Genomic DNA, 144,179 nt, shown 5'->3' with positions numbered 1-144,179 from the left:
TTGCTCCATGATCTTTGTCATCACAATGCTCAATACACTTGTCATCACAGTGCTCCCTGATATTGTCGTCAGTATGCTCCTTGAACCCTGTCATGACAAGGCTCCATGCCATTTTCATAAAAATGGTCCATGCCCTTTTCATCACAATGCTCCACGATCCCTGTAATCACAATGCTCCATGCCTTTGTCATCACAAAACTCCATGACGCATGTCATCAGAATGGTCCATGGGCTTCTCATCACAATGTCCCATGCCCTAGTCATCACAATGCTACAAGCACCCTGTAATCACAATGCTCCATGCCCCTTTTCATCACAATGCTCCATGCCCTTGTCCTCACAATGCTCCATGACCACTCTCATCACAACACTCCAGGACACCTGACAACACAATGATCCGGGACTATTGTCATCACAATGCTCCATTCCCTAGTCATCACAATGCTCCATGATCCCTGTCATCACAACACTCAATGAACATGTTCAGCCCGGTGCTCCGTGACCCTTGTCATCACAATGATCCATGCCATTGTCATCCCAATGCCCCATGACAACTCTATTCACAATGCTCCGTAACGCTTGTCATCACAGTGCTCCATGAGACGTCTTCACAATTCTCCATGCCTTTGTCATCAAAATGCTCCATGACCTTGTCATTATAATCCTCTATGCGCTTGTCATCACAATACTCCATTTTCATTGTCATCACAATACTCCATTTCCATTGTCATCACAATCCTCCATGAACTTTGGGATCACATTGTTTCATGCCCTAGTCATCACAATGCTCCACGATCCTTGAAATCAAAATGATCCAAGACCTCTGTCATCACAATGCTCCAAACCCTTGTGATCACCACGTTCCACAACCCTTGTCATCACAACGCTCCATGATGCCTGTCATCACAATGCCCCATGCCGTTTTCATCAAAATGCTCCATGTCATTTTCATCAAAATACTCCACAGCTTGTCATCAGATTGCTCCATGACCCTTGTCATCACAATTTCCATGCACTTGTCAGCACAATGCTCCCTGACCCTTGTCATCACCATGCTCCAAGCCATTGTCATCACAATGCTCCATTGCCTTTGTCATCAGAATCCTCCATGACACTTGTCATCACAATGCCCCATGACTCTCGTCATCACAATTGTCCATGGTCTTCCCAACACAATGCTCCATGACCCCTGTCATCACAATACTCCGTGACTCCAGTCATCACAATGCTTCATAACGATTCTCATCACAACGGTCCATGCCCACATCATCACAAGGCTCTGTGACCATTGTAACCACAATGCTCCATGAACTTTTCATCACAATGCTCTGTGACCCTTGTCATCACAATGCTCCATGCCTTTGTCAGAACAATGCTCCATGACCCTTGTCCTCACAATGTGCCATGCGCTTTTCATCACAATGATCCACAACCTTGTCATCACTATGCTCCATAAACCTTGGAATAACAATGTTCCATGCACTTCTCATCCAAATGCTCTCTCATATGAGATATCACAATGTTCCATCAATAGTCATCACAATCCTCCCTCACCCCTGTTATCTCAATGTTCCATGACCCCTGACATCACAATATTCCATAACCCCTGTCATCAAAATGCTCCATGACCCTTTTCATCCCAAAGTTCCATGACCCCTGGCATCACAATATTCTATAACCCCTGTCATCAAAATGTTCCATTACAATTTTCATCAAATTGCTGCATGACCCTGTCATCAAAATGCTCCCTGCCCTACTCAACACAATGCACCACACCCTTGTCATCAAAATTCTCCATAACCATTGTCATCACTAAGCTCCATGATCATTTGCATCAAAATGCGCCATGTCATTGTCACCACAATGCTCCATGAACCCTCTCATCATATTGCTCCATGCCCTTGTCATCACAAAGCTCCATCACACTTGTCATCACAATGATCGATGCCCTTCTCATCACAATGCTCCACGCCCTTGTCATTACAATCCTCCATGACCCATGTATCACAGTGTACCGTGCCCTTGTCATCACAATGCGCCATTCCCACTCTCATCACAATAATCCATGAAACATTTCAGACCAATGCTCAATGCCCTTCTCATCACAATGCTCCATTACCACTGTCATAACAATGCTCCATGACCCCTGCCATCACAATGTTCCACGGCCATGTCATCACAAGGCTCCATGACCCTTGTCATCACAATGCTCCAAGACCCATGTAATCACAATGCACCATGCCCCTGTCATCACAAAGCTCCATGACGTATGTCATCAAAATGTTCCATGGCCTTCTCCTCACTATGCTCCATGCCCTTGTCATCACAATGCTCCAAGACCCCCGTAATCACAATGCTCCATGCCCCTTTTCTTCAGAAGGATCCATTAGAATTCTCATCACAAGTCTCCATGGACATCTCATCACAATGCTCCAGGACATTGTCATCACCATGCTCCATTCCCTTGTCATCACAATGCTCCATGACACCTGTCATCACAATACTCCATGAACATTTTCAGCCCAATGCTCCATGACCTTCTCATCACAATGCTCCATGACCAATATCATCACAATGCTCCATGACCACTGTCATCCCAACACTCCATGACACCTGAAAACACAATGATCCGGGACTCTAGCAATCACAATGCTCCAATACCCCTGTAATCAAAATGCTTCATGACCCCTGTCATCACAATACTCCATGAACATTTTCAGCACAATGCTCCATGACCCTTGTCATCACAATGATCCATGCCCTTGTCATCCCAATGTTCCATGACCCCTGTATCAACAATGCTCCGTGATGCTTGTCATCACAGTGCTCCATGACACCTGTCATCACAATGCTCCATGCTTTTGTCAGCAAAATGCTCCATGACCGTTGTCATCACAATGATGCATGCCCTTGTCATCCCAATGCTCCATGACCCATGTATTCACAAGGCTCCTTGACGCTTGTCATCACAGTGCTCCATGACAGATGTCATCACAATGCTCCATGCCTTTGTTAGCAAAATGCTACATGACCTTGTCATTACAATGCTCTATGCACTTGTCATCACAATACACCATTTCCATTGTCATCACAATCCTCCATGAACTTTGGGTTCACATTGCTTCATGACCTTATCACAATGCTCCATGCTCCTTGAAATCAAAATGATCCATGACCTCTGTCATCACAATGCTCCAAACCCTTGTGATCACAATGTTTCATAACACTTGTCATCACAACGCTCCATGATGCCTGTCATCACAATACTCCATGCCCTTTTCATCACAATGCTCCATGACCTTTGTCATCACAATTTTCAATACACTTGTCATCACAATGCTCCCTGACACTTGTCATCAGAATGCTCCTTGAACCCTGTCACGAAAAGGCTCCATGCCTTTTTCATCACAATGCCCCATGCCATTTTCATCACAATGCTCCATGCCATTGTCATCAAAATACTCCACAAGCTTGTAATCAGAATGCTCCATGACCCTTGTCATCACAATTCTCCATGCACTTGTCAGCACAATGCTCCCTGACCCTTGTCATCACAATGCTCCAAGCCATTGTCATCACAATGCTCCATTACCTTTGTCATCAGAATCCTCCCTGACACTTTGCATCACAATGCTCCATGCCATCCTCATCACAATGGGCCATTACACATGTGATCACAATGCTCCCTGACACCTGTCTTCACAATACGGCATGACCTGGTCATCACAATGCTCCATGCCCTTGTCATCAGAGTGTGCCATTCAAACTCTCATGGCAATACTCCATGAAAGTTATTAGACCAATGTTCCATGCCCTTGTCATCACTATGCTCCATGCCCTTGTTTTCACAATGCTCCATGACCCCTGTCATCTCAATGCTCCGTGACTCCAGTCATCACAATGCTTCATGACATTTGTCATCAAAATGGTCCATGCCCTCGTCATCAACAGTATCTTTGACATTTTTAACCACAATGCTCCATGAACTTTTCATCACAATGCTCTTTGACCCTTGTCATCACAATGCTCTATGCCTTACTCAGCACAATGCTCCATGACCCTTGTCATCACAATGCTGCATGCGCTTGTCAGCACAATGCTCCATGACACATGTCATCACAATGCACCATGCGCTTGTCATCACAGTGCTCCACAACATTGTCATCACAATGCTCCATAAAATTTGTCATCACAATGCTCCATGCACTTCTCATCAAAATTCTCTCTGACCGGGCCTCCCTGGTGGCGCAAGTGGTTGAGAGTCCGCCTGCCGATGCAGGGGATACGGGTTCGTGCCCCGGTCTGGGAGGATCCCATATGCCGCGGAGCGGCTGGGCCCGTGAGCCATGGCCGCTGAGCCTGCGCGTCCGGAGCCTGTGCTCCGCAACGGGAGAGGCCACAACAGTGAGAGGCCCGCATACCGCAAAAAAAAAAAAAAAAAAAAAAAAAAAAAAAAAAAATTCTCTCTGACCACTGATATCACAATGCTACATCACTATTTGTCACAATACGCCCTCACCCCTGTCATCACAATGTTCCCTGACTCCTGTCATCACAATGCTACATGCACTTATCATCACAATGTTCGATGACCCCTGAAATCACAATGTTCCATAACACGTTTCATCAAAATGTTCCATGACACTTTTCATCAAATTGCTCCATGACGCTGTCATCAGAATGCTCCCTGCCCTTCTCATCACAATGCACAAATTGCTATATGACCCTGTTATCAGAATGCTCCCTGCCCTTATCATCACAATGCACAATGCCCTTGCCATCAAAATGCTCCATGACTTTGTCATCACAAATATCCATGACCCTTGGCATCACAATGCTCCATGTCATTGTCATAACAATGCTCCATGAATGCTCTCATCACATTGCTCCATGCCCTTGTCTTCACATAGCTCCATGACACATGTCATCAGAATGCTCCATGGCCTTCTCATCACAATGCTCCATGCCCTTGCCATCACAATGCTCCATTACCCCTGTCATAACAATGCTCCATGATCCCTGCCATCACGATGTTCCATGGTCTTGTCATCACAAGGCTCCATGACCCTTCGCATCACAATACTCCAAGAACACTGTAATCACAATGCTCTATGCCCCTTTTCATCTCAAGGATCCATGAACCCTGTCATCACAATGCACCATGCCCATCATCATAATGCTTCATGCTATTGTCATCACAACGAAATCAAAATATTCCATGACCTCTGTCATAACAATGCTCCACACACTTGTGATCACAATATTCCATAACAGTTGTCATCACAATTCCCCATGACGCTCGTCATCACAATTATTCATTGTCTTCTCATCACAATGCTCCATGACCTTCGTCATCACAATGCTCAATACACTTGTCATCAAAATGCTCCTTGACACTTGTTTTCTGTATGCTCCTTGAACCCTGTCATGACAAGGCTCCATGCCTTTTTCATCACAATGATCCATGCCCTTTTCATCACAATGCTCAAAGACCCATGTAATCACAAGGCTCCATGCCCTTGTCATCACAAAGCTCAATGACGCATGCCATCAGAATGCTCCTTGGTCTTCTCCTCACAATGTTCCATGCCCTTGTCATCACAATGTTCCAAGACCCCTGTAATCACAATGCTCTATGCCCCTTTTCATCAGTATGCTCCATGAGACTTGTCATCAAAGGATCCATGGTTTTGTCATCACAAAGCTCCAGGACCTTGTCATCACAATGCTTCACGACCTTGTCATGAAAATTTTCAATGGCCCTTGTCATCATAATGCTCCAAGCCCTAATCATCACAATGCTCCATTATATTTGTCATCACAATCCTCCATTATATTTGGCATCACAATGCTCCATGCCATTGTCATCACAATGGACCATGACATATGTCATCCCAATGCTCCCTGACACCTGTCTTCACAATACTCAATGACCTTATCATCACAATGCACCATGCCTACTCTCATCACAATAATCTATGAAACAAGTCAGAGCAATGCTCCATGCCCCTGTCATCACAATGCTCCATACCCTTCTCATCACAATGCTCCATTACCCCTTTCATAACAATGCACCATGACCCTTGCCATCACAATGTTCCACAGCCTAGTCATCACAATGTTCCATGACACTTCTCATCACAATGCTCAAGACCCCTGAAATCACAATGCTCCATGCCCTTGTCATCACAAAGCTCCATGACGCATGTCATCAGAATGTTCCATGGACTTCTCATCACAATGCTCCAAGCCCTTGCCATCACAATGCTCCATTAACCCTGTCATAACAATGCTCCATGAGCCCTGCCATCACGATGTTCCATGGCCTTGTCATCACAAGGCTCCATGACCCTTCTCATCACAATGCTCCAAGAACACTGTAATCACAATGCTCTATGCCCCTTTTCATCTCAATGATCCATGAACCCTGTCATCACAATGCACTATGCCCATCATCATAATGCTTCATGCTATTGTCATAACAACGAAATCAAAATATTCCATGACCTCTGTCATAACAATGCTCCAAACCCTTGTGATCACAATATTCCATAACACTTGTCATCACAATGCCCCATGACGCTCGTCATCACAATTATCCATGGTCTTCTCATCACAATGCTCCATGACCTTCGTCATCACAATGCTCAATACCCTCGTCATCAAAATGCTCCCTGACACTGGTTGTCTGTATGCTCCTTCTACCATGTCATGACAAGGCTCCATGCCTTTTTCATCACAATGATCCATTCCCTTTTCATCACAATGCTCCAAGACCCATGTAATCACAATGCTGCATTCCCTTGTCATAACAATGCACCATGCCCAATCTCATCGCAGTAATCTATAAAACTTGTCACACCAATGCTCCATGCCCCTGTCATCACAATGCTCCATGCCCTTGTCATCACAATGCTCCATGACCCCTGTCATCACAATGCTCCGTGACTCCACTCATCACAATGCTTAATAAAGTTTGTCATCACAATGGTCTATGCCCGCAACCTCAAAGGCTCTGTGGCCTTTGTAACCACAATGCTCCATGAGCTTTTCATCACAATTCTCTGTGACCCTTGTCATCACAATGCTCCATGTCTTTGTCAGAACAATGCTCCATGACCATTGTCATCACAAGGTGCCACATGCATTTCATCACAACGGTCCACAAGCTTGTCACTGCAATGCTCCATAAACCTTGTAATCACAATGGTCCATGCACTTCTCATCACAATAGTCTCTCACATGAGATATCACAATGTTCCATCACTAGTCATCAGAATACTCCCTCACCCCTGGAATCACAATGTTCCATGACCCTGTAATCCCAATGCTACATACGCTTATCATCACAATGTTCCATGACCCTTTCATCACACTGCTACATCCCCTTATCTTCACAATGTTCCATGACCCCTGACATCACAATGTTCCATAAGCCCTGTCATCAAAATGCTCCATGACCATTTTCATCCCAAAGCTCCAAGACCCCTGACATCACAATGTTCTATAACCCCTGCCATAAAAATGTTCTATTACACTTTTCATCAAATTGCTGCATGACCCGGTCATCAAAACGTTCCCTGCCCTTCTCATCACAATGTACCATGTCCTTGTCATCAAATTGCTCCATGACTGGTCAGCACAAAGCTCCATGACCCCTGGAATCACAATGCTAAATGTCATCGTCATCACAGTGCTCCATGAACCCTCTCATAACATTGCTCAATGCCCTTGTCATCACAAAGCTCCATTTCACTTGTCATCACAATGCTCGATGCCCTTCTCATCACAATGCTCCATGCACTTGTCATTACAATCCTGCATGACGAATGTATCATAGTGTTCCGTACCCTTGTCATCAAAATGCTCCATGCCCACTCTCATCACAAAAATCCATGAAACATTTCAGACCAATATTCCATGCCGTTCTCATCACAATGCTCCATTACCTCTGTCATAACAATGCACCATGACCCCTGCCATCACAATGTTCCACGGCCTAGTTTTCACAAGGTTCCATGACACTTGTCATCATAATGCTGAAGACCAATGTAATCACAATGTTCCATGCCCTTCTCATCACAAAGCTCCATGACGCATGTCATCAGAATGTTCCATGGCCTTCTCATCACAATGCTCCATGCCCTTGTCATCACAATGCTCCAAGACCCTTGTAAACACAATGCTCCATGCCGTTTATCACCTCAATGCTCCATGAACCCTGTCATCACAGTGCACGATGCCCATCATCATAATACTTCAGTCTATTGTCATCACAATGAAATAAATATTCTCCCTGACCTCTGACATCATAATGCTCCAAACCCTTGTGATCACAATGTTCCATTAAACTAATCATAACAGCACCCCATGACGCTCATCATCACAATTATCCATGGTCTTCTCATCTTAATGCTCCAAGATCTTTGTCATCACGATGCTCAATACACTTGTCATCACAATTCTCCCTGACACTTGTCGTCAGTATGCTCCTTGAACCCTGTCATGACAAGGCTCCATGCCTTTTTCATCACAATAATCCATGCCCATTTCATCACAATGCTCCAAGACCCCTGTAATCACAATGCTCCATGCCCCATTTTATCAGAATGCTCCATGAGAATTTTCATCACAAGTCTCCATGTTCTTCTCATCACAATGCTCCAGGACCTTGTCATCACAATGCTCCAAGGCCCCGTAATCACAATGCTCCATGCCCCTTTTCATCAGAGTGCTCCATTAGACTTGACATCACAAGTCTCCATGGTCATCTCATCACAATTCTCCAAGACCTTGTCATCACCACGCTCCATTCCCTTTTCATCACAATGCTCCATGACCCCTGTCGTCACAATACTCCATGAACATTTTCAGCCCAATGCTCCATGACCTTCTCATCACAATGCTCCATGACCAATATCATCACAATGCTCCATGACCACTGTCATCACAACACTCCATGACACCTGACAACACAATGATCCGGGACTCTTGTCATCACAAAGCTCCAAGACCCCTGTAATCACAATGCTCCATGACCCATGTCATTACAATACTCCGTGAACATTTTCAGCCCAATGCTCCATGACTCTTGTCATCACAATGCTCCATGCCCTTGTCATCACAATGTGCCATTCCAACAGTCATCACAATAATCCATGAAACTTATTAGACCAATGCTCCATGCCCTTGTCATCACAATTCTCCATGCCCTTTTTATCACAATGTTCCAACACCCATGTAATCAGAATGCTCGATGCCCCTTTTCATCAGTATGCTCCATGAGACTTGTCATCACAAGGCTCCATGATTTTCTCATCACAATGCTCCAGGACCTTGTCATCACTATGCTTCACGACATTGTCATGAAAATTCTCAATGGCCCTTGTCATCATAATGCTCCAAGCCCTAGTCATCACAATGCTCCATTATATTTGTCATCACAATCCTCCCTTATATTTGGCATCACAATGCTCCATGCCATTGTCATCCCAATGGACCATGACATATCTCATCACAATGCCCCCTGACACCTGTCTTCACAATACTCCATGCCCTTGTCATCACAATGCTCCATGCCCTTGTCATCACAATACTCCATTACCATTGTCATCACAATCCTCCATGAACCTTGGGATCACATTGCTTCATGCCCTGGTCATCACAATGCTCCATGCTCCTTGAAATCAAAATGATCCATGACCTCTGTCATCACAATGCTCCAAACCCTTGTGATCACAATGCTCCATAATACTTGTCCTCACAACGCTCCATGATGCCTGTCATCACAATACTCCATGCCCTTTTCATGACAATGCTCCATGATATTTGTCATCACAATTCTCAATACACTTGTCATCACAATGCTCCCTGACACTTGTCGTCAGAATGCTCCTTAAACCCTGTCACGAAAAGGCTCCAAGCCTTTTTCATCCCAAAGCCTCATGCCGTTTTCATCCCAATGCTCCATGCCTATGTCATCAAAATATTCCACAAGCTTGTCATCAGAATGCTCCATGACCCTTGTCATCACAATTCTCCATGCACTTGTCAGCACAATGCTCCCTGACTCTTGTCATCACAAAGCTCCATGTGCTTGTCAGGACAATGCTCCATGACACATGTCATCACAATGCACCATGCGCTTGTCATCACAGTGCTCCACAATCTCGTCATCATAATTCTCCATAAACGTTGTCATCACAATGCTCCATGCACTTCTCATCAAAATGATCTCTCACCACTGATATCACAAAGTTACATCACTATTCATCAATATACTCCCTCACCCCTGTCATCACAATGTTCTATGACTCCTGTCATCACAATGCTACATGCACTTATTATCACAATGTTCGAAGACTCCTGACATCACAATGTTCCATAACCCCTGTCATCAAAATGCTCCATGACCCTTTTCATCAAAATGCTCTATGACTCCTGACATCACAATGTTCCATAACACGTGTCATCAAAATGTTCCATGACACTTTTCATCAAATTGCTCCATGACCCTGTCAGCACACTGCTCCCGGCCCTTCTCATCACAATGCACAACGCCCTTGTCATCAAAATGCTCCATGATCTTTGTCATCACAAAGATCCATGACCCTTGGCATCACAATGCTCCGTGTCATTGTCATCACAATGATCCATGAACGCTCTCATCACATTGCTCCATGCCCTTGTCATCACAAAGCTCCATGACACATGTCATCAGAATGCTCTATGACCTTCTCATCATAATGCTCCATGCCCTTGCCATCACAATGCTCCATTACCCCTGTCATAACAATGCTCCATTACCCCTGCCATCACGATGTTCCATGGCCTTCTTATCACAAAGCTCCATGACCCTTCTCATCACAATGCTCCAAGACCCCTGTAATCACAATGCTCTATGCCCCTTTTCATCTCAATGATCCATGAACCCTGTCATCACAGTGCACCATGCCCATCATCATAATGCTTCATGCTATTGTCATCACAATGTAATCAAAATGCTCCATGAACTCTGTCATAAGAATGCTCCAAACCATTGTGATCACAATATTCCATAACACTTGTCATCACAATGCCCCATGACCCTCGTCATCACAATTATCCATGGACTTCTCATCACAATGCTCCATGAACTTTGTCATCACAATGCTCAATACCCTCCTCATCAAAATGCTCCCTGACACTTGTTATCTCTATGCTCCTTGAATCCTGTCATGACAAGGCTCCATGGCTTTTTCATCACAATGATCCATGCCCTTTTCATCACAATGCTCCAGACCGCTGTAATCACAATGTTCCATGCCCTTTCCATCACAAATCTAAATGACTCATGTCATTAGAATGCTCCTTGGCCTTCTTCTCACAATGCTCCATTCCCTTGTCAGCACAATGTTCCAAGACCCCTGTAATCACAGTGGTCCATGCCCCTTTTTATCAGTATGCTCCATGAGATTTGTCATCACAAGGCTCCAGTGTTTTCTTATCACAATGCTCCAGGACATTGTCATCACAATGCTTCACGACCTTTTCATGAAAATTCTCAATGGCCCTTGTCATCATAATGCTCCAATCCCTAGTCATCACAATGCTCCATTATATTTGTCATCACAATCCTCCATTACATTTGGCATCACAATGCTCCCTGCCATTGTCATCGAAATGGATTGTGACATATGTCATCAAAATGCTCCATGACACCTTTCTTCAAAATACTCCATGAACTACTTATCACAATGCTCCATGCCCCTGTCATCACAATGCACCATGCCCTTGTCATCACAATGCTCCATGACCCCTGTCATCACAGTGCTCCGTGACTCCAGTCATCACAATGCTTCATAATATTTCTCATCACAATGGTCCATGCCCACGTCATCACAAGGCTCTATGTCCTTTTTAACCACAATGCTCCATGAACTTTTCATCACAATGCTCCATGCCTTTGTCATAAAAATGCTCCATGACCCTTGTCATCACAATGTGCCACGCACCTTTCATCCCAATGGTCCTCAAATTTGACATCGCAATGCTCCATAAACTTTGTAATCACAATGCTCCTTGCCCTTCTCATCACACTGCTCCATTACCCCTGTCATAACAATGCTCCATGACCCCTGCCATCAAATTGTTCCACGGCCTTGTCATCACAATGCTCCATGACACTTGTCATCACAATGCTCCAAGACCCCTGTAATCACAATGCTCCATGCCCTTGTCATCACAAAGCTCAATTACACATGCCATCAGAATGTTCCATGGCCTTCTAATCAAAATTCTCCATGCCCTTGTCATCACAGTGCTCCAAGACCCCTGTAATCACAATGCTCCATGTCCTTGTCATCACAAAGCTCCATGACACATGTCATCAGAATGTTCCATGGCCTTCTCATCAAAATGCTCAATACCCTTGTCATCACAGTGCTCCAAGACCCCTGTAATCACAGTGCTCCATGCCCTTGTCATCACAAAGCTCCATGACACATGTCATCAGAATGCTCCTTGGCTTTCTCCTCACAATGCTCCATGCCCTTGTCATCACAATGTGCAAAGACCACTCTAATGACAATGGTCCATGCCCCTTTTCATCAGTATGCTCGATGTGATTTGTCTTCACAAGGCTCCATGGTTTCTCATCACAATGCTCCAGGACCTTGTCATCACAATGCTTCACGAATTGTCATGAAAATTCTCAATGGCCCGTGTCATCATAATGCTCCAAGCCCTAGTCATCACAATGCTCCTTTAAATTTGTCATCACAATCCTCCATTTCATTTGGCATCACAATGCTCCCTGCCATTGTCATCGCAATGGACCCTGACATATGTCATCACAATGCTCCCTGACAACTGTCTTCACAATACTCCATGACCATCTCATCACAGTGATCCATGCCCTTGTCATCACAATGCACCATGTCCACTCTCATGACAATAATCTATGAAACTTGTCAGACCAATGTTCCATGCCCCTGATATCACAATGCTCCATGCCCTTGTCATCACTATGCTCCCTGACCCCTGTCATCACAATGCTCCGTGACTCCAGTCATCACAATGCTTCATTATATTTGTCATCACAGTGGTCCATGCATGCGTCATCACAAGGCTCTGTGACCTTTGTAACCACAATGCTCCATGAACTTTCCATCACAATGCTCCATGACTCTTGTCATCATAATGCTCCATGTCTTTGTCAGAAAAATGCTCCATGACCCTTGTCATCACAATGTGCCACGCGCTTTTCATAACAGCGGTCCACAAATTTGTCATGGCAATGCTCCATAAACCTTGTAATCACAATGCTCCATGTCCTTATCATCACAATGCTGCATTACCCCTGTCATAACAATGCTCCATGACCCCTGCCATCACAATGTTCCACGGCCTTGACATCACAATGTTCCATGACACTTGTCATCACAATGCTCCAAGACCCCTGTAATCAAAATGCTCCATGCCCTTGTCATCACAAACCTCCATGACACATGTCATCAGAATGTTCCATGGCCTTCTCATCAAAATGCTCCATGCCCTTGTTATCAAATTGCTCAATGACCGCTGTAATCACAATGCTCCATGCCCGTTTTCATCTCAATGCTCCATGAACCCTGTCATCACAATGCATCATGCCCATCATCATAATGCTTCAGGCTATTGTCATCACAATGAAATCAAAATGCTCCATAACATCTGTCATCACAATTCTCCAAACCGCTGGGATCACAATATTCCAAAACACTTATCATCAAAACACCCCATGATGCTCATAATCACAATTATCCATGGTCTTCTCATCACTATGCTCCATAACCTTTGTCATCAGAATGCTCAATACACTTGTCATCACAATGCTCCCTGACACTTGTCGTCAGTATGCTCCTTGAACACTGTCATGACAAGGCTCCATGCCTTTTTCATCACAATGATCCATGCCCTTTTCATCACAATGCTCCAAGACACATGTAATCACATTGTTCCATACACTTTTCATCACAGTGCTCCTTGACACATTCATCAGAATGCTCCATGTCTTGCTCTTCACAATGCTTCATGCCCTTGTCATAACAATGCTCCAAGACCACTGTAATCACAGTGCTCCATGCCCCTTTTCATCAGAATACTCCATGAGACTTGTCATCACAAGTCTCCATGGTCTTCTCATCACAATGCTCCAGGACTTTGTCATCACCATGCTCCATTTCCTTGTCATCACAATGTTCCATGACCTTTGTCATCACAGTACTCCATGATCATTTTCAGCCTAATGCACCGTGAAATTCTCATCACAATGCTCCATGACCACTGTCATCATAACACTCCATTACCCCTTACAACACAATGATCCGGGACTCTTGTCATCACAATGCTCCATGACCCCTGTCATCACAATATTCCATGAACATTTTCAGCCCATTGTTCCATGACACTTGTCATCAAAATGATCCATGCCCTTGTCATCCCAATGCTCCATGACCCCTGTATTCACAATGCTCTGTGACACATGTCATCACAGTGCTCCATGACACCTGTCATCACAATGCTCCATGCATTTCTCAGCAAAATGCTACATGACCTTGTCATTACAATGTTCTATGCACTTGTCATCACAATACTCCATTACCATTGACTTCAAAATACTCCATGAACCTTGGAATCACATTGTTTCATGCCCTTGTCATCACAATGCTCCATGACCCTTGAAATCAAAATGATCCATGACCTGTTTCATCACAATGCTCCAAACACTTGTGATCACCATTTTCCATAACACTTGTCATCACAACGCTCCATGATTCCTGTCATCACAATACTCCATGCCCTTTTCATCACAATGCTCCATGACCTTTGTCACCACAATTCTCAATACACTTGTCATGACAAAGCTCCCTGACACTTGTCGTCAGAATGCTCCATGAACCCTGTCACAAAAAGGCTCCATGCCTTTTTCATCACAATGCCACATGCAGTTTTAATCAAATGCTCCATGCCATTGTCATCAAAATACTCCACAAGCTTGTCATCAGAATGCTCCATGACCCTTGTCATCACAATTCTCCATACACTTACCAGCACTATGCTCCCTGACCCTTGTCATCACAATGCTTCAAGCAATTGTCATCACAATGTTCCATTACATTTGTCATCAGAATCCTCCATGACACTTGCAACACAATGCTTCATGCCATTGTCATCACAATGGGCCATTACATATGTGATCACAATGCTCCCTGACACCTGTCTTCACAATACTGTATGACCTGGTCTTCACAATGCTCCATCCCCTTGTCATCACAATGCGCCATTCCAACTGTCATTGCAATAATCCATGAAACTTATTAGACCAATGATCCATGCCCTTGTCATCACAATGCTCCATGCCCTTGTTATCACAATGCTCCATGACCCCTGTCATCACAGTGCTCCGTGACTCCAGTCATCACAATGCTTCATGAACTTTGTCATCCCAATGGTCCATGCCCTCGTCATCAACAGTCTCTGTGACCGTTTTAACTACAATGCTCCATGAACTTTTCATCACAATGCTCTTTGACACTTGCCATCACAATACTCTATGCCTTTCTCAGCACAATGCTCCATGAACGTTGTCATGACAATGCTCCATGTGCTTGTCAGCACAATGCTCCATGACACATGTCATCACAATTTGCCATGCGCTTGTCATCATAGTGCTCCACAATCTTGTCATCACAATGCTCCATAAACCTTGTCATCACAATGCTCCATGCACTTCTCATCAAAATGCTCTCTCACAACTGATATCACAATGTTTCATCACTATTCATCACAATACTCCCTCAGCCCTGTCATCACAATGTTCCATGAATCCTGTCATCCCAATGCTACATGCACTTATCATCACAATGTTCGATGACCCCTGACATCACATTGTTCCATAACCCCTGTCATCAAAATGCTCCATGACCCTATTCAACCAAATGTTCCATGTCCCCTGACATCTCAATGCTCCATGACCCCTGTCATCACAATGCTCCATGCCCTTTTCATCACAATGCTCCATGCCATTGTCATCACAATAATCCATAAGCTTTTCATCAGAATGCTCCATGACACTTGTCATCACAATGCTCCATGTGCACTGTCATCACAATGCTCCATACCCCTTGTCATTACAGTGCTCCATGACGCTCGTCATTCACAATTATCCATGGTCTTCTCATCACAATGCTCCACGCCCTTGTCATCAAAATGCTCCATGACCCTTGTCATCTCAGTGCTCCATGGCCACTGTCATCACAATTCTCCATACCCCTTGTCATTATAGCGCTCCATGACACTCGTCATCACAATTATCCATGGTCTTCTCATCACAATGCTCCACGTTCTTGCCATCACAATGCTCCATGCCCTGGTCATCACAGTGCTCCATGTTCCCTATCATCACAATTCTCCACGTTCTTGGCATCACTATGTTCCATGACACTTCCCATCACAGTGTTAAATGCTTTGTCATCACAATACTCCACAAGCTTGTCATCATCATACTCCATGACCCTTGTCATCACAATGATCCATGACCCCTGTCATCACAATGCTCCATGAGACGTATCATCACAATGCTCCATGCCCCTTGTCATTACAGTGCTCCATGATGCTCGTCCCCAGAATTTTCCATGGTCTTCTCATCACAGTGCTCCACGGTCTTGCCATCACAATGCTCCATGCCCTGGTCATCACAATGCTCCATGTCCCTTGTCATCACAATTCTCCACGTCCTTTTCATCACAATGCTCCATGACATTTCTCCTCACAATGTTACATGCTATTGTCATCACAATTCTCAATGCACTTGTCATCGCAATGACCCATGACAACTGTCATAGCAATATCCATGCATTTGTCATCACAAAGCTTCATGACCTTTTCATCAAAATTCTCAATGGCCGTTGTCATCACAATGCTCCATGCCCTTGTCATCACAATGCTCCATGACCCTTGTCATCACAATTCTCCAATCCCTTATCATCACAATGCTCCATTACCTTTGTCATCACAATCGTCCATAACACTTGGCATCACAATGCTCCATGCAATTGTCATCACAATGGAACATGAAATATGCTATCACAATGCTCCCTGACACCTGTCTTCACAATACTCCATGACCTTGTCATCACAATGCTCCATGCCCTTGTCATCACAATGTGCCATGCCCACTCTAAACACAATTATCCATGAAACTTGTCATACCTATGCTCCATGCCCCTGTCATCACAATGCTACATGACCCCAGTCATCAAAATGCTCCGTGTGTCCCGTCATCACAAGGCTTCATGACCTGTGTCATCACAATGTTCAATGCCCTCATCATCACCAGGCTCTGTGAAATTTGTCACCACAGTGCTCCATGAAGTTTTCATCACAATGCTCCATGTCATGGTCATCACAATTCTCCATGAACGCTCTCATCACATTGCTCCATGACCTTGTCATCACAAAGCTCCATGACCCATGTCATCAGAATGCTCCATGGCCTTCTCATCACAGTGTTCCATGCCCTTGCCATCACAATGCTCCATTAGCCCTGTCATAACAATGCTCCATGACCCCTGCCATCACGATGTTCCATGGCCTTGTCATCACAAGGCTCGATGACCATTCTCATCACAATGCTCCAAGACCCCTGTAATCACAATGCTCCATGCCCCTATTCATTTCAATGATCCATGAACCCTGTCATCACAATGCACCATGCCCATCATCATAATGCTTCATGCTGTTGTCATCACAATGAAATCAGAATTCTCCCTGACCTCTGTCATCATAATGCTCCAAACCCTTGTGATCACTATGTTCTATAACACTTATCATCACAAAACCCCATGACGCTCGTCATCACAATTATCCATGGTCTTCTCATCACAATGCTCCATGACCTTTGTCATCACAATGCTCAATGCACTTGTCATCAAAATGCTCCTTGACACTTGTCATCAGTATGCTTCTTGAACCCTGTCATGACAAGGTTCCATGCCTTTTTCATCACAATGTTCCATGCCCTTGTCATCATAAAGCTCCATGATGCAGGTCATCAGAACGCTCCATGGCCATCTCATCCCAATGCTCGATGCCCTTGTCATCACAATGCTCCACGACTCCTGTAATCACAATGCTCCATGCTCCTTTTCATCAGAATATTCCATGAGACTTGTCATCACAAATTTCCATGGTCTTCCCATCACAATGCTCCAGTACCTTGTCATCACAATCCTCCAGGATCCCTGTCATCACAATACTCCATGAATATTTTCAGCCCAATGCCCCTTGACCTTCTCATCACAAGGCTCCATGACCCCTGTCATCTCAATGCTCCATGACCCCTGTCATCACAACGATCTATGAACCCTGACAGCAAAATGATCTGGGACTCTTGTCATCAAAATGATCCATGCCCTTGTCATCCCAATGCTCCATGACCCCTGTAATCACAATGCTCCATGACACTTGTCATCACAGTGCTCCATGAACCTTGTCATCAAAATGCTCCATGCCTTTATCAGCAATATGCTACATAATCTTGTCTTCAAAATGCTCCATGCGCTTGTCATCACAATCCTTCATGACACTTGGGATCACATTGTTTCATGCCCTTGTCATCTCCCTCTTGCCTTTCTGGTTTTTACAGATTTTCAGATGTCCCTTTTGACCCGTGGGAAGTGACAATTCTTTGTAGTGTGGATTTGCATTGCACGCTTGCTAGATTTGCCAAAAAGGTCGTATGCGTTTTCTCCTGAATATATTCAGGAGAAAAGGCATACGCCCTTTTTGGCCAAGTGCATCATTGTCAAAGTTGTGATTATTTTCCTGTGTTTTAAAGGCAATTCCAATTTACCTCTTGAAATATGTTTTGTGCAATTCTGCCGCATTTTCAAGTCAGCTTCGTTGCCTTCCCTCAACAGATTTTTGGAAGAGAGTAGTCCTTTATAACTCTGTAGTTTTGTGAATTGCTGTGCCCCTGAGCTCCAGTTTTCAACTCATATATTTGTGAGCTGAAGGCAAGTCCAAAATTTTGGTTCAGGACGTATACAGGTTCCCGGTGGGTGGCTGAAACTTTGGTTAATTATTCTTCCTGCTGTGAAATTAGAGTGATATGTGCCCGTCCAAATGCCTAACAGCTACTCTCTCATTGGTTCTCCCTCTTCCCTTCCATCCTCTGCCAAATTGGCAACCTGTGCAAACCAGGAGGTTAAAGGGACTGTCTCTCCAAGTTGGGAGATTGATAGTAAAGCAGTCGGAAAATCAAACCGGAGCACCACGAGAGGGACTATTCATTGAGTTTTAGAAACTTTTCATATTCACAATGTGTTCATTCTCTAAGGTTCCCGTACATGTTATAGCTATAGTAATATTCCCTTCAACCTGGAGAGTTGGGACCCATGGAATGGCGGCCATGCATTATTGCTTTAAAGGGTCTGCATTTGCTCACCCTATCTCACCAATCCTCTCAGTCCCAAGTGTCCAGCCTTATGCCACACCCAACTGTCATTGTAGATAGGGTCATTCCAGGTTTCATCAGAGACCCTGAAGGAATTGTAAAGAATTTTCCTGTTTTTTTGTTTTGTTTTTGAAATTCCTTTTTATAGTGGGTTTTAGCTGATTCTCGCTGCCATGTTTATGCCAGTCTAGACACACATGATTCCCTTACGGAGACATATCAATACATAGGTTTTAAGATTCTTACTACTCAGATCTGTTCCTCTGCAGGAAATATGGGGTTTTGAGTCCCTTTCACTGAGGAAGGTGTAGGTCTTGTCTATTCCATAGTTGGTTTTTGGAACGGTACCTGTGCTTATATCAAAATCTGGTTTTATGCATCAGCCCACCTCTCCTTCTCCCTTAAGCAGGCATAAGAGTGTTTTCTAAATGTGAGACTCTGTTCTCTTTCCTAACTTAGTTCATGTGTAGCCATGTTTACAGGATCTTCTTAAGTGATATCTTATGATAAGTTTCTTTTTCTGTGTGACTTATTTCACTTAGAATCATCGTACCTGAATCCACTCACTTTGCTGCTACTGGTCTTATGACATTGATTTCATGGCTGAGTTATATTCCATCGTACATAATTACCACAGTTTTTTGAACGATTTTTATATTTCCTGGGATATTTAAGGTGTACCCAAGTTGAGGTTCTTGTAAGCAGTGCAGCCCTAAATTTGGGGGTGGCTCTGTCTTATTGATTTTCAGTTTTCCCAAGGTATATTCCCTAGACTGGAAGGGCCCTTGGCTCTGTAGCTCTGTTGTTTACTTGTTTTAGGGAACACAATGCACTCCACCAGTGAGGCAGTTGGCAATTTATATCCCGCCCATCAGCATAACAAGGCTCCCTGTTCTCCAAGTCCTGTCTTGCCTTTCTGGTTTTTACATATTTTGTGGATGTCCCTTTGGACCAGTGGGAAGTGATACTTCTTTGTCGTGCAGATTTGCATTGCCCGCTTGCTTGCTTGGCCAAAAAGGGTGTATGCGTTTTCTCCTGAATATATTCACGAGAAAAAGCATACGCCCTGTTTGGCCAAGTGCATCATTGTTGAAGTTATGCCCCTCTTCCTGTGCTTTACAGGCGATTCCTACATACCTCTTGAAATCTGTTTCCTGCTATTCTGCCTAGCTTTCATGTCGGCCTCGTTGCCTTCCCTAACAGATTTTTGGACGATAGTTGTCCTTTATTACTCTGCCAGTTTGTAAATTGCTGTGCCCCTGAGCTCCATTTTTCAACTCTTCTTTTTGTGAGCTGAACGCAAGTCCAAAATTTTGGTTCAGGACGTATACTGGTTCCCGGTGCGTGGCTGAGACTTTGGTTAATTCTTCTTCCTGCCGGGAAATTAGCGTGACATGTGCCTGTCCAAATGCCTAACAGCTACTCTCTCATTGGTTCTCCCTCTTCCCTTCCATCCTCTGCCAAATTGGCAACCTGTGCGAACCAGGAGGTTAAATGGGCTGTCTCTCCATGTTGGGAGATTGGTAGTAAAGCAGTTGGAAATCAAGCCGGATCACAACGAGAGGGACTATTGGTTGAGTTTTAGAAACGTTTCGTTTTCACAGTGTGTCCATTCTGCATGTTTCCCGTACATGTTTTAGCTGCAGTAATATTCCCTTCAACCTGGAGAGTTGGGACACAAGGAATGGGGACCATGCATTATTGCTTTAAAGGGTATGCAATTTCTCACCAAATCTCACCAATCTTCTAAGTCCCAAGAGTCCAGACTTATGCCACACCCAGCTGTCATTGTAGATAGGGTCATTCCAGGTTTCATCAGAGACCCTGAAGGAATTGTAAAGAATTTCCCTGTTTTTTTGTTTTGTTTTTGAAATTCATTTTTATAGTGGGTTTGAGCTGATTCTCGCTGCCATGTTTATGCCAGTCTAGACACACATGATTCCCTTACGGAGACATATGAATACATAGGTTGTAATTTCTTACTAGTCGGATCTATTCCTCTGCGGGAAATATGGGGTGTTGAGTCCCTTTCACTGAGGAAGGTGTAGGTCTTGTCTAATCCATAGTTGGTTTTTGGAACGGTACCTGTGCTTATATCAAACTCTGGTTTTATGCATCACCCCACCTCTCCTTCCCACTTAAGCAGGCATAAGAGTGTTTTCTAAATGTGAGACTCTGTTCTCTTTCCTAACTCAGTTCATGTGTAGCCATGTTTACAGGATCTTCATAAGTGATATCTTATGATAAGTTTCTTTTTCTGTGTGACTTATTTCACCTAGAATCATCATACCTGAATACACTCACTTTGCTGCTACTGGTCTTATGACATTGATTTCATGGCTGAGGGATATTCCATCGTACATAAGTACCACAAGTTTTTGAACCATTTTTATATTTCCTGGGATATTTAAGGTGTACCCAAGTTGAGGTTCTTTTAAGCAGTGCAGCCTTAAATTTGTGGGTGGCTCTGTCTTATTGATTTTCAGTTTTCCCAAGGTATATTCCCTAGACTGGAAGTGCCCTTGGCTCTGTAGCTCTGTTGTTTACTTGTTTTAGGGAACACAATGCACTCCTCCAGTGAGGCAGTTGGCAATTTACATCACGCCCATCATAACAAGGCTACCTGTTCTCCAGGGCCTGTCTTGCCTTTCTGGTTTTTACACATTTTGTGGATATCCCTTTGGACCGGTGGGAAGTGATACTTCTCTGTAGTGCAGATTTGCATTGCCCGCTTGCTTGCTTGGCCAAGAAGGGCGTATGTGTTTTCTCCTGAATATATTCAGGAGAAAACGCATACGCACTTTTTGGCCCAGTGCATCATTGTCAAAGTTGTGCCCCTATTCCTGTGTTTACAGGCGATTCCTACATACCTCTTGAAATCTGTTTCTGCTCTTCTGCCTAGCTTTCAAGTCGGCCTCGTTGCCTTCCCTCAACATATTTTTGGACGATAGTTGTCCTTTATTACTCTGCCAGTTTGTAAATTGCTGTGCCCCTGAGCTCCATTTTTCAACTCTTTTTTTTGTGAGCTGAACGCAAGTCCAAAATTTTGGTTTAGGACGTATACTGGTTCCCGGTGGGTGGCTGAGACTTTGGTTAATTCTTCTTCCTGCCGGGAAATTAGCGTGACATGTGCCTGTCCAAATGCCTAACAGCTACTCTCTCATTGGTTCTCCCTTTTCCCTTCCATCCTCTGCCAAATTGGCAACCTGTGCGAACCAGCAGGTTAAAGGGGCTCACTCTCCATGTTGGGAGATTGATAGTAAAGCAGTTGGAAATCAAGCCAGATCACTACGAGAGGGACTATTGGTTGAGTTTTAGAAACCTTTCATATTCACAGTGTGTCCATTCTCTAGGGTTCCCCTACATGTTATAGCTGTAGTAATATTACCTTCAACCTGGAGAGTTGGGACCCATGGAATGGCGGTCATGCATTATTGCTTTAAAGGGTCTGCATTTGCTCACCCAATCTCACCAATCCTCTCAGTCCCAAGTGTCCAGCCTTATGCCACACCTAACTGTCATTGTAGATAGGGTCATTCCAGGTTTCATCAAAGACCCTGAAGGAATTGTAAAGAATTTCCCTGTTTTTTTGTTTTGTTTTTGAAATTCATTTTTACACTGTGTTTGAGCTGATTCTCGCTGCCATGTATATGCCAGTCTAGACACACTTGATTCCCTTATGGAGACATATTAATACATAGGGTGTAAGATTCTTACTAGTCTGATGTATTCCTCTGCGGGAAATATGGGGTGTTGAGTCCCTTTCACTGAGGAAGGTGTAGGTCTTGTCTATTCCATAGATGGTTTTTGGAACGGTACCTGTGCTTATATCAAACTCTGGTTTTCTGCATCACCCCACCTCTCCTTCCCCCTTAAGCAGGCATAAGAGTGTTTTCTAAATGTGAGACACTGTTCTCTTTCCTAAATCAGTTCATGTGTAGCCATGTTTACAGGATCTTCATAAGTGATATCTTACGATAAATTTCTTTTTCTGTGTGACTTATTTCACTTAGAATCATCATACCTGAATACACTCACTTTGCTGCTACTGATCTTATGACATTGATTTCATGGCTGAGGGGTATTCCATCATACCTAAGTACCACAATTTTTTGAACCATTTTTATATTTCCTGGGATATTTAAGGTGTACCCAAGTTGAGGTTCTTGTAAGCAGTGCAGCCCTAAATTTGGGGGTGTCTCGGTCTTATTGATTTTCAGTTTTCCCAAGGTATATTCCATAGACTGGTAGTGACCTTGGCTCTGTAGCTCTGTTGTTTACTTGTTTTAGGGAACACAATCCACTCCTCCAGTGAGGCAGTAGGCAATTTAAATCCCGCCCATCAGCATAACAATGTTCCCTGTTCTCCAGGGCCTCTCTTGTCTTTCTGGTTTTAACCCATTTTGTGGATGTCCACTTTGACCTGTGGGAAGTGATACTTCTTTGTAGTGCAGATTTGCATTTACCACTTGCTTGTTTGGCCAAATAGGGCGTATGCATTTTCACCTGAATATATTCAGGAGAAAAGGCATAAGCCCTGTTTGGGCAAGTGCATCATTGTCGAAGTTGTGCCCCTCTTCCTGTGCTTTACAGGAGATTCCTACGTACCTCTTGAAATCTGTTTCCTGCTATTCTGCCTCGCTTTCAAGTCGGCCTCGTTGCCTTCCCTCAACAGATTTTTGGACGATAGTTGTCCTTTATTACTCTGCCATTTTGTGAATTGCTGTGCCCCTGAGCTCCATTTTTCAACTCGTTTTTTTGTGAGCTGAACGCAAGTCCAAAATTTTGGTTCAGGACGTATCCTGGTTCGCGGTGGGTGGTGAGACTTTGGTTAATTCTTTTTCCTGCCGGAAAATTAGCTTGACATGTGCCCGTACAAATGCCTAACAGCTACTCTCTCATGGGTTCTCCCTCGTCCCTTCCATCCTCTGCCAAATTGTGAACCTGTGCAAACAAGGAGGTTAAAGGTCCTGTCTCTCCAAGTTGGGAGATTGATAGTAAGGCAGTTGGAAAGTCAAACTGGAGCACCGGGAGAGAGACTATTCGTTGAGTTTTAGAAACCTTTCGTATTCACAGTATGTACTTTCTCTAGGTTTCCTGTACATGTTATAGCTGTAGTAATATTCCCTTCAACCTGGAGAGTTGGGACCCATGGAATGGGGGCCATGCATTATTGCTTGAAAGGGTCTGCATTTGCTCACCCAATCTCACCAATCCTCTCAGTCCCAAGTGTCCAGCCTTATGCCACATCCAGCTGTCATAGTAGATAGGGTCTTTCCAGATTTCCTCAGACACCCTGAAGGAATTGTAAAGAATTTCCATGTTTTTTGGATTTGCTTTTGAAATTCCTTTTTATAGTGGGTTTGAGCTGATTCTCGCTGCCATGTTTATGCCACTCTAGACACAATTGATTCCCTTATGCAGTCATATCTATACATCGGTTTTAAGATTCTTACTAGTCAGATATATTCCTCTGTGAGAAATATGCGGTTTTTAGTCTCTTTCACTGAGGAAGGTGTAGGTCTTGTCTATTCCAAAGTTGGTTTTTGGAACGGTCCCTGTGCTTATATCAAACTCTGGTTTTATGCATCAACCCACCTCTCCTTCCCCTTTATGCAGGCATAAGGGTGTTTTCTAAATGTGAGACTCTGTTCTCTTTCCTAACTCAGTTCACGTGTAGCCATGTTTACAGGATCTTCATAAGTGATATCTTATGATAAGTTTCTTTTTCTGTGTGACTTATTTCACTTAGAATCATCGTACCTGAATCCACTCACTTTGCTGCTACTGGTCTTATGACATTGATTTCATGGCTGAGGGATATTCCATCGTACGTAAGTACCACAATGTTTTGAACCATTTTTATATTTCCTGGGATATTTAAGGTGTACCCAAGTTAAGGTTCTTGTAGTCAGTGCAGCCCTAAATTTGGAGGTGGCCCTTTCTTATTGAATTTCAGTTTTCCCAAGGTATATTCCCTAGACTCGAAGTGGCCTTGGCTCTGTAGCTCTGTTGTTTACTTGTTTTAGGGAACACAATGCACTCCTCCAGTGAGGCAGTTGGCAATTTACATCCCGCCCATCAGCATAACAAGGCTCCCTGTTCTCCAGGGCCTGTCTTGCCTTTCTGGTTTTTACACATTTTGTGGATGTTCCTTTTGACCGGTGGGAAATGATACTTCTTTGTAGTGCAGATTTGCATTGCCCGCTTGTTTGCTTGGCCAAAAAGGGCGTATGCGTTTTCTCCTGAATATATTCAGGAGAAAACGCATACGCCCTTTTTGGCCAAGTGCACCATTGTCCAAGTTGTGCCCCTCTTCCTGTGCTTTACAGGCGATTCCAAGGTACCTCTTGAAATCTGTTTCCTGCTCTTTTGCCTCGCTTTCAAGTCCGCCTCGTTGACTTCCCTCAACAGATTTTTGGACGATAGTTGTCCTTTATCACTCTGCCAGTTTGTGAATTGCTGTGCCCCTGAGCTCCATTTCTCAACTCGTTTTTTGTGAGCTGAACGCAAGTCCAAAATTTTGGATCATGTCCTATACTGGTTCCCGGTGGGTGGCTGAGACTTTGGTTAATTCTTCCTCCTGCCGGGAAATTAGAGTGACATGTGCCCGTCCAAATGCCTAACAGCTACTCTCTCATGGGTTCTCCCTCGTCCCTTCCATCCTCTGCCAAATTGGGAACCTGTGCAAACCAGGAGGTTAAAGGGCCTGTCTCTCCAAGTTGGGAGATTGATAGTAAGGCAGTTGGAAAGTCAAACTGGAGCACCAGGAGAGGGACTATTCGTTGAATTTTAGAAACCTTTCGTATTCACAGTGTGTACATTCTCTAGGATTCCTGTACATGTTATAGCTGTAGTAATATTCCCTTCAACCTGGAGAGTTGGGACCCATGGAATGGGGGCCATGCATTATTGCTTGAAAGGGTCTGCATTTGCTCACCCAATCTCACCAATCCTCTCAGTCCCAAGTGTCCAGCCTTATGTCACATCCAGCTGTCATTGTAGATAGGGTCTTTCCAGGTTTCCTCAGACACCCTGAAGGAATTGTAAATAATTTCCCTGTTTTTTGGTTTTGCTTTTGAAATTCCTTTTTATAGTGGGTTTGAGCTGATTCTCGCTGCCATGTTTATGCCACTCTAGACACACTTGATTCCCTTATGCAGTCATATCTATACATCGGTTTTAAGATTCTTACTAGTCAGATATATTCCTCTGCGGGAAATATGGGGTTTTGAGTCTCTTTCACTGAGGAAGGTGTAGGTCTTGTCTATTCCAAAGTTGGTTTTTGGAACGGTCCCTGTGCTTATATCAAACTCTGGTTTTATGCATCACCCCACCTCTCCTTCCCCTTTATGCAGGCATAAGAGTGTTTTCTAAATGTGAGACTCTGTTCTCTTTCCTAACTCAGTTCACATATAGCCATGTTTACAGGATCATCATAAGTGATATCTTATGATAAGTTTCTTTTTCTGTGTGACTTATTTCACTTAGAATCATCGTACCTGAATCCACTCACTTTGCTGCTACTGGTCTTATGACATTGATTTCATGGCTGAGGGATATTCCATCCTACGTAAGTACCACAATGTTTTGAACCATTTTTATATTTCCTGGGATATTTAAGGTGTACCCAAGTTGAGGTTCTTGTAGTCAGTGCAGCCCTAAATTTGGAGGTGGCTCTTTCTTATTGATTTTCAGTTTTCCCAAGGTATATTCCCTAGTCTGGAAGAGGCCTTGGCTCTGTAACTCTGTTGTTTACTTGTTTTAGGGAACACAATGCACTCCTCCAGTGAGGCAGTTGGCAATTTACATCCCGCCCATCAGCATAACAAGGCTCCCTGTTCTCCAGGGCCTGTCTTGCCTTTCTGGTTTTTACACATTTTGTGGATGTCCCTTTTGACCGGTGGGAAGTGATACTTCTTTGTTGTGCAGATTTGCATTGCCCGCTTGCTTGCTTGGCCAAAAAGGGCGTATGCGTTTTCTCCTGAATATATTCAGGAGAAAACACATACGCCCTTTTTGTCAAGTGCACCATTGTCCAAGTTGTGCCCCTCTTTCTGTGCTTTACAGGCGATTCCAAGGAACCTCTTGAAATCTGTTTCCTGCTATTTTGACTCGCTTTCAAGTCCGCCTCGTTGACTTCCCTCAACAGATTTTTGGACGATAGTTGTCCTTTATCACTCTGCCAGTTTGTGCATTGCTGTGCCCCTGAGCTCCATTTCTCAACTCGTTCTTTGTGAGCTGAACGCAAGTCCAAAATTTTCGATCATGTCCTATACTGGTTCCCGGTGGGTGGCTGAGACTTTGGTTAATTCTTCTTCCTGCCTGGAAATTAGAGTGACATGTGCCCGTCCAAATGCCTAACAGCTACTCTCTCATGGGTTCTCCCTCGTCCCTTCCATCCTCTGCCAAATTGGGAACCTGTGCAAACCAGGAGGTTAAAGGTCCTGTCTCTCCAAGTTGGGAGATTGATAGTAAGGCAGTTGGAAAGTCAAACTGGAGCACCAGGAGAGGGACTATTCGTTGAGTTTTAGAAACCTTTCGTATTCACAGTATGTACTTTCTCTAGGTTTCCTGTACATGTTATAGCTGTAGTAATATTCCCTTCAACCTGGAGAGTTGGGACCCATGGAATGGGGGCCATGCATTATTGCTTGAAATGGTCTGCATTTGCTCACCCAATCTCACCAATCCTCTCCGTCCCAAGAGTCCAGCCTTATGCCACATCCAGCTGTCATAGTAGATAGGGTCTTTCCAGGTTTCCTCAGACACCCTGAAGGAATTGTAAAGAATTTCCATGTTTTTTGGTTTTACTTTTGAAATTCCTTTTTATAGTGGGTTTGAGCTGATTCTCGCTGCCATGTTTATGCCACTCTAGACACACTTGATTCCCTTATGCAGTCATATCTATACATCGGTTTTAAGATTCTTACTAGTCAGATATATTCCTCTGCGGGAAATATGGGGTTTTGAGTCTCTTTCACTGAGGAAGGTGTAGGTCTTGTCTATTCCAAAGTTGGTTTTTGGAACGGTCCCTGTGCTTATATCAAACTCTGGTTTTATGCATCACCCCACCTCTCCTTCCCCTTTATGCAGGCATAAGAGTGTTTTCTAAATGTGAGACTCTGTTCTCTTTCCTAACTCAGTTCACGTGTAGCCATGTTTACAGGATCTTCATAAGTGATATCTTATGATAAGTTTCTTTTTCTGTGTGACTTATTTCACTTAGAATCATTGTACCTGAATCCACTCACTTTGCTGCTACTGGTCTTATGACATTGATTTCATGGCTGAGGGATATTCCATCGTACGTAAGTACCACAATGTTTTGAACCATTTTTATATTTACTGGGATATTTAAGGTGTACCCAAGTTAAGGTTCTTGTAGTCAGTGCAGCCCTAAATTTGGAGGTGGCCCTTTCTTATTGATTTTCAGTTTTCCCAAGGTATATTCCCTAGACTCGAAGTGGCCTTGTCTCTGTAGCTCTGTTGTTTACTTGTTTTAGGGAACACAATGCACTCCTCCAGTGAGGCAGTTGGCAATTTACATCCCGCCCATCAGCATAACAAGGCTCCCTGTTCTCCAGGGCCTGTCTTGCCTTTCTGGTTTTTACACATTTTGTGGATGTTCCTTTTGACCGGTGGGAAATGATACTTCTTTGTAGTGCAGATTTGCATTGCCCGCTTGCTTGCTTGGCCAAAAAGGGCGTATGCGTTTTCTCCTGAATATATTCAGGAGAAAACGCATACGCCCTTTTTGGCCAAGTGCACCATTGTCCAAGTTGTGCCCCTCTTCCTGTGCTTTACAGGCGATTCCAAGGTACCTCTTGAAATCTGTTTCCTGCTCTTTTGCCTCGCTTTCAAGTCCGCCTCGTTGACTTCCCTCAACAGATTTTTGGACGATAGTTGTCCTTTATCACTCTGCCACTTTGTGAATTGCTGTGCCCGTGAGCTCCATTTCTCAACTGTTTTTTTGTGAGCTGAACGCAAGTCCAAAATTTTGGATCATGTCCTTTACTGGTTCCCGGTGGGTGGCTGAGACTTTTGTCAATTCTTCTTCCTGCCGGGAAATTAGAGTGACATGTGCCCGTCCAAATGCCTAACAGCTACTCTCTCATGGGTCCTCCCTCGTCCCTTCCATCCTCTGCCAAATTGGGAACCTGTGCAAACCAGGAAGTTAAAGGGCCTGTCTCTCCAAGTTGGGAGATTGATAGTAAGGCAGTTGGAAAGTCAAACTGGAGCACCAGGAGAGGGACTATTCGTTGAGTTTTAGAAACCTTTGGTATTCACAGTGTGTACATTCTCTAGGTTTCCTGTACATGTTATAGCCTGTAGTAATATTCCCTTGAACCTGGAGAGTTGGGACCCATGGAATGGGGGCCATGCATTATTGCTTGAAAGGGTCTGCATTTGCTCACCCAATCTCACCAATCCTCTAAGTCCCAAGTGTCCAGCCTTATGTCACATCCAGCTGTCATTGTAGATAGGGTCTTTCCAGGTTTCCTCAGACACCCTGAAGGAATTGGAAAGAATTTCCCTGTTTTTTGGTATTGCTTTTGAAATTCCTTTTCATAGTGGGTTTGAGCTGATTCTCGCTGCCATGTTTATGCTACTCTAGACACACTTGATTCCCTTATGGAGTCATATCAATACATAGGTTTTAAGATTCTTACTAGTCAGATATATTCCTCTGCGGGAAATATGGGGTTTTGAGTCTCTTTCACTGAGGAAGCTGTAGGTCTTGTCTATTCCAAAGTTGGTTTTTGGAACGGTCCCTGTGCTTATATCAAACTCTGGTTTTATGCATCACCCCACCTCTCCATCCCCTTTATGCAGGCATAAGAGTGTTTTCTAAATGGGAGACTCTGTTCTCTTTCCTAACTCAGTTCACGTGTAGCCATGTTTTCAGGATCTTCATAAGTGATATCTTATGATAAGTTTCTTTTTCGGTGTGACTTATTTCACTTAGAATCATCGTACCTGAATCCACTCACTTTGCTGCTACTGGTCTTATGACATTGATTTCATGGCTGAGGGATATTCCATCGTACGTAAGTACCACAATGTTTTGAACCATTTTTATATTTCCTGGGATATTTAAGGTGTACCCAAGTTAAGGTTCTTGTAGTCAGTGCAGCCCTAAATTTGGAGGTTGCCCTTTCTTATTGATTTTCAGTTTTCCCAAGGTATATTCCCTAGAGTGGAAGTGGCCTTGTCTCTGTAGCTCTGTTGTTTACTTGTTTTAGGGAACACAATGCACTCCTCCAGTGAGGCAGTTGGCAATTTACATCCCGCCCATCAGCATAACAAGGCTCCCTGTTCTCCAGGGCCTGTCTTGCCTTTCTGGTTTTTACACATTTTGTGGATGTTCCTTTTTACCGGTGGGAAATGATACTTCTTTGTAGTGCAGATTTGCATTGCCCGCTTGTTTGCTTGGCCAAAAAGGGCGTATGCGTTTTCTCCTGAATATATTCAGGAGAAAACGCATACGCCCTTTTTGGCCAAGTGCACCATTGTCCAAGTTGTGCCCCTCTTCCTGTGCTTTACAGGCGATTCCAAGGTACCTCTTGAAATCTGTTTCCTGCTATTTTGCCTCGCTTTCAAGTCCGCCTCGTTGACTTCCCTCAACAGATTTTTGGACGATAGTTGTCCTTTATTACTCTGCCAGTTTGTGAATTGCTGTGCCCCTGAGCTCCATTTCTCAACTCGTTTTTTGTGAGCTGAACGCAAGTCCAAAATTTTGGATCATGTCCTATACTGGTTCCCGGTGGGTGGCTGAGACTTTGGTTAATTCTTCCTCCTGCCGGGAAATTAGAGTGACATGTGCCCGTCCAAATGCCTAACAGCTACTCTCTCATGGGTTCTCCCTCGTCCCTTCCATCCTCTGCCAAATTGGGAACCTGTGCAAACCAGGAGGTTAAAGGGCCTGTCTCTCCAAGTTGGGAGATTGATAGTAAGGCAGTTGGAAAGTCAAACTGGAGCACCAGGAGAGGGACTATTCGTTGAATTTTAGAAACCTTTCGTATTCACAGTGTGTACATTCTCTAGGATTCCTGTACATGTTATAGCTGTAGTAATATTCCCTTCAACCTGGAGAGTTGGGACCCATGGAATGGGGGCCATGCATTATTGCTTGAAAGAGTCTGCATTTGCTCACCCAATCTCACCAATCCTCTCAGTCCCAAGTGTCCAGCCTTATGTCCCATCCAGCTGTCATTGTAGATAGGGTCTTTCCAGGTTTCCTCAGACACCCTGAAGGAATTGTAAATAATTTCCCTGTTTTTTGGTTTTGCTTTTGAAATTCCTTTTTATAGTGGGTTTGAGCTGATTCTCGCTGCCATGTTTATGCCACTCTAGACACACTTGATTCCCTTATGCAGTCATATCTATACATCGGTTTTAAGATTCTTACTAGTCAGATATATTCCTCTGTGGGAAATATGGGGTTTTGAGTCTCTTTCACTGAGGAAGGTGTAGGTCTTGTCTATTCCAAAGTTGGTTTTTGGAACGGTCCCTGTGCTTATATCAAACTCTGGTTTTATGCATCACCCCACCTCTCTTTCCCCTTTATGCAGGCATAAGAGTGTTTTCTAAATGTGAGACTCTGTTCTCTTTCCTAACTCAGTTCACATATAGCCATGTTTACAGGAACATCATAAGTGATATCTTATGATAAGTTTCTTTTTCTGTGTGACTTATTTCACTTAGAATCATCGTACCTGAATCCACTCACTTTGCTGCTACTGGTCTTATGACATTGATTTCATGGCTGAGGGATATTCCATCCTACGTAAGTACCACAATGTTTTGAACCATTTTTATATTTCCTGGGATATTTAAGGTGTACCCAAGTTGAGGTTCTTGTAGTCAGTGCAGCCCTAAATTTGGAGGTGGCTCTTTCTTATTGATTTTCAGTTTTCCCAAGGTATATTCCCTAGTCTGGAAGAGGTCTTGGCTCTGTAACTCTGTTGTTTACTTGTTTTAGGGAACACAATGCACTCCTCCAGTGAGGCAGTTGGCAATTTACATCCCGCCCATCAGCATAACAAGGCTCCCTGTTCTCCAGGGCCTGTCTTGCCTTTCTGGTTTTTACACATTTTGTGGATGTCCCTTTTGACCGGTGGGAAGTGATACTTCTTTGTTGTGCAGATTTGCATTGCCCGCTTGCTTGCTTGGCCAAAAAGGGCGTATGCGTTTTCTCCTGAATATATTCAGGAGAAAACACATACGCCCTTTTTGTCAAGTGCACCATTGTCCAAGTTGTGCCCCTCTTTCTGTGCTTTACAGGCGATTCCAAGGAACCTCTTGAAATCTGTTTCCTGCTATTTTGACTCGCTTTCAAGTCCGCCTCGTTGACTTCCCTCAACAGATTTTTGGACGATAGTTGTCCTTTATCACTCTGCCAGTTTGTGCATTGCTGTGCCCCTGAGCTCCATTTCTCAACTCGTTTTTTTGTGAGCTGAACGCAAGTCCAAAATTTTCGATCATGTCCTATACTGGTTCCCGGTGTGTGGCTGAGACTTTGGTTAATTCTTCTTCCTGCCTGGAAATTAGAGTGACATGTGCCCGTCCAAATGCCTAACAGCTACTCTCTCATGGGTTCTCCCTCGTCCCTTCCATCCTCTGCCAAATTGGGAACCTGTGCAAACCAGGAGGTTAAAGGGCCTGTCTCTCCAAGTTGGGAGATTGATAGTAAGGCAGTTGGAAAGTCAAACTGGAGCACCAGGAGAGGGACTATTCGTTGAGTTTTAGAAACCTTTCGTATTCACAGTATGTACTTTCTCTAGGTTTCCTGTACATGTTATAGCTGTAGTAATATTCCCTTCAACCTGGAGAGTTGGGACCCATGGAATGGGGGCCATGCATTATTGCTTGAAATGGTCTGCATTTGCTCACCCAATCTCACCAATCCTCTCCGTCCCAAGAGTCCAGCCTTATGCCACATCCAGCTGTCATAGTAGATAGGGTCTTTCCAGGTTTCCTCAGACACCCTGAAGGAATTGTAAAGAATTTCCATGTTTTTTGGTTTTACTTTTGAAATTCCTTTTTATAGTGGGTTTGAGCTGATTCTCGCTGCCATGTTTATGCCACTCTAGACACACTTGATTCCCTTATGCAGTCATATCTATACATCGGTTTTAAGATTCTTACTAGTCAGATATATTCCTCTGTGAGAAATATGGGGTTTTTAGTCTCTTTCACTGAGGAAGGTGTAGGTCTTGTCTATTCCAAACTTGGTTTTTGGAACGGTCCCTGTGCTTATATCAAACTCTGGTTTTATGCATCACCCCACCTCTCCTTCCCCTTTATGCAGGCATAAGAGTGTTTTCTAAATGTGAGACTCTGTTCTCTTTCCTAACTCAGTTCACGTGTAGCCATGTTTACAGGATCTTCATAAGTGATATCTTATGATAAGTTTCTTTTTCTGTGTGACTTATTTCACTTAGAATCATTGTACCTGAATCCACTCACTTTGCTGCTACTGGTCTTATGACATTGATTTCATGGCTGAGGGATATTCCATCGTACGTAAGTACCACAATGTTTTGAACCATTTTTATATTTACTGGGATATTTAAGGTGTACCCAAGTTAAGGTTCTTGTAGTCAGTGCAGCCCTAAATTTGGAGGTGGCCCTTTCTTATTGATTTTCAGTTTTCCCAAGGTATATTCCCTAGACTCGAAGTGGCCTTGTCTCTGTAGCTCTGTTGTTTACTTGTTTTAGGGAACACAATGCACTCCTCCAGTGAGGCAGTTGGCAATTTACATCCCGCCCATCAGCATAACAAGGCTCCCTGTTCTCCAGGGCCTGTCTTGCCTTTCTGGTTTTTACACATTTTGTGGATGTTCCTTTTGACCGGTGGGAAATGATACTTCTTTGTAGTGCAGATTTGCATTGCCCGCTTGCTTGCTTGGCCAAAAAGGGCGTATGCGTTTTCTCCTGAATATATTCAGGAGAAAACGCATACGCCCTTTTTGGCCAAGTGCACCATTGTCCAAGTTGTGCCCCTCTTCCTGTGCTTTACAGGCGATTCCAAGGTACCTCTTGAAATCTGTTTCCTGCTCTTTTGCCTCGCTTTCAAGTCCGCCTCGTTGACTTCCCTCAACAGATTTTTGGACGATAGTTGTCCTTTATCACTCTGCCACTTTGTGAATTGCTGTGCCCGTGAGCTCCATTTCTCAACTGTTTTTTTGTGAGCTGAACGCAAGTCCAAAATTTTGGATCATGTCCTTTACTGGTTCCCGGTGGGTGGCTGAGACTTTTGTCAATTCTTCTTCCTGCCGGGAAATTAGAGTGACATGTGCCCGTCCAAATGCCTAACAGCTACTCTCTTATGGGTCCTCCCTCGTCCCTTCCATCCTCTGCCAAATTGGGAACCTGTGCAAACCAGGAAGTTAAAGGGCCTGTCTCTCCAAGTTGGGAGATTGATAGTAAGGCAGTTGGAAAGTCAAACTGGAGCACCAGGAGAGGGACTATTCGTTGAGTTTTAGAAACCTTTGGTATTCACAGTGTGTACATTCTCTAGGTTTCCTGTACATGTTATAGCCTGTAGTAATATTCCCTTGAACCTGGAGAGTTGGGACCCATGGAATGGGGGCCATGCATTATTGCTTGAAAGGGTCTGCATTTGCTCACCCAATCTCACCAATCCTCTAAGTCCCAAGTGTCCAGCCTTATGTCACATCCAGCTGTCATTGTAGATAGGGTCTTTCCAGGTTTCCTCAGACACCCTGAAGGAATTGGAAAGAATTTCCCTGTTTTTTGGTATTGCTTTTGAAATTCCTTTTCATAGTGGGTTTGAGCTGATTCTCGCTGCCATGTTTATGCTACTCTAGACACACTTGATTCCCTTATGGAGTCATATCAATACATAGGTTTTAAGATTCTTACTAGTCAGATATATTCCTCTGCGGGAAATATGGGGTTTTGAGTCTCTTTCACTGAGGAAGCTGTAGGTCTTGTCTATTCCAAAGTTGGTTTTTGGAACGGTCCCTGTGCTTATATCAAACTCTGGTTTTATGCATCACCCCACCTCTCCATCCCCTTTATGCAGGCATAAGAGTGTTTTCTAAATGGGAGACTCTGTTCTCTTTCCTAACTCAGTTCACGTGTAGCCATGTTTTCAGGATCTTCATAAGTGATATCTTATGATAAGTTTCTTTTTCTGTGTGACTTATTTCACTTAGAATCATCGTACCTGAATCCACTCACTTTGCTGCTACTGGTCTTATGACATTGATTTCATGGCTGAGGGATATTCCATCGTACGTAAGTACCACAATGTTTTGAACCATTTTTATATTTCCTGGGATATTTAAGGTGTACCCAAGTTAAGGTTCTTGTAGTCAGTGCAGCCCTAAATTTGGAGGTTGCCCTTTCTTATTGATTTTCAGTTTTCCCAAGGTATATTCCCTAGAGTGGAAGTGGCCTTGTCTCTGTAGCTCTGTTGTTTACTTGTTTTAGGGAACACAATGCACTCCTCCAGTGAGGCAGTTGGCAATTTACAACCCGCCCATCAGCATAACAAGGCTCCCTGTTCTCCAGGGCCTGTCTTGCTTTTCTGGTTTTTACACATTTTGTGGATGTTCCTTTTTACCGGTGGGAAATGATACTTCTTTGTAGTGCAGATTTGCATTGCCCGCTTGCTTGCTTGGCCAAAAAGGGCGTATGCGTTTTCTCCTGAATATATTCAGGAGAAAACGCATACGCCCTTTTTGGCCAAGTGCACCATTGTCCAAGTTGTGCCCCTCTTCCTGTGCTTTACAGGCGATTCCAAGGTACCTCTTGAAATCTGTTTCCTGCTCTTTTGCCTCGCTTTCAAGTCCGCCTCGTTGACATCCCTCAACAGATTTTTGGACGATAGTTGTCCTTTATCACTCTGCCACTTTGTGAATTGCTGTGCCCGTGAGCTCCATTTCTCAACTCTTTTTTTGTGAGCTGAACGCAAGTCCAGAATTTTGGATCATGTCCTTTACTGGTTCCCGGTGGGTGGCTGAGACTTTTGTTAATTCTTCTTCCTGCCGGGAAATTAGAGTGACATGTGCCCGTCCAAATGCCTAACAGCTACTCTCTCATGGGTCCTCCCTCGTCCCTTCCATCCTCTGCCAAATTGGGAACCTGTGCAAACCAGGAGGTTAAAGGGCCTGTCTCTCCAAGTTGGGAGATTGATAGTAAGGCAGTTGGAAAGTCAAACTGGAGCACCAGGAGAGGGACTATTCGTTGAGTTTTAGAAACCTTTCGTATTCACAGTGTGTACATTCTCTAGGTTTCCTGTACATGTTATAGCTGTAGTAATATTCCCTTGAACCTGGAGAGTTGGGACCCATGGAATGGGGGCCATGCATTATTGCTTGAAAGGGTCTGCATTTGCTCACCCAATCTCACCAATCCTCTCAGGCCCAAGTGTCCAGACTTATGCCACATCCAGCTGTCATTGTAGATAGGGTCTTTCCAGGTTTCCTCAGACACCCTGAAGGAATTGTAAAGAATTTCCCTGTTTTTTGGTTTTGCTTTTGAAATTCCTTTTTAGAGTGGGTTTGAACTGATTCTCGCTGCCATGTTTATGCCACTCTAGACACACTTGATTCCCTTATGCAGTCATATCTATACATCGGTTTTAAGATTCTTACTAGTCAGATATATTCCTCTGCGGGAAATATGGGGTTTTGAGTCTCTTTCACTGAGGAAGGTGTAGGTCTTGTCTATTCCAAAGTTGGTTTTTGGAACGGTCCCTGTGCTTATATCAGACTCTGGTTTTATGCATCACCCCACCTCTCCTGACCCTTTATGCAGGCATAAGAGTGTTTTCTAAATGGGAGACTCTGTTCTCTTTCCTAACTCAGTTCACGTGTAGCCATGTTTACAGGATCTTCATAAGTGATATCTTATGATAAGTTTCTTTTTCTGTGTGCCTTATTTCACTTAGAATCATCGTACCTGAATCCCCTTACTTTGCTGCTACTGGTCTTATGACATTGATTTCATGGCTGAGGGATATTCCATCGTACGTAAGTACCACAATGTTTTGAACCATTTTTATATTTCCTGGGATATTTAAGGTGTACCCAAGTTGAGGTTCTTGTAGTCAGTGCAGCCCTAAATTTGGAGGTGTCTCTTTCTTATTGATTTTCAGTTTTCCCAAGGTATATTCCCTAGACTGGAAGTGGCCTTGGCTCTGTAGCTCTGTTGTTTACTTGTTTTAGGGAACACAATGCACTCCTCCAGTGAGGCAGTTGGCAATTTACATCCCGCCCATCAGCATAACAAGGCTCCCTGTTCTCCAAGGCCTGTCTTGCCTTTCTGGTTTTTGCACATTTTGTGGATGTCCCTTTTGAACGGTGGGAAGTGATACTTCTTTGTAGTGCAGATTTGCATTGCCCGCTTGCTTGCTTGGCCAAAAAGGGCGTATGCGTTTTCTCCTGAATATATTCAGGAGAAAACGCATACGCCCTTTTTGGCCAAGTGCACCATTGTCCAAGTTGTGCTCCTCTTCCTGTGCTTTACAGGCGATTCCAAGGTACCTCTTGAAATCTGTTTCCTGCTCTTTTGCCTCGCTTTCAAGTCCGCCTCCTTGACTTCCCTCAACAGATTTTTGGATGATAGTTGTCCTTTATCACTCTGCCAGTTTGTGAATTGCTGTGCCCCTGAGCTCCATTTCTCAACTCGTTTTTTGTGAGCTGAACGCAAGTCCAAAATTTTGGATCATGTCCTATACTGGTTCCCGGTGGGTGGCTGAGACTTTGGTTAATTCTTCTTCCTGCCGGGAAATTAGAGTGACATGTGCCCGTCCAAATGCCTAACAGCTACTCTCTCATGGGTTCTCCCTCGTCCCTTCCATCCTCTGCCAAATTGGGAACCTGTGCAAACCAGGAGGTTAAAGGGCCTGTCTGTCCAAGTTGGGAGATTGATAGTAAGGCAGTTGGAAAGTCAAACTGGAGCACCAGGAGAGGGACTATTCGTTGAGTTTTAGAAACCTTTCGTATTCACAGTGTGTACATTCTCTAGGATTCCTGTACATGTTATAGCTGTAGTAATATTCCCTTCAACCTGGAGAGTTGGGACCCATGGAATGGGGGCCATGCATTATTGCTTGAAAGGGTCTGCATTTGCTCACCCGATCTCACCAATCCTCTCAGTGCCAAGTGTCCAGCCTTATGCCACATCCAGCTGTCATTGTAGATAGGGTCTTTCCAGGTTTCCTCAGACACCCTGAAGGAATTGTAAAGAATTTCCCTGTTTTTTGGTTTTGCTTTTGAAATTCCTTTTTAGAGTGGGTTTGAGCTGATTCTCGCTGCCATGTTTATGCCACTCTAGACACACTTGATTCCCTTATGGAGTCATATCAATACATAGGTTTTAAGATTCTTACTAGTCAGATATATTCCTCTGCGGGAAATATGGGGTTTTGAGTCTCTTTCACTGAGGAAGGTGTAGGTCTTGTCTATTCCAAAGTTGGTTTTTGGAACGGTCCCTGTGCTTATATCAAACTCTGGTTTTATGCATCACCCCACCTCTCCTTCCCCTTTATGCAGGCATAAGAGTGTTTTCTAAATGTGAGACTCTGTTCTCTTTCCTAACTCAGTTCACGTGTAGCCATGTTTACAGGATCTTCATAAGTGATATCTTATGATAAGTTTCTTTTTCTGTGTGACATATTTCACTTAGAATCATTGTACCTGAATCCACTCACTTTGCTGCGACTGGTCTTATGACATTAATTTCATGGCTGAGGGATATTCCATCGTACGTAAGTACCACAATGTTTTGAACCATTTTTATATTTCCTGGGATATTTAAGGTGTACCCAAGTTGAGGTTCTTGTAGTCAGTGCAGCCCGAAATTTGGAGGTGGCTCTTTCATATTGATTTTCAGTTTTCCCAAGGTATATTCCCTAGACTGGAAGTGGCCTTGGCTCTGTAGCTCTGTTGTTTACTTGTTTTAGGGAACACAATGCACTCCTCCAGTGAGGCAGTTGGCAATTTACATCCCGCCCATCAGCATAACAAGGCTCCCTGTTCTCCAGGGCCTGTATTGCCTTTCTGTTTTTTACACATTTTGTGGATATCCCTTTTGAGCAGTGGGAACTGATACTTCTTTGTAGTGCAGATTTGCATTGCCCGCTTGCTTGCTTGGCCAAAAAGGGCGTATGCGTTTTCTCCTGAATATATTCAGGAGAAAACGCATACGCCCTTTTTGGCCAAGTGCACCATTGTCCAAGTTGTGCTCCTCTTCCTGTGCTTTACAGGCGATTCCAAGGTACCTCTTGAAATCTGTTTCCTGCTATTTTGCCTCGCTTTCAAGTCCGCCTCCTTGACTTCCCTCAACAGATTTTTGGACGATAGTTGTCCTTTATCACTCTGCCAGTTTGTGAATTGCTGTGCCCCTGAGCTCCATTTCTCAACTCGTTTTTTGTGAGCTGAACGCAAGTCCAAAATTTTGGATCATGTCCTATACTGGTTCCCGGTGGGTGGCTGAGACTTTTGTCAATTCTTCTTCCTGCCGGGAAATTAGAGTGACATGTGCCCGTCCAAATGCCTAACAGCTACTCTCTCATGGGTCCTCCCTCGTCCCTTCCATCCTCTGCCAAATTGGGAACCTGTGCAAACCAGGAAGTTAAAGGGCCTGTCTCTCCAAGTTGGGAGATTGATAGTAAGGCAGTTGGAAAGTCAAACTGGAGCACCAGGAGAGGGACTATTCGTTGAGTTTTAGAAACCTTTGGTATTCACAGTGTGTACATTCTCTAGGTTTCCTGTACATGTTATAGCCTGTAGTAATATTCCCTTGAACCTGGAGAGTTGGGACCCATGGAATGGGGGCCATGCATTATTGCTTGAAAGGGTCTGCATTTGCTCACCCAATCTCACCAATCCTCTAAGTCCCAAGTGTCCAGCCTTATGTCACATCCAGCTGTCATTGTAGATAGGGTCTTTCCAGGTTTCCTCAGACACCCTGAAGGAATTGGAAAGAATTTCCCTGTTTTTTGGTATTGCTTTTGAAATTCCTTTTCATAGTGGGTTTGAGCTGATTCTCGCTGCCATGTTTATGCTACTCTAGACACACTTGATTCCCTTATGGAGTCATATCAATACATAGGTTTTAAGATTCTTACTAGTCAGATATATTCCTCTGCGGGAAATATGGGGTTTTGAGTCTCTTTCACTGAGGAAGCTGTAGGTCTTGTCTATTCCAAAGTTGGTTTTTGGAACGGTCCCTGTGCTTATATCAAACTCTGGTTTTATGCATCACCCCACCTCTCCATCCCCTTTATGCAGGCATAAGAGTGTTTTCTAAATGGGAGACTCTGTTCTCTTTCCTAACTCAGTTCACGTGTAGCCATGTTTTCAGGATCTTCATAAGTGATATCTTATGATAAGTTTCTTTTTCGGTGTGACTTATTTCACTTAGAATCATCGTACCTGAATCCACTCACTTTGCTGCTACTGGTCTTATGACATTGATTTCATGGCTGAGGGATATTCCATCGTACGTAAGTACCACAATGTTTTGAACCATTTTCATATTTCCTGGGATATTTAAGGTGTACCCAAGTTAAGGTTCTTGTAGTCAGTGCAGCCCTAAATTTGGAGGTTGCCCTTTCTTATTGATTTTCAGTTTTCCCAAGGTATATTCCCTAGAGTGGAAGTGGCCTTGTCTCTGTAGCTCTGTTGTTTACTTGTTTTAGGGAACACAATGCACTCCTCCAGTGAGGCAGTTGGCAATTTACATCCCGCCCATCAGCATAACAAGGCTCCCTGTTCTCCAGGGCCTGTCTTGCCTTTCTGGTTTTTACACATTTTGTGGATGTTCCTTTTTACAGGTGGGAAATGATACTTCTTTGTAGTGCAGATTTGCATTGCCCGCTTGTTTGCTTGGCCAAAAAGGGCGTATGCGTTTTCTCCTGAATATATTCAGGAGAAAACGCATACGCCCTTTTTGGCCAAGTGCACCATTGTCCAAGTTGTGCCCCTCTTCCTGTGCTTTACAGGCGATTCCAAGGTACCTCTTGAAATCTGTTTCCTGCTATTTTGCCTCGCTTTCAAGTCCGCCTCGTTGACTTCCCTCAACAGATTTTTGGACGATAGTTGTCCTTTATCACTCTGCCAGTTTGTGAATTGCTGTGCCCCTGAGCTCCATTTCTCAACTCGTTTTTTGTGAGCTGAACGCAAGTCCAAAATTTTGGATCATGTCCTATACTGGTTCCCGGTGGGTGGCTGAGACTTTGGTTAATTCTTCCTCCTGCCGGGAAATTAGAGTGACATGTGCCCGTCCAAATGCCTAACAGCTACTCTCTCATGGGTTCTCCCTCGTCCCTTCCATCCTCTGCCAAATTGGGAACCTGTGCAAACCAGGAGGTTAAAGGGCCTGTCTCTCCAAGTTGGGAGATTGATAGTAAGGCAGTTGGAAAGTCAATCTGGAGCACCAGGAGAGGGACTATTCGTTGAATTTTAGAAACCTTTCGTATTCACAGTGTGTACATTCTCTAGGATTCCTGTACATGTTATAGCTGTAGTAATATTCCCTTCAACCTGGAGAGTTGGGACCCATGGAATGGGGGCCATGCATTATTGCTTGAAAGGGTCTGCATTTGCTCACCCAATCTCACCAATCCTCTCAGTCCCAAGTGTCCAGCCTTATGTCCCATCCAGCTGTCATTGTAGATAGGGTCTTTCCAGGTTTCCTCAGACACCCTGAAGGAATTGTAAATAATTTCCCTGTTTTTTGGTTTTGCTTTTGAAATTCCTTTTTATAGTGGGTTTGAGCTGATTCTCGCTGCCATGTTTATGCCACTCTAGACACACTTGATTCCCTTATGCAGTCATATCTATACATCGGTTTTAAGATTCTTAATAGTCAGATATATTCCTCTGCGGGAAATATGGGGTTTTGAGTCTCTTTCACTGAGGAAGGTGTAGGTCTTGTCTATTCCAAAGTTGGTTTTTGGAACGGTCCCTGTGCTTATATCAAACTCTGGTTTTATGCATCACCCCACCTCTCTTTCCCCTTTATGCAGGCATAAGAGTGTTTTCTAAATGTGAGACTCTGTTCTCTTTCCTAACTCAGTTCACATATAGCCATGTTTACAGGAACATCATAAGTGATATCTTATGATAAGTTTCTTTTTCTGTGTGACTTATTTCACTTAGAATCATCGTACCTGAATCCACTCACTTTGCTGCTACTGGTCTTATGACATTGATTTCATGGCTGAGGTATATTCCATCCTACGTAAGTACCACAATGTTTTGAACCATTTTTATATTTCCTGGGATACTTAAGGTGTACCCAAGTTGAGGTTCTTGTAGTCAGTGCAGCCCTAAATTTGGAGGTGGCTCTTTCTTATTGATTTTCAGTTTTCCCAAGGTATATTCCCTAGTCTGGAAGAGGCCTTGGCTCTGTAACTCTGTTGTTTACTTGTTTTAGGGAACACAATGCACTCCTCCAGTGAGGCAGTTGGCAATTTACATCCCGCCCATCAGCATAACAAGGCTCCCTGTTCTCCAGGGCCTGTCTTGCCTTTCTGGTTTTTACACATTTTGTGGATGTCCCTTTTGACCGGTGGGAAGTGATACTTCTTTGTTGTGCAGATTTGCATTGCCCGCTTGCTTGCTTGGCCAAAAAGGGCGTATGCGTTTTCTCCTGAATATATTCAGGAGAAAACACATACGCCCTTTTTGTCAAGTGCACCATTGTCCAAGTTGTGCCCCTCTTTCTGTGCTTTACAGGCGATTCCAAGGAACCTCTTGAAATCTGTTTCCTGCTATTTTGACTCGCTTTCAAGTCCGCCTCGTTGACTTCCCTCAACAGATTTTTGGACGATAGTTGTCCTTTATCACTCTGCCAGTTTGTGCATTGCTGTGCCCCTGAGCTCCATTTCTCAACTCGTTTTTTGTGAGCTGAACGCAAGTCCAAAATTTTCGATCATGTCCTATACTGGTTCCCGGTGTGTGGCTGAGACTTTGGTTAATTCTTCTTCCTGCCTGGAAATTAGAGTGACATGTGCCCGTCCAAATGCCTAACAGCTACTCTCTCATGGGTTCTCCCTCGTCCCTTCCATCCTCTGCCAAATTGGGAACCTGTGCAAACCAGGAGGTTAAAGGTCCTGTCTCTCCAAGTTGGGAGATTGATAGTAAGGCAGTTGGAAAGTCAAACTGGAGCACCAGGAGAGGGACTATTCGTTGAGTTTTAGAAACCTTTCGTATTCACAGTATGTACTTTCTCTAGGTTTCCTGTACATGTTATAGCTGTAGTAATATTCCCTTCAACCTGGAGAGTTGGGACCCATGGAATGGGGGCCATGCATTATTGCTTGAAATGGTCTGCATTTGCTCACCCAATCTCACCAATCCTCTCCGTCCCAAGAGTCCAGCCTTATGCCACATCCAGCTGTCATAGTAGATAGGGTCTTTCCAGGTTTCCTCAGACACCCTGAAGGAATTGTAAAGAATTTCCATGTTTTTTGGTTTTACTTTTGAAATTCCTTTTTATAGTGGGTTTGAGCTGATTCTCGCTGCCATGTTTATGCCACTCTAGACACACTTGATTCCCTTATGCAGTCATATCTATACATCGGTTTTAAGATTCTTACTAGTCAGATATATTCCTCTGTGAGAAATATGGGGTTTTTAGTCTCTTTCACTGAGGAAGGTGTAGGTCTTGTCTATTCCAAACTTGGTTTTTGGAACGGTCCCTGTGCTTATATCAAACTCTGGTTTTATGCATCACCCCACCTCTCCTTCCCCTTTATGCAGGCATAAGAGTGTTTTCTAAATGTGAGACCCTGTTCTCTTTCCTAACTCAGTTCACGTGTAGCCATGTTTACAGGATCTTCATAAGTGATATCTTATGATAAGTTTCTTTTTCTGTGTGACTTATTTCACTTAGAATCATTGCACCTGAATCCACTCACTTTGCTGCTACTGGTCTTATGACATTGATTTCATGGCTGAGGGATATTCCATCGTACGTAAGTACCACAATGTTTTGAACCATTTTTATATTTACTGGGATATTTAAGGTGTACCCAAGTTAAGGTTCTTGTAGTCAGTGCAGCCCTAAATTTGGAGGTGGCCCTTTCTTATTGATTTTCAGTTTTCCCAAGGTATATTCCCTAGACTCGAAGTGGCCTTGTCTCTGTAGCTCTGTTGTTTACTTGTTTTAGGGAACACAATGCACTCCTCCAGTGAGGCAGTTGGCAATTTACATCCCGCCCATCAGCATAACAAGGCTCCCTGTTCTCCAGGGCCTGTCTTGCCTTTCTGGTTTTTACACATTTTGTGGATGTTCCTTTTGACCGGTGGGAAATGATACTTCTTTGTAGTGCAGATTTGCATTGCCCGCTTGCTTGCTTGGCCAAAAAGGGCGTATGCGTTTTCTCCTGAATATATTCAGGAGAAAACGCATACGCCCTTTTTGGCCAAGTGCACCATTGTCCAAGTTGTGCCCCTCTTCCTGTGCTTTACAGGCGATTCCAAGGTACCTCTTGAAATCTGTTTCCTGCTCTTTTGCCTCGCTTTCAAGTCCGCCTCGTTGACTTCCCTCAACAGATTTTTGGACGATAGTTGTCCTTTATCACTCTGCCACTTTGTGAATTGCTGTGCCCGTGAGCTCCATTTCTCAACTGTTTTTTTGTGAGCTGAACGCAAGTCCAAAATTTTGGATCATGTCCTTTACTGGTTCCCGGTGGGTGGCTGAGACTTTTGTCAATTCTTCTTCCTGCCGGGAAATTAGAGTGACATGTGCCCGTCCAAATGCCTAACAGCTACTCTCTTATGGGTCCTCCCTCGTCCCTTCCATCCTCTGCCAAATTGGGAACCTGTGCAAACCAGGAAGTTAAAGGGCCTGTCTCTCCAAGTTGGGAGATTGATAGTAAGGCAGTTGGAAAGTCAAACTGGAGCACCAGGAGAGGGACTATTCGTTGAGTTTTAGAAACCTTTGGTATTCACAGTGTGTACATTCTCTAGGTTTCCTGTACATGTTATAGCCTGTAGTAATATTCCCTTGAACCTGGAGAGTTGGGACCCATGGAATGGGGGCCATGCATTATTGCTTGAAAGGGTCTGCATTTGCTCACCCAATCTCACCAATCCTCTAAGTCCCAAGTGTCCAGCCTTATGTCACATCCAGCTGTCATTGTAGATAGGGTCTTTCCAGGTTTCCTCAGACACCCTGAAGGAATTGGAAAGAATTTCCCTGTTTTTTGGTATTGCTTTTGAAATTCCTTTTCATAGTGGGTTTGAGCTGATTCTCGCTGCCATGTTTATGCTACTCTAGACACACTTGATTCCCTTATGGAGTCATATCAATACATAGGTTTTAAGATTCTTACTAGTCAGATATATTCCTCTGCGGGAAATATGGGGTTTTGAGTCTCTTTCACTGAGGAAGCTGTAGGTCTTGTCTATTCCAAAGTTGGTTTTTGGAACGGTCCCTGTGCTTATATCAAACTCTGGTTTTATGCATCACCCCACCTCTCCATCCCCTTTATGCAGGCATAAGAGTGTTTTCTAAATGGGAGACTCTGTTCTCTTTCCTAACTCAGTTCACGTGTAGCCATGTTTTCAGGATCTTCATAAGTGATATCTTATGATAAGTTTCTTTTTCTGTGTGACTTATTTCACTTAGAATCATCGTACCTGAATCCACTCACTTTGCTGCTACTGGTCTTATGACATTGATTTCATGGCTGAGGGATATTCCATCGTACGTAAGTACCACAATGTTTTGAACCATTTTTATATTTCCTGGGATATTTAAGGTGTACCCAAGTTAAGGTTCTTGTAGTCAGTGCAGCCCTAAATTTGGAGGTTGCCCTTTCTTATTGATTTTCAGTTTTCCCAAGGTATATTCCCTAGAGTGGAAGTGGCCTTGTCTCTGTAGCTCTGTTGTTTACTTGTTTTAGGGAACACAATGCACTCCTCCAGTGAGGCAGTTGGCAATTTACATCCCGCCCATCAGCATAACAAGGCTCCCTGTTCTCCAGGGCCTGTCTTGCTTTTCTGGTTTTTACACATTTTGTGGATGTTCCTTTTTACCGGTGGGAAATGATACTTCTTTGTAGTGCAGATTTGCATTGCCCGCTTGTTTGCTTGGCCAAAAAGGGCGTATGCGTTTTCTCCTGAATATATTCAGGAGAAAACGCATACGCCCTTTTTGGCCAAGTGCACCATGGTCCAAGTTGTGCCCCTCTTCCTGTGCTTTACAGGCGATTCCAAGGTACCTCTTGAAATCTGTTTCCTGCTATTTTGCCTCGCTTTCAAGTCCGCCTCGTTGACTTCCCTCAACAGATTTTTGGACGATAGTTGTCCTTTATCACTCTGCCAGTTTGTGAATTGCTGTGCCCCTGAGCTCCATTTCTCAACTCGTTTTTTGTGAGCTGAACGCAAGTCCAAAATTTTGGATCATGTCCTATACTGGTTCCCGGTGGGTGGCTGAGACTTTGGTTAATTCTTCCTCCTGCCGGGAAATTAGAGTGACATGTGCCCGTCCAAATGCCTAACAGCTACTCTCTCATGGGTTCTCCCTCGTCCCTTCCATCCTCTGCCAAATTGGGAACCTGTGCAAACCAGGAGGTTAAAGGGCCTGTCTCTCCAAGTTGGGAGATTGATAGTAAGGCAGTTGGAAAGTCAATCTGGAGCACCAGGAGAGGGACTATTCGTTGAATTTTAGAAACCTTTCGTATTCACAGTGTGTACATTCTCTAGGATTCCTGTACATGTTATAGCTGTAGTAATATTCCCTTCAACCTGGAGAGTTGGGACCCATGGAATGGGGGCCATGCATTATTGCTTGAAAGGGTCTGCATTTGCTCACCCAATCTCACCAATCCTCTCAGTCCCAAGTGTCCAGCCTTATGTCCCATCCAGCTGTCATTGTAGATAGGGTCTTTCCAGGTTTCCTCAGACACCCTGAAGGAATTGTAAATAATTTCCCTGTTTTTTGGTTTTGCTTTTGAAATTCCTTTTTATAGTGGGTTTGAGCTGATTCTCGCTGCCATGTTTATGCCACTCTAGACACACTTGATTCCCTTATGCAGTCATATCTATACATCGGTTTTAAGATTCTTAATAGTCAGATATATTCCTCTGCGGGAAATATGGGGTTTTGAGTCTCTTTCACTGAGGAAGGTGTAGGTCTTGTCTATTCCAAAGTTGGTTTTTGGAACGGTCCCTGTGCTTATATCAAACTCTGGTTTTATGCATCACCCCACCTCTCTTTCCCCTTTATGCAGGCATAAGAGTGTTTTCTAAATGTGAGACTCTGTTCTCTTTCCTAACTCAGTTCACATATAGCCATGTTTACAGGAACATCATAAGTGATATCTTATGATAAGTTTCTTTTTCTGTGTGACTTATTTCACTTAGAATCATCGTACCTGAATCCACTCACTTTGCTGCTACTGGTCTTATGACATTGATTTCATGGCTGAGGTATATTCCATCCTACGTAAGTACCACAATGTTTTGAACCATTTTTATATTTCCTGGGATACTTAAGGTGTACCCAAGTTGAGGTTCTTGTAGTCAGTGCAGCCCTAAATTTGGAGGTGGCTCTTTCTTATTGATTTTCAGTTTTCCCAAGGTATATTCCCTAGTCTGGAAGAGGCCTTGGCTCTGTAACTCTGTTGTTTACTTGTTTTAGGGAACACAATGCACTCCTCCAGTGAGGCAGTTGGCAATTTACATCCCGCCCATCAGCATAACAAGGCTCCCTGTTCTCCAGGGCCTGTCTTGCCTTTCTGGTTTTTACACATTTTGTGGATGTCCCTTTTGACCGGTGGGAAGTGATACTTCTTTGTTGTGCAGATTTGCATTGCCCGCTTGCTTGCTTGGCCAAAAAGGGCGTATGCGTTTTCTCCTGAATATATTCAGGAGAAAACACATACGCCCTTTTTGTCAAGTGCACCATTGTCCAAGTTGTGCCCCTCTTTCTGTGCTTTACAGGCGATTCCAAGGAACCTCTTGAAATCTGTTTCCTGCTATTTTGACTCGCTTTCAAGTCCGCCTCGTTGACTTCCCTCAACAGATTTTTGGACGATAGTTGTCCTTTATCACTCTGCCAGTTTGTGCATTGCTGTGCCCCTGAGCTCCATTTCTCAACTCGTTTTTTGTGAGCTGAACGCAAGTCCAAAATTTTCGATCATGTCCTATACTGGTTCCCGGTGTGTGGCTGAGACTTTGGTTAATTCTTCTTCCTGCCTGGAAATTAGAGTGACATGTGCCCGTCCAAATGCCTAACAGCTACTCTCTCATGGGTTCTCCCTCGTCCCTTCCATCCTCTGCCAAATTGGGAACCTGTGCAAACCAGGAGGTTAAAGGTCCTGTCTCTCCAAGTTGGGAGATTGATAGTAAGGCAGTTGGAAAGTCAAACTGGAGCACCAGGAGAGGGACTATTCGTTGAGTTTTAGAAACCTTTCGTATTCACAGTATGTACTTTCTCTAGGTTTCCTGTACATGTTATAGCTGTAGTAATATTCCCTTCAACCTGGAGAGTTGGGACCCATGGAATGGGGGCCATGCATTATTGCTTGAAATGGTCTGCATTTGCTCACCCAATCTCACCAATCCTCTCCGTCCCAAGAGTCCAGCCTTATGCCACATCCAGCTGTCATAGTAGATAGGGTCTTTCCAGGTTTCCTCAGACACCCTGAAGGAATTGTAAAGAATTTCCATGTTTTTTGGTTTTACTTTTGAAATTCCTTTTTATAGTGGGTTTGAGCTGATTCTCGCTGCCATGTTTATGCCACTCTAGACACACTTGATTCCCTTATGCAGTCATATCTATACATCGGTTTTAAGATTCTTACTAGTCAGATATATTCCTCTGTGAGAAATATGGGGTTTTTAGTCTCTTTCACTGAGGAAGGTGTAGGTCTTGTCTATTCCAAACTTGGTTTTTGGAACGGTCCCTGTGCTTATATCAAACTCTGGTTTTATGCATCACCCCACCTCTCCTTCCCCTTTATGCAGGCATAAGAGTGTTTTCTAAATGTGAGACCCTGTTCTCTTTCCTAACTCAGTTCACGTGTAGCCATGTTTACAGGATCTTCATAAGTGATATCTTATGATAAGTTTCTTTTTCTGTGTGACTTATTTCACTTAGAATCATTGCACCTGAATCCACTCACTTTGCTGCTACTGGTCTTATGACATTGATTTCATGGCTGAGGGATATTCCATCGTACGTAAGTACCACAATGTTTTGAACCATTTTTATATTTACTGGGATATTTAAGGTGTACCCAAGTTAAGGTTCTTGTAGTCAGTGCAGCCCTAAATTTGGAGGTGGCCCTTTCTTATTGATTTTCAGTTTTCCCAAGGTATATTCCCTAGACTCGAAGTGGCCTTGTATCTGTAGCTCTGTTGTTTACTTGTTTTAGGGAACACAATGCACTCCTCCAGTGAGGCAGTTGGCAATTTACATCCCGCCCATCAGCATAACAAGGCTCCCTGTTCTCCAGGGCCTGTCTTGCCTTTCTGGTTTTTACACATTTTGTGGATGTTCCTTTTGACCGGTGGGAAATGATACTTCTTTGTAGTGCAGATTTGCATTGCCCGCTTGCTTGCTTGGCCAAAAAGGGCGTATGCGTTTTCTCCTGAATATATTCAGGAGAAAACGCATACGCCCTTTTTGGCCAAGTGCACCATTGTCCAAGTTGTGCCCCTCTTCCTGTGCTTTACAGGCGATTCCAAGGTACCTCTTGAAATCTGTTTCCTGCTCTTTTGCCTCGCTTTCAAGTCCGCCTCGTTGACTTCCCTCAACAGATTTTTGGACGATAGTTGTCCTTTATCACTCTGCCACTTTGTGAATTGCTGTGCCCGTGAGCTCCATTTCTCAACTGTTTTTTTGTGAGCTGAACGCAAGTCCAAAATTTTGGATCATGTCCTTTACTGGTTCCCGGTGGGTGGCTGAGACTTTTGTCAATTCTTCTTCCTGCCGGGAAATTAGAGTGACATGTGCCCGTCCAAATGCCTAACAGCTACTCTCTTATGGGTCCTCCCTCGTCCCTTCCATCCTCTGCCAAATTGGGAACCTGTGCAAACCAGGAAGTTAAAGGGCCTGTCTCTCCAAGTTGGGAGATTGATAGTAAGGCAGTTGGAAAGTCAAACTGGAGCACCAGGAGAGGGACTATTCGTTGAGTTTTAGAAACCTTTCGTATTCACAGTGTGTACATTCTCTAGGTTTCCTGTACATGTTATAGCTGTAGTAATATTCCCTTCAACCTGGAGAGTTGGGACCCATGGAATGGGGGCCATGCATTATTGCTTGAAAGGGTCTGCATTTGCTCACCCAATCTCACCAATCCTCTCAGGCCCAAGTGTCCAGACTTATGCCACATCCAGCTGTCATTGTAGATAGGGTCTTTCCAGGTTTCCTCAGACACCCTGAAGGAATTGTAAAGAATTTCCCTGTTTTTTGGTTTTGCTTTTGAAATTCCTTTTTAGAGTGGGTTTGAGCTGATTCTCGCTGCCATGTTTATGCCACTCTAGACACACTTGATTCCCTTATGCAGTCATATCTATACATCGGTTTTAAGATTCTTACTAGTCAGATATATTCCTCTGCGGGAAATATGGGGTTTTGAGTCTCTTTCACTGAGGAAGGTGTAGGTCTTGTCTATTCCAAAGTTGGTTTTTGGAACGGTCCCTGTGCTTATATCAGACTCTGGTTTTATGCATCACCCCACCTCTCCTGACCCTTTATGCAGGCATAAGAGTGTTTTCTAAATGGGAGACTCTGTTCTCTTTCCTAACTCAGTTCACGTGTAGCCATGTTTACAGGATCTTCATAAGTGATATCTTATGATAAGTTTCTTTTTCTGTGTGCCTTATTTCACTTAGAATCATCGTACCTGAATCCCCTTACTTTGCTGCTACTGGTCTTATGACATTGATTTCATGGCTGAGGGATATTCCATCGTACGTAAGTACCACAATGTTTTGAACCATTTTTATATTTCCTGGGATATTTAAGGTGTACCCAAGTTGAGGTTCTTGTAGTCAGTGCAGCCCTAAATTTGGAGGTGTCTCTTTCTTATTGATTTTCAGTTTTCCCAAGGTATATTCCCTAGACTGGAAGTGGCCTTGGCTCTGTAGCTCTGTTGTTTACTTGTTTTAGGGAACACAATGCACTCCTCCAGTGAGGCAGTTGGCAATTTACATCCCGCCCATCAGCATAACAAGGCTCCCTGTTCTCCAGGGCCTGTCTTGCCTTTCTGGTTTTTGCACATTTTGTGGATGTCCCTTTTGACCGGTGGGAAGTGATACTTCTTTGTAGTGCAGATTTGCATTGCCCGCTTGCTTGCTTGGCCAAAAAGGGCGTATGCGTTTTCTCCTGAATATATTCAGGAGAAAACGCATACGCCCTTTTTGGCCAAGTGCACCATTGTCCAAGTTGTGCTCCTCTTCCTGTGCTTTACAGGCGATTCCAAGGTACCTCTTGAAATCTGTTTCCTGCTCTTTTGCCTCGCTTTCAAGTCCGCCTCCTTGACTTCCCTCAACAGATTTTTGGATGATAGTTGTCCTTTATCACTCTGCCAGTTTGTGAATTGCTGTGCCCCTGAGCTCCATTTCTCAACTCGTTTTTTGTGAGCTGAACGCAAGTCCAAAATTTTGGATCATGTCCTATACTGGTTCCCGGTGGGTGGCTGAGACTTTGGTTAATTCTTCTTCCTGCCGGGAAATTAGAGTGACATGTGCCCGTCCAAATGCCTAACAGCTACTCTCTCATGGGTTCTCCCTCGTCCCTTCCATACTCTGCCAAATTGGGAACCTGTGCAAACCAGGAGGTTAAAGGGCCTGTCTGTCCAAGTTGGGAGATTGATAGTAAGGCAGTTGGAAAGTCAAACTGGAGCACCAGGAGAGGGACTATTCGTTGAGTTTTAGAAACCTTTCGTATTCACAGTGTGTACATTCTCTAGGATTCCTGTACATGTTATAGCTGTAGTAATATTCCCTTCAACCTGGAGAGTTGGGACCCATGGAATGGGGGCCATGCATTATTGCTTGAAAGGGTCTGCATTTGCTCACCCGATCTCACCAATCCTCTCAGTGCCAAGTGTCCAGCCTTATGCCACATCCAGCTGTCATTGTAGATAGGGTCTTTCCAGGTTTCCTCAGACACCCTGAAGGAATTGTAAAGAATTTCCCTGTTTTTTGGTTTTGCTTTTGAAATTCCTTTTTAGAGTGGGTTTGAGCTGATTCTCGCTGCCATGTTTATGCCACTCTAGACACACTTGATTCCCTTATGGAGTCATATCAATACATAGGTTTTAAGATTCTTACTAGTCAGATATATTCCTCTGCGGGAAATATGGGGTTTTGAGTCTCTTTCACTGAGGAAGGTGTAGGTCTTGTCTATTCCAAAGTTGGTTTTTGGAACGGTCCCTGTGCTTATATCGAACTCTGGTTTTATGCATCACCCCACCTCTCCTTCCCCTTTATGCAGGCATAAGAGTGTTTTCTAAATGTGAGACTCTGTTCTCTTTCCTAACTCAGTTCACGTGTAGCCATGTTTACAGGATCTTCATAAGTGATATCTTATGATAAGTTTCTTTTTCTGTGTGACATATTTCACTTAGAATCATTGTACCTGAATCCACTCACTTTGCTGCGACTGGTCTTATGACATTAATTTCATGGCTGAGGGATATTCCATCGTACGTAAGTACCACAATGTTTTGAACCATTTTTATATTTCCTGGGATATTTAAGGTGTACCCAAGTTGAGGTTCTTGTAGTCAGTGCAGCCCGAAATTTGGAGGTGGCTCTTTCATATTGATTTTCAGTTTTCCCAAGGTATATTCCCTAGACTGGAAGTGGCATTGGCTCTGTAGCTCTGTTGTTTACTTGTTTTAGGGAACACAATGCACTCCTCCAGTGAGGCAGTTGGCAATTTACATCCCGCCCATCAGCATAACAAGGCTCCCTGTTCTCCAGGGCCTGTATTGCCTTTCTGTTTTTTACACATTTTGTGGATGTCCCTTTTGAGCAGTGGGAACTGATACTTCTTTGTAGTGCAGATTTGCATTGCCCGCTTGCTTGCATGGCCAAAAAGGGCGTATGCGTTTTCTCCTGAATATATTCAGGAGAAAACGCATACGCCCTTTTTGGCCAAGTGCACCATTGTCCAAGTTGTGCTCCTCTTCCTGTGCTTTACAGGCGATTCCAAGGTACCTCTTGAAATCTGTTTCCTGCTATTTTGCCTCGCTTTCAAGTCCGCCTCCTTGACTTCCCTCAACAGATTTTTGGACGATAGTTGTCCTTTATCACTCTGCCAGTTTGTGAATTGCTGTGCCCCTGAGCTCCATTTCTCAACTCGTTTTTTGTGAGCTGAACGCAAGTCCAAAATTTTGGATCATGTCCTATACTGGTTCCCGGTGGGTGCCTGAGACTTTGGTTAATTCTTCTTCCTGCCGGGAAATTAGAGTGACATGTGCCCGTCCAAATGCCTAACAGCTACTCTCTCATGGGTTCTCCCTCGTCCCTTCCATCCTCTGCCAAATTGGGAACCTGTGCAAACCAGGAGGTTAAAGGGCCTGTCTCTCCAAGTTGGGAGATTTATAGTAAGGCAGTTGGAAAGTCAAACTGGAGCACCAGGAGAGGGACTATTCGTTGAGTTTTAGAAACCTTTTGTATTCACAGTGTGTACATTCTCTAGGTTTCCTGTACATGTTATAGCTGTAGTAATATTCCCTTCAACATGGAGAGTTGGGACCCATGGAATGGGGGCCATGCATTATTGCTTGAAAGGGTCTGCATTTGCTCACCCAATCTCACCAATCCTCTCAGTCCCAAGTGTACAGGCTTATGCCACATCCAGCTGTCATTGTAGATAGGGTATTTCCAGGTTTCCTCAGACACCCTGAAGGAATTGTAAAGAATTTCCCTGTTTTTTGGTTTTGCTTTTGAAATTCCTTTTTAGAGTGGGTTTGAGCTGATTCTCGCTGCCATGTTTATGCCACGCTAGACACACTTGATTCCCTTATGCAGTCATATCTATACATCGGTTTTAAGATTCTTACTAGTCAGATATATTCCTCTGCGGGAAATATGGGGTTTTGAGTCTCTTTCACTGAGGAAGGTGTAGGTCTTGTCTATTCCAAAGTTGGTTTTTGGAACGGTCCCTGTGCTTATATCAAACTCTGGTTTTATGCATCACCCCACCTCTCCTGACCCTTTATGCAGGCATAAGAGTGTTTTCTAAATGGGAGACTCTGTTCTCTTTCCTAACTCAGTTCACGTGTAGCCATGTTTACAGGATCTTCATAAGTGATATCTTATGATAAGTTTCTTTTTCTGTGTGCCTTATTTCACTTAGAATCATCGTACCTGAATCCCCTTACTTTGCTGCTACTGGTCTTATGACAGTGATTTCATGGCTGAGGGATATTCCATCGTACGTAAGTACCACAATGTTTTGAACCATTTTTATATTTCCTGGGATATTTAAGGTGTACCCAAGTTGAGGTTCTTGTAGTCAGTGCAGCCCGAAATTTGGAGGTGGCTCTTTCATATTGATTTTCAGTTTTCCCAAGGTATATTCCCTAGACTGGAAGTGGCCTTGGCTCTGTAGCTCTGTTGTTTACTTGTTTTAGGGAACACAATGCACTCCTCCAGTGAGGCAGTTGGCAATTTACATCCCGCCCATCAGCATAACAAGGCTCCCTGTTCTCCAGGGCCTGTATTGCCTTTCTGGTTTTTACACATTTTGTGGATGTCCCTTTTGAGCAGTGGGAACTGATACTTCTTTGTAGTGCAGATTTGCATTGCCCGCTTGCTTGCTTGGCCAAAAAGGGCGTATGCGTTTTCTCCTGAATATATTCAGGAGAAAACGCATACGCCCTTTTTGGCCAAGTGCACCATTGTCCAAGTTGTGCTCCTCTTCCTGTGCTTTACAGGCGATTCCAAGGTACCTCTTGAAATCTGTTTCCTGCTCTTTTGCCTCGCTTTCAAGTCCGCCTCCTTGACTTCCCTCAACAGATTTTTGGACGATAGTTGTCCTTTATCACTCTGCCAGTTTGTGAATTGCTGTGCCCCTGAGCTCCATTTCTCAACTCGTTTTTTGTGAGCTGAACGCAAGTCCAAAATTTTGGATCATGTCCTATACTGGTTCCCGGTGGGTGGCTGAGACTTTGGTTAATTCTTCTTCCTGCCGGGAAATTAGAGTGACATGTGCCCGTCCAAATGCCTAACAACTACTCTCTCATGGGTTCTCCCTCGTCCCTTCCATCCTCTGCCAAATTGGGAACCTGTGCAAACCAGGAGGTTAAAGGGCCTGTCTGTCCAAGTTGGGAGATTGATAATAATGCAGTTGGAAAGTCAAACTGGAGCACCAGGAGAGGGACTATTCATTGAGGTTTAGAAACCTTTCGTATTCACAGTGTGTACATTCTCTAGGATTCCTGTACATGTTATAGCTGTAGTAATATTCCCTTCAACCTGGAGAGTTGGGACCCATGGAATGGGGGCCATGCATTATTGCTTGAAATGGTCTGCATTTGCTCACCCAATCTCACCAATCCTCTCCGTCCCAAGAGTCCAGCCTTATGCCACATCCAGCTGTCATAGTAGATAGGGTCTTTCCAGGTTTCCTCAGACACCCTGAAGGAATTGTAAAGAATTTCCATGTTTTTTGGTTTTACTTTTGAAATTCCTTTTTATAGTGGGTTTGAGCTGATTCTCGCTGCCATGTTTATGCCACTCTAGACACACTTGATTCCCTTATGCAGTCATATCTATACATCGGTTTTAAGATTCTTACTAGTCAGATATATTCCTCTGTGAGAAATATGGGGTTTTTAGTCTCTTTCACTGAGGAAGGTGTAGGTCTTGTCTATTCCAAAGTTGGTTTTTGGAACGGTCCCTGTGCTTATATCAAACTCTGGTTTTATGCATCACCCCACCTCTCCTTCCCCTTTATGCAGGCATAAGAGTGTTTTCTAAATGTGAGACTCTGTTCTCTTTCCTAACTCAGTTCACGTGTAGCCATGTTTACAGGATCTTCATAAGTGATATCTTATGATAAGTTTCTTTTTCTGTGTGACTTATTTCACTTAGAATCATTGTACCTGAATCCACTCACTTTGCTGCTACTGGTCTTATGACATTGATTTCATGGCTGAGGGATATTCCATCGTACGTAAGTACCACAATGTTTTGAACCATTTTTATATTTACTGGGATATTTACGGTGTACCCAAGTTAAGGTTCTTGTAGTCAGTGCAGCCCTAAATTTGGAGGTGGCCCTTTCTTATTGATTTTCAGTTTTCCCAAGGTATATTCCCTACACTCGAAGTGGCCTTGTCTCTGTAGCTCTGTTGTTTACTTGTTTTAGGGAACACAATGCACTCCTCCAGTGAGGCAGTTGGCAATTTACATCCCGCCCATCAGCATAACAAGGCTCCCTGTTCTCCAGGGCCTGTCTTGCCTTTCTGGTTTTTACACATTTTGTGGATGTTCCTTTTGACCGGTGGGAAATGATACTTCTTTGTAGTGCAGATTTGCATTGCCCGCTTGCTTGCTTGGCCAAAAAGGGCGTATGCGTTTTCTCCTGAATATATTCAGGAGAAAACGCATACGCCCTTTTTGGCCAAGTGCACCATTGTCCAAGTTGTGCCCCTCTTCCTGTGCTTTACAGGCGATTCCAAGGTACCTCTTGAAATCTGTTTCCTGCTCTTTTGCCTCGCTTTCAAGTCCGCCTCGTTGACTTCCCTCAACAGATTTTTGGACGATAGTTGTCCTTTATCACTCTGCCACTTTGTGAATTGCTGTGCCCGTGAGCTCCATTTCTCAACTGTTTTTTTGTGAGCTGAACGCAAGTCCAAAATTTTGGATCATGTCCTTTACTGGTTCCCGGTGGGTGGCTGAGACTTTTGTCAATTCTTCTTCCTGCCGGGAAATTAGAGTGACATGTGCCCGTCCAAATGCCTAACAGCTACTCTCTCATGCGTCCTCCCTCGTCCCTTCCATCCTCTGCCAAATTGGGAACCTGTGCAAACCAGGAAGTTAAAGGGCCTGTCTCTCCAAGTTGGGAGATTGATAGTAAGGCAGTTGGAAAGTCAAACTGGAGCACCAGGAGAGGGACTATTCGTTGAGTTTTAGAAACCTTTGGTATTCACAGTGTGTACATTCTCTAGGTTTCCTGTACATGTTATAGCCTGTAGTAATATTCCCTTGAACCTGGAGAGTTGGGACCCATGGAATGGGGGCCATGCATTATTGCTTGAAAGGGTCTGCATTTGCTCACCCAATCTCACCAATCCTCTAAGTCCCAAGTGTCCAGCCTTATGTCACATCCAGCTGTCATTGTAGATAGGGTCTTTCCAGGTTTCCTCAGACACCCTGAAGGAATTGGAAAGAATTTCCCTGTTTTTTGGTATTGCTTTTGAAATTCCTTTTCATAGTGGGTTTGAGCTGATTCTCGCTGCCATGTTTATGCTACTCTAGACACACTTGATTCCCTTATGGAGTCATATCAATACATAGGTTTTAAGATTCTTACTAGTCAGATATATTCCTCTGCGGGAAATATGGGGTTTTGAGTCTCTTTCACTGAGGAAGCTGTAGGTCTTGTCTATTCCAAAGTTGGTTTTTGGAACGGTCCCTGTGCTTATATCAAACTCTGGTTTTATGCATCACCCCACCTCTCCATCCCCTTTATGCAGGCATAAGAGTGTTTTCTAAATGGGAGACTCTGTTCTCTTTCCTAACTCAGTTCACGTGTAGCCATGTTTTCAGGATCTTCATAAGTGATATCTTATGATAAGTTTCTTTTTCGGTGTGACTTATTTCACTTAGAATCATCGTACCTGAATCCACTCACTTTGCTGCTACTGGTCTTATGACATTGATTTCATGGCTGAGGGATATTCCATCGTACATAAGTACCACAATGTTTTGAACCATTTTTATATTTCCTGGGATATTTAAGGTGTACCCAAGTTAAGGTTCTTGTAGTCAGTGCAGCCCTAAATTTGGAGGTTGCCCTTTCTTATTGATTTTCAGTTTTCCCAAGGTATATTCCCTAGAGTGGAAGTGGCCTTGTCTCTGTAGCTCTGTTGTTTACTTGTTTTAGGGAACACAATGCACTCCTCCAGTGAGGCAGTTGGCAATTTACATCCCGCCCATCAGCATAACAAGGCTCCCTGTTCTCCAGGGCCTGTCTTGCCTTTCTGGTTTTACACATTTTGTGGATGTTCCTTTTTACCGGTGGGAAATGATACTTCTTTGTAGTGCAGATTTGCATTGCCCGCTTGTTTGCTTGGCCAAAAAGGGCGTATGCGTTTTCTCCTGAATATATTCAGGAGAAAACGCATACGCCCTTTTTGGCCAAGTGCACCATTGTCCAAGTTGTGCCCCTCTTCCTGTGCTTTACAGGCGATTCCAAGGTACCTCTTGAAATCTGTTTCCTGCTATTTTGCCTCGCTTTCAAGTCCGCCTCGTTGACTTCCCTCAACAGATTTTTGGACGATAGTTGTCCTTTATCACTCTGCCAGTTTGTGAATTGCTGTGCCCCTGAGCTCCATTTCTCAACTCGTTTTTTGTGAGCTGAACGCAAGTCCAAAATTTTGGATCATGTCCTATACTGGTTCCCGGTGGGTGGCTGAGACTTTGGTTAATTCTTCCTCCTGCCGGGAAATTAGAGTGACATGTGCCCGTCCAAATGCCTAACAGCTACTCTCTCATGGGTTCTCCCTCGTCCCTTCCATCCTCTGCCAAATTGGGAACCTGTGCAAACCAGGAGGTTAAAGGGCCTGTCTCTCCAAGTTGGGAGATTGATAGTAAGGCAGTCGGAAAGTCAAACTGGAGCACCAGGAGAGGGACTATTCGTTGAATTTTAGAAACCTTTCGTATTCACAGTGTGTACATTCTCTAGGATTCCTGTACATGTTATAGCTGTAGTAATATTCCCTTCAACCTGGAGAGTTGGGACCCATGGAATGGGGGCCATGCATTATTGCTTGAAAGGGTCTGCATTTGCTCACCCAATCTCACCAATCCTCTCAGTCCCAAGTGTCCAGCCTTATGTCCCATCCAGCTGTCATTGTAGATAGGGTCTTTCCAGGTTTCCTCAGACACCCTGAAGGAATTGTAAATAATTTCCCTGTTTTTTGGTTTTGCTTTTGAAATTCCTTTTTATAGTGGGTTTGAGCTGATTCTCGCTGCCATGTTTATGCCACTCTAGACACACTTGATTCCCTTATGCAGTCATATCTATACATCGGTTTTAAGATTCTTAATAGTCAGATATATTCCTCTGCGGGAAATATGGGGTTTTGAGTCTCTTTCACTGAGGAAGGTGTAGGTCTTGTCTATTCCAAAGTTGGTTTTTGGAACGGTCCCTGTGCTTATATCAAACTCTGGTTTTATGCATCACCCCACCTCTCTTTCCCCTTTATGCAGGCATAAGAGTGTTTTCTAAATGTGAGACTCTGTTCTCTTTCCTAACTCAGTTCACATATAGCCATGTTTACAGGAACATCATAAGTGATATCTTATGATAAGTTTCTTTTTCTGTGTGACTTATTTCACTTAGAATCATCGTACCTGAATCCACTCACTTTGCTGCTACTGGTCTTATGACATTGATTTCATGGCTGAGGTATATTCCATCCTACGTAAGTACCACAATGTTTTGAACCATTTTTATATTTCCTGGGATATTTAAGGTGTACCCAAGTTGAGGTTCTTGTAGTCAGTGCAGCCCTAAATTTGGAGGTGGCTCTTTCTTACTGATTTTCAGTTTTCCCAAGGTATATTCCCTAGTCTGGAAGAGGCCTTGGCTCTGTAACTCTGTTGTTTACTTGTTTTAGGGAACACAATGCACTCCTCCAGTGAGGCAGTTGGCAATTTACATCCCGCCCATCAGCATAACAAGGCTCCCTGTTCTCCAGGGCCTGTCTTGCCTTTCTGGTTTTTACACATTTTGTGGATGTCCCTTTTGACCGGTGGGAAGTGATACTTCTTTGTTGTGCAGATTTGCATTGCCCGCTTGCTTGCTTGGCCAAAAAGGGCGTATGCGTTTTCTCCTGAATATATTCAGGAGAAAACACATACGCCCTTTTTGTCAAGTGCACCATTGTCCAAGTTGTGCCCCTCTTTCTGTGCTTTACAGGCGATTCCAAGGAACCTCTTGAAATCTGTTTCCTGCTATTTTGACTCGCTTTCAAGTCCGCCTCGTTGACTTCCCTCAACAGATTTTTGGACGATAGTTGTCCTTTATCACTCTGCCAGTTTGTGCATTGCTGTGCCCCTGAGCTCCATTTCTCAACTCGTTTTTTGTGAGCTGAACGCAAGTCCAAAATTTTCGATCATGTCCTATACTGGTTCCCGTTGTGTGGCTGAGACTTTGGTTAATTCTTCCTGCCTGGAAATTAGAGTGACATGTGCCCGTCCAAATGCCTAACAGCTACTCTCTCATGGGTTCTCCCTCGTCCCTTCCATCCTCTGCCAAATTGGGAACCTGTGCAAACCAGGAGGTTAAAGGTCCTGTCTCTCCAAGTTGGGAGATTGATAGTAAGGCAGTTGGAAAGTCAAACTGGAGCACCAGGAGAGGGACTATTCGTTGAGTTTTAGAAACCTTTCGTATTCACAGTGTGTCCATTCTCTAGGTTTCCTGTACATGTTATAGCTGTAGTAATATTCCCTTCAACCTGGAGAGTTGGGACCCATGGAATGGGGGCCATGCATTATTGCTTGAAATGGTCTGCATTTGCTCACCCAATCTCACCAATCCTCTCCGTCCCAAGAGTCCAGCCTTATGCCACATCCAGCTGTCATAGTAGATAGGGTCTTTCCAGGTTTCCTCAGACACCCTGAAGGAATTGTAAAGAATTTCCATGTTTTTTGGTTTTACTTTTGAAATTCCTTTTTATAGTGGGTTTGAGCTGATTCTCGCTGCCATGTTTATGCCACTCTAGACACACTTGATTCCCTTATGCAGTCATATCTATACATCGGTTTTAAGATTCTTACTAGTCAGATATATTCCTCTGTGAGAAATATGGGGTTTTTAGTCTCTTTCACTGAGGAAGGTGTAGGTCTTGTCTATTCCAAACTTGGTTTTTGGAACGGTCCCTGTGCTTATATCAAACTCTGGTTTTATGCATCACCCCACCTCTCCTTCCCCTTTATGCAGGCATAAGAGTGTTTTCTAAATGTGAGACTCTGTTCTCTTTCCTAACTCAGTTCACGTGTAGCCATGTTTACAGGATCTTCATAAGTGATATCTTATGATAAGTTTCTTTTTCTGTGTGACTTATTTCACTTAGAATCATTGTACCTGAATCCACTCACTTTGCTGCTACTGGTCTTATGACATTGATTTCATGGCTGAGGGATATTCCATCGTACGTAAGTACCACAATGTTTTGAACCATTTTTATATTTACTGGGATATTTAAGGTGTACCCAAGTTAAGGTTCTTGTAGTCAGTGCAGCCATAAATTTGGAGGTGGCCCTTTCTTATTGATTTTCAGTTTTCCCAAGGTATATTCCCTAGACTCGAAGTGGCCTTGTCTCTGTAGCTCTGTTGTTTACTTGTTTTAGGGAACACAATGCACTCCTCCAGTGAGGCAGTTGGCAATTTACATCCCGCCCATCAGCATAACAAGGCTCCCTGTTCTCCAGGGCCTGTCTTGCCTTTCTGGTTTTTACACATTTTGTGGATGTTCCTTTTGACCGGTGGGAAATGATACTTCTTTGTAGTGCAGATTTGCATTGCCCGCTTGCTTGCTTGGCCAAAAAGGGCGTATGCGTTTTCTCCTGAATATATTCAGGAGAAAACGCATACGCCCTTTTTGGCCAAGTGCACCATTGTCCAAGTTGTGCCCCTCTTCCTGTGCTTTACAGGCGATTCCAAGGTACCTCTTGAAATCTGTTTCCTGCTCTTTTGCCTCGCTTTCAAGTCCGCCTCGTTGACTTCCCTCAACAGATTTTTGGACGATAGTTGTCCTTTATCACTCTGCCACTTTGTGAATTGCTGTGCCCGTGAGCTCCATTTCTCAACTGTTTTTTTTGTGAGCTGAACGCAAGTCCAAAATTTTGGATCATGTCCTTTACTGGTTCCCGGTGGGTGGCTGAGACTTTTGTCAATTCTTCTTCCTGCCGGGAAATTAGAGTGACATGTGCCCGTCCAAATGCCTAACAGCTACTCTCTTATGGGTCCTCCCTCGTCCCTTCCATCCTCTGCCAAATTGGGAACCTGTGGAAACCAGGAAGTTAAAGGGCCTGTCTCTCCAAGTTGGGAGATTGATAGTAAGGCAGTTGGAAAGTCAAACTGGAGCACCAGGAGAGGGACTATTCGTTGAGTTTTAGAAACCTTTGGTATTCACAGTGTGTACATTCTCTAGGTTTCCTGTACATGTTATAGCCTGTAGTAATATTCCCTTGAACCTGGAGAGTTGGGACCCATGGAATGGGGGCCATGCATTATTGCTTGAAAGGGTCTGCATTTGCTCACCCAATCTCACCAATCCTCTAAGTCCCAAGTGTCCAGCCTTATGTCACATCCAGCTGTCATTGTAGATAGGGTCTTTCCAGGTTTCCTCAGACACCCTGAAGGAATTGGAAAGAATTTCCCTGTTTTTTGGTATTGCTTTTGAAATTCCTTTTCATAGTGGGTTTGAGCTGATTCTCGCTGCCATGTTTATGCTACTCTAGACACACTTGATTCCCTTATGGAGTCATATCAATACATAGGTTTTAAGATTCTTACTAGTCAGATATATTCCTCTGCGGGAAATATGGGGTTTTGAGTCTCTTTCACTGAGGAAGCTGTAGGTCTTGTCTATTCCAAAGTTGGTTTTTGGAACGGTCCCTGTGCTTATATCAAACTCTGGTTTTATGCATCACCCCACCTCTCCATCCCCTTTATGCAGGCATAAGAGTGTTTTCTAAATGGGAGACTCTGTTCTCTTTCCTAACTCAGTTCACGTGTAGCCATGTTTTCAGGATCTTCATAAGTGATATCTTATGATAAGTTTCTTTTTCTGTGTGACTTATTTCACTTAGAATCATCGTACCTGAATCCACTCACTTTGCTGCTACTGGTCTTATGACATTGATTTCATGGCTGAGGGATATTCCATCGTACGTAAGTACCACAATGTTTTGAACCATTTTTATATTTCCTGGGATATTTAAGGTGTACCCAAGTTAAGGTTCTTGTAGTCAGTGCAGCCCTAAATTTGGAGGTTGCCCTTTCTTATTGATTTTCAGTTTTCCCAAGGTATATTCCCTAGAGTGGAAGTGGCCTTGTCTCTGTAGCTCTGTTGTTTACTTGTTTTAGGGAACACAATGCACTCCTCCAGTGAGGCAGTTGGCAATTTACATCCCGCCCATCAGCATAACAAGGCTCCCTGTTCTCCAGGGCCTGTCTTGCTTTTCTGGTTTTTACACATTTTGTGGATGTTCCTTTTTACCGGTGGGAAATGATACTTCTTTGTAGTGCAGATTTGCATTGCCCGCTTGCTTGCTTGGCCAAAAAGGGCGTATGCGTTTTCTCCTGAATATATTCAGGAGAAAACGCATACGCCCTTTTTGGCCAAGTGCACCATTGTCCAAGTTGTGCCCCTCTTCCTGTGCTTTACAGGCGATTCCAAGGTACCTCTTGAAATCTGTTTCCTGCTCTTTTGCCTCACTTTCATATCCGCCTCGTTGACTTCCCTCAACAGATTTTTGGACGATAGTTGTCCTTTATCACTCTGCCACTTTGTGAATTGCTGTGCCCGTGAGCTCCATTTCTCAACTCTTTTTTTGTGAGCTGAACGCAAGTCCAAAATTTTGGATCATGTCCTTTACTGGTTCCCGGTGGGTGGCTGAGACTTTTGTTAATTCTTCTTCCTGCCTGGAAATTAGAGTGACATGTGCCCGTCCAAATGCCTAACAGCTACTCTCTCATGCGTCCTCCCTCGTCCCTTCCATCCTCTGCCAAATTGGGAACCTGTGCAAACCAGGAGGTTAAAGGGCCTGTCTCTCCAAGTTGGGAGATTGATAGTAAGGCAGTTGGAAAGTCAAACTGGAGCACCAGGAGAGGGACTATTCGTTGAGTTTTAGAAACCTTTCGTATTCACAGTGTGTACATTCTCTAGGTTTCCTGTACATGTTATAGCTGTAGTAATATTCCCTTCAACCTGGAGAGTTGGGACCCATGGAATGGGGGCCATGCATTATTGCTTGAAAGGGTCTGCATTTGCTCACCCAATCTCACCAATCCTCTCAGGCCCAAGTGTCCAGACTTATGCCACATCCAGCTGTCATTGTAGATAGGGTCTTTCCAGGTTTCCTCAGACACCCTGAAGGAATTGTAAAGAATTTCCCTGTTTTTTGGTTTTGCTTTTGAAATTCCTTTTTAGAGTGGGTTTGAGCTGATTCTCGCTGCCATGTTTATGCCACTCTAGACACACTTGATTCCCTTATGCAGTCATATCTATACATCGGTTTTAAGATTCTTACTAGTCAGATATATTCCTCTGCGGGAAATATGGGGTTTTGAGTCTCTTTCACTGAGGAAGGTGTAGGTCTTGTCTATTCCAAAGTTGGTTTTTGGAACGGTCCCTGTGCTTATATCAGAATCTGGTTTTATGCATCACCCCACCTCTCCTGACCCTTTATGCAGGCATAAGAGTGTTTTCTAAATGGGAGACTCTGTTCTCTTTCCTAACTCAGTTCACGTGTAGCCATGTTTACAGGATCTTCATAAGTGATATCTTATGATAAGTTTCTTTTTCTGTGTGCCTTATTTCAATTAGAATCATCGTACCTGAATCCCCTTACTTTGCTGCTACTGGTCTTATGACATTGATTTCATGGCTGAGGGATATTCCATCGTACGTAAGTACCACAATGTTTTGAACCATTTTTATATTTCCTGGGATATTTAAGGTGTACCCAAGTTGAGGTTCTTGTAGTCAGTGCAGCCCTAAATTTGGAGGTGTCTCTTTCTTATTGATTTTCAGTTTTCCCAAGGTATATTCCCTAGACTGGAAGTGGCCTTGGCTCTGTAGCTCTGTTGTTTACTTGTTTTAGGGAACACAATGCACTCCTCCAGTGAGGCAGTTGGCAATTTACATCCCGCCCATCAGCATAACAAGGCTCCCTGTTCTCCAGGGCCTGTCTTGCCTTTCTGGTTTTTGCACATTTTGTGGATGTCCCTTTTGACCGGTGGGAAGTGATACTTCTTTGTAGTGCAGATTTGCATTGCCCGCTTGCTTGCTTGGCCAAAAAGGGCGTATGCGTTTTCTCCTGAATATATTCAGGAGAAAACGCATACGCCCTTTTTGGCCAAGTGCACCATTGTCCAAGTTGTGCTCCTCTTCCTGTGCTTTACAGGCGATTCCAAGGTACCTCTTGAAATCTGTTTCCTGCTCTTTTGCCTCGCTTTCAAGTCCGCCTCCTTGACTTCCCTCAACAGATTTTTGGATGATAGTTGTCCTTTATCACTCTGCCAGTTTGTGAATTGCTGTGCCCCTGAGCTCCATTTCTCAACTCGTTTTTTGTGAGCTGAACGCAAGTCCAAAATTTTGGATCATGTCCTATACTGGTTCCCGGTGGGTGGCTGAGACTTTGGTTAATTCTTCTTCCTGCCGGGAAATTAGAGTGACATGTGCCCGTCCAAATGCCTAACAGCTACTCTCTCATGGGTTCTCCCTCGTCCCTTCCATCCTCTGCCAAATTGGGAACCTGTGCAAACCAGGAGGTTAAAGGGCCTGTCTGTCCAAGATGGGAGATTGATAGTAAGGCAGTTGGAAAGTCAAACTGGAGCACCAGGAGAGGGACTATTCGTTGAGTTTTAGAAACCTTTCGTATTCACAGTGTGTACATTCTCTAGGATTCCTGTACATGTTATAGCTGTAGTAATATTCCCTTCAACCTGGAGAGTTGGGACCCATGGAATGGGGGCCATGCATTATTGCTTGAAAGGGTCTGCATTTGCTCACCCGATCTCACCAATCCTCTCAGTGCCAAGTGTCCAGCCTTATGCCACATCCAGCTGTCATTGTAGATAGGGTCTTTCCAGGTTTCCTCAGACACCCTGAAGGAATTGTAAAGAATTTCCCTGTTTTTTGGTTTTGCTTTTGAAATTCCTTTTTAGAGTGGGTTTGAGCTGATTCTCGCTGCCATGTTTATGCCACTCTAGACACACTTGATTCCCTTATGGAGTCATATCAATACATAGGTTTTAAGATTCTTACTAGTCAGATATATTCCTCTGCGGGAAATATGGGGTTTTGAGTCTCTTTCACTGAGGAAGGTGTAGGTCTTGTCTATTCCAAAGTTGGTTTTTGGAACGGTCCCTGTGCTTATATCAAACTCTGGTTTTATGCATCACCCCACCTCTCCTTCCCCTTTATGCAGGCATAAGAGTGTTTTCTAAATGTGAGACTCTGTTCTCTTTCCTAACTCAGTTCACATGTAGCCATGTTTACAGGATCTTCATAAGTGATATCTTATGATAAGTTTCTTTTTCTGTGTGACATATTTCACTTAGAATCATTGTACCTGAATCCACTCACTTTGCTGCGACTGGTCTTATGACATTAATTTCATGGCTGAGGGATATTCCATCGTACATAAGTACCACAATGTTTTGAACCATTTTTATATTTCCTGGGATATTTAAGATGTACCCAAGTTGAGGTTCTTGTAGTCAGTGCAGCCCGAAATTTGGAGGTGGCTCTTTCATATTGATTTTCAGTTTTCCCAAGGTATATTCCCTAGACTGGAAGTGGCCTTGGCTCTGTAGCTCTGTTGTTTACTTGTTTTAGGGAACACAATGCACTCCTCCAGTGAGGCAGTTGGCAATTTACATCCCGCCCATCAGCATAACAAGGCTCCCTGTTCTCCAGGGCCTGTATTGCCTTTCTGTTTTTTACACATTTTGTGAATGTCCCTTTTGAGCAGTGGGAACTGATACTTCTTTGTAGTGCAGATTTGCATTGCCCGCTTGCTTGCTTGGCCAAAAAGGGCGTATGCGTTTTCTCCTGAATATATTCAGGAGAAAACGCATACGCCCTTTTTGGCCAAGTGCACCATTGTCCAAGTTGTGCTCCTCTTCCTGTGCTTTACAGGCGATTCCAAGGTACCTCTTGAAATCTGTTTCCTGCTATTTTGCCTCGCTTTCAAGTCCGCCTCCTTGACTTCCCTCAACAGATTTTTGGACGATAGTTGTCCTTTATCACTCTGCCAGTTTGTGAATTGCTGTGCCCCTGAGCTCCATTTCTCAACTCGTTTTTTGTGAGCTGAACGCAAGTCCAAAATTTTGGATCATGTCCTATACTGGTTCCCGTTGGGTGCCTGAGACTTTGGTTAATTCTTCTTCCTGCCGGGAAATTAGAGTGACATGTGCCCGTCCAAATGCCTAACAGCTACTCTCTCATGGGTTCTCCCTCGTCCCTTCCATCCTCTGCCAAATTGGGAACCTGTGCAAACCAGGAGGTTAAAGGGCCTGTCTCTCCAAGTTGGGAGATTTATAGTAAGGCAGTTGGAAAGTCAAACTGGAGCACCAGGAGAGGGACTATTCGTTGAGTTTTAGAAACCTTTTGTATTCACAGTGTGTACATTCTCTAGGTTTCCTGTACATGTTATAGCTGTAGTAATATTCCCTTCAACCTGGAGAGTTGGGACCCATGGAATGGGGGCCATGCATTATTGCTTGAAAGGGTCTGCATTTGCTCACCCAATCTCACCAATCCTCTCAGTCCCAAGTGTACAGGCTTATGCCACATCCAGCTGTCATTGTAGATAGGGTATTTCCAGGTTTCCTCAGACACCCTGAAGGAATTGTAAAGAATTTCCCTGTTTTTTGGTTTTGCTTTTGAAATTCCTTTTTAGAGTGGGTTTGAGCTGATTCTCGCTGCCATGTTTATGCCACGCTAGACACACTTGATTCCCTTATGCAGTCATATCTATACATCGGTTTTAAGATTCTTACTAGTCAGATATATTCCTCTGCGGGAAATATGGGGTTTTGAGTCTCTTTCACTGAGGAAGGTGTAGGTCTTGTCTATTCCAAAGTTGGTTTTTGGAACGGTCCCTGTGCTTATATCAAACTCTGGTTTTATGCATCACCCCACCTCTCCTGACCCTTTATGCAGGCATAAGAGTGTTTTCTAAATGGGAGACTCTGTTCTCTTTCCTAACTCAGTTCACGTGTAGCCATGTTTACAGGATCTTCATAAGTGATATCTTATGATAAGTTTCTTTTTCTGTGTGCCTTATTTCACTTAGAATCATCGTACCTGAATCCCCTTACTTTGCTGCTACTGGTCTTATGACATTGATTTCATGGCTGAGGGATATTCCATCGTACGTAAGTACCACAATGTTTTGAACCATTTTTATATTTCCTGGGATATTTAAGGTGTACCCAAGTTGAGGTTCTTGTAGTCAGTGCAGCCCGAAATTTGGAGGTGGCTCTTTCATATTGATTTTCAGTTTTCCCAAGGTATATTCCCTAGACTGGAAGTGGCCTTGGCTCTGTAGCTCTGTTGTTTACTTGTTTTAGGGAACACAATGCACTCCTCCAGTGAGGCAGTTGGCAATTTACATCCCGCCCATCAGCATAACAAGGCTCCCTGTTCTCCAGGGCCTGTATTGCCTTTCTGGTTTTTACACATTTTGTGGATGTCCCTTTTGAGCAGTGGGAACTGATACTTCTTTGTAGTGCAGATTTGCATTGCCCGCTTGCTTGCTTGGCCAAAAAGGGCGTATGCGTTTTCTCCTGAATATATTCAGGAGAAAACGCATACGCCCTTTTTGGCCAAGTGCACCATTGTCCAAGTTGTGCTCCTCTTCCTGTGCTTTACAGGCGATTCCAAGGTACCTCTTGAAATCTGTTTCCTGCTCTTTTGCCTCGCTTTCAAGTCCGCCTCCTTGACTTCCCTCAACAGATTTTTGGACGATAGTTGTCCTTTATCACTCTGCCAGTTTGTGAATTGCTGTGCCCCTGAGCTCCATTTCTCAACTCGTTTTTTGTGAGCTGAACGCAAGTCCAAAATTTTGGATCATGTCCTATACTGGTTCCCGGTGGGTGGCTGAGACTTTGGTTAATTCTTCTTCCTGCCGGGAAATTAGAGTGACATGTGCCCGTCCAAATGCCTAACAGCTACTCTCTCATGGGTTCTCCCTCGTCCCTTCCATCCTCTGCCAAATTGGGAACCTGTGCAAACCAGGAGGTTAAAGGGCCTGTCTGTCCAAGTTGGGAGATTGATAATAATGCAGTTGGAAAGTCAAACTGGAGCACCAGGAGAGGGACTATTCGTTGAGGTTTAGAAACCTTTCGTATTCACAGTGTGTACATTCTCTAGGATTCCTGTACATGTTATAGCTGTAGTAATATTCCCTTCAACCTGGAGAGTTGGGACCCATGGAATGGGGGCCATGCATTATTGCTTGAAAGGGTCTGCATTTGCTCACCCGATCTCACCAATCCTCTCAGTCCCAAGTGTCCAGCCTTATGCCACATCCAGCTGTCATTGTAGATAGGGTCTTTCCAGGTTTCCTCAGACACCCTGAAGGAATTGTAAAGAATTTCCCTGTTTTTTGGTTTTGCTTTTGAAATTCCTTTTTAGAGTGGGTTTGAGCTGATTCTCGCTGCCATGTTTATGCCACTCTAGACACACTTGATTCCCTTATGCAGTCATATCTATACATCGGTTTTAAGATTCTTACTAGTCAGATATATTCCTCTGCGGGAAATATGGGGTTTTGAGTCTCTTTCACTGAGGAAGGTGTAGGTCTTGTCTATTCCAAAGTTGGTTTTTGGAACGGTCCCTGTGCTTATATCAAACTCTGGTTTTATGCATCACCCCACCTCTCCTTCCCCTTTATGCAGGCATAAGAGTGTTTTCTAAATGTGAGACTCTGTTCTCTTTCCTAACTCAGTTCACGTGTAGCCAGGTTTACAGGATCTTCATAAGTGATATCTTATGATAAGTTTCTTTTTCTGTGTGACTTATTTCACTTAGAATCATCGTACCTGAATCCCCTCAATTTGCTGCTACTGGTCTTATGACATTGATTTCATGGCTGAGGGATATTCCATCGTACGTAAGTACCACAATGTTTTGAACCATTTTTATATTTCCTGGGATATTTAAGGTGTACCCAAGTTGAGGTTCTTGTAGTCAGTGCAGCCCTAAATTTGGAGGTGGCTCTTTCTTATTGATTTTCAGTTTTCCCAAGGTATATTCCCTAGACTGGAAGTGGCCTTGGCTCTGTAGCTCTGTTGTTTACTTGTTTTAGGGAACACAATGCACTCCTCCAGTGAGGCAGTTGGCAATTTACATCCCGCCCATCAGCATAACAAGGCTCCCTGTTCTCCAGGGCCTGTATTGCCTTTCTGTTTTTTACACATTTTGTGGATGTCCATTTTGAGCAGTGGGAACTGATACTTCTTTGTAGTGCAGATTTGCATTGCCCGCTTGCTTGCTTGGCCAAAAAGGGCGTATGCGTTTTCTCCTGAATATATTCAGGAGAAAACGCATACGCCCTTTTTGGCCAAGTGCACCATTGTCCAAGTTGTGCTCCTCTTCCTGTGCTTTACAGGCGATTCCAAGGTACCTCTTGAAATCTGTTTCCTGCTATTTTGCCTCGCTTTCAAGTCCGCCTCCTTGACTTCCCTCAACAGATTTTTGGACGATAGTTGTCCTTTATCACTCTGCCAGTTTGTGAATTGCTGTGCCCCTGAGCTCCATTTCTCAACTCGTTTTTTGTGAGCTGAACGCAAGTCCAAAATTTTGGATCATGTCCTATACTGGTTCCCGGTGGGTGCCTGAGACTTTGGTTAATTCTTCTTCCTGCCGGGAAATTAGAGTGACATGTGCCCGTCCAAATGCCTAACAGCTACTCTCTCATGGGTTCTCCCTCGTCCCTTCCATCCTCTGCCAAATTGGGAACCTGTGCAAACCAGGAGGTTAAAGGGCCTGTCTCTCCAAGTTGGGAGATTTATAGTAAGGCAGTTGGAAAGTCAAACTGGAGCACCAGGAGAGGGACTATTCGTTGAGTTTTAGAAACCTTTTGTATTCACAGTGTGTACATTCTCTAGGTTTCCTGTACATGTTATAGCTGTAGTAATATTCCCTTCAACCTGGAGAGTTGGGACCCATGGAATGGGGGCCATGCATTATTGCTTGAAAGGGTCTGCATTTGCTCACCCAATCTCACCAATCCTCTCAGTCCCAAGTGTACAGGCTTATGCCACATCCAGCTGTCATTGTAGATAGGGTATTTCCAGGTTTCCTCAGACACCCTGAAGGAATTGTAAAGAATTTCCCTGTTTTTTGGTTTTGCTTTTGAAATTCCTTTTTAGAGTGGGTTTGAGCTGATTCTCGCTGCCATGTTTATGCCACGCTAGACACACTTGATTCCCTTATGCAGTCATATCTATACATCGGTTTTAAGATTCTTACTAGTCAGATATATTCCTCTGCGGGAAATATGGGGTTTTGAGTCTCTTTCACTGAGGAAGGTGTAGGTCTTGTCTATTCCAAAGTTGGTTTTTGGAACGGTCCCTGTGCTTATATCAAACTCTGCTTTTATGCATCACCCCACCTCTCCTGACCCTTTATGCAGGCATAAGAGTGTTTTCTAAATGGGAGACTCTGTTCTCTTTCCTAACTCAGTTCACGTGTAGCCATGTTTACAGGATCTTCATAAGTGATATCTTATGATAAGTTTCTTTTTCTGTGTGCCTTATTTCACTTAGAATCATCGTACCTGAATCCCCTTACTTTGCTGCTACTGGTCTTATGACAGTGATTTCATGGCTGAGGGATATTCCATCGTACGTAAGTACCACAATGTTTTGAACCATTTTTATATTTCCTGGGATATTTAAGGTGTACCCAAGTTGAGGTTCTTGTAGTCAGTGCAGCCCGAAATTTGGAGGTGGCTCTTTCATATTGATTTTCAGTTTTCCCAAGGTATATTCCCTAGACTGGAAGTGGCCTTGGCTCTGTAGCTCTGTTGTTTACTTGTTTTAGGGAACACAATGCACTCCTCCAGTGAGGCAGTTGGCAATTTACATCCCGCCCATCAGCATAACAAGGCTCCCTGTTCTCCAGGGCCTGTATTGCCTTTCTGGTTTTTACACATTTTGTGGATGTCCCTTTTGAGCAGTGGGAACTGATACTTCTTTGTAGTGCAGATTTGCATTGCCCGCTTGCTTGCTTGGCCAAAAAGGGCGTATGCGTTTTCTCCTGAATATATTCAGGAGAAAACGCATACGCCCTTTTTGGCCAAGTGCACCATTGTCCAAGTTGTGCTCCTCTTCCTGTGCTTTACAGGCGATTCCAAGGTACCTCTTGAAATCTGTTTCCTGCTCTTTTGCCTCGCTTTCAAGTCCGCCTCCTTGACTTCCCTCAACAGATTTTTGGACGATAGTTGTCCTTTATCACTCTGCCAGTTTGTGAATTGCTGTGCCCCTGAGCTCCATTTCTCAACTCGTTTTTTGTGAGCTGAACGCAAGTCCAAAATTTTGGATCATGTCCTATACTGGTTCCCGGTGGGTGGCTGAGACTTTGGTTAATTCTTCTTCCTGCCGGGAAATTAGAGTGACATGTGCCCGTCCAAATGCCTAACAGCTACTCTCTCATGGGTTCTCCCTCGTCCCTTCCATCCTCTGCCAAATTGGGAACCTGTGCAAACCAGGAGGTTAAGGGCTTGTCTGTCCAAGTTGGGAGATTGATAATAATGCAGTTGGAAAGTCAAACTGGAGCACCAGGAGAGGGACTATTCGTTGAGGTTTAGAAACCTTTCGTATTCACAGTGTGTACATTCTCTAGGATTCCTGTACATGTTATAGCTGTAGTAATATTCCCTTCAACCTGGAGAGTTGGGACCCATGGAATGGGGGCCATGCATTATTGCTTGAAAGGGTCTGCATTTGCTCACCCGATCTCACCAATCCTCTCAGTCCCAAGTGTCCAGCCTTATGCCACATCCAGCTGTCATTGTAGATAGGGTCTTTCCAGGTTTCCTCAGACACCCTGAAGGAATTGTAAAGAATTTCCCTGTTTTTTGGTTTTGCTTTTGAAATTCCTTTTTAGAGTGGGTTTGAGCTGATTCTCGCTGCCATGTTTATGCCACTCTAGACACACTTGATTCCCTTATGCAGTCATATCTATACATCGGTTTTAAGATTCTTACTAGTCAGATATATTCCTCTGCGGGAAATATGGGGTTTTGAGTCTCTTTCACTGAGGAAGGTGTAGGTCTTGTCTATTCCAAAGTTGGTTTTTGGAACGGTCCCTGTGCTTATATCAAACTCTGGTTTTATGCATCACCCCACCTCTCCTTCCCCTTTATGCAGGCATAAGAGTGTTTTCTAAATGTGAGACTCTGTTCTCTTTCCTAACTCAGTTCACGTGTAGCCAGGTTTACAGGATCTTCATAAGTGATATCTTATGATAAGTTTCTTTTTCTGTGTGACTTATTTCACTTAGAATCATCGTACCTGAATCCCCTCAATTTGCTGCTACTGGTCTTATGACATTGATTTCATGGCTGAGGGATATTCCATCGTACGTAAGTACCACAATGTTTTGAACCATTTTTATATTTCCTGGGATATTTAAGGTGTACCCAAGTTGAGGTTCTTGTAGTCAGTGCAGCCCTAAATTTGGAGGTGGCTCTTTCTTATTGATTTTCAGTTTTCCCAAGGTATATTCCCTAGACTGGAAGTGGCCTTGGCTCTGTAGCTCTGTTGTTTACTTGTTTTAGGGAACACAATGCACTCCTCCAGTGAGGCAGTTGGCAATTTACATCCCGCCCATCAGCATAACAAGGCTCCCTGTTCTCCAGGGCCTGTCTTGCCTTTCTGGTTTTTACACATTTTGTGGATGTCCCTTTTGAGCAGTGGGAACTGATACTTCTTTGTAGTGCAGATTTGCATTGCCCGCTTGCTTGCTTGGCCAAAAAGGGCGTATGCGTTTTCTCCTGAATATATTCAGGAGAAAACGCATACGCCCTTTTTGGCCAAGTGCACCATTGTCCAAGTTGTGCTCCTCTTCCTGTGCTTTACAGGCGATTCCAAGGTACCTCTTGAAATCTGTTTCCTGCTATTTTGCCTCGCTTTCAAGTCCGCCTCCTTGACTTCACTCAACAGATTTTTGGACGATAGTTGTCCTTTATCACTCTGCCAGTTTGTGAATTGCTGTGCCCCTGAGCTCCATTTCTCAACTCGTTTTTTGTGAGCTGAACGCAAGTCCAAAATTTTGGATCATGTCCTATACTGGTTCCCGGTGGGTTCCTGAGACTTTGGTTAATTCTTCTTCCTGCCGGGAAATTAGAGTGACATGTGCCCGTCCAAATGCCTAACAGCTACTCTCTCATGGGTTCTCCCTCGTCCCTTCCATCCTCTGCCAAATTGGGAACCTGTGCAAACCAGGAGGTTAAAGGGCCTGTCTCTCCAAGTTGGGAGATTTATAGTAAGGCAGTTGGAAAGTCAAACTGGAGCACCAGGAGAGGGACTATTCGTTGAGTTTTAGAAACCTTTGGTATTCACAGTGTGTACATTCTCTAGGTTTCCTGTACATGTTATAGCTGTAGTAATATTCCCTTCAACCTGGAGAGTTGGGACCCATGGAATGGGGGCCATGCATTATTGCTTGAAAGGGTCTGCATTTGCTCACCCAATCTCACCAATCCTCTCAGTCCCATGGGTCCAGCCTTATGCCACATCCAGCTGTCATTGTAGATAGGGTCTTTCCAGGTTTTCTCAGACACCCTGAAGGAATTGAAAATAATTTCCCTGTTTTTTTGGTTTTGCTTTTGAAATTCCTTTTTATAGTGGGTTTGAGCTGATTCTCGCTGCCATGTTTATGCCACTCTAGACACACTTGATTCCCTTATGGAGTCATATCAATACATAGGTTTTAAGATTCTTACTAGTCAGATATATTCCTCTGCGGGAAATATGGGGTTTTGAGTCTCTTTCACTGAGGAAGGTGTAGGTCTTGTCTATTCCAAAGTTGGTTTTTGGAACGGTCCCTGTGCTTATATCAAACTCTGGTTTTATGCATCACCCCACCTCTCCTTCCCCTTTATGCAGGCATAAGAGTGTTTTCTAAATGTGAGACTCTGTTCTCTTTCCTAACTCAGTTCACGTGTAGCCATGTTTACAGGATCTTCATAAGTGATATCTTATGATAAGTTTCTTTTTCTGTGTGACTTATTTCACTTAGAATCATCGTACCTGAATCCACTCACTTTGCAGCTACTGGTCTTATGACATTGATTTCATTGCTGAGGGATATTCCATCGTACGTAAGTACCACAATGTTTTGAACCATTTTTATATTTCCTGGGATATTTAAGGTGTACCCAAGTTGAGATTCTCGTAGTCAGTGCAGCCCTAAATTTGGAGGTGGCTCTTTCTTATTGATTTTCAATTTTCCCAAGGTATATTCCCTAGACTGGAAGTGGCCTTGGCTCTGTAGCTCTGTTGTTTACTTGTTTTAGGGAACACAATGCACTCCTCCAATGAGGCAGTTGGCAATTTACATCCCGCCCATCAGCATAACAAGGCTCCCTGTTCTCCAGGGCCTGTCTTGCCTTTCAGGTTTTTACACATTTTGTGGATGTCCCTTTTGACCGGTGGGAAGTGATACTTCTTTGTAGTGCAGATTTGCATTGCCCGCTTGCTTGCTTGGCCAAAAAGGGCGTATGCGTTTTCTCCTGAATATATTCAGGAGAAAACGCATATGCCCTTTTTGGCCAAGTGCACCATTGTCCAAGTTGTGCCCCTCTTCCTGTGCTTTACAGGCGATTCCAAGGTACCTCTTGAAATCTGTTTCCTGCTATTTTGCCTCGCTTTCAAGTCCGCCTCGATGACTTCCCTCAACAGATTTTTGGACGATAGTTGTCCTTTATCACTCTGCCAGTTTGTGAATTGCTGTGCCCCTGAGCTCCATTTCTCAACTCGTTTTTTGTGAGCTGAATGCAAGTCCAAAATTTTGGATCATGTCCTATACTGGTTCCCGGTGAGTGGCTGAGACTTTGGTTAATTCTTCTTCCTGCCGGGAAATTAGAGTAACATGTGCCCATCCAAATGCCTAACAGCTACTCTCTCATGGGTTCTCCCTAGTCCCTTCCATCCTCTGCCAATTTGGGAACCTGTGCAAACCAGGAGGTTAAAGGGCCTGTCTCTCCAAGTTGAGTGATTGATAGTAAGGCAGTTGGAAGGTTAAACTGGAGCACCAGGAAAGGGACTATTCGTTGAGTTTTAAAAACATTCGTATTCACAGTGTGTACATTCTCTAGGTTTCCTGTACATGTTATAGCTGTAGTAGTATTCCCTTGAACCTGGAGAGTTGGGACCAATGGAATGGGGGCCATGCATTATTGCTTGAAAGGGTATGGATTTGCTCACCCAATCTCACCAATCCTCTCAGTCCCAAGTGTCCAGCCTTATGCCACATCCAGCTGTCATTGTAGATAGGGTCTTTCCAGGTTTCCTCAGACACCCTGAAGGAATTGTAAAGGATTTCCCTGTTTTTTGGTTTTGCTTTTGAAATTCCTTTTTATACTGGGTTTGAGCTGATTCTCGCTGCCATGTTTATGCCACTCTAGACACACTTGATTCCCTTATGGAGACATATCAATACATAGGTTTTAAGATTCTTACTAGTCAGATATATTCCTCTGTGGGAAATATGGGGTTTTGAGTCTCTTTCACTGAGGAAGGTGTAGGTCTTGTCTATTCCAAAGTTGGTTTTTGAAACGGTCCCTGTAATTATATCAAACTCTGGTTTTTTGCATCACCCCACCTCTCCTTCCCCTTTATGCAGGCATAAGAGTGTTTTCTAAATGTGAGACTCTGTTCTCTTTCCTAACTCAGTTCACGTGTAGCCATGTTTACAGGATCTTCATAAGTGATATCTTATGATAAGTTTCTTTTTCTGTGTGACTTATTTCACGTAGAATCATCGTACCTGAATCCACTCACTTTGCTGCTACTGGTCTTATGACATTGATTTCATGGCTGAGGGATATTCCATCGTACATAAGTACCACAGTGTTTTGAACCATTTTTATATTTCCTGGGATATTTAAGGTGTACCCAAGTTGAGGTTCTTATAGTCAGTGCAGCCCTAAATTTGGAGGTGGCTCTTTCTTATTGATTTTCAGTTTTCCCAAGGTATATTCCCTAGACTGGAAGTGGCCTTGGCTCTGTAGCTCTGTTGTTTACTTGTTTTAGGGAACACAATGCACTCCTCCAGTGAGGCAGTTGGCAATTTACATCCCGCCCATCAGCATAACAAGGCTCCCTGTTCTCCAGGGCCTGTCTTGCCTTTCAGGTTTTTACACATTTTGTGGATGTCCCTTTTGACCGGTGGGAAGTGATACTTCTTTGTAGTGCAGATTTGCATTGCCCGCTTGCTTGCTTGGCCAATAAGGGCGTATGCGTTTTCTCCTGAATATATTCAGGAGAAAATGCATATGCCCTTATTGGCCAAGTGCACCATTGTCCAAGTTGTGCCCCTCTTCCTGTGCTTTACAGGCGATTCCAAGGTACCTCTTGAAATCTGTTTCCTGCTATTTTGCCTCGCTTTCAAGTCCGCCTCGATGACTTCCCTCAACAGATTTTTGGACGATAGTTGTCCTTTATCACTCTGCCAGTTTGTGAATTGCTGTGCCCCTGAGCTACATTTCTCAACTCGTTTTTTGTGAGCTGAACGCAAGTCCAAAATTTTGGATCATGTCCTATACTGGTTCCCGGTGGGTGGCTGAGACTTTGGTTCATTCTTCTTCCTGCCGGGAAATTAGAGTGACATGTGCCCATCCAAATGCCTAACAGCTACTCTCTCATGGGTTCTCCCTCGTCCCTTCCATCCTCTGCCAAATTGGGAACCTGTGCAAACCAGGAGGTTAAAGGGCCTGTCTCTCCAAGTTGGGAGATTGATAGTAAGGGAGTTGGAAAGTTAAACTGGAGCACCAGGAGAGGGACTATTCGTTGAGTTGTAGAAACCTTTCGTATTCACAATGTTTACATTCTCTAGGTTTCCTGTACATGTTATAGCTGTAGTAATATTCCCTTCAACCTGGAGAGTTGGGACCCATGGAATGGGGGCCATGCATTATTGCTTGAAAGGGTCTGCATTTGCTCACCCAATCTCACCAATCCTCTCTGTCCCAAGTGTCCAGCCTTATGCCACATCCAGCTGTCATTGTAGATAGGGTCTTTCCAGGTTTCCTCAGACACCCTGAAGGAATTGTAAAGAATTTCCCTGTTTTTTGGTTTTGCTTTTGAAATTCCTTTTTATAGTGGGTTTGAGCTGATTCTCGCTGCCATGTTAATGCACTCTAGACACACTTGATTCCCTTATGGAGACATATCAATACATAGGTTTTAAGATTCTTACTAGTCACATATATTCCTCTGTGGGAAATATGGGGTTTTGAGTCTCTTTCACTGAGGAAGGTGTAGGTCTTGTCTATTCCAAAGTTGGTTTTTGGAACGGTCCCTGTGCTTATATCAAACTCTGGTTTTATGCATCACCCCACCTCTCCATCCCCTTTAGGCAGGCATAAGAGTGTTTTCTAAATGTGAGACTCTGTTCTCTTTCCTAACTCAGTTCACGTGTAGCCATGTTTACAGGATCATCATAAGTGATATCTTATGATAAGTTTCTTTTTCTGTGTGACTTATTTCACTTAGAATCATCGTACCTGAATCCACTCACTTTGCTGCTACTGGTCTTATGACATTGATTTCATGGCTCAGGGATATTCCTTCGTACGTAAGTACCACAATGTTTTGAACCATTTTTATATTTCCTGGGATATTTAAGGTGTACCCAAGTTGAGTTTCTTGTAGTCAGTGCAGCCCTAAATTTGGAGGTAGCTCTTTCTTATTGATTTTCAGTTTTCCCAAAGTATATTCCCTAGACTGGAAGTGGCCTTGGCTCTGTAGCTCTGTTGTTTACTTGTTTTAGGGAACACAATGCACTCCTCCATTGAAGCAGTTGGCAATTTACATCCCGCCCATCAGCATAACAAGGCTCCCTGTTCTCCAGGGCCTGTCTTGCCTTTCTGGTTTTTACACATTTTGTGGATGTCCCTTTTGACCGGTGGGAAGTGATACTTCTTTGTAGTGCAGATTTGCATTGCCTGCTTGCTTGCTTGGCCAAAAAGGGCGTATGCGTTTTCTCCTGAATATATTCAGGAGAAAACGCATACGCCCTTTTTGGCCAAGTGCATCATTGTCCAAGTTGTGCCCCTCTTCCTGTGCTTTACAGGCGATTCCAAGGTACCTCTTGAAATCTGTTTCCTGCTATTTTGCCTCGCTTTCAAGTCCGCCTCGTTGACTTCCCTCAACAGATTTTTGGACGATAGTTGTCCTTTATCACTCTGCCAGTTTGTGAATTGCTGTGCACCTGAGCTTCATTTCTCAACTCGTTTTTTGTGAGCTGAACGCAAGTCCAAAATTTTGGATCATGTCCTATACTGGTTCCCGGTGGGTGGCTGAGACTTTGGTTAATTCTTCTTCCTGCCGGGAAATTAGAGTGACATGTGCCCGTCCAAATGCCTAACAGCTACTCTCTCATGGGTTCTCCCTCGTCCCTTCCATCCTCTGCCAAATTGGGAACCTGTGCAAACCAGGAGGTTAAAGGGCGTGTCTCTCCAAGTTGGGAGATTGATAGTAAGGCAGTTGGAAAGTCAAACTGGAGCACCAGGAGAGGGACTATTCGTTGAGTTTTAGAAACCTTTGGTATTCACAGTGTGTACATTCTCTAGGTTTCCTGTACATGTTATAGCTGTAGTAATATTCCCTTCAACCTGGAGAGTTGGGACCCATGGAATGGGGGCCATGCATTATTGCTTGAAAGGGTCTGCATTTGCTCACCCAATCTCACCAATCCTCTCAGTCCCATGGGTCCAGCCTAATGCCACATCCAGCTGTCATTGTAGATAGGGTCTTTCCAGGTTTTCTCAGACACCCTGAAGGAATTGAAAAGAATTTCCCTGTTTTTTTGGTTTTGCTTTTGAAATTCCTTTTTATAGTGGGTTTGAGCTGATTCTCGCTGCCATGTTTATGCCACTCTAGACACACTTGATTCCCTTATGGAGTCATATCAATACATAGGTTTTAAGATTCTTACTAGTCAGATATATTCCTCTGCGGGAAATATGGGGTTTTGAGTCTCTTTCACTGAGGAAGGTGTAGGTCTTGTCTATTCCAAAGTTGGTTTTTGGAACGGTCCCTGTGCTTATGTCAAACTCTGGTTTTATGCATCACCCCACCTCTCCTTCCCCTTTATGCAGGCATAAGAGTGTTTTCTAAATGTGAGACTCTGTTCTCTTTCCTAACTCAGTTCACGTGTAGCCATGTTTACAGGATCTTCATAAGTGATATCTTATGATAAGTTTCTTTTTCTGTGTGACTTATTTCACTTAGAATCATCGTACCTGAATCCACTCACTTTGCTGCTGCTGGTCTTATGACATTGATTTCATCGCTGAGGGATATTCCATCGTACGTAAGTACCACAATGTTTTGAACCATTTTTATATTTCCTGGGATATTTAAGGTGTACCCAAGTTGAGATTCTCGTAGTTAGTGCAGCCCTAAATTTGGAGTTGGCTCTTTCTTATTGATTTTCAGTTTTCCCAAGGTATATTCCCTAGACTGGAAGTGGCCTTGGCTCTGTAGCTCTGTTGTTTACTTGTTTTAGGGAACACAATGCACTCCTCCAGTGAGGCAGTTGGCAATTTACATCCCGCCCATCAGCATAACAAGGCTCCCTGTTCTCCAGGGCCTGTCTTGCCTTTCAGGTTTTTACACATTTTGTGGATGTCCCTTTTGACCGGTGGGAAGTGATACTTCTTTGTAGTGCAGATTTGCATTGCCCGCTTGCTTGCTTGGCCAAAAAGGGCGTATGCGTTTTCTCCTGAATATATTCAGGAGAAAACGCATACGCCCTTTTTGGCCAAGTGCACCATTGTCCAAGTTGTGCCCCTCTTCCTGTGCTTTACAGGCGATTCCAAGGTACCTCTTGAAATCTGTTTCCTGCTATTTTGCCTCGCTTTCAAGTCCGCCTCGATGACTTCCCTCAACAGATTTTTGGACGATAGTTGTCCTTTATCACTCTGCCAGTTTGTGAATTGCTGTGCCCCTGAGCTCCATTTCTCAACTCGTTTTTTGTGAGCTGAACGCAAGTCCAAAATTTTGGATCATGTCCTATACTGGTTCCCGGTGGGTGGCTGAGACTTTGGTTCATTCTTCTTCCTGCCGGGAAATTAGAGTGACATGTGCCCATCCAAATGCCTAACAGCTACTCTCTCATGGGTTCTCCCTCGTCCCTTCCATCCTCTGCCAAATTGGGAACCTGTGCAAACCAGGAGGTTAAACGGCCTGTCTCTCCAAGTTGGGAGATTGATAGTAAGGGAGTTGGAAAGTCAAACTGGAGCACCAGGAGAGGGACTATTCGTTGAGTTGTAGAAACCTTTCGTATTCACAATGTGTACATTCTCTAGGTTTCCTGTACATGTTATAGCTGTAGTAATATTCCCTTGAACCTGGAGAGTTGGGACCCATGGAATGGGGGCCATGCATTATTGCTTGAAAGGGTCTGCATTTGCTCACCCAATCTCACCAATCCTCTCTGTCCCAAGTGTCCAGCCTTATGCCACATCCAGCTGTCATTGTAGATAGGGTCTTTCCAGGTTTCCTCAGACACCCTGAAGGAATTGTAAAGAATTTCCCTGTTTTTTGGTTTTGCTTTTGAAATTCCTTTTTATAGTGGGTTTGAGCTGATTCTCGCTGCCATGTTAATGCACTCTAGACACACTTGATTCCCTTATGGAGACATATCAATACATATGTTTTAAGATTCTTACTAGTCACATATATTCCTCTGTGGGAAATATGGGGTTTTGAGTCTCTTTCACTGAGCAAGGTGTAGGTCTAGTCTATTCCAAAGTTGGTTTTTGGAACGGTCCCTGTGCTTATATCAAACTCTGGTTTTATGCATCACCCCACCTCTCCATCCCCTTTATGCAGGCATAAGAGTGTTTTCTAAATGTGAGACTCTGTTCTCTTTCCTAACTCAGTTCACGTGTAGCCATGTTTACAGGATCTTCATAAGTGATATCTTATGATAAGTTTCTTTTTCTGTGTGACTTATTTCACTTAGAATCATCGTACCTGAATCCACTCACTTTGCTGCTACTGGTCTTATGACATTGATTTCATCGCTGAGGGATATTCCATCGTACGTAAGTACCACAATGTTTTGAACCATTTTTATATTTCCTGGGATATTTAAGGTGTACCCAAGTTGAGGTTCTTGTAGTCAGTGCAGCCCTAAATTTGGAGGTGGCTCTTTCTTATTGATTTTCAGTTTTCCCAAGGTATATTCCCTAGACTGGAAGTGGCCTTGGCTCTGTAGCTCTGTTGTTTACTTGTTTTAGGGAACACAATGCACTCCTCCAGTGAGGCAGTTGGCAATTTACATACCGCCCATCAGCATAACAAGGCTCCGTGTTCTCCAGGGCCTGTCTTGCCTTTCTGGTTTTTACACATTTTGTGGATGTCCCTTTTGACCGGTGGGAAGTGATACTTCTTTGTAGCGCAGATTTGCATTGCCCGCTTGCTTGCTTGGCCAAAAAGGGCGTATGCGTTTTCTCCTGAATATATTCAGGAGAAAACGCATACGCCCTTTTTGGCCAAGTGCATCATTGTCCAAGTTGTGCCCCTCTTCCTGTGCTTTACAGGCGATTCCAACGTACCTCTTGAAATCTGTTTCCTGCTATTTTGCCTCGCTTTCAAGTCCGCCTCGTTGACTTCCCTCAACAGATTTTTGGACGATAGTTGTCCTTTATCACTCTGCCAGTTTGTGAAATGCTGTGCACCTGAGCTTCATTTCTCAACTCGTTTTTTGTGAGCTGAACGCAAGTCCAAAATTTTGGATCATGTCCTATACTGGTTCCCGGTGGGTGGCTGAGACTTTGGTTAATTCTTCTTCCTGCCGGGAAATTAGAGTGACATGTGCCCGTCCAAATGCCTAACAGCTACTCTCTCATGGGTTCTCCCTCGTCCCTTCCATCCTCTGCCAAATTGGGAACCTGTGCAAACCAGGAGGTTAAAGGGCCTGTCTCTCCAAGTTGGGAGATTGATAGTAAGGCAGTTGGAAAGTCAAACTGGAGCACCAGGAGAGGGACTATTCGTTGAGTTTTAGAAACCTTTGGTATTCACAGTGTGTACATTCTCTAGGTTTCCTGTACATGTTATAGCTGTAGTAATATTCCCTTCAACCTGGAGAGTTGGGACCCATGGAATGGGGGCCATGCATTATTGCTTGAAAGGGTCTGCATTTGCTCACCCAATCTCACCAATCCTCTCAGTCCCATGGGTCCAGCCTTATGCCACATCCAGCTGTCATTGTAGATAGGGTCTTTCCAGGTTTTCTCAGACACCCTGAAGGAATTGAAAAGAATTTCCCTGTTTTTTTGGTTTTGCTTTTGAAATTCCTTTTTATAGTGGGTTTGAGCTGATTCTCGCTGCCATGTTTATGCCACTCTAGACACACTTGATTCCCTTATGGAGTCATATCAATACATAGGTTTTAAGATTCTTACTAGTCAGATATATTCCTCTGCGGGAAATATGGGGTTTTGAGTCTCTTTCACTGAGGAAGGTGTAGGTCATGTCTATTCCAAAGTTGGTTTTTGGAACGGTCCCTGTGCTTATGTCAAACTCTGGTTTTATGCATCACCCCACCTCTCCTTCCCCTTTATGCAGGCATAAGAGTGTTTTCTAAATGTGAGACTCTGTTCTCTTTCCTAACTCAGTTCACGTGTAGCCATGTTTACAGGATCTTCATAAGTGATATCTTATGATAAGTTTCTTTTTCTGTGTGACTTATTTCACTTAGAATCATCGTACCTGAATCCACTCACTTTGCTGCTACTGGTCTTATGACATTGATTTCATCGCTGAGGGATATTCCATCGTACGTAAGTACCACAATGTTTTGAACCATTTTTATATTTCCTGGGATATTTAAGGTGTACCCAAGTTGAGATTCTCGTAGTCAGTGCAGCCCTAAATTTGGAGTTGGCTCTTTCTTATTGATTTTCAGTTTTCCCAAGGTATATTCCCTAGACTGGAAGTGGCCTTGACTCTGTAGCTCTGTTGTTTACTTGTTTTAGGGAACACAATGCACTCCCCAGTGAGGCTGTTGGCAATTTACATCCCGCCCATCAGCATAACAAGGCTCCCTGTTCTCCAGGGCCTGTCTTGCCTTTCAGGTTTTTACACATTTTGTGGATGTCCCTTTTGACCGGTGGGAAGTGATACTTCTTTGTAGTGCAGATTTGCATTGCCCGCTTGCTTGCTTGGCCAAAAAGGGCGTATGCGTTTTCTCCTGAATATATTCAGGAGAAAACGCATACGCCCTTTTTGGCCAAGTGCACCATTGTCCAAGTTGTGCCCCTCTTCCTGTGCTTTACAGGCGATTCCAAGGTACCTCTTGAAATCTGTTTCCTGCTATTTTGCCTCGCTTTCAAGTCCGCCTCGATGACTTCCCTCAACAGATTTTTGGACGATAGTTGTCCTTTATCACTCTGCCAGTTTGTGAATTTCTGTGCCCCTGAGCTCCATTTCTCAACTCGTTTTTTGTGAGCATAACGCAAGTCCAAAATTTTGGATCATGTCCTATACTGGTTCCCGGTGGGTGGCTGAGACTTTGGTTAATTCTTCTTCCTGCCGGGAAATTAGAGTGACATGTGCCCATCCAAATGCCTAACAGCTACTCTCTCATGGGTTCTCCCTCGTCCCTTCCATCCTCTGCCAAATTGGGAACCTGTGCAAACCAGGAGGTTAAACGGCCTGTCTCTCCAAGTTGGGAGATTGATAGTAAGGGAGTTGGAAAGTCAAACTGGAGCACCAGGAGAGGGACTATTCGTTGAGTTGTAGAAACCTTTCGTATTCACAGTGTGTACATTCTCTAGGTTTCCTGTACATGTTATAGCTGTAGTAATATTCCCTTGAACCTGGAGAGTTGGGACCCATGGAATGGGGGCCATGCATTATTGCTTGAAAGGGTCTGCATTTGCTCACCCAATCTCACCAATCCTTTCTGTCCCAAGTGTCCAGCCTTATGCCACATCCAGCTGTCATTGTAGATAGGGTCTTTCCAGGTTTCCTCAGACACCCTGAAGGAATTGTAAAGAATTTCCCTGTTTTTTGGTTTTGCTTTTGAAATTCCTTTTTATAGTGGGTTTGAGCTGATTCTCGCTGCCATGTTAATGCACTCTAGACACACATGATTCCCTTATGGAGACATATCAATACATATGTTTTAAGATTCTTACTAGTCACATATATTCCTCTGTGGGAAATATGGGGTTTTGAGTCTCTTTCACTGAGGAAGGTGTAGGTCTTGTCTATTCCAAAGTTGGTTTTTGGAACGGTCCCTGTGCTTATATCAAACTCTGGTTTTATGCATCACTCCACCTCTCCATCCCCTTTATGCAGGCATAAGAGTGTTTTCTAAATGTGAGACTCTGTTCTCTTTCCTAACTCAGTTCACGTGTAGCCATGTTTACAGGATCTTCATAAGTGATATCTTATGATAAGTTTCTTTTTCTGTGTGACTTATTTCACTTAGAATCATCGTACCTGAATCCACTCACTTTGCTGCTACTGGTCTTATGACATTGATTTCATCGCTGAGGGATATTCCATCGTACGTAAGTACCACAATGTTTTGAACCATTTTTATATTTCCTGGGATATTTAAGGTGTACCCAAGTTGAGGTTCTTGTAGTCAGTGCAGCCCTAAATTTGGAGGTGGCTCTTTCTTATTGATTTTCAGTTTTCCCAAGGTATATTCCCTAGACTGGAAGTGGCCTTGGCTCTGTAGCTCTGTTGTTTACTTGTTTTAGGTAACACAATGCACTCCTCCAGTGAGGCAGTTGGCAATTTACATACCGCCCATCAGCATAACAAGGCTCCCTGTTCTCCAGGGCCTGTCTTGCCTTTCTGGTTTTTACACATTTTGTGGATGTCCCTTTTGACCGGTGGGAAGTGATACTTCTTTGTAGCGCAGATTTGCATTGCCCGCTTGCTTGCTTGGCCAAAAAGGGCGTATGCGTTTTCTCCTGAATATATTCAGGAGAAAACGCATACGCCCTTTTTGGCCAAGTGCATCATTGTCCAAGTTGTGCCCCTCTTCCTGTGCTTTACAGGCGATTCCAACGTACCTCTTGAAATCTGTTTCCTGCTATTTTGCCTCGCTTTCAAGTCCGCCTCGTTGACTTCCCTCAACAGATTTTTGGACGATAGTTGTCCTTTATCACTCTGCCAGTTTGTGAATTGCTGTGCACCTGAGCTTCATTTCTCAACTCGTTTTTTGTGAGCTGAACGCAAGTCCAAAATTTTGGATCATGTCCTATACTGGTTCCCGGTGGGTGGCTGAGACTTTGGTTAATTCTTCTTCCTGCCGGGAAATTAGAGTGACATGTGCCCGTCCAAATGCCTATCAGCTACTCTCTCATGGGTTCTCCCTCGTCCCTTCCATCCTCTGCCAAATTGGGAACCTGTGCAAACCAGGAGGTTAAAGGGCCTGTCTCTCCAAGTTGGGAGATTGATAGTAAGGCAGTTGGAAAGTCAAACTGGAGCACCAGGAGAGGGACTATTCGTTGAGTTTTAGAAACCTTTGGTATTCACAGTGTGTACATTCTCTAGGTTTCCTGTACATGTTATAGCTGTAGTAATATTCCCTTCAACCTGGAGAGTTGGGACCCATGGAATGGGGGCCATGCATTATTGCTTGAAAGGGTCTGCATTTGCTCACCCAATCTCACCAATCCTCTCAGTCCCATGGGTCCAGCCTTATGCCACATCCAGCTGTCATTGTAGATAGGGTCTTTCCAGGTTTTCTCAGACACCCTGAAGGAATTGAAAAGAATTTCCCTGTTTTTTTGGTTTTGCTTTTGAAATTCCTTTTTATAGTGGGTTTGAGCTGATTCTCGCTGCCATGTTTATGCCACTCTAGACACACTTGATTCCCTTATGGAGTCATATCAATACATAGGTTTTAAGATTCTTACTAGTCAGATATATTCCTCTGCGGGAAATATGGGGTTTTGAGTCTCTTTCACTGAGGAAGGTGTAGGTCATGTCTATTCCAAAGTTGGTTTTTGGAACGGTCCCTGTGCTTATGTCAAACTCTGGTTTTATGCATCACCCCACCTCTCCTTCCCCTTTATGCAGGCATAAGAGTGTTTTCTAAATGTGAGACTCTGTTCTCTTTCCTAACTCAGTTCACGTGTAGCCATGTTTACAGGATCTTCATAAGTGATATCTTATGATAAGTTTCTTTTTCTGTGTGACTTATTTCACTTAGAATCATCGTACCTGAATCCACTCACTTTGCTGCTACTGGTCTTATGACATTGATTTCATCGCTGAGGGATATTCCATCGTACGTAAGTACCACAATGTTTTGAACCATTTTTATATTTCCTGGGATATTTAAGGTGTACCCAAGTTGAGATTCTCGTAGTCAGTGCAGCCCTAAATTTGGAGTTGGCTCTTTCTTATTGATTTTCAGTTTTCCCAAGGTATATTCCCTAGACTGGAAGTGGCCTTGACTCTGTAGCTCTGTTGTTTACTTGTTTTAGGGAACACAATGCACTCCCCAGTGAGGCTGTTGGCAATTTACATCCCGCCCATCAGCATAACAAGGCTCCCTGTTCTCCAGGGCCTGTCTTGCCTTTCAGGTTTTTACACATTTTGTGGATGTCCCTTTTGACCGGTGGGAAGTGATACTTCTTTGTAGTGCAGATTTGCATTGCCCGCTTGCTTGCTTGGCCAAAAAGGGCGTATGCGTTTTCTCCTGAATATATTCAGGAGAAAACGCATACGCCCTTTTTGGCCAAGTGCACCATTGTCCAAGTTGTGCCCCTCTTCCTGTGCTTTACAGGCGATTCCAAGGTACCTCTTGAAATCTGTTTCCTGCTATTTTGCCTCGCTTTCAAGTCCGCCTCGATGACTTCCCTCAACAGATTTTTGGACGATAGTTGTCCTTTATCACTCTGCCAGTTTGTGAATTTCTGTGCCCCTGAGCTCCATTTCTCAACTCGTTTTTTGTGAGCATAACGCAAGTCCAAAATTTTGGATCATGTCCTATACTGGTTCCCGGTGGGTGGCTGAGACTTTGGTTAATTCTTCTTCCTGCCGGGAAATTAGAGTGACATGTGCCCATCCAAATGCCTAACAGCTACTCTCTCATGGGTTCTCCCTCGTCCCTTCCATCCTCTGCCAAATTGGGAACCTGTGCAAACCAGGAGGTTAAACGGCCTGTCTCTCCAAGTTGGGAGATTGATAGTAAGGGAGTTGGAAAGTCAAACTGGAGCACCAGGAGAGGGACTATTCGTTGAGTTGTAGAAACCTTTCGTATTCACAGTGTGTACATTCTCTAGGTTTCCTGTACATGTTATAGCTGTAGTAATATTCCCTTGAACCTGGAGAGTTGGGACCCATGGAATGGGGGCCATGCATTATTGCTTGAAAGGGTCTGCATTTGCTCACCCAATCTCACCAATCCTTTCTGTCCCAAGTGTCCAGCCTTATGCCACATCCAGCTGTCATTGTAGATAGGGTCTTTCCAGGTTTCCTCAGACACCCTGAAGGAATTGTAAAGAATTTCCCTGTTTTTTGGTTTTGCTTTTGAAATTCCTTTTTATAGTGGGTTTGAGCTGATTCTCGCTGCCATGTTAATGCACTCTAGACACACATGATTCCCTTATGGAGACATATCAATACATATGTTTTAAGATTCTTACTAGTCACATATATTCCTCTGTGGGAAATATGGGGTTTTGAGTCTCTTTCACTGAGGAAGGTGTAGGTCTAGTCTATTCCAAAGTTGGTTTTTGGAACGGTCCCTGTGCTTATATCAAACTCTGGTTTTATGCATCACTCCACCTCTCCATCCCCTTTATGCAGGCATAAGAGTGTTTTCTAAATGTGAGACTCTGTTCTCTTTCCTAACTCAGTTCACGTGTAGCCATGTTTACAGGATCTTCATAAGTGATATCTTATGATAAGTTTCTTTTTCTGTGTGACTTATTTCACTTAGAATCATCGTACCTGAATCCACTCACTTTGCTGCTACTGGTCTTATGACATTGATTTCATCGCTGAGGGATATTCCATCGTACGTAAGTACCACAATGTTTTGAACCATTTTTATATTTCCTGGGATATTTAAGGTGTACCCAAGTTGAGGTTCTTGTAGTCAGTGCAGCCCTAAATTTGGAGGTGGCTCTTTCTTATTGATTTTCAGTTTTCCCAAGGTATATTCCCTAGACTGGAAGTGGCCTTGGCTCTGTAGCTCTGTTGTTTACTTGTTTTAGGGAACACAATGCACTCCTCCAGTGAGGCAGTTGGCAATTTACATACCGCCCATCAGCATAACAAGGCTCCCTGTTCTCCAGGGCCTGTCTTGCCTTTCTGGTTTTTACACATTTTGTGGATGTCCCTTTTGACCGGTGGGAAGTGATACTTCTTTGTAGCGCAGATTTGCATTGCCCGCTTGCTTGCTTGGCCAAAAAGGGCGTATGCGTTTTCTCCTGAATATATTCAGGAGAAAACGCATACGCCCTTTTTGGCCAAGTGCATCATTGTCCAAGTTGTGCCCCTCTTCCTGTGCTTTACAGGCGATTCCAACGTACCTCTTGAAATCTGTTTCCTGCTATTTTGCCTCGCTTTCAAGTCCGCCTCGTTGACTTCCCTCAACAGATTTTTGGACGATAGTTGTCCTTTATCACTCTGCCAGTTTGTGAATTGCTGTGCACCTGAGCTTCATTTCTCAACTCGTTTTTTGTGAGCTGAACGCAAGTCCAAAATTTTGGATCATGTCCTATACTGGTTCCCGGTGGGTGGCTGAGACTTTGGTTAATTCTTCTTCCTGCCGGGAAATTAGAGTGACATGTGCCCGTCCAAATGCCTAACAGCTACTCTCTCATGGGTTCTCCCTCGTCCCTTCCATCCTCTGCCAAATTGGGAACCTGTGCAAACCAGGAGGTTAAAGGGCCTGTCTCTCCAAGTTGGGAGATTGATAGTAAGGCAGTTGGAAAGTCAAACTGGAGCACCAGGAGAGGGACTATTCGTTGAGTTTTAGAAACCTTTGGTATTCACAGTGTGTACATTCTCTAGGTTTCCTGTACATGTTATAGCTGTAGTAATATTCCCTTCAACCTGGAGAGTTGGGACCCATGGAATGGGGGCCATGCATTATTGCTTGAAAGGGTCTGCATTTGCTCACCCAATCTCACCAATCCTCTCAGTCCCATGGGTCCAGCCTTATGCCACATCCAGCTGTCATTGTAGATAGGGTCTTTCCAGGTTTTCTCAGACACCCTGAAGGAATTGAAAAGAATTTCCCTGTTTTTTTGGTTTTGCTTTTGAAATTCCTTTTTATAGTGGGTTTGAGCTGATTCTCGCTGCCATGTTTATGCCACTCTAGACACACTTGATTCCCTTATGGAGTCATATCAATACATAGGTTTTAAGATTCTTACTAGTCAGATATATTCCTCTGCGGGAAATATGGGGTTTTGAGTCTCTTTCACTGAGGAAGGTGTAGGTCATGTCTATTCCAAAGTTGGTTTTTGGAACGGTCCCTGTGCTTATGTCAAACTCTGGTTTTATGCATCACCCCAACTCTCCTTCCCCTTTATGCAGGCATAAGAGTGTTTTCTAAATGTGAGACTCTGTTCTCTTTCCTAACTCAGTTCACGTGTAGCCATGTTTACAGGATCTTCATAAGTGATATCTTATGATAAGTTTCTTTTTCTGTGTGACTTATTTCACTTAGAATCATCGTACCTGAATCCACTCACTTTGCTGCTACTGGTCTTATGACATTGATTTCATCGCTGAGGGATATTCCATCGTACGTAAGTACCACAATGTTTTGAACCATTTTTATATTTCCTGGGATATTTAAGGTGTACCCAAGTTGAGATTCTCGTAGTCAGTGCAGCCCTAAATTTGGAGGTGGCTCTTTCTTATTGATTTTCAGTTTTCCCAAGGTATATTCCCTAGACTGGAAGTGGCCTTGACTCTGTAGCTCTGTTGTTTACTTGTTTTAGGGAACACAATGCACTCCCCAGTGAGGCAGTTGGCAATTTACATCCCGCCCATCAGCATAACAAGGCTCCCTGTTCTCCAGGGCCTGTCTTGCCTTTCAGGTTTTTACACATTTTGTGGATGTCCCTTTTGACCGGTGGGAAGTGATACTTCTTTGTAGTGCAGATTTGCATTGCCCGCTTGCTTGCTTGGCCAAAAAGTGCGTATGCGTTTTCTCCTGAATATATTCAGGAGAAAACGCATATGCCCTTTTTGGCCAAGTGCACCATTGTCCAAGTTGTGCCCCTCTTCCTGTGCTTTACAGGCGATTCCAAGGTACCTCTTGAAATCTGTTTCCTGCTATTTTGCCTCGCTTTCAAGTCCGCCTCGATGACTTCCCTCAACAGATTTTTGGACGATAGTTGTCCTTTATCACTCTGCCAGTTTGTGAATTGCTGTGCCCCTGAGCTCCATTTCTCAACTCGTTTTTTGTGAGCATAACGCAAGTCCAAAATTTTGGTTCATGTCCTATACTGGTTCCCGGTGGGTGGCTGAGACTATGGTTAATTCTTCTTCCTGCCGGGAAATTAGAGTGACATGTGCCCATCCAAATGCCTAACAGCTACTCTCTCATGGGTTCTCCCTCGTCCCTTCCATCCTCTGCCAAATTGGGAACCTGTGCAAACCAGGAGGTTAAACGGCCTGTCTCTCCAAGTTGGGAGATTGATAGTAAGGGAGTTGGAAAGTCAAACTGGAGCACCAGGAGAGGGACTATTCGTTGAGTTGTAGAAACCTTTCGTATTCACAGTGTGTACATTCTCTAGGTTTCCTGTACATGTTATAGCTGTAGTAATATTCCCTTGAACCTGGAGAGTTGGGACCCATGGAATGGGGGCCATGCATTATTGCTTGAAAGGGTCTGCATTTGCTCACCCAATCTCACCAATCCTTTCTGTCCCAAGTGTCCAGCCTTATGCCACATCCAGCTGTCATTGTAGATAGGGTCTTTCCAGGTTTCCTCAGACACCCTGAAGGAATTGTAAAGAATTTCCCTGTTTTTTGGTTTTGCTTTTGAAATTCCTTTTTATAGTGGGTTTGAGCTGATTCTCGCTGCCATGTTAATGCACTCTAGACACACTTGATTCCCTTATGGAGACATATCAATACATAGGTTTTAAGATTCTTACTAGTCACATATATTCCTCTGTGGGAAATATGGGGTTTTGAGTCTCTTTCACTGAGGAAGGTGTAGGTCTTGTCTATTCCAAAGTTGGTTTTTGGAACGGTCCCTGTGCTTATATCAAACTCTGGTTTTATGCATCACCCCACCTCTCCATCCCCTTTATGCAGGCATAAGAGTGTTTTCTAAATGTGAGACTCTGTTCTCTTTCCTAACTCAGTTCACGTGTAGCCATGTTTACAGGATCTTCATAAGTGATATCTTATGATAAGTTTCTTTTTCTGTGTGACTTATTTCACTTAGAATCATCGTACCTGAATCCACTCACTTTGCTGCTACTGGTCTTATGACATTGATTTCATCGCTGAGGGATATTCCATCGTACGTAAGTACCACAATGTTTTGAACCATTTTTATATTTCCTGGGATAATTAAGGTGTACCCAAGTTGAGGTTCTTGTAGTCAGTGCAGCCCTAAATTTGGAGGTGGCTCTTTCTTATTGATTTTCAGTTTTCCCAAGGTATATTCCCTAGACTGGAAGTGGCCTTGGCTCTGTAGCTCTGTTGTTTACTTGTTTTAGGGAACACAATGCACTCCTCCAGTGAGGCAGTTGGCAATTTACATCCCGCCCATCAGCATAACAAGGCTCCCTGTTCTCCAGGGCCTGTCTTGCCTTTCTGGTTTTTACACATTTTGTGGATGTCCCTTTTGACCGGTGGGAAGTGATACTTCTTTTTAGCGCAGATTTGCATTGCCCGCTTGCTTGCTTGGCCAAAAAGGGCGTATGCGTTTTCTCCTGAATATATTCAGGAGAAAACGCATACGCCCTTTTTGGCCAAGTGCATCATTGTCCAAGTTGTGACCCTCTTCCTGTGCTTTACAGGCGATTCCAAGGTACCTCTTGAAATCTGTTTCCTGCTATTTTGCCTCGCTTTCAAGTCCGCCTCGTTGACGTCCCTCAACAGATTTTTGGACGATAGTTGTCCTTTATCACTCTGCCGGTTTGTGAATTGCTGTGCCCCTGAGCTCCATTTCTCAACTCATTTTTTGTGAGCTGAACGCAAGTCCAAAATTTTGGATCATGTCCTATACTGGTTCCCGGTGGGTGGCTGAGACTTTGGTTAATTCTTCTTCCTGCCAGGAAATTAGAGTGACATGTGCCCGTCCAAATGCCTAACAGCTACTCTCTCATGGGTTCTCCCTCGTCCCTTCCATCCTCTGCCAAATTGGGAACCTGTGCAAACCAGGAGGTTCAAGGGCCTGTCTCTCCAAGTTGGGAGATTGATAGGCAGGCAGTTGGAAAGTCAAACTGGAGCACCAGGAAAGGGACTATTCATTGAGTTTTAGAAACATTTCGTATTCACAGTGTGTACATTCTCTAGGTTTCCTGTACATGTTATAGCTGTAGTAAAATTCCCTTCAACCTGGAGAGTTGGGACCCATGGAATGGGGGCCATGCATTATTGCTTGAAAGGGTCTGCATTTGCTCACCTAATCTCACCAATCCTCTCAGTCCCAAGTGTACAGGCTTATGCCACATCCAGCTGTCATTGTAGATAGGGTCTTTCCAGGTTTCCTCAGACACCCTGAAGGAATTGTAAAGAATTTCCCTGTTTTTTGGTTTTGCTTTTGAAATTCCTTTTTAGAGTGGGTTTGAGCTGATTCTCGATGCCATGTTTATGCCACTCTAGACACACTTGATTCCCTTATGGAGTCATATCAATACATAGGTTTTAAGATTCTTACTAGTCAGATATATTCCTCTGCGGGAAATATGGGTTTTTGAGTCTCTTTCACTGAGGAAGGTGTAGGTCTTGTCTATTCCAAAGTTGGTTTTGGAAACGGTCCCTGTGCTTATATCAAACTCTGGTTTTATGCATCACCCCACCTCTCCTTCCCCTTTATGCAGGCATAAGAGTGTTTTCTAAATGTGAGACTCTGTTCTCTTTCCTAACTCAGTTCACGTGTAGCCATGTTTACAGGATCTTCATAAGTGATATCTTATGATAAGTTTCTTTTTCTGTGTGACTTATTTCACTTAGAATCATCGTACCTGAATCCACTCACTTTGCTGCTACTGGTCTTATGACATTGATTTCATGGCTGAGGGATATTCCATCGTACGTAAGTACCACAGTGTTTTGAACCATTTTTATATTTCCTGGGATATTTAAGGTGTACCCAAGTTGAGGTTCTTGTAGTCAGTGCAGCCCTAAATTTGGAGGTGGCTCTTTCTTATTGATTTTCAGTTTTCCCAAGGTATATTCCCTAGACTGGAAGTGGCCTTGGCTCTGTAGCTCTGTTGTTTACTTGTTTTAGGGAACACAATCCACTCCTCCAGTGAGGCAGTTGGCAATTTACATCCCGCCCATCAGCATAACAAGGCTCCCTGTTCTCCAGGGCCTGTCTTGCCTTTCTGGTTTTTACACATTTTGTGGATGTCCCTTTTGACCGGTGGGAAGTGATACTTCTTTGTAGTGCAGATTTGCATTGCCAGCTTGCTTGCTTGGCCAAAAAGGGCGTATGCGTTTTCTCCTGAATATATTCAGGAGAAAACGCATACGCCCTTTTTGGCCAAGTGCATCATTGTCCAAGTTGTGCCCCTCTTCCTGTGCTTTACAGGTGATTCCAAGGTACCTCTTGAAATCTGTTTCCTGCTATTTTGCCTCGCTTTCAAGTCCGCCTCGTTGACTTCCCTCAACAGATTTTTGGACGATAGTTGTCCTTTATCACTCTGCCAGTTTGTGAATTGCTGTGCCCCTGAGCTCCATTTCTCAACTCGTTTTTTGTGAGCTGAACGCAAGTCCAAAATTTTGGGTCATGTCCTATAATGGTTCCCGGTGGGTGGCTGAGACTTTGGTTAATTCTTCTTCCTGCCGGGAAATTAGAGTGACATGTGCCCGTCCAAATGCCTAACAGCTACTCTCTCATGGGTTCTCCCTCGTCCCTTCCATCCTCTGCCAAATTGGGAACCTGTGCAAACCAGGAGGTTAAAGGGCCTGTCTCTCCAAGTTGGGAGATTGATAGTAAGGCAGTTGGAAAGTCAAACTGGAGCACCAGGAGAGGGACTATTCGTTGAGTTTTAGAAACCTTTCGTATTCACAGTGTGTCCATTCTCTAGGTTTCCTGTACATGTTATAGCTGTAGTAATATTCCCTTGAACCTGGAGAGTTGGGACCCATGGAATGGGGGCCATGCATTATTGCTTGAAAGGGTCTGAATTTGCTCACCCAATCTCACCAATCCTCTCAGTCCCAAGTTTCCAGCCTTATGCCACATCCAGCTGTCATTGTAGATAGGGTCATTACAGGTTTCCTCAGACACCCTGAAGGAATTGTAAAGAATTTCCCTGTTTTTTGGTTTTGCTTTTAAAATTCCTTTTTAGAATGGGTTTGAGCTGATTCTCGCTGCCATGTTTATGCCACTCTAGACACACTTGATTCCCTTATGGAGACATATCAATACATAGGTTTTAAGATTCTTACTAGTCAGATATATTCCTCTGTGGGAAATATGGGGTTTTGAGTCTCTTTCACTGAGGAAGGTGTAGGTCTTGTCTATTCCAAAGTTGGTTTTGGAAACGGTCCCTGTGCTTATATCAAACTCTGGTTTTATGCATCACCCCACCTCTCCTTCCCCTTTATGCAGGCATAAGAGTGTTTTCTAAATGTGAGACTCTGTTCTCTTTCCTAACTCAGTTCACGTGTAGCCATGTTTACAGGATCTTCATAAGTGATATCTTATGATAAGTTTCTTTTTCTGTGTGACTTATTTCACTTAGAATCATCGTACCTGAATCCACTCACTTTGCTGCTACTGGTCTTATGACATTGATTTCATGGCTGAGGGATATTCCATCGTACGTAACTACCACAATGTTTTGAACCATTTTTATATTTCCTGGGATATTTAAGGTGTACCCAAGTTGAGGTTCTTGTAGTCAGTGCAGCCCTAAATTTAGAGGTGGCTCTTTCTTATTGATTTTCAGTTTTCCCAAGGTATATTCCCTAGACTGGAAGTGGCCTTGGCTCTGTAGCTCTGTTGTTTACTTGTTTTAGGGAACACAATGCAATCCTCCAGTGAGGCAGTTGGCAATTTACATCCCGCCCATCAGCATAACAAGGCTCCCTGTTCTCCAGGGCCTGTCTTGCCTTTCTGGTTTTTACACATTTTGTGGATGTCCCTTTTGACAGGTGGGAAATGATACTTCTTTGTAGTGCAGATTTGCATTGCCCGCTTGCTTGCTTGGCCAAAAAGGGCGTATGTGTTTTCTCCTGAATATATTCAGGAGAAAACGCATACGCCCTTTTTGGCCAAGTTCACCATTGGCCAAGTTTTGGCCCTCTTCCTGTGCTTTACAAGCGATTCCAAGTTACCTCTTGAAATCTGTTTCCTGCTATTTTGCCTCGCTTTCAAGTCCGCCTCGTTGACTTCCCTCAACAGATTTTTGGACGATAGTTGGCCTTTATCACTCTGCCAGTTTGTGAATTGCTGTGCCCCTCAGCTCCATTTCTCAACTCGTTTTTTTGTGAGCTGAACGCAAGTCCAAAATTTTGGATCATGTCCTATACTGTTTCCCGGTGGGTGGCTGAGACTTTGGTTAATTCTTCTTCCTGCCGGGAAATTAGAGTGACATGTGCCCGTCCAAATGCCTAACAGCTACTCTCTCATGGGTTCTCCCTCGTCCCTTCCATCCTCTGCCAAATTGGGAACCTGTGCAAACCAGGAGGTTAAAGGGCCTGTCTCTCCAAGTTGGGAGATTGATAGTAAGGCAGTTGGAAAGTCAAACTGGAGCACCAGGAGAGGGACTATTCGTTGAGTTTTAGAAACCTTTCGTATTCACAGTGTGTACATTCTCTAGGTTTCCTGTACATGTTATAGCTGTAGTAATATTCCCTTGAACCTGGAGAGTTGGGACCCATGGAATGGGGGCCATGCATTATTGCTTGAAAGGGTCTGCATTTGCTCACCCAATCTCACCAATCCTCTCAGTGCCAAGTGTCCAGCCTTATGCCACATCCAGCTGTCATTGTAGATAGGGTCTTTCCAGGTTTCCTCAGACACCCTGAAGGAATTGTAAAGAATTTCCCTGTTTTTTGGTTTTGCTTTTGAAATTCCTTTTTAGAGTGGGTTTGAGCTGATTCTCGCTGCCATGTTTATGCCACTCTAGACACACTTGATTCCCTTATGGAGTCATATCAATACATAGGTTTTAAGATTCTTACTAGTCAGATATATTCCTCTGCGGGAAATATGGGGTTTTGAGTCTCTTTCACTGAGGAAGGTGTAGGTCTTGTCTATTCCAAAGTTGGTTTTTGGAACGGTCCCTGTGCTTATATCAAACTCTGGTTTTATGCATCACCCCACCTCTCCTTCCCCTTTATGCAGGCATAAGAGTGTTTTCTAAATGTGAGACTCTGTTCTCTTTCCTAACTCAGTTCACGTGTAGCCATGTTTACAGGATCTTCATAAGTGATATCTTATGATAAGTTTCTTTTTCTGTGTGACATATTTCACTTAGAATCATTGTACCTGAATCCACTCACTTTGCTGCAACTGGTCTTATGACATTAATTTCATGGCTGAGGGATATTCCATCGTACATAAGTACCACAATGTTTTGAACCATTTTTATATTTCCTGGGATATTTAAGGTGTACCCAAGTTGAGGTTCTTGTAGTCAGTGCAGCCCGAAATTTGGAGGTGGCTCTTTCATATTGATTTTCAGTTTTCCCAAGGTATATTCCCTAGACTGGAAGTGGCCTTGGCTCTGTAGCTCTGTTGTTTACTTGTTTTAGGGAACACAATGCACTCCTCCAGTGAGGCAGTTGGCAATTTACATCCCGCCCATCAGCATAACAAGGCTCCCTGTTCTCCAGGGCCTGTATTGCCTTTCTGTTTTTTACACATTTTGTGGATGTCCCTTTTGAGCAGTGGGAACTGATACTTCTTTGTAGTGCAGATTTGCATTGCCCGCTTGCTTGCTTGGCCAAAAAGGGCGTATGCGTTTTCTCCTGAATATATTCAGGAGAAAACGCATACGCCCTTTTTGGCCAAGTGCACCATTGTCCCAGTTGTGCTCCTCTTCCTGTGCTTTACAGGCGATTCCAAGGTACCTCTTGAAATCTGTTTCGTGCTATTTTGCCTCGCTTTCAAGTCCGCCTCCTTGACTTCCCTCAACAGATTTTTGGACGATAGTTGTCCTTTATCACTCTGCCAGTTTGTGAATTGCTGTGCCCCTGAGCTCCATTTCTCAACTCGTTTTTTGTGAGCTGAACGCAAGTCCAAAATTTTGGATCATGTCCTATACTGGTTCCCGGTGGGTGCCTGAGACTTTGGTTAATTCTTCTTCCTGCCGGGAAATTAGAGTGACATGTGCCCGTCCAAATGCCTAACAGCTACTCTCTCATGGGTTCTCCCTCGTCCCTTCCATCCTCTGCCAAATTGGGAACTTGTGCAAACCAGGAGGTTAAAGGGCCTGTCTCTCCAAGTTGGGAGATTGATAGTAAGGCAGTTGGAAAGTCAAACTGGAGCACCAGGAGAGGGACTATTCGTTGAGTTTTAGAAACCTTTCGTATTCACAGTGTGTACATTCTCTAGGTTTCCTGTACATGTTATAGCTGTAGTAATATTCCCTTCAACCTGGAGAGTTGGGACCCATGGAATGGGGGCCATGCATTATTGCTTGAAAGGGTCTGCATTTGCTCACCCAATCTCACCAATCCTCTCAGTCCCAAGTGTACAGGCTTATGCCACATCCAGCTGTCATTGTAGATAGGGTATTTCCAGGTTTCCTCAGACACCCTGAAGGAATTGTAAAGAATTTCCCTGTTTTTTGGTTTTGCTTTTGAAATTCCTTTTTAGAGTGGGTTTGAGCTGATTCTCGCTGCCATGTTTATGCCACGCTAGACACACTTGATTCCCTTATGCAGTCATATCTATACATCGGTTTTAAGATTCTTACTAGTCAGATATATTCCTCTGCGGGAAATATGGGGTTTTGAGTCTCTTTCACTGAGGAAGGTGTAGGTCTTGTCTATTCCAAAGTTGGTTTTTGGAACGGTCCCTGTGCTTATATCAAACTCTGGTTTTATGCATCACCCCACCTCTCCTGACCCTTTATGCAGGCATAAGAGTGTTTTCTAAATGGGAGACTCTGTTCTCTTTCCTAACTCAGTTCACGTGTAGCCATGTTTACAGGATCTTCATAAGTGATATCTTATGATAAGTTTCTTTTTCTGTGTGCCTTATTTCACTTAGAATCATCGTACCTGAATCCCCTTACTTTGCTGCTACTGGTCTTATGACAGTGATTTCATGGCTGAGGGATATTCCATCGTACGTAAGTACCACAATGTTTTGAACCATTTTTATATTTCCTGGGATATTTAAGGTGTACCCAAGTTGAGGTTCTTGTAGTCAGTGCAGCCCGAAATTTGGAGGTGGCTCTTTCATATTGATTTTCAGTTTTCCCAAGGTATATTCCCTAGACTGGAAGTGGCCTTGGCTCTGTAGCTCTGTTGTTTACTTGTTTTAGGGAACACAATGCACTCCTCCAGTGAGGCAGTTGGCAATTTACATCCCGCCCATCAGCATAACAAGGCTCCCTGTTCTCCAGGGCCTGTCTTGCCTTTCTGGTTTTTACACATTTTGTGGATGTCCCTTTTGACCGGTGGGAAGTGATACTTCTTTGTAGTGCAGATTTGCATTGCCAGCTTGCTTGCTTGGCCAAAAAGGGCGTATGCGTTTTCTCCTGAATATATTCAGGAGAAAACGCATACGCCCTTTTTGGCCAAGTGCATCATTGTCCAAGTTGTGCCCCTCTTCCTGTGCTTTACAGGTGATTCCAAGGTACCTCTTGAAATCTGTTTCCTGCTATTTTGCCTCGCTTTCAAGTCCGCCTCGTTGACTTCCCTCAACAGATTTTTGGACGATAGTTGTCCTTTATCACTCTGCCAGTTTGTGAATTGCTGTGCCCCTGAGCTCCATTTCTCAACTCGTTTTTTGTGAGCTGAACGCAAGTCCAAAATTTTGGATCATGTCCTATAATGGTTCCCGGTGGGTGGCTGAGACTTTGGTTAATTCTTCTTCCTGCCGGGAAATTAGGGTGACATGTGCCCGTCCAAATGCCTAACAGCTACTCTCTCATGGGTTCTCCCTCGTCCCTTCCATCCTCTGCCAAATTGGGAACCTGTGCAAACCAGGAGGTTAAAGGGCCTGTCTCTCCAAGTTGGGAGATTGATAGTAAGGCAGTTGGAAAGTCAAACTGGAGCACCAGGAGAGGGACTATTCGTTGAGTTTTAGAAACCTTTCGTATTCACAGTGTGTCCATTCTCTAGGTTTCCTGTACATGTTATAGCTGTAGTAATATTCCCTTGAACCTGGAGAGTTGGGACCCATGGAATGGGGGCCATGCATTATTGCTTGAAAGGGTCTGAATTTGCTCACCCAATCTCACCAATCCTCTCAGTCCCAAGTTTCCAGCCTTATGCCACATCCAGCTGTCATTGTAGATAGGGTCATTACAGGTTTCCTCAGACACCCTGAAGGAATTGTAAAGAATTTCCCTGTTTTTTGGTTTTGCTTTTAAAATTCCTTTTTAGAATGGGTTTGAGCTGATTCTCGCTGCCATGTTTATGCCACTCTAGACACACTTGATTCCCTTATGGAGACATATCAATACATAGGTTTTAAGATTCTTACTAGTCAGATATATTCCTCTGTGGGAAATATGGGGTTTTGAGTCTCTTTCACTGAGGAAGGTGTAGGTCTTGTCTATTCCAAAGTTGGTTTTGGAAACGGTCCCTGTGCTTATATCAAACTCTGGTTTTATGCATCACCCCACCTCTCCTTCCCCTTTATGCAGGCATAAGAGTGTTTTCTAAATGTGAGACTCTGTTCTCTTTCCTAACTCAGTTCACGTGTAGCCATGTTTACAGGATCTTCATAAGTGATATCTTATGATAAGTTTCTTTTTCTGTGTGACTTATTTCACTTAGAATCATCGTACCTGAATCCACTCACTTTGCTGCTACTGGTCTTATGACATTGATTTCATGGCTGAGGGATATTCCATCGTACGTAAGTACCACAATGTTTTGAACCATTTTTATATTTCCTGGGATATTTAAGGTGTACCCAAGTTGAGGTTCTTGTAGTCAGTGCAGCCCTAAATTTAGAGGTGGCTCTTTCTTATTGATTTTCAGTTTTCCCAAGGTATATTCCCTAGACTGGAAGTGGCCTTGGCTCTGTAGCTCTGTTGTTTACTTGTTTTAGGGAACACAATGCAATCCTCCAGTGAGGCAGTTGGCAATTTACATCCCGCCCATCAGCATAACAAGGCTCCCTGTTCTCCAGGGCCTGTCTTGCCTTTCTGGTTTTTACACATTTTGTGGATGTCCCTTTTGACAGGTGGGAAATGATACTTCTTTGTAGTGCAGATTTGCATTGCCCGCTTGCTTGCTTTGCCAAAAAGGGCGTATGTGTTTTCTCCTGAATATATTCAGGAGAAAACGCATACGCCCTTTTTGGCCAAGTTCACCATTGTCCAAGTTTTGGCCCTCTTCCTGTGCTTTACAAGCGATTCCAAGTTACCTCTTGAAATCTGTTTCCTGCTATTTTGCCTCGCTTTCAAGTCCGCCTCGTTGACTTCCCTCAACAGATTTTTGGACGATAGTTGGCCTTTATCACTCTGCCAGTTTGTGAATTGCTGTGCCCCTGAGCTCCATTTCTCAACTCGTTTTTTTGTGAGCTGAACGCAAGTCCAAAATTTTGGATCATGTCCTATACTGGTTCCCGGTGGGTGGCTGAGACTTTGGTTAATTCTTCTTCCTGCCGGGAAATTAGAGTGACATGTGCCCGTCCAAATGCCTAACAGCTACTCTCTCATGGGTTCTCCCTCGTCCCTTCCATCCTCTGCCAAATTGGGAACCTGTGCAAACCAGGAGGTTAAAGGGCCTGTCTCTCCAAGTTGGGAGATTGATAGTAAGGCAGTTGGAAAGTCAAACTGGAGCACCAGGAGAGGGACTATTCGTTGAGTTTTAGAAACCTTTCGTATTCACAGTGTGTACATTCTCTAGGTTTCCTGTACATGTTATAGCTGTAGTAATATTCCCTTGAACCTGGAGAGTTGGGACCCATGGAATGGGGGCCATGCATTATTGCTTGAAAGGGTCTGCATTTGCTCACCCGATCTCACCAATCCTCTCAGTGCCAAGTGTCCAGCCTTATGCCACATCCAGCTGTCATTGTAGATAGGGTCTTTCCAGGTTTCCTCAGACACCCTGAAGGAATTGTAAAGAATTTCCCTGTTTTTTGGTTTTGCTTTTGAAATTCCTTTTTAGAGTGGGTTTGAGCTGATTCTCGCTGCCATGTTTATGCCACTCTAGACACACTTGATTCCCTTATGGAGTCATATCAATACATAGGTTTTAAGATTCTTACTAGTCAGATATATTCCTCTGCGGGAAATATGGGGTTTTGAGTCTCTTTCACTGAGGAAGGTGTAGGTCTTGTCTATTCCAAAGTTGGTTTTTGGAACGGTCCCTGTGCTTATATCAAACTCTGGTTTTATGCATCACCCCACCTCTCCTTCCCCTTTATGCAGGCATAAGAGTGTTTTCTAAATGTGAGACTCTGTTCTCTTTCCTAACTCAGTTCACGTGTAGCCATGTTTACAGGATCTTCATAAGTGATATCTTATGATAAGTTTCTTTTTCTGTGTGACATATTTCACTTAGAATCATTGTACCTGAATCCACTCACTTTGCTGCGACTGGTCTTATGACATTAATTTCATGGCTGAGGGATATTCCATCGTACATAAGTACCACAATGTTTTGAACCATTTTTATATTTCCTGGGATATTTAAGGTGTACCCAAGTTGAGGTTCTTGTAGTCAGTGCAGCCCGAAATTTGGAGGTGGCTCTTTCATATTGATTTTCAGTTTTCCCAAGGTATATTCCCTAGACTGGAAGTGGCCTTGGCTCTGTAGCTCTGTTGTTTACTTGTTTTAGGGAACACAATGCACTCCTCCAGTGAGGCAGTTGGCAATTTACATCCCGCCCATCAGCATAACAAGGCTCCCTGTTCTCCAGGGCCTGTATTGCCTTTCTGTTTTTTACACATTTTGTGGATGTCCCTTTTGAGCAGTGGGAACTGATACTTCTTTGTAGTGCAGATTTGCATTGCCCGCTTGCTTGCTTGGCCAAAAAGGGCGTATGCGTTTTCTCCTGAATATATTCAGGAGAAAACGCATACGCCCTTTTTGGCCAAGTGCACCATTGTCCAAGTTGTGCTCCTCTTCCTGTGCTTTACAGGCGATTCCAAGGTACCTCTTGAAATCTGTTTCGTGCTATTTTGCCTCGCTTTCAAGTCCGCCTCCTTGACTTCCCTCAACAGATTTTTGGACGATAGTTGTCCTTTATCACTCTGCCAGTTTGTGAATTGCTGTGCCCCTGAGCTCCATTTCTCAACTCGTTTTTTGTGAGCTGAACGCAAGTCCAAAATTTTGGATCATGTCCTATACTGGTTCCCGGTGGGTGCCTGAGACTTTGGTTAATTCTTCTTCCTGCCGGGAAATTAGAGTGACATGTGCCCGTCCAAATGCCTAACAGCTACTCTCTCATGGGTTCTCCCTCGTCCCTTCCATCCTCTGCCAAATTGGGAACCTGTGCAAACCAGGAGGTTAAAGGGCCTGTCTCTCCAAGTTGGGAGATTGATAGTAAGGCAGTTGGAAAGTCAAACTGGAGCACCAGGAGAGGGACTATTCGTTGAGTTTTAGAAACCTTTCGTATTCACAGTGTGTACATTCTCTAGGTTTCCTGTACATGTTATAGCTGTAGTAATATTCCCTTCAACCTGGAGAGTTGGGACCCATGGAATGGGGGCCATGCATTATTGCTTGAAAGGGTCTGCATTTGCTCACCCAATCTCACCAATCCTCTCAGTCCCAAGTGTACAGGCTTATGCCACATCCAGCTGTCATTGTAGATAGGGTATTTCCAGGTTTCCTCAGACACCCTGAAGGAATTGTAAAGAATTTCCCTGTTTTTTGGTTTTGCTTTTGAAATTCCTTTTTAGAGTGGGTTTGAGCTGATTCTCGCTGCCATGTTTATGCCACGCTAGACACACTTGATTCCCTTATGCAGTCATATCTATACATCGGTTTTAAGATTCTTACTAGTCAGATATATTCCTCTGCGGGAAATATGGGGTTTTGAGTCTCTTTCACTGAGGAAGGTGTAGGTCTTGTCTATTCCAAAGTTGGTTTTTGGAACGGTCCCTGTGCTTATATCAAACTCTGGTTTTATGCATCACCCCACCTCTCCTGACCCTTTATGCAGGCATAAGAGTGTTTTCTAAATGGGAGACTCTGTTCTCTTTCCTAACTCAGTTCACGTGTAGCCATGTTTACAGGATCTTCATAAGTGATATCTTATGATAAGTTTCTTTTTCTGTGTGCCTTATTTCACTTAGAATCATCGTACCTGAATCCCCTTACTTTGCTGCTACTGGTCTTATGACAGTGATTTCATGGCTGAGGGATATTCCATCGTACGTAAGTACCACAATGTTTTGAACCATTTTTATATTTCCTGGGATATTTAAGGTGTACCCAAGTTGAGGTTCTTGTAGTCAGTGCAGCCCGAAATTTGGAGGTGGCTCTTTCATATTGATTTTCAGTTTTCCCAAGGTATATTCCCTAGACTGGAAGTGGCCTTGGCTCTGTAGCTCTGTTGTTTACTTGTTTTAGGGAACACAATGCACTCCTCCAGTGAGGCAGTTGGCAATTTACATCCCGCCCATCAGCATAACAAGGCTCCCTGTTCTCCAGGGCCTGTATTGCCTTTCTGGTTTTTACACATTTTGTGGATGTCCCTTTTGAGCAGTGGGAACTGATACTTCTTTGTAGTGCAGATTTGCATTGCCCGCTTGCTTGCTTGGCCAAAAAGGGCGTATGCGTTTTCTCCTGAATATATTCAGGAGAAAACGCATACGCCCTTTTTGGCCAAGTGCACCATTGTCCAAGTTGTGCTCCTCTTCCTGTGCTTTACAGGCGATTCCAAGGTACCTCTTGAAATCTGTTTCCTGCTCTTTTGCCTCGCTTTCAAGTCCGCCTCCTTGACTTCCCTCAACAGATTTTTGGACGATAGTTGTCCTTTATCACTCTGCCAGTTTGTGAATTGCTGTGCCCCTGAGCTCCATTTCTCAACTCGTTTTTTGTGAGCTGAACGCAAGTCCAAAATTTTGGATCATGTCCTATACTGGTTCCCGGTGGGTGGCTGAGACTTTGGTTAATTCTTCTTCCTGCCGGGAAATTAGAGTGACATGTGCCCGTCCAAATGCCTAACAGCTACTCTCTCATGGGTTCTCCCTCGTCCCTTCCATCCTCTGCCAAATTGGGAACCTGTGCAAACCAGGAGGTTAAAGGGCCTGTCTGTCCAAGTTGGGAGATTGATAATAATGCAGTTGGAAAGTCAAACTGGAGCACCAGGAGAGGGACTATTCGTTGAGGTTTAGAAACCTTTCGTATTCACAGTGTGTACATTCTCTAGGATTCCTGTACATGTTATAGCTGTAGTAATATTCCCTTCAACCTGGAGAGTTGGGACCCATGGAATGGGGGCCATGCATTATTGTTTGAAAGGGTCTGCATTTGCTCACCCGATCTCACCAATCCTCTCAGTCCCAAGTGTCCAGCCTTATGCCACATCCAGCTGTCATTGTAGATATGGTCTTTCCAGGTTTCCTCAGACACCCTGAAGGAATTGTAAAGAATTTCCCTGTTTTTTGGTTTTGCTTTTGAAATTCCTTTTTAGAGTGGGTTTGAGCTGATTCTCGCTGCCATGTTTATGCTACTCTAGACACACTTGATTCCCTTATGCAGTCATATCTATACATCGGTTTTAAGATTCTTACTAGTCAGATATATTCCTCTGCGGGAAATATGGGGTTTTGAGTCTCTTTCACTGAGGAAGGTGTAGGTCTTGTCTATTCCAAAGTTGGTTTTTGGAACGGTCCCTGTGCTTATATCAAACTCTGGTTTTATGCATCACCCCACCTCTCCTTCCCCTTTATGCAGGCATAAGAGTGTTTTCTAAATGTGAGACTCTGTTCTCTTTCCTAACTCAGTTCACGTGTAGCCAGGTTTACAGGATCTTCATAAGTGATATCTTATGATAAGTTTCTTTTTCTGTGTGACTTATTTCACTTAGAATCATCGTACCTGAATCCCCTCAATTTGCTGCTACTGGTCTTATGACATTGATTTCATGGCTGAGGGATATTCCATCGTACGTAAGTACCACAATGTTTTGAACCATTTTTATATTTCCTGGGATATTTAAGGTGTACCCAAGTTGAGGTTCTTGTAGTCAGTGCAGCCCTAAATTTGGAGGTGGCTCTTTCTTATTGATTTTCAGTTTTCCCAAGGTATATTCCCTAGACTGGAAGTGGCCTTGGCTCTGTAGCTCTGTTGTTTACTTGTTTTAGGGAACACAATGCACTCCTCCAGTGAGGCAGTTGGCAATTTACATCCCGCCCATCAGCATAACAAGGCTCCCTGTTCTCCAGGGCCTGTCTTGCCTTTCTGGTTTTTACACATTTTGTGGATGTCCCTTTTGAGCAGTGGGAACTGATACTTCTTTGTAGTGCAGATTTGCATTGCCCGCTTGCTTGCTTGGCCAAAAAGGGCGTATGCGTTTTCTCCTGAATATATTCAGGAGAAAACGCATACGCCCTTTTTGGCCAAGTGCACCATTGTCCAAGTTGTGCTCCTCTTCCTGTGCTTTACAGGCGATTCCAAGGTACCTCTTGAAATCTGTTTCCTGCTATTTTGCCTCGCTTTCAAGTCCGCCTCCTTGACTTCATTCAACAGATTTTTGGACGATAGTTGTCCTTTATCACTCTGCCAGTTTGTGAATTGCTGTGCCCCTGAGCTCCATTTCTCAACTCGTTTTTTGTGAGCTGAACGCAAGTCCAAAATTTTGGATCATGTCCTATACTGGTTCCCGGTGGGTTCCTGAGACTTTGGTTAATTCTTCTTCCTGCCGGGAAATTAGAGTGACATGTGCCCGTCCAAATGCCTAACAGCTACTCTCTCATGGGTTCTCCCTCGTCCCTTCCATCCTCTGCCAATTTGGGAACCTGTGCAAACCAGGAGGTTAAAGGGCCTGTCTCTCCAAGTTGAGTGATTGATAGTAAGGCAGTTGGAAGGTTAAACTGGAGCACCAGGAAAGGGACTATTCGTTGAGTTTTAAAAACATTCGTATTCACAGTGTGTACATTCTCTAGGTTTCCTGTACATGTTATAGCTGTAGTAGTATTCCCTTGAACCTGGAGAGTTGGGACCAATGGAATGGGGGCCATGCATTATTGCTTGAAAGGGTATGGATTTGCTCACCCAATCTCACCAATCCTCTCAGTCCCAAGTGTCCAGCCTTATGCCACATCCAGCTGTCATTGTAGATAGGGTCTTTCCAGGTTTCCTCAGACACCCTGAAGGAATTGTAAAGGATTTCCCTGTTTTTTGGTTTTGCTTTTGAAATTCCTTTTTATACTGGGTTTGAGCTGATTCTCGCTGCCATGTTTATGCCACTCTAGACACACTTGATTCCCTTATGGAGACATATCAATACATAGGTTTTAAGATTCTTACTAGTCAGATATATTCCTCTGTGGGAAATATGGGGTTTTGAGTCTCTTTCACTGAGGAAGGTGTAGGTCTTGTCTATTCCAAAGTTGGTTTTTGAAACGGTCCCTGTAATTATATCAAACTCTGGTTTTTTGCATAACCCCACCTCTCCTTCCCCTTTATGCAGGCATAAGAGTGTTTTCTAAATGTGAGACTCTGTTCTCTTTCCTAACTCAGTTCACGTGTAGCCATGTTTACAGGATCTTCATAAGTGATATCTTATGATAAGTTTCTTTTTCTGTGTGACTTATTTCACGTAGAATCATCGTACCTGAATCCACTCACTTTGCTGCTACTGGTCTTATGACATTGATTTCATGGCTGAGGGATATTCCATCGTACATAAGTACCACAGTGTTTTGAACCATTTTTATATTTCCTGGGATATTTAAGGTGTACCCAAGTTGAGGTTCTTATAGTCAGTGCAGCCCTAAATTTGGAGGTGGCTCTTTCTTATTGATTTTCAGTTTTCCCAAGGTATATTCCCTAGACTGGAAGTGGCCTTGGCTCTGTAGCTCTGTTGTTTACTTGTTTTAGGGAACACAATGCACTCCTCCAGTGAGGCAGTTGGCAATTTACATCCCGCCCATCAGCATAACAAGGCTCCCTGTTCTCCAGGGCCTCTCTTGCCTTTCAGGTTTTTACACATTTTGTGGATGTCCCTTTTGACCGGTGGGAAGTGATACTTCTTTGTAGTGCAGATTTGCATTGCCCGCTTGCTTGCTTGGCCAATAAGGGCATATGCGTTTTCTCCTGAATATATTCAGGAGAAAATGCATATGCCCTTTTTGGCCAAGTGCACCATTGTCCAAGTTGTGCCCCTCTTCCTGTGCTTTACAGGCGATTCCAAGGTACCTCTTGAAATCTGTTTCCTGCTATTTTGCCTCGCTTTCAAGTCCGCCTCGATGACTTCCCTCAACAGATTTTTGGACGATAGTTGTCCTTTATCACTCTGCCAGTTTGTGAATTGCTGTGCCCCTGAGCTACATTTCTCAACTCGTTTTTTGTGAGCTGAACGCAAGTCCAAAATTTTGGATCATGTCCTATACTGGTTCCCGGTGGGTGGCTGAGACTTTGGTTCATTCTTCTTCCTGCCGGGAAATTAGAGTGACATGTGCCCATCCAAATGCCTAACAGCTACTCTCTCATGGGTTCTCCCTCGTCCCTTCCATCCTCTGCCAAATTGGGAACCTGTGCAAACCAGGAGGTTAAAGGGCCTGTCTCTCCAAGTTGGGAGATTGATAGTAAGGGAGTTGGAAAGTTAAACTGGAGCACCAGGAGAGGGACTATTCGTTGAGTTGTAGAAACCTTTCGTATTCACAATGTTTACATTCTCTAGGTTTCCTGTACATGTTATAGCTGTAGTAATATTCCCTTCAACCTGGAGAGTTGGGACCCATGGAATGGGGGCCATGCATTATTGCTTGAAAGGGTCTGCATTTGCTCACCCAATCTCACCAATCCTCTCTGTCCCAAGTGTCCAGCCTTATGCCACATCCAGCTGTCATTGTAGATAGGGTCTTTCCAGGTTTCCTCAGACACCCTGAAGGAATTGTAAAGAATTTCCCTGTTTTTTGGTTTTGCTTTTGAAATTCCTTTTTATAGTGGGTTTGAGCTGATTCTCGCTGCCATGTTAATGCACTCTAGACACACTTGATTCCCTTATGGAGACATATCAATACATAGGTTTTAAGATTCTTACTAGTCACATATATTCCTCTGTGGGAAATATGGGGTTTTGAGTCTCTTTCACTGAGGAAGGTGTAGGTCTTGTCTATTCCAAAGTTGGTTTTTGGAACGGTCCCTGTGCTTATATCAAACTCTGGTTTTATGCATCACCCCACCTCTCCATCCCCTTTAGGCAGGCATAAGAGTGTTTTCTAAATGTGAGACTCTGTTCTCTTTCCTAACTCAGTTCACGTGTAGCCATGTTTACAGGATCATCATAAGTGATATCTTATGATAAGTTTCTTTTTCTGTGTGACTTATTTCACTTAGAATCATCGTACCTGAATCCACTCACTTTGCTGCTACTGGTCTTATGACATTGATTTCATGGCTCAGGGATATTCCTTCGTACGTAAGTACCACAATGTTTTGAACCATTTTTATATTTCCTGGGATATTTAAGGTGTACCCAAGTTGAGTTTCTTGTAGTCAGTGCAGCCCTAAATTTGGAGGTAGCTCTTTCTTATTGATTTTCAGTTTTCCCAAAGTATATTCCCTAGACTGGAAGTGGCCTTGGCTCTGTAGCTCTGTTGTTTACTTGTTTTAGGGAACACAATGCACTCCTCCATTGAAGCAGTTGGCAATTTACATCCCGCCCATCAGCATAACAAGGCTCCCTGTTCTCCAGGGCCTGTCTTGCCTTTCTGGTTTTTACACATTTTGTGGATGTCCCTTTTGACCGGTGGGAAGTGATACTTCTTTGTAGTGCAGATTTGCATTGCCTGCTTGCTTGCTTGGCCAAAAAGGGCGTATGCGTTTTCTCCTGAATATATTCAGGAGAAAACGCATACGCCCTTTTTGGCCAAGTGCATCATTGTCCAAGTTGTGCCCCTCTTCCTGTGCTTTACAGGCGATTCCAAGGTACCTCTTGAAATCTGTTTCCTGCTATTTTGCCTCGCTTTCAAGTCCGCCTCGTTGACTTCCCTCAACAGATTTTTGGACGATAGTTGTCCTTTATCACTCTGCCAGTTTGTGAATTGCTGTGCACCTGAGCTTCATTTCTCAACTCGTTTTTTGTGAGCTGAACGCAAGTCCAAAATTTTGGATCATGTCCTATACTGGTTCGCGGTGGGTGGCTGAGACTTTGGTTAATTCTTCTTCCTGCCGGGAAATTAGAGTGACATGTGCCCGTCCAAATGCCTAACAGCTACTCTCTCATGGGTTCTCCCTCGTCCCTTCCATCCTCTGCCAAATTGGGAACCTGTGCAAACCAGGAGGTTAAAGGGCGTGTCTCTCCAAGTTGGGAGATTGATAGTAAGGCAGTTGGAAAGTCAAACTGGAGCACCAGGAGAGGGACTATTCGTTGAGTTTTAGAAACCTTTGGTATTCACAGTGTGTACATTCTCTAGGTTTCCTGTACATGTTATAGCTGTAGTAATATTCCCTTCAACCTGGAGAGTTGGGACCCATGGAATGGGGGCCATGCATTATTGCTTGAAAGGGTCTGCATTTGCTCACCCAATCTCACCAATCCTCTCCGTCCCAAGAGTCCAGCCTTATGCCACATCCAGCTGTCATAGTAGATAGGGTCTTTCCAGGTTTCCTCAGACACCCTGAAGGAATTGTAAAGAATTTCCATGTTTTTTGGTTTTACTTTTGAAATTCCTTTTTATAGTGGGTTTGAGCTGATTCTCGCTGCCATGTTTATGCCACTCTAGACACACTTGATTCCCTTATGCAGTCATATCTATACATCGGTTTTAAGATTCTTACTAGTCAGATATATTCCTCTGTGAGAAATATGGGGTTTTTAGTCTCTTTCACTGAGGAAGGTGTAGGTCTTGTCTATTCCAAAGTTGGTTTTTGGAACGGTCCCTGTGCTTATATCAAACTCTGGTTTTATGCATCACCCCACCTCTCCTTCCCCTTTATGCAGGCATAAGAGTGTTTTCTAAATGTGAGACTCTGTTCTCTTTCCTAACTCAGTTCACGTGTAGCCATGTTTACAGGATCTTCATAAGTGATATCTTATGATAAGTTTCTTTTTCTGTGTGACTTATTTCACTTAGAATCATTGTACCTGAATCCACTCACTTTGCTGCTACTGGTCTTATGACATTGATTTCATGGCTGAGGGATATTCCATCGTACATAAGTACCACAATGTTTTGAACCATTTTTATATTTACTGGGATATTTACGGTGTACCCAAGTTAAGGTTCTTGTAGTCAGTGCAGCCCTAAATTTGGAGGTGGCCCTTTCTTATTGATTTTCAGTTTTCCCAAGGTATATTCCCTAGACTCGAAGTGGCCTTGTCTCTGTAGCTCTGTTGTTTAGTTGTTTTAGGGAACACAATGCACTCCTCCAGTGAGGCAGTTGGCAATTTACATCCCGCCCATCAGCATAACAAGGCTCCCTGTTCTCCAGGGCCTGTCTTGCCTTTCTGGTTTTTACACATTTTTTGGATGTTCCTTTTGACCGGTGGGAAATGATACTTCTTTGTAGTGCAGATTTGCATTGCCCGCTTGCTTGCTTGGCCAAAAAGGGCGTATGCGTTTTCTCCTGAATATATTCAGGAGAAAACGCATACGCCCTTTTTGGCCAAGTGCACCATTGTCCAAGTTGTGCCCCTCTTCCTGTGCTTTACAGGCGATTCCAAGGTACCTCTTGAAATCTGTTTCCTGCTCTTTTGCCTCGCTTTCAAGTCCGCCTCGTTGACTTCCCTCAACAGATTTTTGGACGATAGTTGTCCTTTATCACTCTGCCACTTTGTGAATTGCTGTGCCCGTGAGCTCCATTTCTCAACTGTTTTTTTGTGAGCTGAACGCAAGTCCAAAATTTTGGATCATGTCCTTTACTGGTTCCCGGTGGGTGGCTGAGACTTTTGTCAATTCTTCTTCCTGCCGGGAAATTAGAGTGACATGTGCCCGTCCAAATGCCTAACAGCTACTCTCTCATGGGTCCTCCCTCGTCCCTTCCATCCTCTGCCAAATTGGGAACCTGTGCAAACCAGGAAGTTAAAGGGCCTGTCTCTCCAAGTTGGGAGATTGATAGTAAGGCAGTTGGAAAGTCAAACTGGAGCACCAGGAGAGGGACTATTCGTTGAGTTTTAGAAACCTTTGGTATTCACAGTGTGTACATTCTCTAGGTTTCCTGTACATGTTATAGCCTGTAGTAATATTCCCTTGAACCTGGAGAGTTGGGACCCATGGAATGGGGGCCATGCATTATTGCTTGAAAGGGTCTGCATTTGCTCACCCAATCTCACCAATCCTCTAAGTCCCAAGTGTCCAGCCTTATGTCACATCCAGCTGTCATTGTAGATAGGGTCTTTCCAGGTTTCCTCAGACACCCTGAAGGAATTGGAAAGAATTTCCCTGTTTTTTGGTATTGCTTTTGAAATTCCTTTTCATAGTGGGTTTGAGCTGATTCTCGCTGCCATGTTTATGCTACTCTAGACACACTTGATTCCCTTATGGAGTCATATCAATACATAGGTTTTAAGATTCTTACTAGTCAGATATATTCCTCTGCGGGAAATATGGGGTTTTGAGTCTCTTTCACTGAGGAAGCTGTAGGTCTTGTCTATTCCAAAGTTGGTTTTTGGAACGGTCCCTGTGCTTATATCAAACTCTGGTTTTATGCATCACCCCACCTCTCCATCCCCTTTATGCAGGCATAAGAGTGTTTTCTAAATGGGAGACTCTGTTCTCTTTCCTAACTCAGTTCACGTGTAGCCATGTTTTCAGGATCTTCATAAGTGATATCTTATGATAAGTTTCTTTTTCGGTGTGACTTATTTCACTTAGAATCATCGTACCTGAATCCACTCACTTTGCTGCTACTGGTCTTATGACATTGATTTCATGGCTGAGGGATATTCCATCGTACATAAGTACCACAATGTTTTGAACCATTTTTATATTTCCTGGGATATTTAAGGTGTACCCAAGTTAAGGTTCTTGTAGTCAGTGCAGCCCTAAATTTGGAGGTTGCCCTTTCTTATTGATTTTCAGTTTTCCCAAGGTATATTCCCTAGAGTGGAAGTGGCCTTGTCTCTGTAGCTCTGTTGTTTACTTGTTTTAGGGAACACAATGCACTCCTCCAGTGAGGCAGTTGGCAATTTACATCCCGCCCATCAGCATAACAAGGCTCCCTGTTCTCCAGGGCCTGTCTTGCCTTTCTGGTTTTACACATTTTGTGGATGTTCCTTTTTACCGGTGGGAAATGATACTTCTTTGTAGTGCAGATTTGCATTGCCCGCTTGTTTGCTTGGCCAAAAAGGGCGTATGCGTTTTCTCCTGAATATATTCAGGAGAAAACGCATACGCCCTTTTTGGCCAAGTGCACCATTGTCCAAGTTGTGCCCCTCTTCCTGTGCTTTACAGGCGATTCCAAGGTACCTCTTGAAATCTGTTTCCTGCTATTTTGCCTCGCTTTCAAGTCCGCCTCGTTGACTTCCCTCAACAGATTTTTGGACGATAGTTGTCCTTTATCACTCTGCCAGTTTGTGAATTGCTGTGCCCCTGAGCTCCATTTCTCAACTCGTTTTTTGTGAGCTGAACGCAAGTCCAAAATTTTGGATCATGTCCTATACTGGTTCCCGGTGGGTGGCTGAGACTTTGGTTAATTCTTCCTCCTGCCGGGAAATTAGAGTGACATGTGCCCGTCCAAATGCCTAACAGCTACTCTCTCATGGGTTCTCCCTCGTCCCTTCCATCCTCTGCCAAATTGGGAACCTGTGCAAACCAGGAGGTTAAAGGGCCTGTCTCTCCAAGTTGGGAGATTGATAGTAAGGCAGTTGGAAAGTCAAACTGGAGCACCAGGAGAGGGACTATTCGTTGAATTTTAGAAACCTTTCGTATTCACAGTGTGTACATTCTCTAGGATTCCTGTACATGTTATAGCTGTAGTAATATTCCCTTCAACCTGGAGAGTTGGGACCCATGGAATGGGGGCCATGCATTATTGCTTGAAAGGGTCTGCATTTGCTCACCCAATCTCACCAATCCTCTCAGTCCCAAGTGTCCAGCCTTATGTCCCATCCAGCTGTCATTGTAGATAGGGTCTTTCCAGGTTTCCTCAGACACCCTGAAGGAATTGTAAATAATTTCCCTGTTTTTTGGTTTTGCTTTTGAAATTCCTTTTTAGAGTGGGTTTGAGCTGATTCTCGCTGCCATGTTTATGCCACTCTAGACACACTTGATTCCCTTATGCAGTCATATCTATACATCGGTTTTAAGATTCTTAATAGTCAGATATATTCCTCTGCGGGAAATATGGGGTTTTGAGTCTCTTTCACTGAGGAAGGTGTAGGTCTTGTCTATTCCAAAGTTGGTTTTTGGAACGGTCCCTGTGCTTATATCAAACTCTGGTTTTATGCATCACCCCACCTCTCTTTCCCCTTTATGCAGGCATAAGAGTGTTTTCTAAATGTGAGACTCTGTTCTCTTTCCTAACTCAGTTCACATATAGCCATGTTTACAGGAACATCATAAGTGATATCTTATGATAAGTTTCTTTTTCTGTGTGACTTATTTCACTTAGAATCATCGTACCTGAATCCACTCACTTTGCTGCTACTGGTCTTATGACATTGATTTCATGGCTGAGGTATATTCCATCCTACGTAAGTACCACAATGTTTTGAACCATTTTTATATTTCCTGGGATATTTAAGGTGTACCCAAGTTGAGGTTCTTGTAGTCAGTGCAGCCCTAAATTTGGAGGTGGCTCTTTCTTACTGATTTTCAGTTTTCCCAAGGTATATTCCCTAGTCTGGAAGAGGCCTTGGCTCTGTAACTCTGTTGTTTACTTGTTTTAGGGAACACAATGCACTCCTCCAGTGAGGCAGTTGGCAATTTACATCCCGCCCATCAGCATAACAAGGCTCCCTGTTCTCCAGGGCCTGTCTTGCCTTTCTGGTTTTTACACATTTTGTGGATGTCCCTTTTGACCGGTGGGAAGTGATACTTCTTTGTTGTGCAGATTTGCATTGCCCGCTTGCTTGCTTGGCCAAAAAGGGCGTATGCGTTTTCTCCTGAATATATTCAGGAGAAAACACATACGCCCTTTTTGTCAAGTGCACCATTGTCCAAGTTGTGCCCCTCTTTCTGTGCTTTACAGGCGATTCCAAGGAACCTCTTGAAATCTGTTTCCTGCTATTTTGACTCGCTTTCAAGTCCGCCTCGTTGACTTCCCTCAACAGATTTTTGGACGATAGTTGTCCTTTATCACTCTGCCAGTTTGTGCATTGCTGTGCCCCTGAGCTCCATTTCTCAACTCGTTTTTTGTGAGCTGAACGCAAGTCCAAAATTTTCGATCATGTCCTATACTGGTTCCCGTTGTGTGGCTGAGACTTTGGTTAATTCTTCCTGCCTGGAAATTAGAGTGACATGTGCCCGTCCAAATGCCTAACAGCTACTCTCTCATGGGTTCTCCCTCGTCCCTTCCATCCTCTGCCAAATTGGGAACCTGTGCAAACCAGGAGGTTAAAGGTCCTGTCTCTCCAAGTTGGGAGATTGATAGTAAGGCAGTTGGAAAGTCAAACTGGAGCACCAGGAGAGGGACTATTCGTTGAGTTTTAGAAACCTTTCGTATTCACAGTATGTACTTTCTCTAGGTTTCCTGTACATGTTATAGCTGTAGTCATATTCCCTTCAACCTGGAGAGTTGGGACCCATGGAATGGGGGCCATGCATTATTGCTTGAAATGGTCTGCATTTGCTCACCCAATCTCACCAATCCTCTCCGTCCCAAGAGTCCAGCCTTATGCCACATCCAGCTGTCATAGTAGATAGGGTCTTTCCAGGTTTCCTCAGACACCCTGAAGGAATTGTAAAGAATTTCCATGTTTTTTGGTTTTACTTTTGAAATTCCTTTTTATAGTGGGTTTGAGCTGATTCTCGCTGCCATGTTTATGCCACTCTAGACACACTTGATTCCCTTATGCAGTCATATCTATACATCGGTTTTAAGATTCTTACTAGTCAGATATATTCCTCTGTGAGAAATATGGGGTTTTTAGTCTCTTTCACTGAGGAAGGTGTAGGTCTTGTCTATTCCAAACTTGGTTTTTGGAACGGTCCCTGTGCTTATATCAAACTCTGGTTTTATGCATCACCCCACCTCTCCTTCCCCTTTATGCAGGCATAAGAGTGTTTTCTAAATGTGAGACTCTGTTCTCTTTCCTAACTCAGTTCACGTGTAGCCATGTTTACAGGATCTTCATAAGTGATATCTTATGATAAGTTTCTTTTTCTGTGTGACTTATTTCACTTAGAATCATTGTACCTGAATCCACTCACTTTGCTGCTACTGGTCTTATGACATTGATTTCATGGCTGAGGGATATTCCATCGTACGTAAGTACCACAATGTTTTGAACCATTTTTATATTTACTGGGATATTTAAGGTGTACCCAAGTTAAGGTTCTTGTAGTCAGTGCAGCCATAAATTTGGAGGTGGCCCTTTCTTATTGATTTTCAGTTTTCCCAAGGTATATTCCCTAGACTCGAAGTGGCCTTGTCTCTGTAGCTCTGTTGTTTACTTGTTTTAGGGAACACAATGCACTCCTCCAGTGAGGCAGTTGGCAATTTACATCCCGCCCATCAGCATAACAAGGCTCCCTGTTCTCCAGGGCCTGTCTTGCCTTTCTGGTTTTTACACATTTTGTGGATGTTCCTTTTGACCGGTGGGAAATGATACTTCTTTGTAGTGCAGATTTGCATTGCCCGCTTGCTTGCTTGGCCAAAAAGGGCGTATGCGTTTTCTCCTGAATATATTCAGGAGAAAACGCATACGCCCTTTTTGGCCAAGTGCACCATTGTCCAAGTTGTGCCCCTCTTCCTGTGCTTTACAGGCGATTCCAAGGTACCTCTTGAAATCTGTTTCCTGCTCTTTTGCCTCGCTTTCAAGTCCGCCTCGTTGACTTCCCTCAACAGATTTTTGGACGATAGTTGTCCTTTATCACTCTGCCACTTTGTGAATTGCTGTGCCCGTGAGCTCCATTTCTCAACTGTTTTTTTTGTGAGCTGAACGCAAGTCCAAAATTTTGGATCATGTCCTTTACTGGTTCCCGGTGGGTGGCTGAGACTTTTGTCAATTCTTCTTCCTGCCGGGAAATTAGAGTGACATGTGCCCGTCCAAATGCCTAACAGCTACTCTCTTATGGGTCCTCCCTCGTCCCTTCCATCCTCTGCCAAATTGGGAACCTGTGCAAACCAGGAAGTTAAAGGGCCTGTCTCTCCAAGTTGGGAGATTGATAGTAAGGCAGTTGGAAAGTCAAACTGGAGCACCAGGAGAGGGACTATTCGTTGAGTTTTAGAAACCTTTGGTATTCACAGTGTGTACATTCTCTAGGTTTCCTGTACATGTTATAGCCTGTAGTAATATTCCCTTGAACCTGGAGAGTTGGGACCCATGGAATGGGGGCCATGCATTATTGCTTGAAAGGGTCTGCATTTGCTCACCCAATCTCACCAATCCTCTAAGTCCCAAGTGTCCAGCCTTATGTCACATCCAGCTGTCATTGTAGATAGGGTCTTTCCAGGTTTCCTCAGACACCCTGAAGGAATTGTAAAGAATTTCCCTGTTTTTTGGTATTGCTTTTGAAATTCCTTTTCATAGTGGGTTTGAGCTGATTCTCGCTGCCATGTTTATGCTACTCTAGACACACTTGATTCCCTTATGGAGTCATATCAATACATAGGTTTTAAGATTCTTACTAGTCAGATATATTCCTCTGCGGGAAATATGGGGTTTTGAGTCTCTTTCACTGAGGAAGCTGTAGGTCTTGTCTATTCCAAAGTTGGTTTTTGGAACGGTCCCTGTGCTTATATCAAACTCTGGTTTTATGCATCACCCCACCTCTCCATCCCCTTTATGCAGGCATAAGAGTGTTTTCTAAATGGGAGACTCTGTTCTCTTTCCTAACTCAGTTCACGTGTAGCCATGTTTTCAGGATCTTCATAAGTGATATCTTATGATAAGTTTCTTTTTCTGTGTGACTTATTTCACTTAGAATCATCGTACCTGAATCCACTCACTTTGCTGCTACTGGTCTTATGACATTGATTTCATGGCTGAGGGATATTCCATCGTACGTAAGTACCACAATGTTTTGAACTATTTTTATATTTCCTGGGATATTTAAGGTGTACCCAAGTTAAGGTTCTTGTAGTCAGTGCAGCCCTAAATTTGGAGGTTGCCCTTTCTTATTGATTTTCAGTTTTCCCAAGGTATATTCCCTAGAGTGGAAGTGGCCTTGTCTCTGTAGCTCTGTTGTTTACTTGTTTTAGGGAACACAATGCACTCCTCCAGTGAGGCAGTTGGCAATTTACATCCCGCCCATCAGCATAACAAGGCTCCCTGTTCTCCAGGGCCTGTCTTGCTTTTCTGGTTTTTACACATTTTGTGGATGTTCCTTTTTACCGGTGGGAAATGATACTTCTTTGTAGTGCAGATTTGCATTGCCCGCTTGCTTGCTTGGCCAAAAAGGGCGTATGCGTTTTCTCCTGAATATATTCAGGAGAAAACGCATACGCCCTTTTTGGCCAAGTGCACCATTGTCCAAGTTGTGCCCCTCTTCCTGTGCTTTACAGGCGATTCCAAGGTACCTCTTGAAATCTGTTTCCTGCTCTTTTGCCTCACTTTCATGTCCGCCTCGTTGACTTCCCTCAACAGATTTTTGGACGATAGTTGTCCTTTATCACTCTGCCACTTTGTGAATTGCTGTGCCCGTGAGCTCCATTTCTCAACTCTTTTTTTGTGAGCTGAACGCAAGTCCAAAATTTTGGATCATGTCCTTTACTGGTTCCCGGTGGGTGGCTGAGACTTTTGTTAATTCTTCTTCCTGCCTGGAAATTAGAGTGACATGTGCCCGTCCAAATGCCTAACAGCTACTCTCTCATGGGTCCTCCCTCGTCCCTTCCATCCTCTGCCAAATTGGGAACCTGTGCAAACCAGGAGGTTAAAGGGCCTGTCTCTCCAAGTTGGGAGATTGATAGTAAGGCAGTTGGAAAGTCAAACTGGAGCACCAGGAGAGGGACTATTCGTTGAGTTTTAGAAACCTTTCGTATTCACAGTGTGTACATTCTCTAGGTTTCCTGTACATGTTATAGCTGTAGTAATATTCCCTTCAACCTGGAGAGTTGGGACCCATGGAATGGGGGCCATGCATTATTGCTTGAAAGGGTCTGCATTTGCTCACCCAATCTCACCAATCCTCTCAGGCCCAAGTGTCCAGACTTATGCCACATCCAGCTGTCATTGTAGATAGGGTCTTTCCAGGTTTCCTCAGACACCCTGAAGGAATTGTAAAGAATTTCCCTGTTTTTTGGTTTTGCTTTTGAAATTCCTTTTTAGAGTGGGTTTGAGCTGATTCTCGCTGCCATGTTTATGCCACTCTAGACACACTTGATTCCCTTATGCAGTCATATCTATACATCGGTTTTAAGATTCTTACTAGTCAGATATATTCCTCTGCGGGAAATATGGGGTTTTGAGTCTCTTTCACTGAGGAAGGTGTAGGTCTTGTCTATTCCAAAGTTGGTTTTTGGAACGGTCCCTGTGCTTATATCAGAATCTGGTTTTATGCATCACCCCACCTCTCCTGACCCTTTATGCAGGCATAAGAGTGTTTTCTAAATGGGAGACTCTGTTCTCTTTCCTAACTCAGTTCACGTGTAGCCATGTTTACAGGATCTTCATAAGTGATATCTTATGATAAGTTTCTTTTTCTGTGTGCCTTATTTCAATTAGAATCATCGTACCTGAATCCCCTTACTTTGCTGCTACTGGTCTTATGACATTGATTTCATGGCTGAGGGATATTCCATCGTACGTAAGTACCACAATGTTTTGAACCATTTTTATATTTCCTGGGATATTTAAGGTGTACCCAAGTTGAGGTTCTTGTAGTCAGTGCAGCCCTAAATTTGGAGGTGTCTCTTTCTTATTGATTTTCAGTTTTCCCAAGGTATATTCCCTAGACTGGAAGTGGCCTTGGCTCTGTAGCTCTGTTGTTTACTTGTTTTAGGGAACACAATGCACTCCTCCAGTGAGGCAGTTGGCAATTTACATCCCGCCCATCAGCATAACAAGGCTCCCTGTTCTCCAGGGCCTGTCTTGCCTTTCTGGTTTTTGCACATTTTGTGGATGTCCCTTTTGACCGGTGGGAAGTGATACTTCTTTGTAGTGCAGATTTGCATTGCCCGCTTGCTTGCTTGGCCAAAAAGGGCGTATGCGTTTTCTCCTGAATATATTCAGGAGAAAACGCATACGCCCTTTTTGGCCAAGTGCACCATTGTCCAAGTTGTGCTCCTCTTCCTGTGCTTTACAGGCGATTCCAAGGTACCTCTTGAAATCTGTTTCCTGCTCTTTTGCCTCGCTTTCAAGTCCGCCTCCTTGACTTCCTTCAACAGATTTTTGGATGATAGTTGTCCTTTATCACTCTGCCAGTTTGTGAATTGCTGTGCCCCTGAGCTCCATTTCTCAACTCGTTTTTTGTGAGCTGAACGCAAGTCCAAAATTTTGGATCATGTCCTATACTGGTTCCCGGTGGGTGGCTGAGACTTTGGTTAATTCTTCTTCCTGCCGGGAAATTAGAGTGACATGTGCCCGTCCAAATGCCTAACAGCTACTCTCTCATGGGTTCTCCCTCGTCCCTTCCATCCTCTGCCAAATTGGGAACCTGTGCAAACCAGGAGGTTAAAGGGCCTGTCTGTCCAAGTTGGGAGATTGATAGTAAGGCAGTTGGAAAGTCAAACTGGAGCACCAGGAGAGGGACTATTCGTTGAGTTTTAGAAACCTTTCGTATTCACAGTGTGTACATTCTCTAGGATTCCTGTACATGTTATAGCTGTAGTAATATTCCCTTCAACCTGGAGAGTTGGGACCCATGGAATGGGGGCCATGCATTATTGCTTGAAAGGTTCTGCATTTGCTCACCCGATCTCACCAATCCTCTCAGTGCCAAGTGTCCAGCCTTATGCCACATCCAGCTGTCATTGTAGATAGGGTCTTTCCAGGTTTCCTCAGACACCCTGAAGGAATTGTAAAGAATTTCCCTGTTTTTTGGTTTTGCTTTTGAAATTCCTTTTTAGAGTGGGTTTGAGCTGATTCTCGCTGCCATGTTTATGCCACTCTAGACACACTTGATTCCCTTATGGAGTCATATCAATACATAGGTTTTAAGATTCTTACTAGTCAGATATATTCCTCTGCGGGAAATATGGGGTTTTGAGTCTCTTTCACTGAGGAAGGTGTAGGTCTTGTCTATTCCAAAGTTGGTTTTTGGAACGGTCCCTGTGCTTATATCAAACTCTGGTTTTATGCATCACCCCACCTCTCCTTCCCCTTTATGCAGGCATAAGAGTGTTTTCTAAATGTGAGACTCTGTTCTCTTTCCTAACTCAGTTCACGTGTAGCCATGTTTACAGGATCTTCATAAGTGATATCTTATGATAAGTTTCTTTTTCTGTGTGACATATTTCACTTAGAATCATTGTACCTGAATCCACTCACTTTGCTGCGACTGGTCTTATGACATTAATTTCATGGCTGAGGGATATTCCATCGTACATAAGTACCACAATGTTTTGAACCATTTTTATATTTCCTGGGATATTTAAGGTGTACCCAAGTTGAGGTTCTTGTAGTCAGTGCAGCCCGAAATTTGGAGGTGGCTCTTTCATATTGATTTTCAGTTTTCCCAAGGTATATTCCCTAGACTGGAAGTGGCCTTGGCTCTGTAGCTCTGTTGTTTACTTGTTTTAGGGAACACAATGCACTCCTCCAGTGAGGCAGTTGGCAATTTACATCCCGCCCATCAGCATAACAAGGCTCCCTGTTCTCCAGGGCCTGTATTGCCTTTCTGTTTTTTACACATTTTGTGAATGTCCCTTTTGAGCAGTGGGAACTGATACTTCTTTGTAGTGCAGATTTGCATTGCCCGCTTGCTTGCTTGGCCAAAAAGGGCGTATGCGTTTTCTCCTGAATATATTCAGGAGAAAACGCATACGCCCTTTTTGGCCAAGTGCACCATTGTCCAAGTTGTGCTCCTTTTCCTGTGCTTTACAGGCGATTCCAAGGTACCTCTTGAAATCTGTTTCCTGCTATTTTGCCTCGCTTTCAAGTCCGCCTCCTTGACTTCCCTCAACAGATTTTTGGACGATAGTTGTCCTTTATCACTCTGCCTGTTTGTGAATTGCTGTGCCCCTGAGCTCCATTTCTCAACTCGTTTTTTGTGAGCTGAACGCAAGTCCAAAATTTTGGATCATGTCCTATACTGGTTCCCGGTGGGTGCCTGAGACTTTGGTTAATTCTTCTTCCTGCCGGGAAATTAGAATGACATGTGCCCGTCCAAATGCCTAACAGCTACTCTCTCATGGGTTCTCCCTCGTCCCTTCCATCCTCTGCCAAATTGGGAACCTGTGCAAACCAGGAGGTTAAAGGGCCTGTCTCTCCAAGTTGGGAGATTTATAGTAAGGCAGTTGGAAAGTCAAACTGGAGCACCAGGAGAGGGACTATTCGTTGAGTTTTAGAAACCTTTTGTATTCACAGTGTGTACATTCTCTAGGTTTCCTGTACATGTTATAGCTGTAGTAATATTCCCTTCAACCTGGAGAGTTGGGACCCATGGAATGGGGGCCATGCATTATTGCTTGAAAGGGTCTGCATTTGCTCACCCAATCTCACCAATCCTCTCAGTCCCAAGTGTACAGGCTTATGCCACATCCAGCTGTCATTGTAGATAGGGTATTTCCAGGTTTCCTCAGACACCCTGAAGGAATTGTAAAGAATTTCCCTGTTTTTTGGTTTTGCTTTTGAAATTCCTTTTTAGAGTGGGTTTGAGCTGATTCTCGCTGCCATGTTTATGCCACGCTAGACACACTTGATTCCCTTATGCAGTCATATCTATACATCGGTTTTAAGATTCTTACTAGTCAGATATATTCCTCTGCGGGAAATATGGGGTTTTGAGTCTCTTTCACTGAGGAAGGTGTAGGTCTTGTCTATTCCAAAGTTGGTTTTTGGAACGGTCCCTGTGCTTATATCAAACTCTGGTTTTATGCATCACCCCACCTCTCCTGACCCTTTATGCAGGCATAAGAGTGTTTTCTAAATGGGAGACTCTGTTCTCTTTCCTAACTCAGTTCACGTGTAGCCATGTTTACAGGATCTTCATAAGTGATATCTTATGATAAGTTTCTTTTTCTGTGTGCCTTATTTCACTTAGAATCATCGTACCTGAATCCCCTTACTTTGCTGCTACTGGTCTTATGACATTGATTTCATGGCTGAGGGATATTCCATCGTACGTAAGTACCACAATGTTTTGAACCATTTTTATATTTCCTGGGATATTTAAGGTGTACCCAAGTTGAGGTTCTTGTAGTCAGTGCAGCCCGAAATTTGGAGGTGGCTCTTTCATATTGATTTTCAGTTTTCCCAAGGTATATTCCCTAGACTGGAAGTGGCCTTGGCTCTGTAGCTCTGTTGTTTACTTGTTTTAGGGAACACAATGCACTCCTCCAGTGAGGCAGTTGGCAATTTACATCCCGCCCATCAGCATAACAAGGCTCCCTGTTCTCCAGGGCCTGTATTGCCTTTCTGGTTTTTACACATTTTGTGGATGTCCCTTTTGAGCAGTGGGAACTGATACTTCTTTGTAGTGCAGATTTGCATTGCCCGCTTGCTTGCTTGGCCAAAAAGGGCGTATGCGTTTTCTCCTGAATATATTCAGGAGAAAACGCATACGCCCTTTTTGGCCAAGTGCACCATTGTCCAAGTTGTGCTCCTCTTCCTGTGCTTTACAGGCGATTCCAAGGTACCTCTTGAAATCTGTTTCCTGCTCTTTTGCCTCGCTTTCAAGTCCGCCTCCTTGACTTCCCTCAACAGATTTTTGGACGATAGTTGTCCTTTATCACTCTGCCAGTTTGTGAATTGCTGTGCCCCTGAGCTCCATTTCTCAACTCGTTTTTTGTGAGCTGAACGCAAGTCCAAAATTTTGGATCATGTCCTATACTGGTTCCCGGTGGGTGGCTGAGACTTTGGTTAATTCTTCTTCCTGCCTGGAAATTAGAGTGACATGTGCCCGTCCAAATGCCTAACAGCTACTCTCTCATGGGTTCTCCCTCGTCCCTTCCATCCTCTGCCAAATTGGGAACCTGTGCAAACCAGGAGGTTAAAGGTCCTGTCTCTCCAAGTTGGGAGATTGATAGTAAGGCAGTTGGAAAGTCAAACTGGAGCACCAGGAGAGGGACTATTCGTTGAGTTTTAGAAACCTTTCGTATTCACAGTATGTACTTTCTCTAGGTTTCCTGTACATGTTATAGCTGTAGTAATATTCCCTTCAACCTGGAGAGTTGGGACCCATGGAATGGGGGCCATGCATTATTGCTTGAAATGGTCTGCATTTGCTCACCCAATCTCACCAATCCTCTCCGTCCCAAGAGTCCAGCCTTATGCCACATCCAGCTGTCATAGTAGATAGGGTCTTTCCAGGTTTCCTCAGACACCCTGAAGGAATTGTAAAGAATTTCCATGTTTTTTGGTTTTACTTTTGAAATTCCTTTTTATAGTGGGTTTGAGCTGATTCTCGCTGCCATGTTTATGCCACTCTAGACACACTTGATTCCCTTATGCAGTCATATCTATACATCGGTTTTAAGATTCTTACTAGTCAGATATATTCCTCTGTGAGAAATATGGGGTTTTTAGTCTCTTTCACTGAGGAAGGTGTAGGTCTTTTCTATTCCAAACTTGGTTTTTGGAACGGTCCCTGTGCTTATATCAAACTCTGGTTTTATGCATCACCCCACCTCTCCTTCCCCTTTATGCAGGCATAAGAGTGTTTTCTAAATGTGAGACTCTGTTCTCTTTCCTAACTCAGTTCACGTGTAGCCATGTTTACAGGATCTTCATAAGTGATATCTTATGATAAGTTTCTTTTTCTGTGTGACTTATTTCACTTAGAATCATTGTACCTGAATCCACTCACTTTGCTGCTACTGGTCTTATGACATTGATTTCATGGCTGAGGGATATTCCATCGTACGTAAGTACCACAATGTTTTGAACCATTTTTATATTTACTGGGATATTTAAGATCTACCCAAGTTAAGGTTCTTGTAGTCAGTGCAGCCCTAAATTTGGAGGTGGCCCTTACTTATTGATTTTCAGTTTTCCCAAGGTATATTCCCTAGACTCGAAGTGGCCTTGTCTCTGTAGCTCTGTTGTTTACTTGTTTTAGGGAACACAATGCACTCCTCCAGTGAGGCAGTTGGCAATTTACATCCCGCCCATCAGCATAACAAGGCTCCCTGTTCTCCAGGGCCTGTCTTGCCTTTCTGGTTTTTACACATTTTGTGGATGTTCCTTTTGACCGGTGGGAAATGATACTTCTTTGTAGTGCAGATTTGCATTGCCCGCTTGCTTGCTTGGCCAAAAAGGGCGTATGCGTTTTCTCCTGAATATATTCAGGAGAAAACGCATACGCCCTTTTTGGCCAAGTGCACCATTGTCCAAGTTGTGCCCCTCTTCCTGTGCTTTACAGGCGATTCCAAGGTACCTCTTGAAATCTGTTTCCTGCTCTTTTGCCTCGCTTTCAAGTCCGCCTCGATGACTTCCCTCAACAGATTTTTGGACGATAGTTGTCCTTTATCACTCTGCCACTTTGTGAATTGCTGTGCCCGTGAGCTCCATTTCTCAACTGTTTTTTTTGTGAGCTGAACGCAAGTCCAAAATTTTGGATCATGTCCTTTACTGGTTCCCGGTGGGTGGCTGAGACTTTTGTCAATTCTTCTTCCTGCCGGGAAATTAGAGTGACATGTGCCCGTCCAAATGCCTAACAGCTACTCTCTTATGGGTCCTCCCTCGTCCCTTCCATCCTCTGCCAAATTGGGAACCTGTGCAAACCAGGAAGTTAAAGGGCCTGTCTCTCCAAGTTGGGAGATTGATAGTAAGGCAGTTGGAAAGTCAAACTGGAGCACCAGGAGAGGGACTATTCGTTGAGTTTTAGAAACCTTTGGTATTCACAGTGTGTACATTCTCTAGGTTTCCTGTACATGTTATAGCCTGTAGTAATATTCCCTTGAACCTGGAGAGTTGGGACCCATGGAATGGGGGCCATGCATTATTGCTTGAAAGGGTCTGCATTTGCTCACCCAATCTCACCAATCCTCTAAGTCCCAAGTGTCCAGCCTTATGTCACATCCAGCTGTCATTGTAGATAGGGTCTTTCCAGGTTTCCTCAGACACCCTGAAGGAATTGGAAAGAATTTCCCTGTTTTTTGGTATTGCTTTTGAAATTCCTTTTCATAGTGGGTTTGAGCTGATTCTCGCTGCCATGTTTATGCTACTCTAGACACACTTGATTCCCTTATGGAGTCATATCAATACATAGGTTTTAAGATTCTTACTAGTCAGATATATTCCTCTGCGGGAAATATGGGGTTTTGAGTCTCTTTCACTGAGGAAGCTGTAGGTCTTGTCTATTCCAAAGTTGGTTTTTGGAACGGTCCCTGTGCTTATATCAAACTCTGGTTTTATGCATCACCCCACCTCTCCATCCCCTTTATGCAGGCATAAGAGTGTTTTCTAAATGGGAGACTCTGTTCTCTTTCCTAACTCAGTTCACGTGTAGCCATGTTTTCAGGATCTTCATAAGTGATATCTTATGATAAGTTTCTTTTTCTGTGTGACTTATTTCACTTAGAATCATCGTACCTGAATCCACTCACTTTGCTGCTACTGGTCTTATGACATTGATTTCATGGCTGAGGGATATTCCATCGTACGTAAGTACCACAATGTTTTGAACCATTTTTATATTTCCTGGGATATTTAAGGTGTACCCAAGTTAAGGTTCTTGTAGTCAGTGCAGCCCTAAATTTGGAGGTTGCCCTTTCTTATTGATTTTCAGTTTTCCCAAGGTATATTCCCTAGAGTGGAAGTGGCCTTGTCTCTGTAGCTCTGTTGTTTACTTGTTTTAGGGAACACAATGCACTCCTCCAGTGAGGCAGTTGGCAATTTACATCCCGCCCATCAGCATAACAAGGCTCCCTGTTCTCCAGGGCCTGTCTTGCTTTTCTGGTTTTTACACATTTTGTGGATGTTCCTTTTTACCGGTGGGAAATGATACTTCTTTGTAGTGCAGATTTGCATTGCCCGCTTGCTTGCTTGGCCAAAAAGGGCGTATGCGTTTTCTCCTGAATATATTCAGGAGAAAACGCATACGCCCTTTTTGGCCAAGTGCACCATTGTCCAAGTTGTGCCCCTCTTCCTGTGCTTTACAGGCGATTCCAAGGTACCTCTTGAAATCTGTTTCCTGCTCTTTTGCCTCGCTTTCATGTCCGCCTCGTTGACTTCCCTCAACAGATTTTTGGACGATAGTTGTCCTTTATCACTCTGCCACTTTGTGAATTGCTGTGCCCGTGAGCTCCATTTCTCAACTCTTTTTTTGTGAGCTGAACGCAAGTCCAAAATTTTGGATCATGTCCTTTACTGGTTCCCGGTGGGTGGCTGAGACTTTTGTTAATTCTTCTTCCTGCCTGGAAATTAGAGTGACATGTGCCCGTCCAAATGCCTAACAGCTACTCTCTCATGGGTCCTCCCTCGTCCCTTCCATCCTCTGCCAAATTGGGAACCTGTGCAAACCAGGAGGTTAAAGGGCCTGTCTCTCCAAGTTGGGAGATTGATAGTAAGGCAGTTGGAAAGTCAAACTGGAGCACCAGGAGAGGGACTATTCGTTGAGTTTTAGAAACCTTTCGTATTCACAGTGTGTACATTCTCTAGGTTTCCTGTACATGTTATAGCTGTAGTAATATTCCCTTCAACCTGGAGAGTTGGGACCCATGGAATGGGGGCCATGCATTATTGCTTGAAAGGGTCTGCATTTGCTCACCCAATCTCACCAATCCTCTCAGGCCCAAGTGTCCAGACTTATGCCACATCCAGCTGTCATTGTAGATAGGGTCTTTCCAGGTTTCCTCAGACACCCTGAAGGAATTGTAAAGAATTTCCCTGTTTTTTGGTTTTGCTTTTGAAATTCCTTTTTAGAGTGGGTTTGAGCTGATTCTCGCTGCCATGTTTATGCCACTCTAGACACACTTGATTCCCTTATGCAGTCATATCTATACATCGGTTTTAAGATTCTTACTAGTCAGATATATTCCTCTGCGGGAAATATGGGGTTTTGAGTCTCTTTCACTGAGGAAGGTGTAGGTCTTGTCTATTCCAAAGTTGGTTTTTGGAACGGTCCCTGTGCTTATATCAGAATCTGGTTTTATGCATCACCCCACCTCTCCTGACCCTTTATGCAGGCATAAGAGTGTTTTCTAAATGGGAGACTCTGTTCTCTTTCCTAACTCAGTTCACGTGTAGCCATGTTTACAGGATCTTCATAAGTGATATCTTATGATAAGTTTCTTTTTCTGTGTGCCTTATTTCAATTAGAATCATCGTACCTGAATCCCCTTACTTTGCTGCTACTGGTCTTATGACATTGATTTCATGGCTGAGGGATATTCCATCGTACGTAAGTACCACAATGTTTTGAACCATTTTTATATTTCCTGGGATATTTAAGGTGTACCCAAGTTGAGGTTCTTGTAGTCAGTGCAGCCCTAAATTTGGAGGTGTCTCTTTCTTATTGATTTTCAGTTTTCCCAAGGTATATTCCCTAGACTGGAAGTGGCCTTGGCTCTGTAGCTCTGTTGTTTACTTGTTTTAGGGAACACAATGCACTCCTCCAGTGAGGCAGTTGGCAATTTACATCCCGCCCATCAGCATAACAAGGCTCCCTGTTCTCCAGGGCCTGTCTTGCCTTTCTGGTTTTTGCACATTTTGTGGATGTCCCTTTTGACCGGTGGGAAGTGATACTTCTTTGTAGTGCAGATTTGCATTGCCCGCTTGCTTGCTTGGCCAAAAAGGGCGTATGCGTTTTCTCCTGAATATATTCAGGAGAAAACGCATACGCCCTTTTTGGCCAAGTGCACCATTGTCCAAGTTGTGCTCCTCTTCCTGTGCTTTACAGGCGATTCCAAGGTACCTCTTGAAATCTGTTTCCTGCTCTTTTGCCTCGCTTTCAAGTCCGCCTCCTTGACTTCCCTCAACAGATTTTTGGATGATAGTTGTCCTTTATCACTCTGCCAGTTTGTGAATTGCTGTGCCCCTGAGCTCCATTTCTCAACTCGTTTTTTGTGAGCTGAACGCAAGTCCAAAATTTTGGATCATGTCCTATACTGGTTCCCGGTGGGTGGCTGAGACTTTGGTTAATTCTTCTTCCTGCCGGGAAATTAGAGTGACATGTGCCCGTCCAAATGCCTAACAGCTACTCTCTCATGGGTTCTCCCTCGTCCCTTCCATCCTCTGCCAAATTGGGAACCTGTGCAAACCAGGAGGTTAAAGGGCCTGTCTGTCCAAGATGGGAGATTGATAGTAAGGCAGTTGGAAAGTCAAACTGGAGCACCAGGAGAGGGACTATTCGTTGAGTTTTAGAAACCTTTCGTATTCACAGTGTGTACATTCTCTAGGATTCCTGTACATGTTATAGCTGTAGTAATATTCCCTTCAACCTGGAGAGTTGGGACCCATGGAATGGGGGCCATGCATTATTGCTTGAAAGGGTCTGCATTTGCTCACCCGATCTCACCAATCCTCTCAGTGCCAAGTGTCCAGCCTTATGCCACATCCAGCTGTCATTGTAGATAGGGTCTTTCCAGGTTTCCTCAGACACCCTGAAGGAATTGTAAAGAATTTCCCTGTTTTTTGGTTTTGCTTTTGAAATTCCTTTTTAGAGTGGGTTTGAGCTGATTCTCGCTGCCATGTTTATGCCACTCTAGACACACTTGATTCCCTTATGGAGTCATATCAATACATAGGTTTTAAGATTCTTACTAGTCAGATATATTCCTCTGCGGGAAATATGGGGTTTTGAGTCTCTTTCACTGAGGAAGGTGTAGGTCTTGTCTATTCCAAAGTTGGTTTTTGGAACGGTCCCTGTGCTTATATCAAACTCTGGTTTTATGCATCACCCCACCTCTCCTTCCCCTTTATGCAGGCATAAGAGTGTTTTCTAAATGTGAGACTCTGTTCTCTTTCCTAACTCAGTTCACGTGTAGCCATGTTTACAGGATCTTCATAAGTGATATCTTATGATAAGTTTCTTTTTCTGTGTGACATATTTCACTTAGAATCATTGTACCTGAATCCACTCACTTTGCTGCGACTGGTCTTATGACATTAATTTCATGGCTGAGGGATATTCCATCGTACATAAGTACCACAATGTTTTGAACCATTTTTATATTTCCTGGGATATTTAAGGTGTACCCAAGTTGAGGTTCTTGTAGTCAGTGCAGCCCGAAATTTGGAGGTGGCTCTTTCATATTGATTTTCAGTTTTCCCAAGGTATATTCCCTAGACTGGAAGTGGCCTTGGCTCTGTAGCTCTGTTGTTTACTTGTTTTAGGGAACACAATGCACTCCTCCAGTGAGGCAGTTGGCAATTTACATCCCGCCCATCAGCATAACAAGGCTCCCTGTTCTCCAGGGCCTGTATTGCCTTTCTGGTTTTTACACATTTTGTGGATGTCCCTTTTGAGCAGTGGGAACTGATACTTCTTTGTAGTGCAGATTTGCATTGCCCGCTTGCTTGCTTGGCCAAAAAGGGCGTATGCGTTTTCTCCTGAATATATTCAGGAGAAAACGCATACGCCCTTTTTGGCCAAGTGCACCATTGTCCAAGTTGTGCTCCTCTTCCTGTGCTTTACAGGCGATTCCAAGGTACCTCTTGAAATCTGTTTCCTGCTCTTTTGCCTCGCTTTCAAGTCCGCCTCCTTGACTTCCCTCAACAGATTTTTGGACGATAGTTGTCCTTTATCACTCTGCCAGTTTGTGAATTGCTGTGCCCCTGAGCTCCATTTCTCAACTCGTTTTTTGTGAGCATAACGCAAGTCCAAAATTTTGGATCATGTCCTATACTGGTTCCCGGTGGGTGGCTGAGACTTTGGTTAATTCTTCTTCCTGCCGGGAAATTAGAGTGACATGTGCCCGTCCAAATGCCTAACAGCTACTCTCTCATGGGTTCTCCCTCGTCCCTTCCATCCTCTGCCAAATTGGGAACCTGTGCAAACCAGGAGGTTAAAGGGCCTGTCTGTCCAAGTTGGGAGATTGATAATAATGCAGTTGGAAAGTCAAACTGGAGCACCAGGAGAGGGACTATTCGTTGAGGTTTAGAAACCTTTCGTATTCACAGTGTGTACATTCTCTAGGATTCCTGTACATGTTATAGCTGTAGTAATATTCCCTTCAACCTGGAGAGTTGGGACCCATGGAATGGGGGCCATGCATTATTGCTTGAAAGGGTCTGCATTTGCTCACCCGATCTCACCAATCCTCTCAGTCCCAAGTGTCCAGCCTTATGCCACATCCAGCTGTCATTGTAGATAGGGTCTTTCCAGGTTTCCTCAGACACCCTGAAGGAATTGTAAAGAATTTCCCTGTTTTTTGGTTTTGCTTTTGAAATTCCTTTTTAGAGTGGGTTTGAGCTGATTCTCGCTGCCATGTTTATGCCACGCTAGACACACTTGATTCCCTTATGCAGTCATATCTATACATCGGTTTTAAGATTCTTACTAGTCAGATATATTCCTCTGCGGGAAATATGGGGTTTTGAGTCTCTTTCACTGAGGAAGGTGTAGGTCTTGTCTATTCCAAAGTTGGTTTTTGGAACGGTCCCTGTGCTTATATCAAACTCTGGTTTTATGCATCACCCCACCTCTCCTGACCCTTTATGCAGGCATAAGAGTGTTTTCTAAATGGGAGACTCTGTTCTCTTTCCTAACTCAGTTCACGTGTAGCCATGTTTACAGGATCTTCATAAGTGATATCTTATGATAAGTTTCTTTTTCTGTGTGCCTTATTTCACTTAGAATCATCGTACCTGAATCCCCTTACTTTGCTGCTACTGGTCTTATGACATTGATTTCATGGCTGAGGGATATTCCATCGTACGTAAGTACCACAATGTTTTGAACCATTTTTATATTTCCTGGGATATTTAAGGTGTACCCAAGTTGAGGTTCTTGTAGTCAGTGCAGCCCGAAATTTGGAGGTGGCTCTTTCATATTGATTTTCAGTTTTCCCAAGGTATATTCCCTAGACTGGAAGTGGCCTTGGCTCTGTAGCTCTGTTGTTTACTTGTTTTAGGGAACACAATGCACTCCTCCAGTGAGGCAGTTGGCAATTTACATCCCGCCCATCAGCATAACAAGGCTCCCTGTTCTCCAGGGCCTGTATTGCCTTTCTGGTTTTTACACATTTTGTGGATGTCCCTTTTGAGCAGTGGGAACTGATACTTCTTTGTAGTGCAGATTTGCATTGCCCGCTTGCTTGCTTGGCCAAAAAGGGCGTATGCGTTTTCTGCTGAATATATTCAGGAGAAAACGCATACGCCCTTTTTGGCCAAGTGCACCATTGTCCAAGTTGTGCTCCTCTTCCTGTGCTTTACAGGCGATTCCAAGGTACCTCTTGAAATCTGTTTCCTGCTCTTTTGCCTCGCTTTCAAGTCCGCCTCCTTGACTTCCCTCAACAGATTTTTGGACGATAGTTGTCCTTTATCACTCTGCCAGTTTGTGAATTGCTGTGCCCCTGAGCTCCATTTCTCAACTCGTTTTTTGTGAGCTGAACGCAAGTCCAAAATTTTGGATCATGTCCTATACTGGTTCCCGGTGGGTGGCTGAGACTTTGGTTAATTCTTCTTCCTGCCGGGAAATTAGAGTGACATGTGCCCGTCCAAATGCCTAACAGCTACTCTCTCATGGGTTCTCCCTCGTCCCTTCCATCCTCTGCCAAATTGGGAACCTGTGCAAACCAGGAGGTTAAAGGGCCTGTCTGTCCAAGTTGGGAGATTGATAATAATGCAGTTGGAAAGTCAAACTGGAGCACCAGGAGAGGGACTATTCGTTGAGGTTTAGAAACCTTTCGTATTCACAGTGTGTACATTCTCTAGGATTCCTGTACATGTTATAGCTGTAGTAATATTCCCTTCAACCTGGAGAGTTGGGACCCATGGAATGGGGGCCATGCATTATTGCTTGAAAGGGTCTGCATTTGCTCACCCGATCTCACCAATCCTCTCAGTCCCACGTGTCCAGCCTTATGCCACATCCAGCTGTCATTGTAGATAGGGTCTTTCCAGGTTTCCTCAGACACCCTGAAGGAATTGTAAAGAATTTCCCTGTTTTTTGGTTTTGCTTTTGAAATTCCTTTTTAGAGTGGGTTTGAGCTGATTCTCGCTGCCATGTTTATGCCACTCTAGACACACTTGATTCCCTTATGCAGTCATATCTATACATCGGTTTTAAGATTCTTACTAGTCAGATATATTCCTCTGCGGGAAATATGGGGTTTTGAGTCTCTTTCACTGAGGAAGGTGTAGGTCTTGTCTATTCCAAAGTTGGTTTTTGGAACGGTCCCTGTGCTTATATCAAACTCTGGTTTTATGCATCACCCCACCTCTCCTTCCCCTTTATGCAGGCATAAGAGTGTTTTCTAAATGTGAGACTCTGTTCTCTTTCCTAACTCAGTTCACGTGTAGCCAGGTTTACAGGATCTTCATAAGTGATATCTTATGATAAGTTTCTTTTTCTGTGTGACTTATTTCACTTAGAATCATCGTACCTGAATCCCCTCAATTTGCTGCTACTGGTCTTATGACATTGATTTCATGGCTGAGGGATATTCCATCGTACGTAAGTACCACAATGTTTTGAACCATTTTTATATTTCCTGGGATATTTAAGGTGTACCCAAGTTGAGGTTCTTGTAGTCAGTGCAGCCCTAAATTTGGAGGTGGCTCTTTCTTATTGATTTTCAGTTTTCCCAAGGTATATTCCCTAGACTGGAAGTGGCCTTGGCTCTGTAGCTCTGTTGTTTACTTGTTTTAGGGAACACAATGCACTCCTCCAGTGAGGCAGTTGGCAATTTACATCCCGCCCATCAGCATAACAAGGCTCCCTGTTCTCCAGGGCCTGTATTGCCTTTCTGTTTTTTACACATTTTGTGGATGTCCATTTTGAGCAGTGGGAACTGATACTTCTTTGTAGTGCAGATTTGCATTGCCCGCTTGCTTGCTTGGCCAAAAAGGGCGTATGCGTTTTCTCCTGAATATATTCAGGAGAAAACGCATACGCCCTTTTTGGCCAAGTGCACCATTGTCCAAGTTGTGCTCCTCTTCCTGTGCTTTACAGGCGATTCCAAGGTACCTCTTGAAATCTGTTTCCTGCTATTTTGCCTCGCTTTCAAGTCCGCCTCCTTCACTTCCCTCAACAGATTTTTGGACGATAGTTGTCCTTTATCACTCTGCCAGTTTGTGAATTGCTGTGCCCCTGAGCTCCATTTCTCAACTCGTTTTTTGTGAGCTGAACGCAAGTCCAAAATTTTGGATCATGTCCTATACTGGTTCCCGGTGGGTGCCTGAGACTTTGGTTAATTCTTCTTCCTGCCGGGAAATTAGAGTGACATGTGCCCGTCCAAATGCCTAACAGCTACTCTCTCATGGGTTCTCCCTCGTCCCTTCCATCCTCTGCCAAATTGGGAACCTGTGCAAACCAGGAGGTTAAAGGGCCTGTCTCTCCAAGTTGGGAGATTTATAGTAAGGCAGTTGGAAAGTCAAACTGGAGCACCAGGAGAGGGACTATTCGTTGAGTTTTAGAAACCTTTTGTATTCACAGTGTGTACATTCTCTAGGTTTCCTGTACATGTTATAGCTGTAGTAATATTCCCTTCAACCTGGAGAGTTGGGACCCATGGAATGGGGGCCATGCATTATTGCTTGAAAGGGTCTGCATTTGCTCACCCAATCTCACCAATCCTCTCAGTCCCAAGTGTACAGGCTTATGCCACATCCAGCTGTCATTGTAGATAGGGTATTTCCAGGTTTCCTCAGACACCCTGAAGGAATTGTAAAGAATTTCCCTGTTTTTTGGTTTTGCTTTTGAAATTCCTTTTTAGAGTGGGTTTGAGCTGATTCTCGCTGCCATGTTTATGCCACGCTAGACACACTTGATTCCCTTATGCAGTCATATCTATACATCGGTTTTAAGATTCTTACTAGTCAGATATATTCCTCTGCGGGAAATATGGGGTTTTGAGTCTCTTTCACTGAGGAAGGTGTAGGTCTTGTCTATTCCAAAGTTGGTTTTTGGAACGGTCCCTGTGCTTATATCAAACTCTGGTTTTATGCATCACCCCACCTCTCCTGACCCTTTATGCAGGCATAAGAGTGTTTTCTAAATGGGAGACTCTGTTCTCTTTCCTAACTCAGTTCACGTGTAGCCATGTTTACAGGATCTTCATAAGTGATATCTTATGATAAGTTTCTTTTTCTGTGTGCCTTATTTCACTTAGAATCATCGTACCTGAATCCCCTTACTTTGCTGCTACTGGTCTTATGACAGTGATTTCATGGCTGAGGGATATTCCATCGTACGTAAGTACCACAATGTTTTGAACCATTTTTATATTTCCTGGGATATTTAAGGTGTACCCAAGTTGAGGTTCTTGTAGTCAGTGCAGCCCGAAATTTGGAGGTGGCTCTTTCATATTGATTTTCAGTTTTCCCAAGGTATATTCCCTAGACTGGAAGTGGCCTTGGCTCTGTAGCTCTGTTGTTTACTTGTTTTAGGGAACACAATGCACTCCTCCAGTGAGGCAGTTGGCAATTTACATCCCGCCCATCAGCATAACAAGGCTCCCTGTTCTCCAGGGCCTGTATTGCCTTTCTGGTTTTTACACATTTTGTGGATGTCCCTTTTGAGCAGTGGGAACTGATACTTCTTTGTAGTGCAGATTTGCATTGCCCGCTTGCTTGCTTGGCCAAAAAGGGCGTATGCGTTTTCTCCTGAATATATTCAGGAGAAAACGCATACGCCCTTTTTGGCCAAGTGCACCATTGTCCAAGTTGTGCTCCTCTTCCTGTGCTTTACAGGCGATTCCAAGGTACCTCTTGAAATCTGTTTCCTGCTCTTTTGCCTCGCTTTCAAGTCCGCCTCCTTGACTTCCCTCAACAGATTTTTGGACGATAGTTGTCCTTTATCACTCTGCCAGTTTGTGAATTGCTGTGCCCCTGAGCTCCATTTCTCAACTCGTTTTTTGTGAGCTGAACGCAAGTCCAAAATTTTGGATCATGTCCTATACTGGTTCCCGGTGGGTGGCTGAGACTTTGGTTAATTCTTCTTCCTGCCGGGAAATTAGAGTGACATGTGCCCGTCCAAATGCCTAACAGCTACTCTCTCATGGGTTCTCACTCGTCCCTTCCATCCTCTGCCAAATTGGGAACCTGTGCAAACCAGGAGGTTAAGGGCCTGTCTGTCCAAGTTGGGAGATTGATAATAATGCAGTTGGAAAGTCAAACTGGAGCACCAGGAGAGGGACTATTCGTTGAGGTTTAGAAACCTTTCGTATTCACAGTGTGTACATTCTCTAGGATTCCTGTACATGTTATAGCTGTAGTAATATTCCCTTCAACCTGGAGAGTTGGGACCCATGGAATGGGGGCCATGCATTATTGCTTGAAAGGGTCTGCATTTGCTCACCCGATCTCACCAATCCTCTCAGTCCCAAGTGTCCAGCCTTATGCCACATCCAGCTGTCATTGTAGATAGGGTCTTTCCAGGTTTCCTCAGACACCCTGAAGGAATTGTAAAGAATTTCCCTGTTTTTTGGTTTTGCTTTTGAAATTCCTTTTTAGAGTGGGTTTGAGCTGATTCTCGCTGCCATGTTTATGCCACTCTAGACACACTTGATTCCCTTATGCAGTCATATCTATACATCGGTTTTAAGATTCTTACTAGTCAGATATATTCCTCTGCGGGAAATATGGGGTTTTGAGTCTCTTTCACTGAGGAAGGTGTAGGTCTTGTCTATTCCAAAGTTGGTTTTTGGAACGGTCCCTGTGCTTATATCAAACTCTGGTTTTATGCATCACCCCACCTCTCCTTCCCCTTTATGCAGGCATAAGAGTGTTTTCTAAATGTGAGACTCTGTTCTCTTTCCTAACTCAGTTCACGTGTAGCCAGGTTTACAGGATCTTCATAAGTGATATCTTATGATAAGTTTCTTTTTCTGTGTGACTTATTTCACTTAGAATCATCGTACCTGAATCCCCTCAATTTGCTGCTACTGGTCTTATGACATTGATTTCATGGCTGAGGGATATTCCATCGTACGTAAGTACCACAATGTTTTGAACCATTTTTATATTTCCTGGGATATTTAAGGTGTACCCAAGTTGAGGTTCTTGTAGTCAGTGCAGCCCTAAATTTGGAGGTGGCTCTTTCTTATTGATTTTCAGTTTTCCCAAGGTATATTCCCTAGACTGGAAGTGGCCTTGGCTCTGTAGCTCTGTTGTTTACTTGTTTTAGGGAACACAATGCACTCCTCCAGTGAGGCAGTTGGCAATTTACATCCCGCCCATCAGCATAACAAGGCTCCCTGTTCTCCAGGGCCTGTCTTGCCTTTCTGGTTTTTACACATTTTGTGGATGTCCCTTTTGAGCAGTGGGAACTGATACTTCTTTGTAGTGCAGATTTGCATTGCCCGCTTGCTTGCTTGGCCAAAAAGGGCGTATGCGTTTTCTCCTGAATATATTCAGGAGAAAACGCATACGCCCTTTTTGGCCAAGTGCACCATTGTCCAAGTTGTGCTCCTCTTCCTGTGCTTTACAGGCGATTCCAAGGTACCTCTTGAAATCTGTTTCCTGCTATTTTGCCTCGCTTTCAAGTCCGCCTCCTTGACTTCACTCAACAGATTTTTGGACGATAGTTGTCCTTTATCACTCTGCCAGTTTGTGAATTGCTGTGCCCCTGAGCTCCATTTCTCAACTCGTTTTTTGTGAGCTGAACGCAAGTCCAAAATTTTGGATCATGTCCTATACTGGTTCCCGGTGGGTTCCTGAGACTTTGGTTAATTCTTCTTCCTGCCGGGAAATTAGAGTGACATGTGCCCGTCCAAATGCCTAACAGCTACTCTCTCATGGGTTCTCCCTCGTCCCTTCCATCCTCTGCCAAATTGGGAACCTGTGCAAACCAGGAGGTTAAAGGGCCTGTCTCTCCAAGTTGGGAGATTTATAGTAAGGCAGTTGGAAAGTCAAACTGGAGCACCAGGAGAGGGACTATTCGTTGAGTTTTAGAAACCTTTGGTATTCACAGTGTGTACATTCTCTAGGTTTCCTGTACATGTTATAGCTGTAGTAATATTCCCTTCAACCTGGAGAGTTGGGACCCATGGAATGGGGGCCATGCATTATTGCTTGAAAGGGTCTGCATTTGCTCACCCAATCTCACCAATCCTCTCAGTCCCATGGGTCCAGCCTTATGCCACATCCAGCTGTCATTGTAGATAGGGTCTTTCCAGGTTTTCTCAGACACCCTGAAGGAATTGAAAATAATTTCCCTGTTTTTTTGGTTTTGCTTTTGAAATTCCTTTTTATAGTGGGTTTGAGCTGATTCTCGCTGCCATGTTTATGCCACTCTAGACACACTTGATTCCCTTATGGAGTCATATCAATACATAGGTTTTAAGATTCTTACTAGTCAGATATATTCCTCTGCGGGAAATATGGGGTTTTGAGTCTCTTTCACTGAGGAAGGTGTAGGTCTTGTCTATTCCAAAGTTGGTTTTTGGAACGGTCCCTGTGCTTATATCAAACTCTGGTTTTATGCATCACCCCACCTCTCCTTCCCCTTTATGCAGGCATAAGAGTGTTTTCTAAATGTGAGACTCTGTTCTCTTTCCTAACTCAGTTCACGTGTAGCCATGTTTACAGGATCTTCATAAGTGATATCTTATGATAAGTTTCTTTTTCTGTGTGACTTATTTCACTTAGAATCATCGTACCTGAATCCACTCACTTTGCAGCTACTGGTCTTATGACATTGATTTCATTGCTGAGGGATATTCCATCGTACGTAAGTACCACAATGTTTTGAACCATTTTTATATTTCCTGGGATATTTAAGGTGTACCCAAGTTGAGATTCTCGTAGTCAGTGCAGCCCTAAATTTGGAGGTGGCTCTTTCTTATTGATTTTCAATTTTCCCAAGGTATATTCCCTAGACTGGAAGTGGCCTTGGCTCTGTAGCTCTGTTGTTTACTTGTTTTAGGGAACACAATGCACTCCTCCAATGAGGCAGTTGGCAATTTACATCCCGCCCATCAGCATAACAAGGCTCCCTGTTCTCCAGGGCCTGTCTTGCCTTTCAGGTTTTTACACATTTTGTGGATGTCCCTTTTGACCGGTGGGAAGTGATACTTCTTTGTAGTGCAGATTTGCATTGCCCGCTTGCTTGCTTGGCCAAAAAGGGCGTATGCGTTTTCTCCTGAATATATTCAGGAGAAAACGCATACGCCCTTTTTGGCCAAGTGCACCATTGTCCAAGTTGTGCCCCTCTTCCTGTGCTTTACAGGCGATTCCAAGGTACCTCTTGAAATCTGTTTCCTGCTATTTTGCCTCGCTTTCAAGTCCGCCTCGATGACTTCCCTCAACAGATTTTTGGACGATAGTTGTCCTTTATCACTCTGCCAGTTTGTGAATTGCTGTGCCCCTGAGCTCCATTTCTCAACTCGTTTTTTGTGAGCTGAATGCAAGTCCAAAATTTTGGATCATGTCCTATACTGGTTCCCGGTGAGTGGCTGAGACTTTGGTTAATTCTTCTTCCTGCCGGGAAATTAGAGTAACATGTGCCCATCCAAATGCCTAACAGCTACTCTCTCATGGGTTCTCCCTAGTCCCTTCCATCCTCTGCCAATTTGGGAACCTGTGCAAACCAGGAGGTTAAAGGGCCTGTCTCTCCAAGTTGAGTGATTGATAGTAAGGCAGTTGGAAGGTTAAACTGGAGCACCAGGAAAGGGACTATTCGTTGAGTTTTAAAAACATTCGTATTCACAGTGTGTACATTCTCTAGGTTTCCTGTACATGTTATAGCTGTAGTAGTATTCCCTTGAACCTGGAGAGTTGGGACCAATGGAATGGGGGCCATGCATTATTGCTTGAAAGGGTATGGATTTGCTCACCCAATCTCACCAATCCTCTCAGTCCCAAGTGTCCAGCCTTATGCCACATCCAGCTGTCATTGTAGATAGGGTCTTTCCAGGTTTCCTCAGACACCCTGAAGGAATTGTAAAGGATTTCCCTGTTTTTTGGTTTTGCTTTTGAAATTCCTTTTTATACTGGGTTTGAGCTGATTCTCGCTGCCATGTTTATGCCACTCTAGACACACTTGATTCCCTTATGGAGACATATCAATACATAGGTTTTAAGATTTACTAGTCAGATATATTCCTCTGTGGGAAATATGGGGTTTTGAGTCTCTTTCACTGAGGAAGGTGTAGGTCTTGTCTATTCCAAAGTTGGTTTTTGAAACGGTCCCTGTAATTATATCAAACTCTGGTTTTTTGCATAACCCCACCTCTCCTTCCCCTTTATGCAGGCATAAGAGTGTTTTCTAAATGTGAGACTCTGTTCTCTTTCCTAACTCAGTTCACGTGTAGCCATGTTTACAGGATCTTCATAAGTGATATCTTATGATAAGTTTCTTTTTCTGTGTGACTTATTTCACGTAGAATCATCGTACCTGAATCCACTCACTTTGCTGCTACTGGTCTTATGACATTGATTTCATGGCTGAGGGATATTCCATCGTACATAAGTACCACAGTGTTTTGAACCATTTTTATATTTCCTGGGATATTTAAGGTGTACCCAAGTTGAGGTTCTTATAGTCAGTGCAGCCCTAAATTTGGAGGTGGCTCTTTCTTATTGATTTTCAGTTTTCCCAAGGTATATTCCCTAGACTGGAAGTGGCCTTGGCTCTGTAGCTCTGTTGTTTACTTGTTTTAGGGAACACAATGCACTCCTCCAGTGAGGCAGTTGGCAATTTACATCCCGCCCATCAGCATAACAAGGCTCCCTGTTCTCCAGGGCCTGTCTTGCCTTTCAGGTTTTTACACATTTTGTGGATGTCCCTTTTGACCGGTGGGAAGTGATACTTCTTTGTAGTGCAGATTTGCATTGCCCGCTTGCTTGCTTGGCCAATAAGGGCGTATGCGTTTTCTCCTGAATATATTCAGGAGAAAATGCATATGCCCTTTTTGGCCAAGTGCACCATTGTCCAAGTTGTGCCCCTCTTCCTGTGCTTTACAGGCGATTCCAAGGTACCTCTTGAAATCTGTTTCCTGCTATTTTGCCTCGCTTTCAAGTCCGCCTCGATGACTTCCCTCAACAGATTTTTGGACGATAGTTGTCCTTTATCACTCTGCCAGTTTGTGAATTGCTGTGCCCCTGAGCTACATTTCTCAACTCGTTTTTTGTGAGCTGAACGCAAGTCCAAAATTTTGGATCATGTCCTATACTGGTTCCCGGTGGGTGGCTGAGACTTTGGTTCATTCTTCTTCCTGCCGGGAAATTAGAGTGACATGTGCCCATCCAAATGCCTAACAGCTACTCTCTCATGGGTTCTCCCTCGTCCCTTCCATCCTCTGCCAAATTGGGAACCTGTGCAAACCAGGAGGTTAAAGGGCCTGTCTCTCCAAGTTGGGAGATTGATAGTAAGGGAGTTGGAAAGTTAAACTGGAGCACCAGGAGAGGGACTATTCGTTGAGTTGTAGAAACCTTTCGTATTCACAATGTTTACATTCTCTAGGTTTCCTGTACATGTTATAGCTGTAGTAATATTCCCTTCAACCTGGAGAGTTGGGACCCATGGAATGGGGGCCATGCATTATTGCTTGAAAGGGTCTGCATTTGCTCACCCAATCTCACCAATCCTCTCTGTCCCAAGTGTCCAGCCTTATGCCACATCCAGCTGTCATTGTAGATAGGGTCTTTCCAGGTTTCCTCAGACACCCTGAAGGAATTGTAAAGAATTTCCCTGTTTTTTGGTTTTGCTTTTGAAATTCCTTTTTATAGTGGGTTTGAGCTGATTCTCGCTGCCATGTTAATGCACTCTAGACACACTTGATTCCCTTATGGAGACATATCAATACATAGGTTTTAAGATTCTTACTAATCACATATATTCCTCTGTGGGAAATATGGGGTTTTGAGTCTCTTTCACTGAGGAAGGTGTAGGTCTTGTCTATTCCAAAGTTGGTTTTTGGAACGGTCCCTGTGCTTATATCAAACTCTGGTTTTATGCATCACCCCACCTCTCCATCCCCTTTAGGCAGGCATAAGAGTGTTTTCTAAATGTGAGACTCTGTTCTCTTTCCTAACTCAGTTCACGTGTAGCCATGTTTACAGGATCATCATAAGTGATATCTTATGATAAGTTTCTTTTTCTGTGTGACTTATTTCACTTAGAATCATCGTACCTGAATCCACTCACTTTGCTGCTACTGGTCTTATGACATTGATTTCATGGCTCAGGGATATTCCTTCGTACGTAAGTACCACAATGTTTTGAACCATTTTTATATTTCCTGGGATATTTAAGGTGTACCCAAGTTGAGTTTCTTGTAGTCAGTGCAGCCCTAAATTTGGAGGTAGCTCTTTCTTATTGATTTTCATTTTTCCCAAAGTATATTCCCTAGACTGGAAGTGGCCTTGGCTCTGTAGCTCTGTTGTTTACTTGTTTTAGGGAACACAATGCACTCCTCCATTGAAGCAGTTGGCAATTTACATCCCGCCCATCAGCATAACAAGGCTCCCTGTTCTCCAGGGCCTGTCTTGCCTTTCTGGTTTTTACACATTTTGTGGATGTCCCTTTTGACCGGTGGGAAGTGATACTTCTTTGTAGTGCAGATTTGCATTGCCTGCTTGCTTGCTTGGCCAAAAAGGGCGTATGCGTTTTCTCCTGAATATATTCAGGAGAAAACGCATACGCCCTTTTTGGCCAAGTGCATCATTGTCCAAGTTGTGCCCCTCTTCCTGTGCTTTACAGGCGATTCCAAGGTACCTCTTGAAATCTGTTTCCTGCTATTTTGCCTCGCTTTCAAGTCCGCCTCGTTGACTTCCCTCAACAGATTTTTGGACGATAGTTGTCCTTTATCACTCTGCCAGTTTGTGAAT

The sequence above is a fragment of the Mesoplodon densirostris genome, unplaced genomic scaffold (genome assembly GCF_025265405.1).
Source record: "Mesoplodon densirostris isolate mMesDen1 unplaced genomic scaffold, mMesDen1 primary haplotype scaffold_41, whole genome shotgun sequence".
NCBI classification, from domain to species: domain Eukaryota; kingdom Metazoa; phylum Chordata; class Mammalia; order Artiodactyla; family Ziphiidae; genus Mesoplodon; species Mesoplodon densirostris.
Note: the sequence above shows the minus strand (reverse complement) of the source record.